The sequence below is a fragment of the Falco rusticolus genome, chromosome 1 (assembly GCF_015220075.1).
Source record: "Falco rusticolus isolate bFalRus1 chromosome 1, bFalRus1.pri, whole genome shotgun sequence".
Taxonomy (NCBI): Eukaryota; Metazoa; Chordata; class Aves; order Falconiformes; family Falconidae; genus Falco; species Falco rusticolus.
In genome coordinates, this window is record NC_051187.1 from 70,346,375 (window position 1) to 70,463,278 (window position 116,904).

General features: G+C 38.6%; 1 protein-coding gene across 1 annotated transcript; it reads left to right on the forward strand.

Moving 5' to 3' along the window:
• The first annotated feature begins 21,115 nt into the window (after positions 1-21,115).
• On the forward strand, positions 21,116-85,071 carry GABRA2 (gamma-aminobutyric acid type A receptor subunit alpha2). The gene is given in 10 exon segments (XM_037383932.1): positions 21,116-21,204; positions 23,760-23,875; positions 48,586-48,653; positions 59,650-59,870; positions 61,695-61,777; positions 64,535-64,678; positions 65,472-65,628; positions 73,663-73,844; positions 73,847-73,863; positions 77,906-85,071. Coding segments are annotated over 10 exon segments (1,368 nt in total). The 5' UTR covers positions 21,116-21,133; the 3' UTR covers positions 78,215-85,071.
• The last annotated feature ends 31,833 nt before the right edge of the window (positions 85,072-116,904 follow it).

Genomic DNA, 116,904 nt, shown 5'->3' on the forward strand with positions numbered 1-116,904 from the left:
TAATTTTCCTTAGGTGCAATATGAGTCTGCATCTTAATTGAATATAAACACTTATGCATATACATAGATACAAATCTACTAACAAACTTTAAGGAAACAGCTGTTTCGGTAGAACTGGACGTTAGATGGACATAGCTTCTCTGCCTTTATATTTACTGACATCCGCTGCCATTTCTCTTTTGCTGTTTTCTTCTTTTTCTCCCTTGTGACCGGCACATTTCCCAGTGATGTGACCCAAACGTTAGATCAATGTCCTAAGCTAAGTGATCTCTGAGCAGTCTTGGGGGAAAAGAGGGAGTCCTTGTGCCATCCACAGCAGAGGCAGCTGTTGCAGAAAGGCGGGCATTTGAACACTCTGACTTTAGCCACGGTCCTGTGCAGCGAGTGTGTCAGAGCAGCCCTACCATGCCTCTGTTTTGCTAAAAAAGAGGCCCAAGAGACCGAGATCAAATACTGGTCTGACCGTCTGCCTTACCTAACCGCTAGCTTGCTAGCTGGCCTGGTTTTGGACCATTGCATCTCACTTTCTAGGGCTGTGTCAAAGCATCCTTAGTCATGTGGACACATGCCTGTCTGGCTTTTATTTAGCCATATAGACATAGCTTGTGTGATTTAGAGAAAAATCTCCAGGGAAAATTGCTCCACATATCCCACAGGAGTAATTTAATCCCAGCCCTTTTAAGAAATAATCACCTTTCATACTCCCTCTGATGAGTCAAGTACTTAGCTCAGCGTGCAGGACGAGGGTGAAGGCTCCCTCCCCCATGTCTTGCAGCTGATGTGGGTAGGTCCTGCCACTGCAGGCACGAGGTCTCACTTGCCCATCTACGGATCTTGGGTGAAGACTCTAGTCACAGCCAAGCCCAATTTATGTATGCAGAGAAAGAGAATGTCGCTCAGCCATTAGTTAATACTCCTGATCTTGGAATTCAAATTACGTTTACTATCAGGTCTGTGAATCTGGCTGAAATTTGGGATCAGATCATGAAGTATGTTTCCATGTTTATGTTCCTTCAGTCCAATCAGCTACTGAAAGAAAAGGGCATTTTATCTAAGTCATTGCTGAATAAAGCCTCAGATCTTGTCCAGCAATCCTACTGCAGTTAGATTAGTAATGAGGACATGACCTCAGGAAAACAAAAAACTTCTGGGTCCTTATGAGTCTTTGGAATTGTAGTCCATCACTAAATAGTGAAATGGATAAAATTTTTGAAACAGTATTAAAGTTAGTATATTGTCTCTTATTCTTTTTGTAAACCTCCTGGATAAGGATACACGGAGAAGCTGACTTTTGTTTAATTGAGATATAGCAGAAGGCAGTGTTCCTCTGATGTTACTTTAATTACAGCAGAAGGAAAAATAGCAATAGCAGAAAGTACTTGAGTGGTAATTCCAGCAGGTGCATTGGCAGTAATGAGAAATCTCATTCTTGCTTATCATTGTCAACAGGGGGGACATTGTTCCTTCAACCCTCTGCAGTGAATCACCAGATTATCACAAATCAGTCCCCAAGTGCTATTTCAGAAGCATGAATTTGGGAGACCAGCAATTTTCTGATGTACTTTCTCTCTGTTCATTTAAAAATGGCTCTTTCCAGTGAACAATATGGGAAATTAACTTCCTACATCCTCCTGGTGCCACCATAGACACATTATTTGTGGGCAGCAGTATCTCCCTGACACATGCAGTGCAGTGATGTTCAACCACTGCATGTCACCATGAAGACTATAATGCTAGCCATACTAATTCCTGTGCAACAGTGAATGGAAACCAAGAAACCTGAAATGAATCTGGAGCTCAGAAATGTTTATGAATCATCCATGTTAAAAGGATGATTGTTTAGAATGGATAGTAATTGGAAATGATTGATAGATATATGATAGGACAGTATTTCTTTAAAAGTAATTTGTTTATCCATTTTCTTTAAGATGCCAAGGCACATAGTCCTGATGAGAGGGAGCTCAGACTGATCACCGGAGCTGAGCATTAAATAACGGAGGTGTGTTCCAGGCTGGTACAGGGTTTAACAGCAACAAAGGGCAACCAAGATATAGGCTCAAAATATCTTAGGTGCCTCCTCACTTTCTTTTAAGAGCTGAAATTAAAATTTCAAAGGTTTGAAGAAATGTTCTTTTTCAAGCTCTAAGAGAATGATAAATATTCTCACATGAGGAAGAGGAAAGCTTTGCTATTCTTAAGTCTCCTCAAAAAATATACAGGGTGGAAACTGCATCAGCCATACACTTACACTTCTGCATAGCATTCCCTATGTCAGAGCTGTCTGAAATATATTTTAAGAAACAATTTTATCAGTTTGAGAGCCTGTATTTTTTTAAGTTTTTTAACAACTGCAGTGTCTAGTAGGATCTCTAAGCACTGGGATCCACTGAAATTAAATGTTTTATCAGAAGTTTCTTTCTTTCTTTTTGAGTTAAAGCAGTCTCAAGGAAAAAAAATGATAGATAATGTCAATAATTCAACATTTCTATGCTGACATCTCTTTTCTGGTGTTGAAACATACTGTACAAAAAAAGTAGTGCCTTTTGAGTAGGACAAGGACAGTGAGCAAGATATTGATGTATTTCATACAGCAGCTGATATTGCTGAAAAAGACAGACTCCTGCTTACTCAAATGAATTTCGCTTCCTCCTCTGTCGTGGTATCCAAACATTTAATTGACTCAGCTGTTGCTATTGTCAAGTGTCAATCAAAAATGTTAAAATGAGATTATTGGAAATGTTCTTTTAAATCTCTTGAATAACAGGGGGGAGGAATAACCCTGGCTATCCTTTTATAGCATTTGGATGAAATATAACTCAGATCTCTCTAACTTGTATGACTATAGTGTGATCTCTGCACAAAAAACAGTGACTTATTTGTTCAGTGGTGCCCGTGGGATGGAAGTAAATATTACATACCAGAGCTAAAATGTGCAGTCTGTATCACAAGGGTTCACTGGTAAATACCCATAAAATGGAGTAGCTGTGATTTCTCTTGAAATGAAAGAGAGAAAAGATTCCTGTTGGGCCAGTATGACTGAATTCACTAAATGGTTTTTCATTCTACTTTAAAAAAAATGTGCTAAAGTGGCATTTAAATAGTGAGAAAGGCCCTAAATAAACACCATTTACTACTGTAGCTGGTTTAAAAAAAAATCTGACATATTTGTGTCCCTGGCTTGATGAAATTTAAGAGTTGTTTAAACTCTAGCTGTTTGTTTAAGCCTATGTTTGGATTAGAATACTTATTGAAAAGTTCTTGTTTCTTTTATCCTGCCTTAATAATTCTATATCACAAATGCACCATAAAAAACTTAGAGGTTTTTTTTAATAGCAGAACTATATATAAAGTCAGAGTAAGAGGAACACAGCAATTGCTTAGTTTGTCTCTTCCCACACTTATTTTAAAGACTGATTATTTAACACACTAGTTTAACCTTATTAGGCATATTAAAACTTTACATAAAATCATATGCACAGTATCTTAATGTATTAAAATAACAAGGGATGAAATCTGTGTGAAATAGCTGGGGAGGCATTTGCTTTATATTCTAAAATGATTTTTTATGAAACTCCTACATGGGAATGAGAAGTTGGGTTAATGGCTCTTTTAAGTACTCTGGTGAACTAGTTTTAAAAACTAGTACTTTGCAATCACAGTCTGCGTCTTCATGCAACACTTTACTGTGTCATTGTGTAAGCCATTGGATTTTAAACTTTTTGTCCAAAAATGTTCTGTGTGACTTGGATACTAGACACCTTTGGCAATAGGAAAAAAATAGTATTTACCTGCAACATAACACATTCACACACAAATGCCTTTATTTTATAGTGTGTATTAATTTGTGATTAATGCATTGATTAAAAGGATTTGCATCAATGGGGAATAGTCTGTCACCCATAGGCAGAAGCTTGGAGGCTACGTTCAAGTAAGCATTTACAGATTTTGCTTTCTACTTTGCTAGCTATTTACACGCTTTCTGCTCTGCCAAAAATGGAATAGATGCTGAGCTTTTATGTACAATTGGAGCAACTGCCCTTGAAAATCCACAAAACCCACCCACCCCTCTTCATCCAAATTAGACAATTCTGAAGCATATGGGGAAAAAGAAACAGTAACAACTTTTTTTTTTTTTTAAAGTAATTTCTTCAGGAATGTGGGTGAGAATTACAGAGAATAAAAAACTTTTTTTTTTTTTTCTCTAGAACACATGGCTTCTGGAAATAACGTGTAGAAAGTTTCTGCAGGCTGATTTCTGAAGCTGTCTTGATCACAATACTCAGGAACCTTCTCATTATCATCCTTGTCTGGTCATTTCTTTTGTTTCTACATAATAGCATGGGGTTGCACAGTTGAGATGAGGTTTGTTCTGCTGTTGTATGTGATAGACAAGTTTCTCTAGTGTCAAATGGAAGCAGGACAGACAGTGACTAGATGCCATCATGGGAGATGTGGATCAGAATGTCATAGAATCACCAAATTATTTAGGTTGGAAAAGACCTTTAAGATTATCAGGTCCTAAATTAACTCAGGACTTCCAACTCCACCAGTAAATGATGTCCCTAAGCACCAACACTTGACCACTCTTTCAGTGATATTTTTTCTAATACCCCATCTAAACCTTCCCCGGTGCAACTTGAGGCCGTTTCCTCTTGTTCTATCACTTGTTACCTGGGAAGAGACTGACACCCACCTGCCTACAACCTCCTGTCGGGTAGTTGTAGGGAGTCATAAGGTCTCCCCTCAGCCTCCTCCTCTCCAGGCTAAACACCCCCAGTTCCCTCAGCTGCTCCTCACAGGACTTGTGCTCCAGACCCTTCACCAGCCTCATTGCCCTTCTCTGGACACACTCGAGCACCTCTACATTCTTCTTGAAGTGAAGGGCCCATCTGCCTAGAGTGTAACAATCAAGAGCCTTGGTATTTTCTAAAAATAGATCCCAGCTTGATTTTTAAAGTAGTTGTAAGCTCAGGGGAAGGTATGTGCAACTGCCAGATGGCTGTTCTGGACCTCATTTGAACCCTCTCTCTTTCTGCATGTGCTATGTATTGAGGTACCTAACATGGGGTCTAGATTCTGCTTAAGTCCTAGTTTGGGCAGAGCCTCAGCTGCCTGTCTCAGCACAGTGTGCTTAGGACCTAGTGACTGTGCACAGGCTGACAGGAATAATGAGGGACAGGCTGGACTATGACAGGTTCGTTTTCCTCCTGGTGCTGTATCTGAGGTGACATCTGCACATGCAGAGGGCGAGTTTGCTCTCCAGAATACTATTCCACTGACCCTAAAGGATGTGCATAGAGATAAACTGATTTCTTGAGTTGATTTATTTTCCCTTTCCTCATAGGTATAAAGAGACTCTAGCTGACTGAAGGAAGAATTTCTAGTAGGTATACCCCTTTAAAATGGATCACCATTGGAAAAGCTCCGATGATGAAATACACAATACTGTTCAGTATATGTAAGCCAATTCTCACCAATTTAATGTTGTTTAAAGTGGTATTGTATCCTTCTGCTTCCAGACAGACTTGTAAAATCAAATGCTACAATTAGAACTACAGGACACATTCCCGATTGGTTGCAATCAAGATAAGGTTCAGACACTATGGTGGTTTTTAATTTATAAAGTCTATGGATTCCTTCCCTAAGGGTCTGAGGAATGGAACCATGATAGGTATTTTGTTAGGAGGCTTAAATCACTATACATCTCCACTGGGAGGTTTTTAGAGCTTTGCAAATTGAAAACGGTTGAAACCAAACTGCATTAGGTCGTTATATAAAAGGAGGGGCAGAAGGGTGACAAAAATAAGTATTTCAAAGCTTTATTTGCAAACCCAGACCCTTTATTGTAAACATAAAAGTGTACAAGTTAGAAAGATGATCATTGTGTTTTGATAGGTATCAGAAGAACTAGTGGTCCAGTCTGCACTTGTTAAATGAAACGGGGAACGTCTAGAGGGGGCCAAGGGCTTACTTGGTGGGTCAGGGAGGTAGAGGATGGGAGAGGAAGGCTGGCCACTGGCTGACTACTGGTGTCAGCCCATGCACAAATAACCTCAATACTGCTGAGATTGAATTGTATTGTTATTGCTGTATAATTAATTATTTAAGCTTTGGAGAAATGCCTTTGTTGTTTTAAATCTAAATAAATCCCTTCATCCATTCGGGGGAAATGCAGTATCTTGGAGGGGTGTGTGCAGTATTTTGGAGGGGTATGTGCATGTTTTGAAAGCTTAGGCACTTCACTGAATCTCCAGGCAGCCAGCATTCGTGCTGCAGTTTAGTGTCAAAAGCAGAACTCTTCGCCTGGCAGCAGCACTGCCCTGGCTGTGCCTTTTCTGCGTAACTAAGGCAGCTTCTGCTGGGCAGAGCATGACTCAGACTTCAGCAGTCCCTCTCCTGGCCGAGTGTGTGAACAACTATTCCTTGAGCTCCAGGATACACTTCCTTTATTTTATCCTGATACTTAATTGTTTGGGGTTTTTTTTTGTTTTTTGGGGGTTTTTTTTTGGTTTTTTTGGTGGGTTTGGTTTTTTTTTTTTTCAGAAAGGCATACATTCTAGCTTCAGGCTCTGTGAACGCCCTACTACATTTATCACTATATTTTCTTCTTTAACAGAAGTGTATTGTGTTTTATAAAATCAAACAACAACATTTTGTGTGAACTTTTCTGTATTTCTGGTACTTAATTCTGGATAAGGAACTGGAAGTGAGTTGGTAGTGGTTGCAATCTACTCTGTTAACTGCATCCCATATAAATAACAGTCCAAAGTCATTGCAGACTGTTTTGTTCTCTCTATTTAGTCTTACCTATTTATCTTATTTTAACTAATCAAGTACAGAAAGAAAGCTGTAGACTTCTTCGGGGAATACCTCCCCTTGTAAGAAAAGAAGAGAGGGATTCCTGCCCATTGAAAATGGCTTTTTCCGATGATCACACTGCAGGAAATCTGAAAATGTTTAATCCAGCTTTAACACAGCAAAACCCAGCATCCAGCCCAGCTAGAAAAGAATCTTTTTCAATGAAGTAAATGCTTCTGTCCCTCTTCCACCTTTGTGAAACTGACTAGTCTCTACTAAAAGGCATTTGTGTTCTACATTTTCTTGTTTCAATGACATCCAATTCTACGTCCAGGTATCTCTGAACCTCTGGTTTCTACTTTTAGCCTTAGATAGCAAAGTTCTTAATTGAATTTGTGAGATAATTTTCTTTCCTTATTATGGTCTTCCATTAACCTTTCTCATTTCTGTGAGATTTATTATCTATTCTTTGCTTGCCAGTGGCTGGAATATATTTGCCATTTGCTCTTCAAAGGTCTGGGTATAGCAAGAGGGATATGGGTTCTAATCGCATTAATTCTTAAATGACTTTGCTAACCTTTTTCATTAATTTTTTACTTTCTTGATCCCTTTCGGGATGGAAATGAACAATGCATATCTGCTTAATCAAAATCAGGCCTAATCAATCACGATTTTGTAGAGCATGTGTGTATATATCTGTATATAAATAAATTATGGCTTACTGATGGAGAAAGAATAAATTTGATGGAGAAGCATTTAAAAGAAATTACAATGCTGTTGTAAACCAGTTATTCTTGCTATACAATATAATTATAGTAAGATGCTATATTATTAAAAATATTGTTGTAAAAATACTTTGGAAGTTTCACAAAAATATTCTCCCATTTGGCAGAAAATCTCCACACTCGATCCTCACCTGAGGTTGAGAAACTTCACTTACTTCTGATTTATGTAAGCACTTTACCCTTCTAAGGCATTCAGAATATACAGCTAGAAAATATACAACTGTGAGGTCACTGAATCCATACTGAGCATTAAGGGGAAAATCCTAATCTTATTAAACAAGGAAATGAGCTGTAGTCTGTCCTCTAGGTCTTTTGGAAGAAGGTAGAGTTTGTCTTGACCAGATAGGAAATCTTAAAAAACCTGAAGTCATTCTATGTTTAAAAATTCTAGAGTAGACATCATGAACACTTAGCATAATAAAAATGCTCACCCAACATATTTTAATACTATATATCTTTTCCTTAATGATAACCAGCTGAGAGAGTGAGGTTGCTTGCAAAAGGGCAGGTTTCATATGTATGTTTGAGATGGAATCAATATACATTATTTGTTCTACTGAAATATAATTGTCTGCAAAGACAGCTCTGTCCAAAAGCTGGACAGAGGTGTATTTAAATACCTGCGCAGTAGAAGTTATCATTGTTCAGACTGACATTCATCAAAAGCATCTGTAGGCTTTTTTGATAAAATGGGCTCTTCAGTTTTGTACCATGTTTATAATAATGTTATTGCTATTATTAGTTTTTATTCCTCTAGCGCTGAAATATTCAAGATGTATAGAAGTAAAACACTTTGCTCTGCTCCTGCCTAAAGCTTTCCCAGTCAGTGCTCTCTATCAGTAGAGCATGCTGTTGAAGATGATGAAAGAGGGGTTTCTAGTCAATACTATCACAGTTTAAACAAGGAACGAGAAACATGTCCCAAAATAGGAAACGTTCAGAAGGGGAGATCTCTGTTCAAACTGCTGCTTTCCTCCCTTTTGCTTAACAACTATTGTTTTTGCTCCCCTCAGAGTCTCCTACTTCAGCTGCTCTGCTTTGCTAGAACCCCTCTAATTTCTTAGGTACATCTATTCAGGACACGTGGATACCCACTCCTTTTGTTATTTTTTTCTTTGATTTTTTTTTCTAGATTTTTTCTAGGTGTTTTCTAGAGACACCTTATGAGAGTTTCCTTTCTCTCTTTGCTACAGTAGGCACAAGAAGACAAGTCTTGACACTTCTGGAATACAAGTAGCCCTGTCATTTCAGTGGTGCTTTTGGACACATGTCCCAAGTTTCAGTTCCTCCTTCCAAACCATGAATTTTAAAGCTGTCCTCATTATTCCTGACAGGGTCACACAAGCATCTTATACAGAGGTACTAACATCTTATTTCTTCTGCAAAAAATGTCCTGGTGCATCCTAGGGCCACGTTAATTTTTACAGTGCCACATTACATCAGTGATTCAGAACCATCTTTCTTATCTGCTTCTGACTAACGAACACTGGATTTAGCAACACTATAAAAGGAGCTACTTCCAGACGTGGACATGCTTGCACGTTGAAGACCCTGCCACAGGGAAGCAGCCACCAGGCACTCCGCCTCAGGGGAAGCTGGCATGCCCAGACCCCTGCACGTGTTCCTTCAACGATCTCGCTTCATCCATGACCCTATTCGTAGTGCAGTAGTAGCAGTCGCTATCTCCAGAGAAGACTTCGAGGATCTTAAGGAATCTTGCCCTTCTCTGAATACAAGGAGAGCTCTTCCTTTCCTTTTCTTATCACTGTACACACAGATTTCTTCCTATTCCTCTTGCCTTTGATGTGTCCTGCCTTCTGAAGAAAATACAGTAATTCACAAGGCTTTAACTACTCAAGGCCATAAATGCTGCGTTTCAAACTGTTACCCTTGAAGTCTTTGAACTACACCCAATTCAACATTAATTTTCCTGAGTTATTCGCCTTGAGTTAATCAGTTCTCTGTACTGTCTGCCCACATCTTTGATTTGTTTTAGAGGTTTCCTTACTTGCACAGAAAAAGATTTCTTCTTTCTGCATGTGAGTGAGGTGAAATAATGGTCTTCAGTATTCTGCAAGATTATTAATTCAGGAAGTTGAAAATCATATTGTCATTCTCTATGGGGAAACCTATTATTATATCACCATTAAGTACTGATTAAATATATATTGTCCTTGTATAAATATATTATGCTAATAGTCCTTCCATGATCTTATAATACTTCAGGATTATTCCAAAGCCAATACATGTAGAAAATCCTTTTTTTAAAAAAGTCAATAATTTATTAATTTTCTTCTACATAGTCCACCAGATAACAGCTATAGGAGAGAGATTGTGGAGCATAGGCAAAACTTTGGATTTACAATATGTTTAATAAAAACTGTATGAGCATCACAAAATTTTTAGGAGGACTTGATACAGCCAGTATACACCAGTCTGCAGACAAACCTGAATTAATAGCAGTAAAGCCATGGTTAGCTGAAGTTACCTCCCATCATGTGTTCACCCTGCCATCTCAGAAACACCAATTTTATTGAGTAGTTTTTGTTGCTCATACTGCCAGATTCTACACTGTCAACAGAATCTGAGCTATATCAAAGCTTCTTCACATTATTCTTCCAAATAACTGCAGTGTAGGGATGATCTCACTCAAGCATAGCTTCATTCAAATATGGCACAGGTATTTGGGTGGAAAAATGTGCTAGCCCCTGCCATTCTTCTGTGAAATATATCCAAAGGACTCACCTTCATATCAGTGTCTGAAGTGAAAATTCTTGGAAAGAGTTATGGGTCCTGTGGAAGTCAAGAGCATCATCTGGGATTTTAACAGTACAGCTTAGTTTGCTGGATGACTGGAATGCAGAGATACATAAGAACTTGAGGAGACATAGCAACAATGTGCAATTGGATGCATACGATTAAGATGAACATTTTACAAAGTACATTTATAAGAGTCGAAGTACAAAACATATAAAGTCATGAAAATTGCAAACAAGCAGAGTTTGTTTAAATAATGTGTTGGAACAGTATCCAGGATCAACTTACATTTACTCTTTCATTTTCAGCCAAATAAAACCATGTTGTGTCATTTGAGGAGAGTTGCATGGCTTTACAAGTACTGTTCACGCCTTCCGAGATATGTTTTCACACTGTTGGTGTATTAGTGAAGTACAAAATTCTTCACTGCAAGAATGTTTTTTCAGTTTCTTTTAAGTGATGGAACACCAAAGACTCATTTTCCATTTAAAATAATGTACACAAAATTAAATTAAAAGTATTGAATAACATTTAACTTTGAAATATTCATTTTTCCAAATTCAGCAGAGGAGCCACTTAAAGCCTGTGATTTTTTTATTAAGAGGGAACAGAATGGTAGAAAATGCAGGAAGCTGAGAAGAAAATCACTGTGGAGAAGGAAGGCAGTTGGATAAGAGAGACATACTGAAAGAAAAAATCCCTTATGGTCTCTTTGGATAGCTTGATTCATTTGATTTTTTGTTTGTTTGTTTGGTTGGTTTTTTTGTTTTGTTTCGCTTCTTTTTGTACAGGACAAGAATGAATTTGAGGAAACACTGTATTTATACCTGACCTAGAGATAGACCTGCTGCTGTGCAGAAAAAATGAATTTAATATCCCCCATTTCCTGGAGGTGCTCGTGAGGAGCTGGATTAAGCAACATAAAACCAAGGAAGAAAGCTATTCTCTGCAATCCAAAATACTCCAGTGAAAATGTGTGAAAGCTACAAGTCTGCCAAATTGGGCTGCAGGTATGTCTCTAACAGAGTCATATAAACAGTGCATGAAGACTGCTTTGAGTATTTTCTTTTTTTACAAGTAGGGTGTTTATGTTTTTTGATAGGTTGTTCTCTGTAGTCTTTAGGCTCAGGGCAACAGAAAGGTCTTCATGCAAACAGTCCCCTGCTAGTCCTTTAAAATTTCAAAACATAAATAAGATTCCATTCAGCTAAATTTTTTTCCCTGAAGAGGAACTGTGACTGGGAATCATAAGGGACATCTACACTTCTCTGTGGAAGTAATCCTGCTGGGCAAATATGTAATTCAGAAAACACACAAATACTCAAGATAGGATGATATGAAGTTCCTGATGAACTGCTGCCTGTGATAAATGGGAAACCAAAGAGAGGAGTGGGAATTCTGTGGAGAGTGTGAAGTTGGAAGTTGGGAGATATGTGTCTTGGCAAATAAGACTAAAAAAAGGCTTTTTTTTCTCTATGCCTTTCCACCTTCTTGCATCCCAGATCACTGCCCCTCTGCCCCTGGTGTCTGTAAGAACACATTCAGGCATTTAGGGAGAGCCAGCTCTGGGGAGGATCTTCCCCTGGCTAACTGGTGTGTTTGTGACTTCTGGCCATGCTCATGCCTGCTTTTTGATATGGTGGCAATTCCAGGGATAGCTAAAGGCTTCCTTCATCAAATGTGGGACTGCATTCCTCAAGGAAGGGTGGGGAAGGAGCTGCCCCTGTGTCTCCACAGCATCTCTCAGGGCTTCCCAGGAAAAAGAAAAAAAAGTGGGGGGACACTTACAATGTGCCTCTGAAGCCAGATGGCACAGTGAGAAAATAGTGTGGAGACCCACCAAGGAAATGGGGGGAGCCTGTCACCATGTTCCCAAAATGTGGCATGCAACTTTGTTCAGCCATGCCAGGGACTGGCCAGGCCAAGGTGAGGACCTGTCCAGGTTCTTAGTTAAACAGTAGGGACCATCAGCAGGAGTTCAAAGCACAAAGCCAGGTACCACAGAACCAATTAAAAAGGACATAACAAACTCTCTCTTCTCAAATAATCTTAGTGATGTTTAATAAACTCTTTCCCTGGGCACCCATTTTGGTGTGGCAGTTTTGAATAGCACCGACTAGAGCTTTTGGGTAATGCAGTGCTTACTTTGTAGACAGCAGGATAATATTTTGCTAGCAGCCACTCAGTTGCTCTCTCGTGTCAAGCAGTTGGTACCCAGATGCTCACAAGTACAATGCTGTGTTGAGACAAACTATCTGTTATGTGCAACTATTTATACATTCTCACTATGTTAGTGAGATATGAGGGCAGCTCTGTTTTTCCTTAAGAATCCCTTTGCACTTACAGGAAGCTTTGACTTCTTGTGACAATTAAGATTAAAATGCAGTCTAGTTTTCTCCCTTTTAGAGCATGGATGACTATTGCAGACTCACAAGTGAAAGAGAAAGCATGCCTTGGATTCCCTTAGTGGGTCACCTCTATTTCACTGGTAATTCATTGTCTGAAAGGAAAGGAAGGCAAACCAAGCCTGTTTACACCTATTTACAAAAAAATATTTTTTTTTTTTTATTTTAGCTCATGGCAATACTGGACATAGAAAGTTTCTTCAGTTGTTTTTTAATTCTTTTTGCACTGCAGATGGAATTGATTCTTTGGACAAACTTTGGGATCCTCCTCACCCGCCGTGTAGACAGCAGCTCGCTTGTGGTACTCAGGCTGTCCTCACTGAGGATGAAGGGGAGGAGGGAATGCCAAGCTGAGCCAGCAGTGGCATGTCACCATGGCTGTGCCGTGTGGACAGCCGTGGTAAACAGTGGGTCTTCCTTTCTGGCCAGTTCCTGATGCACAGGGGCTGGCTGCCGGGCTGTGAAGGTAGCTGGGGAGGTGTTGTGCATTCCCTGTCCTGCAGCGTCCACACCCTGTGCAAAGAATCTAGGGAATTCTCGGAGAGCTGATGGGATTTTCAGCCTGTGTGACGGCCTTTCAGCTCCGCGACTTCGTACAGGTCTTCCTTGGGTGACTCTACTACAGTGTCCTCATTGGCATTTTCTTGTAAAGTGCTCTTGGATCCAAATTCATGCTGGCTCTCAGCCCCATTTCTCAAGGCAATGGATGGCAGCTGGACTGACAGCTGATGCTTTTTCTCTGGCCCTGGGCTGTGCTTGGCACCCGTGTGTCCAGAAGTGAGTAGAGATGAAGCGGAGAACCTTCGTTCACGTAAAGATAGATCTCTTGCACTGAAGCATGGATGGGTAGTGGAAGGATTCATGCTGCCAGCTTAGGTGTGTGCTAGGAGCCCTTTGGATTTGTGTATCCTTGGGTATTTCAGCTTCCTCCAGCAGGGCTGGCTGAGAACTGATCTAACCAGCTCCTCTGGAGGTGAGGTGGTTCTCTTCTGGCTGGCTAGAGAGCTTCCTGATCTCTCAATCATCTGGTGCACAAAGGGGCAATTTAGGAAGCAGCAGTACGTGGAACAGGTACTGAAAACTAGCAGTTTGTTTATACAAATGTCTTTACTATGATTTGATTGTCATCCTGCTTATATAATGTGTCATCTGCAGTGTGCAGCGAACCTACATTCTTCTTTTACATGTATTTAAATATATAGTATTTTCATAAATACTGTAATGGCAATTACGTAACCCAGATATGTTTATAAATAGCTCAGTGTTTTTGCAAATTGTGAGCAAACTGTCACAGGCTACACCTACATCTGTAAGCAAGGTTTATATTTTTTTCTAACAAACATGGGACATAGCACAACACCGTTGCTCCTGAATTTTACTATCTAGACTCCACAGACGAAGAAGCTACATTTGTGTTGACTCTGTGTGGAGCAATGTGATATTTTTGTTGTTCTTGTTGAATCTAGGCAAGACATTTCATGTTAGAACTGTCTTTGGATTATTTGTTGTTAGTGATAGAAGAACACCTTTGCGTGTGTTTTAGCTAACGTTAGTCACAGACAGGAGGAAACTCTTTGAAGTCCTGGGAGGCAGAATAATTTTTAAAATGCAGATTTTTTTGCCACCCAAGATAAGGTAATCTTGGATCAGCAACAAAAGCTTTCCTGACTAGGAGCAGTTATTGAACAGACTGCTAAATGAATTCTGGCCATTCTTTTAAGCAGCACTGAAATTAGGGCAAAGGCTGATATATTTTATCAGGACTTCAGAAAAAACATTCTTTCTTTTTTTTTTTTTTTTTAATTCAAAATTTCAATGCCGTCTTAGTAGGAATCAAAAAAAAAAACCCAAACCTGATATTTTTCTGCTCAAAACCTGTCACTGACAGAACTGTCCATTTCAGCAGTTTTCAGGCAATCCGAAGGTCTGTATTGTGCTTTTTGTTCTAGAGTGACTTGTGCTTGTTCACAAAAGAAAGTACCTTTTATACCAGTTTGGAAAACTCATCCCTCAGTAATCCCTTTGCTTGTCATACTATATTCCATCTGACTTTCTACTTGTTTTTACTAATCTTTCATGCTAATGAATCTCCAGAAGCAGAATTTAACCAATTGATTAAATATTTTAGACATAGAACTATCACTACTTAGTTGCGTCATCTGCCTACAGACTGTGTTTTGGCGGGGGAAAAAGATGGAGAAGCACATCCCCTCAGAAGATGTCTGAGGCCTTGAGGCTTAGGCAAATCCATTGGTCATTGATACATTCATGTGCGTTAAACATCATTTAGGATGGTCAATACTAGCTAGTGAAGAGGGGACATGATGCCTTTGCAGGAGCAAAGACAGTCATTGGTGAATGATTCCTGGTATTTCCAGATTGCAAAATCAGCCCATGGCAATTTTGTGGGCAACACAAGGGGGCAGAAGTCTAGTGTCTCTCCTTTGTATTGGAAAAAAGACTGATCATAACCGGCCCTATGTCTGTAAAATTTTCTCTGAATATCAATCTCATTGTAGCAATAAAAGAGGATTTGTCTTTGAACTTCAAAATATACTCAGACAAATGGAATCTCAAAAGAGTCCTGTGTTGCAATTCTGATTTCCAGAAATGCTGTACGTTCCTATCCCTTTAATAAACAAGCTCTACTTGCCCCAAGCTGGACACCTGGGACATGAAATGTCACAGATTTGTGTTGCTTTACATGAAAAAGATCTTCAGAGTCCAAAGAATCACCGAGTAAACAGATGAATGATAAAATAAACCATATTTGTACAATTAACACAAATGTAAAGATATTTGTGAAATTATTTCACATATATTTGCATTTTCTGCATTCTGTCTTCTCTGCCCAGAGCAAAGGTCTTGTTTTGCTGTAAACTCACTTTCAGCCTGCTGTGATATGTGAGCTCCACAGAGATGTAAAAAGAAAAGAGGAATTTGCAGCTGTAGAAATATGTTGCATTTATAAAAGCAGATCTTACCTTCCTCTCACTCAAACCAAGAGCTATGAGTCAATTTATCTGAGCTTTCCCATCCCAGCTGGTGCATGTGCTACATTGCCTTCTGCTGCCTGCCTTACGTTTGTCCCCTCAAGGAAGACCTACTCCAAAAGGATGATGCAAGTCTCACTACTCCTGATAGATAGTAAAGACTCATTCTTTCTGTAGATCTCAGTGTATTTGGAGAAGGCTAAAAATCCTCGCTTGTTTTTTAAGGTTTAGATTTGGGAGAAGTATAAACTTGGGAAAGAAAATCACTCGTCAATAAGTAAGATGGAAAAGCTCATTTCAATTTCCTGTTCTGCTGAACTTCCCAGTGCACTTCAGAAAACAACTGAAAGATGATTACACAGAGTTGCAATAAAGCTGCCACTGGCCATTTACCTCTGCTCTTCAATCAGGCAGTCCGTATGATAGTTAGGGCTTTTGAACGAGCACAGCAACTCTTCCCAGTCTGGGAGTGTCTGTCACAGATGGAAAACCCTAAAGATTAAAGATTGCTCAGGCACTTACAACAGCGGGCACTGCAAAAGACTGTTAAGATTTTTCTTGTTTATTGTACTAGCACCTATGATTGAACGGTGCATTTCAAAATAACTTCTCTGAGAGATTAAGGGCAAAATCTTGTAGGAAGTTGGTGACTTTTTTTCTTACAGAAATCTTATTTCCATCATCATTCACTGGGATGTAATGTGGAGCTGCTTCTGAAAGGAGCCAGCTCTTCCCTTCTTTTTGCTCAGATTAGCGTTCACGTGGCTGCATGATGAACCACTCCAGGGACTGACTCAGTCAAAAACTAATTCCCCCCTTCAACTTTTTATTTTGTCATCCACATAAATAAAATAACATACATATTTAAAATTACATAGACATTGTATCTTGGTTACTTATCTCAAACACTTGCATTTATACATGGGTGGTTAACTATTTAATTAATGTAAATAGGCATTTTGAAAGGATAAATTCCAATAATTAATACCATATTGATTGAGGGATGTGTTTTATACCTTTTTAGAGATTAAAACTTTTATAAAAAGCTTACTTTATACTAAAAAAAATCCAATTCTATATCACAGATAAAAATTTCTCATATATCACTTCAATTTTCACATATATGCATCAATTCACTGAACCCAGTGATTATTGCTTTCATGCTTATGGCTAAGAGTGTTGCTGGCCTAGATATAAGGGTGAGGATTAGTCTCAAGGAGCACAAAGTATACAATGATTACCTCAGTCTGCCAAAATTTTTGTCTGGAGGTGTTGTACTGCAGAACGTACGCCAGATCAGGATACTATGTTAAGTTCTGTTTGGCATTACTTGATTATGTCCATGACAGAAAATGTTTACTGCCACATCCCTAGTGGCTAAAAGTCAGAGGTATTGTTTTTGAGTAATTTATTCTGCCTGAAGGATGGTGAAACTTTATAATCTAAATCACTCTTTTAAGCAAAATGTTAAAGGAAGCATTCAATTTAGTATTTTGCAGTACAGAGAATGACTAGCCCAGGCTTCACCTGTCCTGCAATTCTATTACCTCTAAATTGGAAGAAGTGCATATGAAATGTCACATACCTGCCCTGATATTCAATTTGTCCTCACAGAGGAATTCATTCCAATCTCACCAAAGTATTGTGAAACACCACCTATCAGAGTGTGCAGAGCTTTGAGATCCTGGGCAAGGGGAATAATAGGATTATAAGGTCCTTTTAAAAAAGACATTTTAAAATACGGCTTGAATTCTATTTATATATTTAAGCAAATATAGCCGAAAAGAAATAAAGCCTTTTAATTAAAATAAATTGTTTATACTTGGAAAGTAACAATCTGTAGACCTGCTGCCTTCCAGCGGACTGTTTCAAGTCCCATTCAAATCAATGGCATGGCTCCCCGCCTTCCAGGGCACTTGCATCAGGACTCAGGAGAGCCTCACAAACCCAGGTGACATGCTGGATGCCACATATGACTCAGAGCTAACTGAAATTCAATAATGAATGACTGCATTCAACACCACCCCGCAAATAATAACGCAGAAGGGAAGAGGGGGTTCCCTGTCGACGATGCACCTGATGGGCTCAAGCGCCCTGTTTCTAACCAACAAGAGCTAATGCATCTAGTGTTCGTGAGCTCTGCCTGCATGTCACCCAACAAAACAATAAAACCCCAGCAATACCACACTTTTATCCTTGAATGTCTTCCAGTTCCTCAGCAGTATGGGTCAGAAGCTTGTGGGACTAGCATAAAGAACCTTCTGCCTGGCAGTAATTACGTTGCCTCTGATCTGTACTCAGCTTCCCTGTGACTTGGGATGCCCCACAGGGCTGTCCATCTTGCCTGGAATGGGGTGTTATTTTCAAGTTTCTGATATTTTCAAGGTATGTGGTTTCTCTGAAGTGTGACTTCAACACATGAAGCTATGGTAAATCTCGAAGAATGTCACAGGTAATAATTGTGATTAGAGCCTAAAAGCCAGCACATTTTTCTGGGGGAAGGCTTTGAGCGCAAACTCATAAATACATACCCACCCCATGTGGCTTTTGAAGAAAGACAATATGCTGTCACAGCAACAAAGAGCCACTGTAACTGCTTTTCTTAACAAATGTGGTTTACTTTTTTTTTGATGCAACTCACATACAAAGATTAGATTATGGTTTCGGTATTATGGTTACTTGAAGTGTCTTTTGGGAAGGACTGCCACAAACACCTGTGGAAAAAAGTTGTTCTGCTTCTATTATGTAATGTATTTCACATAAGAATAAAGAACAGAGGCTCTTGACTTCTAATACTTTTCTTTTTTTTCCTGCATATTGGTGTTTGTGAAGCCACCGTGTCTTAGGACAAATAGTTAAAACTTGTTTTCTTTACTGTGAGGGTGGATTCTGCCTTTAGTATCAGTTGCTAATTCCTAATATGCGGGGACTTACAGGCAGATCCAAAGAAGTCCTTAGATGCATCATATATGTTTAACTGATCAGATAATGAAGAACTGTGAGCAGAGCACATTTTCACATCTGGATAGGAAAAGACAAGGGCCTTGCTCCTTACATGGCCAGGGTTGGACGCCTGCTGAATGAGTATTCTTTGGATTTCAGTTGTTGCACTCATATAATTTCCTACAGTTTGGGCTTTCATTTTACCGGTTATTTAAAAATAAAGAAACCCAGCTTGTTCCCTCTCTCTTCCCAGTCTCACTGCAAGTTATGAAATACCTCAAAGTTGAAGTAACAAATTGCCTTGCAGCCCAAGCACTTTCCTTCCTTCTTTCATCCCTCATGCTCTGCTGTGGAGCCGTTAAGCCACTAAAGGATAAGGAAAACAAGGAGACCTCAACTGCCAAGCAGAAACAGCTAGGAAGCAGGAAACAAAGGAAAAACAGCAGAAGGGGAGCAGGAAAAAGAATCCCCCAATGTTTGTAGTGGGTGCTATCGTAACTGAAGCAAATACTTTTTCTACTTTTTTTTCTCCCCTTCTTTTTTTCCCCCACCGTGTCAGTGTGTCCAGCTTCCCACATTCACTTTGGAACCAGTAATGATTCAGAAGCAAACTTCAGCAACACAACTTCAGTCAACACGCATTGAACAGGTGGGCCAGTGGTGTTAAGAGGATAATGAGAGCTGTGGGTTTGGCAATTAACAGATCAAAAGGAAAGGAGATTAATGGAGATTGGTTTAGGGAAAAAAAATGATAGAAGACTGCAACGTTATTGCCGGTGTTATTTAATTATTTCTGAGTTAACAATAAATGAGGGTACACTAAATATAAACCCTTATCTTTAATTATCAAGCCTGTCCTGATCTACTTGCGCTGGAACACCTAAAATCAATGGGAATGAATCCCAGCAGCAGTCCAGTTTCTCCCAGGGAAGGACTGCGTCTGAGAAAGAAGGGCAACGTGGAAGATACAACAGAAAGTAATGCAAGTGGAGCGAAAAAGCAAGGTTTGTTTCCTTGGCTGCCTGCATCCTGAGCTCACTTTAAATGGCAGACTTTTCTTCTCCCTGCATTTCAATTAGGCTGTGGCAATGGGCAAGTGGGAAAGGAATATTAATGAGGCAGCCCGGGAGCGCGGGTGGGAGCCGGGCACCGGCGGTGGTTCATCCCCTCGGCGGGGCGGGGCAGGGCAGGGCGGGGCGGGGCTGGGGGCGGCCGGCGAGACGATGTCCTCAAGCACGGACTTGACAAGAGCTGGTTCGAAAGCTGCGGAGGGGCCGCGGCCAACGTGGGTGATCGTGCCGGGGGCTGCTGTTCGCCCCGTTAATGGTTGTCGCGCCGGCGAAGCGTCCGCGCCCGCCCGCTCCGCGCAGGCTGCGAGGGCGCGCAAGCCGCTCTGGCGGCAGCCGCCGTTCAGCGGGGCGAGGCGAGGCGCCCTGCCCTGCCCGCCCGCTGCACCGCACCGCACCGCACCGCACCGCACCGCACCGCGGGCAGCGCCGGCCCCGCCCCGCCCCGCCGCCCCGAGCCCGCGGAGCCGCCCCCCCCCCCCCCCCGCCGCCGCCGCCGCCGCCTCCGCGCCCCGGCACCGGCACGCGCGCTGCCCGCCGCCTCCCGCGCGCCCAGGCACACCCGCGCGCGCGCGCGCCCGCCGCTCGGGAGCCGCTCCGTCCTGCCCGCGCCCGCCGCCGCCCCGCGCTCCCCGCCGCCTCCTGCCCCGCTCGCCGCCGGCGCCCTCCCTCCCCCCGCCCGCCCCTCCCCGCCCCGGCCGCCCGCCGCTCCCAGGTAGGGTCCCCGGGGGTCCCCGCCCGCCGCGGGCAGCGCGGGGCCGGCGGCGTCGGCCCCTCGCGGGCGGGGGCAGCGCCTGCCCGTGGCAGGGCGCTGCTGCGGTCCGCAACTTGTCGCCCTGCGGGGGTTCCCGCCCCCCCCCCCCCATCCCCCTCCCGTACCCCCTGCCGCGGCGGCCGCCGGCGGTGTTGTGCCGAGCGGCTGTCAAACGTGCCGGGCGCTCGGCGGCGGCGGGGGGCGGCTCGCCCGCGGTCCCGCACCGAGCCCCCGCGAATGGCATGACTCCCGCCCGCCCCCCCGGCTGCGGCGTGCCGTAGCGAGGCGAGGGATGGTTAAACCCCGGCCTCTTTACACGTACGGCTTTTTTTTGTTCCTTTTCGTCTCGGGGCTTTCAGCTTACGGAAAAGGGAAGCGTCTGATGCGTCTGCTCACATGCCACGTTTGATCATACGTTGCCTCTTTGCACAGAGCAGGATCGTTGGGAAAGATGGAGATACAATAAGTTGCTAGTAGCGAAAAGTGCTGCGGGAAGCCGGCGGTTTCCTTCCCCCACCGGAGCGGCATCTTTCCCCTCGGGTGAAGTTGAAGGCACTGCTCGCTGGAGACCGGCCGTGGCTGAGAGCGGCTTGTGTTTTTCTTGCGCGGTTAGGTCTTGCGAAGAGCGGCGATGAAGAGGAAGCTGGCGCTCTCCGAGATGCAGTTGGTCCTTCTCGTTGTATTGGTGTGGCTCCCAACAAGGTGAGGGGATGGTTAGTTTTGTCGTTCCCTGCAAACGTGGATGTCGCGGTCTGCTGAGGGTGAGCCTGTGTGAGGGGTTATAAAAGTGTAGCGTGTAGTAATGTCATAAAACCAGTCTTTCTCAGCTGTTTGAGTGCAGGATTACATAGTTTCCAGAGCAGATGCGGTACAAGGGAAGGCTAGGGGCCGTATAAGCCTAATCTCTTGTCCTTCAACAGTTTGTGCATTGATGCTTTATTTCACCATTAAAATATAATTCCCTTAAATGCCTTGCTGGATCTTAAAGATTCATTGGACTTACTGTATCGCTATGATTCTGTGACATACAGAACAGTTAAGATGGAGAATTAGATTATCGTGAAGTCAAACAGCAAATCACAGTCTCTAAAATAATGCTCGCATGTTTTTTTTTAATATGGGCATGCCTTTTTTTTTCTTTCTTTTTGGGGGGGGTCTTTTTTTGATCAACATAACAGAATTCAAAACGATACTTAAGCTTTAAACCTCTAGGTGGAGATAGCATACAACTTCACAATCACATATAATAAAACAATAGCCTAATTTATTAATCAACTTTTCTTATGTTGTTTAAAGTTCTCCATTTCTAAAGTCAGGGTTCAAAAGAAAGTAATTTTAATCACGAAATAGTTTTGTGTTGCTCACAGCCCCTAAATGTGCAACTAATTGTAGTTTGTAACTTCAGTTTACTTGCTTTGGCTCTGGCTGCAGTAGGTCTTATCCTAAAATGGTAAGGGTCGTAAGCTAAATAATGCAAGTTTCCTATGATTTAAAAAGTCTGCATTTATTTTGGTCTATTTCCTAATGAACAAAATATTTCCTGAAACTACATTTCCTATTTCACTTTATGGCTAAATATGGTGCAGTATTAGTTGAGTCACAGTGGGCCAGATCCTGCAAACCCTACTCAAGCAAGTAATCTCACTGACGTCAAAGAGACTACATGTGTAATTAAGGAGTTTCTGCCTGAGTAAAATTTTCAGGATTTGACCCTAATTTGATAAAATTGCATGGTCTAATTTTTTAGTGATATCTTAAGTTCAAAAAAAACTGTTGTATCTCAAAAAGAAGCTCAAAAAATGGCAGAGACTTACAGTACAGAAATACATTTTTAAAAATAAAAAATGAAACATCCAGTAATTAAAATTAAGAAAAAACTCACACATCAGTAAAATCACGCATAACATTTTGGTATGTTCTTTAGAAGTTATCTGATTGTGGTCGATTCTATGGTTTGTGTGATGGAAAGCACCAACTGCAATGATTTACATTTAAATACTTCCTCCATGATATTGAATGGGGAACCAAGAATAAGCCCTGTCTTTAATCATTTTATTGCTTGCTTTAGAGAAAATGTCACCCAAATCTACTTTTGGAGACAAATTTGGTTTGGAGAAAATATGCTCGGGTTTTTTTGGTATTCAGATTGCCTTGAGTAGTAGTTCCGTTAGAGATGATAAACACTCAAATGTTTATTTCAAGTTAAAAATGTAGACGGCTGAAAAAGGTATAAAAGATAATGTGTGCAGCATATGATGCTTTACTTCCTCGATGCTCAAGTATTCCAGTGTTAAGTAGGTAAGACTGGTGAGCTCATACATTTTACACGCATGGTGCTTAACATTTTTCACAGTCACAACTGCATGTGTGAGGCTTGCTGCATGGGAGCGTTCCCCTGGTACACAAAACCTTTGGGCTCCGTGTCCAGGTCTGGGAGGGCTGTTCAGCACCACAGCTGATTCATGTTCCAGACCCTGGTGTTTTCCACAGAGATATGACCCACAAAGGCTGTAACATCTCTCTCTTCATTGGGGAAGTTTGAAACAATCGATGATCAATACATTCTTCTTGACGCTCCATTTATGATTTTTTTCTTGTTGTTGTTTTGTTAAAAAAATAGCATTTTAGAGCCATGAAGGCTATCTACTGCTATCCTGCAGCTTGCTAGTCAGCATCGTTGTTCCCACCCACAAAATACTGACATCAGAGGACTCCCTGAGCATGATCGCTGGAGTTTTCCCTCATGTTAGTTCTTCTGGTCATGTACATTACATGACCATTGGGTGGAAGCATATCCACAGGATTTATCCAGAGGTGGAGTATACTCTAGGTGAGGACAGCTAGGATAGAGCTGGAAGGAGGCAGGTTTGTGTGGGGGAACCCCGGTGTTACCAGTCCGGGGTGACATGCCACCGAGGCTCGGGAAGGTCTTTTAGGCTTTTGCACCTGCACAGCCAAATGTGTTAGTGAAGCTTGAAGTAGCATTCACGGTGATGCAATGTTGACTAGAAGTAGAGGCTAATGGAAAACGACTTCCTGGAAATTTTAAATAGTATGTTGTCAACTCTTATTTTTCTGAACTTGTTTAATATATATATATATATATACATACACATTGTGTATTCATATACTCTTAACTACACCCTTCCTGTTAGAGGGCAGCAAGTTAAATATTGGAGGCCAGCCTGCAAAAACTGCATGCTGAGTGTACATTAAAACACATCTAGCACTTTCTAAAATGTAAAATGTCCATTTAGATCAGTGCTGGCTGACTCCCTGGAAGATGAAGCTAAGAATAACATCACCATCTTTACAAGAATTCTAGACAGACTTCTGGATGGTTATGATAATCGTCTCAGACCTGGATTAGGAGGTAATAAAACCTATTAAAGATTGATTTTTAAAAACAGTTTTAATGTTCAGATTTTATGCAGTGATATTCTTCCTTCAGGGTTCTCCCCCCCCCCCCCCCCCCCCAGCTATTGGTATGTATCTTGATAAATTATTTATAACTCTATATTCACCCAGCTGAATCATTTGAAGTTTGAGGAAGATAACATCTATGAATGGAAAGGAGGCACTTTCACACATTTATCTTAAGTAAAAGGAAAAAAATATCTGGTGATTTAACATAGTAAACCAGAATGAGAACAAAAATAACATCTAAAGCTGTTATTCCAGTCAGGGAATTTTGGTTGAAGAAGGAATGCAGAGTTGATTCCCTGCAATGCGATGAATGTATATTTTCAGAAATCTGCACAAGTGTTTTGTGTGGTGTGTGTAAAGTACACATATTAGATTCATTCCTTGTCCCAGTAAATTCAATAGAAATGTTTTATTTTTTATTTCCTTGGAATTAGGGTTTCACTGGTAATTAGCATTTCGTTTCTGGTACCTTGCATGTATTTGGGCATTTGAAAAAAAGTAAAAGAATAAAAGGAATATTGGAGGACAGGGGTCACTGCACTCTTGTGCCATGACTGCCAGTTATTTTTCAAAATGTCAGTTCACATTTTCATGTCCACATTTTCATTTTAAAGCTATGCCAGCTCATGTGAGTATGTAAGCAAGAAATTTAAACAATTTGTTTGGTATTGGAAGTATTACTGTGCAAAAAGATCTCTGTGGTATGGGGAGGGGTAGAATATCCTGGTTTTTATAATATTTCTTTACTATTATTGTTTATCTGCTATTTATACTACCTAATGTAAATATTTATCTACCTAATATAAAACTGTTACTATTATTATTATTCATAACAGTTTTGGTAGTGGTAATTTTCAACCTGGAGACTCTTGCAGCTTGCTGAAACTATTCCACTGCCAAATCCCTGGGAGCCATTCCTGTTCCTGTTGATTTCAGTAACGTCAGGCTCAAAGCTAGAGACCCGCTCTAACTTCCATGGGACCTAACAGCTCTGATCAAATTAGGAATTAGTTAAAGCTCACAGGTTTTAGCCAACACTTTTCCACCCTGACCTGTGGCTCTGGTGCTGTTCTGGTTCTGGAGAATCTTGGCTTGCATCTGACACAGCATAAAGTGGGAGCTGGCACTGGCTGGAAACAGCTTTCTTGTTACGCATTAATCTTAACATAGGATATCTTTTAGTTTCCATTTCTGGCCTCTGTACTGTGGAGACTTGTGAAATATTTTATATTTAAGGACTTTTAAATTTAGATAATCCATAAAATGAGACATACAGCACTGCTGATGTAAGAATTCATATAGTGATGTTTTACATGGAGATTTGATTTCTTTGCAACATACCCAAATGTAAGAACTTAGACATAGTATAAACATGTAATGCCTAACAGGTGACTTGCAGAAACATTTCATATCACAAAGCTCATATTTAATTGGCAGGGCTTTTAAAATTATGTTTTTTAATTAGAAAAATAATGAAAAAAATCTTTTATTTTTTACAAAAAAGAATGTGTCATTTAATGAGAACAGTCTGCAGTTCCTTTGCATATCATGCATTTTTTTAATGCTAAAATTGATATTGTTAAAAACATGAATTTTAAAAATTATTTTTCAAGCAGATTTTTATTTTAGATTTTCCATAAATATACTTCAAAATACCTCCTTCCCCCCCCCCCCCCCCCCCCATGCTCTTAGGTAATTAAAATATACTTTGGGAACATAAAAATTAAAGGATTAACATCTGTTTGATATTGGCATACATGGCAATCAACCCATGCAGAACGTGTGTGAAATGAAACTGTGTCATGCATATTAAAGCGTGATGATTCATGATACTTTAATCTTAATCTGCAAGAATACTTTAGTTGTGGATGGACCGATTCTTATAGTTTAAAAGAACATTTGTAAAAGCCAGTTGTGATAATCCATGATATGAAATACACTGAACAATGCTTTCGTACATAGTGTTTAGTAATTATGGAGTTTCATATTTCAGGATTTTGTAGCACTTTATTCCTGTTTCTCTCTTAACCTGTACTCTGAAATGAAAAGTGGAAATAATTAATATTTTTAAAAACACTATGCACCTAGTGAGACCTCATAGTTTCTAAAAGTGTTTTTGCATGATTACTGCATTTTAACCGTGCCAGATGTCATTAATTTAATATACTAGTTCTCTTCCACTTGCATTTATATGAATCTGAAATAATTCAGTTGAAAGCAGTAGAGCATTTACTTTGGCATAGCAGCTTGTGTTATCCTGCTGCACTACTGTGACTGAGATCCCAGTCTGGCCTAATGCGCTACAGCAGAAACAGTCCAGGGTTTGAGATGGATTCTTTTAAAGTCTCCTGAAAGCAAGAGTTGTTCACCAGCCCACTTTCACCTGTTGTGAAAGACTTTTTCAGAGATGTCTTGCAGCAAAAATTCAGCTCATTATAAAGAATTATTAATCTCAAAAATGTTCGTAATAATGAAAAGTGGTAGCTTAACACTGGCATTTTAGCTAGTTATTGACCAACAAAATGGAAAGATATGGGCTTCTTCAAAGACCGTAAATAAATTCAACTAAGTAATTAGCTGTTTGGGAATTAATTCTTGAATTTAGGGATATATTTAGAATTGATTTTGCTAAGAGGCTTGGTGTTAGTACTTACAGTATGTAATTTGATCCTTCACTGATACATCTATACACTTCAAAACCGAATACTATTTTCTGTAGACTGTTAAGGCAGCTTTAGCTATCACTGGTGAGGCAGCTCTGTTGTATAAACAGGTTTTGGCTGTTGGCTATTGGCTGCCCTAGCAGCTGGGATCCTTGAATGATGTATGAACACTATAGTGATGAAATAGCCTGCAAAATGGGTGTGGGCACGGAAAAGAAGACACTGCACTGTCCCCTGCAGCCAGAGACATCTCATATGACTTAGATAATACCCAGAGCTACCGTGTTGATATGGATAGGCATGAGGGTATTCAAGGGGAGAGAAATTTTTCTCTGTACTCATTTTATGCTAAGCACAAGACTGCAGCTGGAACACTCTTGACTGCACTTTCAGTTCTGACATGAACTATTTTACCCAAACACTCCATGCCATTTCTGTCTAGACACAAAAATAAGTTACAAGTTCCCTTTCAAAACAAATTCTGCATGTCATTAGCACTAATTTGTATGAAATACAGCCATGCAAATGGCAAGTCATGAGGAGTTTGATTTGTTTATGATTTTCTTCAAAATCATAAAGGTGTTTTCTTCTATTTATTTGCTGTAATGTTTGCAAGATACTTTAGGGTAGCACTTTTCCATAAATCCTTTGATTTTTATTAGCACATAGAAAAAGAAATCCACAAAACAATGGACATTAAACTAAACAAGGGACCAAAAGAGAATTTAGATCTTGAAATAATGAGACAACAGAAGGTTGAAGCAGAGATACATCTGCATTCGAATCTGGAAGTGATTATCTGTCTGCTCTGTCTGCTTTCCTCTGCCCCATGGACAGACATGGTTAAAGGAAAAAGGGACAAAGATTAAGGCAATCCCCTCTTTTAATATGTTGATATTCTTGTGGATTAGGTGTATCCGTAAAAACATACATATTTGCTAAAATGCTAGCATTTTTTAAAGATGAAAAAGAGGAAGGAAGGGAGAAGGAATGGAGATGGTGGTAGGATTTTGATATCATGTTGGATACTTCAGTTATCTTACCGTCTCCATAAGCTATTCAGCCTGCTCTGCTTTCTCATATTTGAAATTGGTCATTTCCAGCAGCTATAGAACTTCTATCTGTTCTCCTGCAAATCTATAAAATATAATTGAGTACAAGGCTATATAAAATATAAACAACAAAGAGAAATTGAAGGACAGAGGAGTGGACTTCATAGCCTGAAGGCCAGATTTTCAACTGCCATATTGACATTGAAAAGAGCTATGCAAATTTGCACAATTTGAGGATCTTTCCACAAACTGTGGTCAGTCTCACCAGCTTCAGGAGGGGCATTCTCATTGTAACCAAAATGGTGAATGTTGGTTATTAAAGAAACCGAGGTAAATCAGACATCGTGTAGGTGAAAAGTAAGTGCTGCTGTGGTTCCATTTTGAAGGATCTGTCTCTGCTGCAAGGTGACTTTCAGATGTTCATATTGCTTTAAACAAGAATCCCCGTTGCATTTTGCTTACAGATGTACCAAACCCTTTTTTTCCCCCAACATTTTGTACATAAATTTAGCAGGAAAACTGAAGAGAACTGAGAAGGATTATGGCTGATTGTTACTATCAGAGATGGTGAGCAATGAATACTTGTGGGTATGATCATTCATCTTTGCAGCAGTGTATATATCGTTGCATAGGATCAGTGTAGTAGTGGAGAGTATTAGACTCTGTGAATTAAAAATTGTGTGATGTGCTCATCAATATGAGCTAAAAGGGAAAAAACATTTTTTCGCAGAAAACTTCTTTTTCTTCCCCCAGATCAGAAGAGCTATATATATATTTGTGTCTGTGTGTTTATCAGTTGTATGTCTTCAGTTGCCAGGAAACAAGGCCATGATCATATGCTGGTAATCTGGAGGATGTTAAACTTAGGGCAGTATATTTATATATCGCTGTGATTCAGAGTTTTTAATCAGCTTTAGAAGAGTTTGTAGCTGTAGCAGTCCCCTAGCTGGGCATTCAAAATTTAGTGGTGTTTGTCAGCCTCATTGTGCTTAATACACATTCAGATTATCCTAAAAGAAGGCACTTCGACTATTTTTTGCTGCAGAACACTACAGGAAAGATTTCACTGCTGTTTTTAAAGGAAAAAGTGCAGTTCCCCTGCTCAGTTCTGGTTGCTTCTTTAGCTCTTCTTTGCTCCAGTTTAATCTTCGGGAAACTGTAATGTCTCTCTGCCAGTGCTAGTGCAGAAGCAATTCAGAGCAGCACTTGCATTTTCTGAAAGCCCACTATCTATGTAGTTATGCTGGGATACAAAGGTGTAAACTACTGTATGCTTTTTTCTTGGGCATTCCTGGAAGGGTCACATAGAATCTGGCTGTAATAGTGTTTTCAGAGGAGTCAGCGAGAAACTCAGATTAATTTGTGTTAAAGTTGTGGATAACATATATCGGCAAAAAGCATTCCTTGTGAAAAATGGAAAAGCAATAGAAAGGAAGGTATGAAAATATCATTTAATTAGTTATTCAGGGCATGCAGATAGTGCTAAAATCCAAGAACAGAACTAACTCAGTATCTATAAGCATTCTAGAGAATGAATCATTAGGAAAGCGGAAGGATAAAAACCCCTCAGAAACTTTTGTGACACTGAAAAACAAATCAGCAAAAAAGTAGAATAGGGTAGGGGCTGAGGAGCTAAATAAAGCTCATTTATTTATTGAAAGTCTGTGGGTAAATCAACAGTGAAGACATCAAAATTGATGTTACAACTGTGAAGAGTATTGCAATTGGGGAAAATGTTGCACTGCGATGTGGCAAAATGCTACGCTTCACAACGCTTACCAATAATCTAGGTACTTTACAGTAAAGTTTATATGCCTATAAAGGAGCTTATCTGGGAGGATCTCTCAGTTCACTGAACATGTTTATTCAGTATTTTTATTCTTTACCCTTCCCCCCCCCCCCCCCCCCCCCCCCCCCCCAGTAAAGCATTGCTTTTAATGCTAGAGATGCAGCTGATGACACCAAGGCTGAATTAAGGCTTTGCTTACTTTGCTTATGTCAGCTGCAAGGAAGACATGAAAGCAGATACTGTAGATTTCTGGGGAGCTTGTCGCAGCTCATTGTAAATCACACTGATGGGACAGTTTAATTTTTCAGCCAGATTTGATGGTCTAAGACAAACATTGCCTTTTTTCAGTGGTACATTTATTCTTGATTATTTAGAAGGTGGTTGGAAAGCAGTGGCCTTGCCGATATCCAAGATATTCTGCTGTTGACTGCTTCCCACTAAGGCCTCTTAACATGTTACATAAATCTTGCAGTGAGTGAATTTGCTATCTGAAAAATAGAGCTGCTTCTCACTCAGGCTGACTAGTTCTAATAGCCAAGTACCAAAGGACTGCAATATTATAGTTCAAAAATTTTTATTACCCTTGTGATATGATATAATTTGTGTAATGCCACCTGGATTGGAAATATAATTATTATGTAAATAATCTAACCCTGAAACATTTTCAGAAAAATCTAAATGCATTAGACATTCATCCAGGATATATTTGGGGATCTTAAGTGGATTTCAGGGGTTTTTAGTAGCGGATTTTAACTAAGCAAAAGGTGAATTTAAAATAGAGAAATCAATGTATATGTTGCTTACAATGAAAAAAATTTTAGTCATTCTGTAGCAACAAAGATACATTTTGTAATACAAAATTACTAGTATTCTGGATTACACTAAAAGGCGTACAGTATCAGGGAAATCCTTTAACGTTTCCTGCTACAATGTAGCCATGGAGTACTCAGTTTCCTAGATTCTTTGTATAGGAGACACACAACAAGTTATATTTCAAATCTTTTCTTTAGTAAGGTATACCAAAAAAAGAGTGCTAGCTAAATTAACAAGGAAGCTATAGAGATCTCTTACTCAATTGTATAATTACCTACAAGTATGAAGAAAGTTCTGGTGAAGAACTATTAAAGCAGCAGTTAATAAAAGCATTGATTCTCTTGGAATTTTTTGGTTTTAGATATGTAGGACAGACAATATTTGGAATACACTATTCTTCACACAGCTGGAAAAATGGACCTTAGGAGTATGTTTGGTTTAAGGAAAAATGGTAGTTGCATCATGCTGTGATATGAGTAGGCATCACTGTTTTAGTGATGTTGATTTATGCTTGTGTGACCAATTAAAAAAAATAATTATATATAGTCATGTATAAATAGTCATGTGTAAGTTTCCTTCAAGACAATTCACTGGCAAGTTTTGAGATTTTATTTTGAACGGAGCTAAAAACTTGGAATTAAATGAACATGCAGAACTCCTGCTTCTTTGTGTAGAAAAGGTTCTTTTGACCTTACTTCTTGCAGCCTCTAATGGCAAATATTTATCTAAATGTTTCCTGTATTTTAGCACCCCATAAATAAAAGCTGCCATGAGACACACCTCTTACTATGTATTTATATTCTGCACAGCCCAACAGGCTTCCACTCTATTCAAGGCTGTGGTGAAAACAATGCAGCAATACTATATTTGTGAGACATCATCTAAAACTACAAAAAAAAACCCCACAAAAAACCCAAAAAGAAAAAAGAAAAGAAGAAATATTACTTCCCCCCTCCCCTTAGTTGTATTAGGCAAGCTCATAACTACTATGCCAATGCTGGTGGTTTTCAGCACAGTCACAGAGGTAACGGTGGCTCAGAGAGGTGGTGGAGTCTCCGTATTTGTGGGGACAATCAAAATTAGACAGAGTATGATGTCTGCAACCTGATCTGTCTTCAGAGCTGGCTCTGCTTTGGACCTTCCAAAGCTGCTTTTTGAAATGAATTATTCTAAGATTCTGTGACTTACAACCAGCAAGATCTTGAAATAATGGCTGAAGTTTTCCATCTTAATTGGCAACTGGGAAAAAAAAATATTTAGAATGTCAGTTCTGGAAGATACAGCTGAATAAAAATACCTGTGTAGATGAAAAGTTTAGTCTACCTATGGACAGCAGAATTCAGTGTTGTACAACTCTTGAGCTTATTATACATAAACAATCCACTGATGAATGGAAGATTTGGGGTAAGTGGACAAAGTTTGGAAAAATGCAGAGGACAGATCCTTTTCTATGGTCTTTGTCTTGCATTTTCTAACATTCAGCAGAAGCTGGTACTTGACTAATAGTGACTCTAGCCACATTTCTGCCACTGTCACCATAACCTGAAATTCTGAGAAGGGTTAAATATGGGAAAAGACAGTATTTTAAAGGAGAGGCATTGTATTTCATTGAATCTTTTCCAGTTTACTTTGTTATCATTAGATGGACAGCATACAGGGAACTGAAAAGCTGTACAATGCTATGTATTTTAGAGCTCAGCACCTCCTCAGGAAGCGCCTAGGAACCTCTAAACCCTGCCCTTCTGGAGTGTCCTTATGGAGGTTGTCTTTTTCTTCTCTTTTCAGAGTTGATTTTCTCTTTATAAATACCTATCTATTTCGTACATTCTTCTAGAAAATGCCAAACTCTCTTCTTTAACCAAAATTCCATGAATTTATTTCACTCCTAAATATAGCTTTCCCCAAATCCAAGACAGACATGCCATGTAGGTGCAGCTGTCTAATTTTGCAGATTTTTTTTGTGTGCTATGAAACCCAGACTTGCCTTACCCTCCTCCCAGGTACAGTTGCTTACATCCAGCTGCCTGAAAGATTTCGTATTTTAAGCAGCTGGAATGGGGAGGTTGAAATTATGCAGAGGCAGAGTCCTGGGTACATAGAAAGCAAAGATCCTTCTCTACCCATAGATTGTATGACCTTCCTTTTGTGCCAGTACAATTTTGTTGGTGGTGTTGAGTGGTCTGAGATGGATCTGTTGCTTCTAGCAGTATTCCTGACTGCATATTCCTGCTCCTGTTTTCTTGCAGTGCCACCATTTTGTGACCATTTTTGACAATAACCTTTTCAATACACAAGCTAGCGCATCCAATTTTTAGAACTAGTAGTGTGTAGAGAGGTATTTCATCAACAAGGATCATGCAGAAGGACATTGTAATTGCCTGTACATTAAATTTGCACCTGCTTTGTTTTTTTACAGTCTTTTGGTCTGTATTACTTGGTGGTATTAGTAGCTCTTATTAGTTGCTACTATTGGTATCTAACAGTAGCTTTTAAGGACTCCAAGAAGCAGATACAAAGTAGAACATAACACTGTTTTTCAACAACCTAGTATTAAGGTAATACAAGCCAAGGTGAAAAAACACTGTGAGCAAGGAAGGGGGAAAGGGCAGGAGGGCAGGACAAAAGAGATGGAGAGTGAAGGAGGGAGGTAAAATGGTTATATTAAACATTGTCCACTTTTAAACAACTGGCAAATTAAGACAGCTGAATAATAGTGTTGGTTTTTTTTTTTTTTTTTTTTTAAATACCCTTTGGAAACTTTAAAGTAGAATAACATAAGCAGTTTTTTCATTATGGTATATGCATATATTTGAATTTCTGACAGTAATGTTTTTCAACAATGAGTCATCTGTATCAAAAAGCAGCTTTAGAGGATATATCAGAGAATGTTTTGTGTTGCTGTACAATTCACCAACCTGCTAAACTAAAGCATCAGCAGAAGATTTTGAATTAATACTGTCAAAAGTCTAATAAATTTTAATGATAAAAACTGAAGCACTTCAATATGCCAAGATTAATCTTTAAACACATTTTAATGTCTGTTTTTTCAGGTTAATCCTTGAATTAAATTAACCACAAGCTAAAGGAAGTTTTGTTTACCACTGTTACCCTAATAATAGTTTGCTTTATACTGCAGAATATGTTAGTACTAGTTTTCTGAAATTGTCTGTACATCAGGTATGATTCTGCTAACCTTCTGGAAGTGGTGTTGCTGTTTGGGAATCATTTGTGTGATTACTTTGTAGCACGTGGCTCTTGATTTACATTCTGTAATTCCTTGCCATATGTTGAGGGCTATTTAAAAATTAGAGCAGTTAACTCTGTGAAAGCAGCGTAAATCAATTTTCCTCTTACCTGGAATTATTGTGCACATCAGAGGATATGAAACATTTTAGTAAAGTTGTGTAGCTGCAGTCAGATACTGGATTTAATGGAATCTGACCAGATTACATTTATTTTTTATGTCCATCCATATATATTTGGTCCTGCACATGCATTTTTTTTTTTGTTGAACCAGTAGAGATCATGCATCCTAATCTGCAGTTTGTTTGAGAAAAACATGGTTGTCCCATGTTCCATCTCTTAGTCTATTTTTTACATGTAAGATAAGTATCTTGTAATCTTGTAGTTTTATGACTAATAGAGTTGATTGCAATCCAAGTTCAGTGCCATGGACCACTGACCTTCACTATGTTCTGACACATAGTTCAGTAAGAATCAGTTAAACGCTGATGTGCGCTGTAGAACTTCACATCTGTTACATGTACATCATGGCTTTTCTCACAGCAGTGACACTGAAAATGTATCAGAGAACTCAAGACTTTTTTGCAAAAGGGATGACTGTTATATCTGGGCAAATACAAAAGGTACATGAGGATGAAGTAACTGGGAGGTATGATCTATGTCTCCAAGCCCCGGTACAGTGCTCTGTTTTACAGGTCACATAATTTCTAACACAGATTTGACCTGAGCGGAGAGGTGTATAGAGGAGTTATATTCCACCTGGAAAGATGACTTCTAAATGAGCTGAAACTCCTATTTTTTTTTCTTGAAATGTTTATAGACTGCTTGCCTATGTGATCTTCTGTGTGAATGTAGCTTTCTGGATTTACCAATATGTGTTTAATGCCTTCTTCTGTTTCAATTTAAAAACTTGCTTCATCTTGAACCCTCTTGCTTCTCTTGAACCCTCTTGCTTCCTCTTGCTTTTCTTGAACAGAAAAACAATGTGTCTTCTGACTGAAAGATTGCTCTGTTGTTAGGAGTTCTCTTCTCTGGTCTCTATTGCTTGGTGCTGATTCTCTCATCCAAGAGAGGTAATTGTGTTTCAACACATTCCTTGCTTTTCCTTTCTTGTATCCATTCTCAGTTGACCTAAGATAATAGGTTCTTCAGACCACTTATACCAGGAGATTGGGAGGTATTAGAGCCATCCTTTTCCATTCCCTCAAGTGTTTGAGCCTCTCAGCACACCGAAGAGCAGAAAGAGAATGGAGGGGAAAGGAGAGCCTGCGTTTATCTTTTGAGAATGTAGAGGTGGGTTGAAGGGACAGTTCCTGCCTTTAATACACCAGCCTTATGTTATAGGTATTTCCTTCTGACTGACAATCCAAAGGCTACTGTAGATGCCTTTCCCCCCCCCCCCCATTATTTGAAGTAATTTCTGTTTTTCAGAATTTACAGGCTCACTGAATGAGGAATGAAGTCCCTCTGCATGAGAAGAGATTGAGGAGCTGTTGTAGTGTGGAGTATATAAATGAGAAAACCAGAAGTCTGAAGCTTAGATTCAGTGCTGTGTTGACAAACCCCCTCTGCCACGCTGCGGGCATGCTATGGCATTTCACGGACTGTCCTTACCAGTGTCCGTAGTGTTAATGGAGTACCAAATAGTGAACTTCTTTTTACTAGAACTTTAAATGTGAGCTTGGTTACTGCATTGCCTCATGCAGTCTCTGAACAGAAGACATTCCTTCCTGGAAAAATAACTAAATAAATGAAGATGAGAAGGGAGAAATATAAATGCCTGTTGTTTGAGATAAGGGAATGGTCACATCCTTAATAATCCCTTTCCATCTGCTGGGTGCTAATAGCTGTCAGAGAATTATTTGGGGTTTTTTTACCGGGCTTTTTGTCTTTAGTTGTCCATAAAAAAATGAACAGATAAACTTGTTTGCTACTGCATAATATGCTATTTTTAAAATAACCAATCGTTTTGAGATAGTATTCTGTGGTAGACGCTGTCTGCATTTTCACAAAGCCATATGCACTTTAAGAAACTGAATTATAATTAAACTCACATTAGGCATTATTTCAAAGAAAAAATTACTATTTTGTGTTTTCTGCTGGTAAAAAAATCCCACCACCTGTTAATGTAATGTTAAAAGCAGATTCTTGTCCCAAATATATAACCTTTCCACATATAGAAGCCTGATGGGTTCTGAAAGTCCCATGGACAGCCAGAAGGGAATTCTCTTGTCACAGGCAACCATAAAAGACAAATTTGAGGCTGCTTAATCCAAGCTCTTGGAGTATCCTGGGAGAATGTTTTAGAGGAGATTCTGGGAAACGTTGCTATCTGTAAAGCAGTTTGGTGACAACCAAATGCTTCAGCAGTGGGACTTTTGAGTGCTTGCAGTACACTTCTTGTAGGCACATTACACAACCTTAGTCTAAGACCTTTTTTTTATTATTAACTAGATAACAAGAGTAACTGACAACTCTGTAACATGTTAAAATAAGATTTTAAAAAAGATTGCCCCATCACTGCCTATGTTGTAATTTTTTGCTCATTTGGGGGCTATTTGTTTGATTTAAGTATTAATGTAAATAATTGCCTGTTGGGTCAAGCCATGAACTCATTGTTTGTCAGGACTCTTGTTTAGCAAGAAGCTTAATATCCATGACCATCCATTGAGTTGTCCAGCCAAATAATAATAATAATAATAATAATAATAATAATAATAATAATAATAATAATAAAAGATAAGAACAAAAGAAAGGCAGTTTAGCAACCAGTGTGATTTGTGGTGTGTCTCAAACCCCATACCTCTGTTCCTCCTTTCTGTGCATTTCAGCAACCATGGGGATCAGAAAAGTGTAAAGAAAAAGTGTCCCTACCTGTTCTTATGTACCGTGGGTATTTAGGGGGTTAGCATACACACAACCTACAGCTGATTTTATAAGTCCATGCTAGCTTTTTTGAGAATATTAGTCTGGATAAACATTAATTTCCTGTACTTCAGAGTTATTTCACCTAGCTTAAAATAAGAACTGCTGGCTGGTTGATAGAAGGATTAGAATGCTGTCTAGGTTTTTTTTTTTTTTTTTTGACAGTGTGTCACAATCTTCTGAAATGCTATTACAGAATTTCATACAGCATTACCTATTAAAAATATATTTGAGGCTCCTGCTACAAAAAATGCATTAAGAGTGCCCACTAATACACAGCTCTATTAAATAAAGGCACTACCTTTTTCTACCATTGGTTCCTGTCATGCTTGAATGCAAAGTACAAGGCTAGCAAAAGATAAAAGAACTTTAGCTCCATTTTTAATGACTGTACGATCCAGGGCTATAGTAACTGGGCATTATACATGGACAGTAAAATTAATCTGTCTGAAAGGATCATAATTTTCAATGTTTTCTTAAATCTGTTGTCTAGAGGAGCTCCATCAGCCTTTGGGACTTCAGAACATGTGGATTTCATACTTTGCTCTGATAGCAGCAGGCCTTGGGAACGTGCTGACCTCTGGTGACAATGAATGTTTACCACAGAACAAGCAAGACTGGTTTTCCTAGAGCTTCATCCCAGATTCTGTCAGCTCCAGGGTGCCAATTATTTTTGCCACGTGTTCTGGTTTCAGCTGGGACAGAGTTAATTTTCTTCTTAGTTGTTGGTACAGTGCTGTGTTTTGGGTTTGGTATCAGAATAACACTGACAACACAGTGATGTTTTAGTTGTTGCTAAGTAGTTCTTACTCTAAATCAAGGACTTTTCAAATTTCCCACACTCTGCCAGTGAGCAGGTGCACAAGAAGCCAGGAGGGAGCAGAGCCAGGACAGCTGACCCGAACCAGCCAAAGGGATATTCCATACCATAGAACATCATACTCAGCATATAAAGCTGGGGGAATAACAAAGGGGGGGACACTGAGTGGTGACATTTGTCTTCCCAAGTAACCATTGCATGTGATGGAGCCCTGCTTCCCTGGAGATGGCTGAACACCTGCCTGCTGATGGGAAGTGGTGAATGGATTCCTTGTTTTGCTTTGCTTGTGTGCACGGCTGTTGCTTTACCTATTAAACTGTCTTTATCTCAAAAAACCCCCAAACCACCCCCCCCAAAAAAACCCCAAACCAAAACCCTCTTCTGATTCTCTCCCCTATCCCGCCGTGGGGGAGTGAGTGAGTGGCTGTGTGCTGCTTAGTTGCTGCCTGGGGTTAAACCACAACGCCATGGCTGACAGTGGAGACAGGCATTCTCCAATCTGAAGCTGTCCATCACCACAGGGAGCCTTTTTCACTGACTTCTACGGGTTCTGGCATGCTACCCAAATCTTCATTTAATACTTAACAAGGTTAATAAGCATAGTGACAGTGTCTGTTTTAGCTTAGAAAAAGTAGTGTGTAACTAAAGGGTGAAATCCTGTGTGTACTGTCACAGTTTCTTAGTCATTCTAGTGTGAATTCTGCAGCCATTTCACATGTTCTTGATGTGGAAGGACTTTGACTTCTGATGTTTTTCCAGGGAATTAAGAGCATTGGGGTTTTTTTTTAATGTTTGGAATCTGGGAAGGCACTGAAGGAGAGCTGCCTTTCATAACTTGTACTTTTACTGTCAAGTTAAGGCCCTACCAGCATAAGCCAAAGTGGGTCCTGAAATCTAACTTGGAGATCTAGGCTCAGTGATCTTGGTTAGAAAAGCACCTGGGCCTGTGTAAGAGGAGATGAACAAGCAAATAAGCTAGCAATTAAAATCAAGTGAATTAGGAACCACTGTGCAATAAAGGCATATGTTAAGAAGCCCAGGCTCAGCCACTTCATGACTGTAAATAAAAAATTGAAGCTGCTGCTTTTTAAAAATGGTACAGCTGTTATTGGGAGATGTGTGTTGGAGTACAGGAGGGGCTGGCAGGGTGGTGTATCAAATGGGATGACTTATAAATGCTGTGACTTGGAATAAAGCACAGAGATTAAACCTGAAAGTAGTCTAGAAGGATAATGCACCAGAATTTGACAGGGTGTTCCATGACTCTAAGTACTGCGGTCATAAATTTCAAACATTAAAAGAGAGAGAGAGGGAAAAAAAAAAGAAAAAAACACTTCTGAATATGTTTCTAAAATGTGAAGTAATTTTTGGGAGTTGTTGTAAATGTTATAGTTTGCTTTCTAATAGCACAAGCCTCTAAGCAGAGTAGACAGAAATACAGTTGCATGGGAATAATAACTTTGCTGTCCCTGCTTGTGTGATGACACCGATTCAGGTTGGTCCAAATAATTACTGCTCCACTTCATCAAAGCCTTCCATTTCCAGACTTGTTTGAGTGCTCTTATTCTCTTTTGTCTTCCTCCGTCTCATTCTTTGGACAGTGTTGGGGCAGTCTGGTTCATTTTAGCTTTATCATGCTCACCCAGTTGATCTAAATAATACAGCAGTCCCATTTGTTACTCAGCCTGGTTATTATATACAATCGCTTTGCATCCTGATGGAAGCTGTAGTGTCTAAAGGGATAAGGTTTTATTTTTCATTTGAATGCCAAGTAGTTTTGGTTTGCTGCCAAATGTGTTGTGTGTTAGCAAAGTTCATTTTACTTCAACCTTTTAAGTAACCCATCTCAGTAAGATTACATTTCTTCCAGCCAAACTCAACTGTGCTCACTTTCATGTTTCTATTGAACATTTTGTGCAACTCCAACTAAACATGAATCACATTTGTTGTTTATTTTAGAACTGAATGCTTTTTAATTTTATTTCTTTGTTTTTTCTTGGTGTGTGAAGAAGTAATGAAAAGGGAAAAAATTATGATTTCGTGGATTTCATGGTAGTCTGGCTTTATGGGACCAGATTTCTTATTACCCATGTGTTTAGATTGCCCTTTCTAATGATTTCATTCACTCTTCCTTGTTCCTATTTTCAACATTTTGTTTCTCCCTTAGTTAATTTTGTGATAGTCAAGACTATTGTTTATGATTACTCAGCTATCTCAAATATTTATACAACCAAACCATCCATGTTGTATTAATGTCTTTACAATGAAGCTATAAATTTGAGGAATACTCTGTCTAAAAGATAGGGGAAAAAAATCAGAAAGATGTCTAGATAGTTAATTGCTGTCTTAATCACTTGGCAGTTGATACCTCTGAGATTGTCAAAATATTGCTTGAGGTGCCAAAAATCTATGAAGTCCAACAGTAATGACCAAGTGTATCTTTTTTTTTTTTAATGACCAAGAGTATATTTTTCTTTTCCCTGTGCAAAGAACCAAATAAGTTATGCACTCCTTGGTTGCTTTGAACTCTGTCACACGTTTATGTACTGTCAGGATTCAAACCATAAACCAGTTGATTGGTTGGTGACTGGCTTAAACATCTCATTTATTCTCTACCTGATTTAGGAAAGGGATCTGAATCCATGTCTCCTGATTTCTAACTCTGTTAACTAGACACAGGGCTTTTGATCATTCTGGGAGAGTGGTTTCTTCCACTGGAGACGTTTTACTTTGGATAAAATATCTACATATGTGTCAGAACGTGGATGGAGACCTTTGTTTTGTACTGCTGGACTGCAGAACCATCCGCAGTCTTTGCCCAGTCAGCCCCACACAGACTGAGGGCTTAGGTTTGGCAGTGCCTACATTTCTTGGCTCCCACGTATAGTGAAATTCATTGCTTCAAACAGCCAGGTCTCCTTTGTGGAACACGGGGAAAGCTAGGCATGTTGGCACACCTCAGAGATGGTGTGGGCATAGTCTTAACTATCTGCAAAAGCTGTTCATGAAGTCAATAAACTGAGTGCGGATCTGTCAAACTAACTGATTAAAAAATGATGGAGAGGCATTCAACTGATGCCTTTTCTTACCAGCACAGGTGAAACATCCAAGTTTGTGTGGGAAAACATTGCCGGTCTCTACTTCATCTGTTCACAGTGGTGTGCCCCTTGTGCCATTCCTCTTTTCTTGAAAAAAGCCATGCAAATGGATGATAGCTTAGGATGATGGAAACCTGTGTGAGCGAGAGAGAACGTCTCTTGTCAAGTACGTGCTCTGATTTAAAGCAGAGACATGAACTCAAGTTACTGTGTGTCAGGGTCTGTCTTGACCACAAAGGTGAATTTTCTAAGGTAGGGCATGCTTCCCCAGCCTTCGGAAGAAATTGTTCTGCTTTATGTAAATAATTAGATATTGAGCAGAGACTTCAATTTATGTCTGCTACATCCCATGGGTGCTGCTAGGCTGTGAAATCAGTCTCTTGCTTGTTTTCTGGCTTTCTCTCTCAAAGTCTTTCTGGCCCAGTAAATTTGTAATTATTTATAGTTTGAGGAACTCATTGGGACTTGGTTGAGAGCCAGTTCTTTAAGCTGCTTGGCAGCGTCAGGGTATTTTTGCCTTAAGGTGGAAATAAAAGCAGCCAGGGAGTTTTAGGTACTGACAAAGTTAGACAGGAATTTGGGACTAAAGGGGATTCAGATGAATATAAGTGCAAAATTTAGTTGTCATGGTCTGGACCACAGAGACTTTCAGATTAACTTCTATTGAATTAAGTGGAAACTTGGAGCTCAAATAACTTTGTGGAGCTTGTCCGATATACTGAAAGAGATAATTGGGCACCCAAATCAGTCTTTAGCCCTACCCTTGAGTGACTTTCTCAAACTTGCAGAGGAAGCTTATAATGAAGTTAAAACTGCACCTCAAATGCCACTTGTATCCAAGGCTTTTCATTCATAGGACCCTTTGCAAATGTGTTTAATTTTGTTACCTGAAGCAATAAGGTTTGCAAATTAAAGACCTCTTGATAGAGAGAGAGGGAGAAGAAAAAGTAGTAAAGATAATGTTTGTGCATGTGATTACTATTTTTTTTTTTAAGTGAGAGTTAAATCCCAAATCTGTTCTATGCATAGGAAAATTCTCTTAGTAACATATAACTGTATCACTCAGCACAGAGAGAACTTTTAATTTTCTGTTTACTAGCTGGAAACAGTGCTCTTACAGTTTGCACCAGTGTCTTTTACTGGACAAATCTAAGTAATTACCTGACTGTGGAGATACATCATGTTATTTGAGTTACAGCTATGCCTAAATTTCATTCTGTGCGTATTTTGTGGGTAGCCTACACCTAAAAAAGATGTTAGCTTGGCTAAAAACATATCTGAAAATGTTTTCCCAAGTCATATTTTTTGCTACAGAAGAAAAGGATATTGACAGTTAAACTAAACAGGTTTTTCCAGGTGAATGTGTCTTTTTTTTTAATGGTCAAAAAGTCTCACTCACTTCTAAAGATACACCTACTTTTAACTGAAGTTCTGTATCACAGTAAATTCTCCCTCAGCTTTATATTTTCCTGCTATTTTGGACCAGCTATATTAAATTTCAGAATAATAGACACTACTTTTCTGAAATAGAAATTCTAATTCAAGAATGGGCTTATACACAGGACCAGGTATTCAGTTAGTCTAAATGACATAATGGTATTTATTTTGAGTGTGGTATTATTACTTTACAAGGTTGCCAAACTTCATGAGTTCTGTGCAGGCCTTTGGAGGGTCACTGATGGTCTTTACATGAAGCTGTCTGCTTGCTTCATGTCTGTATGCTGTAATGTCTGTTAAAAATACAAGGTCTTCAGAGGGAAATCGTTTGGGGTCTGTTAACCTGCTGGCTTTCAGTTCCTGTGTCTTTTTCCAGAATATATTCTTGTTTCAGTCAACACCATGAGAAACCAAGTACAATGGCCGATTCAGATCTCATTTATACCAATGTAAATCAGGAGAGCAACTGTTAACAGTAACACAGGTATTACTAGGTCTTACTGGTAAGCTTACTCTACATATGCTTCGTTAAAGATGGAGGTTTGAAAGAGGTTTACTTATGGCTTATATTAAGAAATTGTCTTGCCAACAGTTCGAGGGTAGAGTGAGGCTATTGGAAGTGAAGCGCTGGGGTCAAGGAGGGAAGTGAATTTGTTTCTTCTCACAGTAGTTTACAAATTGGGAGTGTATTTATGTTGGCACATGTGTCTTTGAAACTTGTAATTTAACAGTGGATAATGAATGAAGATGCTGAGTAGTTGGATAGATAAAACTGCCATGTAACCAAATATAAAGAAGAGCTGGCAGAACACTGTTTTGAAATACCTGCATTCCTATGGATTTTGCTGCTCGTATGGCTCCACATTGCATGACCTCCTCTGACTCTCATTCCCTGCCAGCCAGAGAGTGTCTTGAGCCGTCAACAGACACACTAAGGAGCTTGTCAGATAAGGGCAGCATGTTGAGTTAGAGCAGTGTTAGATGGATTAAGAACCTGGCTGTTTCACCTGTATGATCCCTGACTTGTATTATGAATGACAATTTCAAAGCCTTTGGGCAACATTGCCAAGCATGCCCTTAGAGACCATATTACAATGTCAGAACAATGTCAATTCCAGTTAAATAACTTCTTTATACCAAAATAATTAAAGTAACATCAAGCTTTTGACAGCATTTCCACAAGAACTCAGAAATCCTCAGTTAAGGCTCCCACAGCACTGAAACTTGACCTCCTTTTTTATTTTTTGTTGACATAATTAAAGAGCAGTATTTTTTTTCGTATACTTTTTCGCATGCTATAGCAGCCCTCCATTTACAGCCTTGCAGTATTCTCCTGGGTACTATTTACTCTACATTTAAAATAATGTTTGTAAGAAATTGTTTCATGCTACGCATTAGAACTACGTATGCATATTTTAAAAGCTCTGTCCCACCAAGAATACTTTTGATGATTTCTGAGTTACCTCAGACAGATTGGCTTTTATTTTAGCTGCCCAAACCCTGGATTCATAGTTTTATTGACTGAAAATTCAAATAAAATTTTAAAAATTCTAACCCAATCTCCTAGTCTGTTTTCTTGTGAAGATAGCCTTGACACATTAATGGATAACATAGTCAGCTTCATGCAAATGAACATCTGGAACCTTGCTGGTGGTCCACTCTGAAGACTTTGCAGTGATCACACTCCTTTCTTCTCTTCTTTTAAACATACCTAGAACGAGTCATGCATGTTTTATCCCTACTCTCTGCAAAGAAAGGATTGTAGATTACTTGGTGAGAGGAGGAGCAAGGTGAGAAGGAACGAGCAAGACAGATTATTCTCAAATTTGTGAAATAGAAAATTTATTTCAAGAAATACTGCCTCAGACTTCTCCAGGAACAGGAGAGCTCTCAGGTGTGCCCAGCCCTGCATGTCTACCTACCCCACGCTGCAGACACTGGAATGCTCTGTACCCCTTCAGGGATGCAGGCAGCTGAGAAGGGACATTTGAAAGAAAGAGAAGTTTTGAAAACTGCCTGGCAGGCAGTTAGTTCAAAGGAACTCATTCAAAATTTAATTGCCTCTGTGGAAATTTCCAATTTTGAGAAATTGGTAAATGCTGATGAGGAACCTTTTCATCTGACTTTTCTGACCATCTCCATTATTCAGCCTGTGATTGATTTAGGCTTCAACCCCTGCAATTTCTCTGCCAAGCAGCCTACTTCAGCTGAGCAGGCTCTTCTACTGAGGAACAAGTCATCAGAACTTGAGACCATCAGGAAGGATATCCCAGCAGCAGGAAAGCTGGCATAATGGAAAGGACAAAGGCACTTATATCAATTCTAACGAAGCCCTGAACTCCTTTTCTATTTTTTTGGCGAGTCAATGGCATTGACATTTTCCTGTGTGGATACTTAACGTTGGACAGCCGAAGCCAGATGTGGTGGACACGTGTACTTCACATTACTTACACTTCATTTAATTCTTCTGCCTCAGCTTCCCAGGAACAGAAAAATGGAGATGATAAAATTATTATCTTCAGAGGGAAGATTGTTGTCATTAATGTGTGTCAAATCCTAAGTGTAACTAAAGCAGACAGTAAACCTTCTAGCTAAGGATAGATAAGGTCTCTAAATCTGAAGTTTGGTATATTTATTGCTTTTCATTTTTAGGAGGTTTTATCAGTATTGACATCATGACAGTTCAAGAAAGAAAAGGGAATCAGAAGAAACCAGTGCTTGAGAACTATGTGAAACATGATCTTAATAGTTATTGCTTTTACTACTTCCATGGGATGTATTTGTCTTCCTCTCTTTATTCTTAACTGTCTTGACTCTTGACTCTTTTTTTTTTTTTTCTTTTTTTTTAGTCAGTTTACCTTTGGCTTCTATCTTCTTGAGAAATTGGCCTAAGCAAAGTCAGATAAGGCTTCTCTTTTAACATTTATGATCAAAAAAAGTTAGAAACGATACTATAATAGCATTTGCTGAATTTCAAAGCATTTCATATGATGATGGCATCTATGTGTCATATTTTTAGGCAAGATTTTTCCCCCCTAAAAGAAGCATCGGAAATAGAAATGACATCCTTAGCTTTTCCTGTTCCTGTTTCTTTGTTTAACCTTCAAAGTCAGTGATTCAGAATAACCTAAGAGCTCACAAGTATAAATGAGTCAACCACCCCTCCTCCCAATAGAGGGTTCTTCTTTAAAAAGCAGTAGGCCTCCATTGATTTAAGCGCTTTTGAAAACCAGGCCTTTTAGTTATGTATTTACATGTCTATTGAAGAAAAAGATTTTATAATTCTAGTGGAAAAAACTTGTCCTTAATTTTTCTCAAAAAAATAGAATGAAGATTTGTACACGAGCACACATTGCACTGAATGTTCTGTAGCAGCGTACGTTCCTTTGGCATTTCCACAAGCACTGGTGTTCCAGAACTGCTTGAATCTCCAGTGGGCTAAGTGTGATGACTTGTGCTGTTCTTGACAGAACATCAGTTATAAAAAGCCTGTAATTGTGGTGCCTTCTGGATGAATTCTGATTAGAGAGCCCATCTGAAACTGTGCTTTGTGCCTCTGAATTGTTTTCAGTAAGTTACCAGTGGGACAAAGTGGTATGTTTTAATACAGACTTTATTTGACGAGCATATATTCTTCCAAAGCAATAACTACATAACTTGTTGTAAAAAAGGAGGATTCATATTTGCTTTTTGTAGACACTGATTCTGAAACCCTGTGTTCAAGTTTGTAATTCAGAGGAACCTTTATTGTAACACTGTGAAGTAACAAAGAAAAAAAAGACACAAGGCTCAGGCAGCTGACGCTAACATATGATAACAGGATTAATTCGAGATTTATTCCATTTCAGCTTCTTTTATCTTTAAGGACCAGTTTCCTTGTACGTAGGTATGAATAGAAACTTCTAAAATATGTTTAATTTTGAGAGAAAATAGGAGGCAGAAATAAAAATCTGCCAGTTCCTCTTTTGTGTACTTTTCTTTCTTTTTCCTGTCTTCCTTGGCTCTGTTTTCTTATCCTTCTCTTTTCCCTCAGTCTTCACATCTCTTGTAACTTTTCAGCTTCCTTTGTCCCTCTCACACCCTGTTTCAAGACATTCTGCCTGCTCCCTTCGCCCTGTGCCATGGCATGGCTCTCGCCTGAGCAGAAGCAGCCTGGTGGAGCTCCTGCTCTCAGGACAACCCCCCGCTTTGGGGGATTGCAACTGGTTGTGTTGAAACACATTGCTGTCACCATTGCCTGGAGCTATGCTGGCTTAAGGCAGTTTTGGCAAAAAAAGAAATAAAGGTACATGGTTAATTTGCATGCGTTCCCATTCCTGAGGCTGTCAGGGATGAACTTGCCCCAGGACTTTTTATATACATTGAAGTGCTTATTGTAATTACAACAACCTGAAATGAAGCTCTTGTTGCTGAGGATCTGTGGATAGTAAGCCTCTTCTTCCCACATGTCCCCCCTTCACTTCCCAAGTGATGGGAGGATGGATCCAGAAGTATACAGAAAAAATATGATGGAATATGGGAGGTGTTTTTTTAATTAAAAACTAAATGGAAGACAAACCTGAAGATTCCATGTCCTGTAGTTTACTATATACAAATTGTAAAGTCATTCCCATGTGTCAAATAGGTCAGATGCAAACAACTGATAGCAATAGGGTGAGGTTACAAGAGGACCGTGCTTCCAACCCTTTGGCAGGGATGTGTGCGTGCAGGTTAAGATTTGCCAAGTGACTTTGTTGCCTGTAGTAGGGTTCCTTCAAATTACATGAGTATAATTGGAATTAGCCTTGGTTCTCTGCTGTTGGGATACTTGATTTTCAATCATACTTCTGTAGCACCAGTGTATTTCATGGAATTTAATTAAGATCTTGCATTGTCATTATAGTACAGGCCAAATTTCACAGTCAGTCCCTGCAGCACCGTTTTACCCCCTGAGGAGTAGCTCTCTTGCCACTTTTCCATTTCATTTCAGCCTGTGCCAGGTAACCATTTGGAGGGAATGATCTTTTTTTCTGGAGAGTCTCCCACAGGCAACATGCAGTCACTAGTCTTCTGGACTGTACCTGTGGTTTCTGTGTGGTATTTCAGACCCATACTTTATCTTTGTTGAATACAAAGAACAGCGCAGACTCAGCACCTCGTTTTGTCCACAGACTTAAAATTAGTTTGTAAGGTGTTTGGAGTAGAAATCAACTCAGCTTGTGGATGGATTCTGCACATGGGATTGCAGAAGTCTCTGTCACAGAAATATACCTCTCTCAGGACGTGCAGGGGATGTGTGTTTTTGAACTTTCAGAATGACACATAGTAAGTGTCAGCCTTTACTTACTTGCTTAAAAAGCAGAAGAAATCTTGGAAAGAAGGTAGTTTTGGGTAGGAAAGGCTTTACAAAATCCTGTAGTCTAATAAGTACGTGCCTGGTGTTCAGCTGGAGAAGGAAATGCAAGTTTCCTTACAGATGAGAGTGCAGGAATGTGCCTCCCCCATGCGCCAAAGGTTTTTTGAAAGTATTGTATCAGGCCACCTCTGCTCTCGGCTGTGGGTGCAGCTCCATTCCTTTGGAAGCACACCGTTCCCATGCAGCTGCTCATCGAACAGCCTTGCCTTTGCCTGGTGGCTGGTGGAGCACCTGCCGATTCCTCTGGACAGAGAGCAGCGGCTATACTGTGGCTTAACACAAGTGAAGGTAAAACCTGCCTGTGCCACGTGCTTGTCAAAAGATAGCTTTTAAGAACAGAGAAAGTATTAACTATCCATATTAAATGATGGTTAAATATGCAAATAACAACTGAACAGCAGGATCACTCATATAACAGGCAGCTGTATTATTTTCAGGAATGGAAATTCTGGGGTCGGTCAAAACGCAGCTATTTTTATGAAATATTTGAATGCAGCTCCATGATTTTAGGGTCCCTTTCCAACCCAAACCATTCTATGATTTTATGATTTCTTTCCTAGTCAGCAACTGGCTTTAAGGTAGAGAATTCCTTATGCTGACTGTCTTGAATGCAGACAGTAGTTGGCAACTGCTGTAAGGAATTTCCTGCAAATGTGTGCTATCCCTCTTAGTGAATATCGTTCCATTTTGAGTGTAATTGAAAACTGAAGATAGAAAACTCAGCAATTATTTCTCCCTGCAGTACAATATTTAATATTCTGATTTCATGGCTGTCTGACTACAATGATTAGGAAGAACATTTTCTTACATTGTTGTGGTACTGTAAATACTATATCAGGAGCATTGTGTATCAAGGGAAGGAACTATTGTGTTAAAATATGTGGCACTTAAAAACATACCCAATTAAAAAGTAGAATGCTGTTGAGTGTTACATTTGGTGTAGTCAATAATTGCTTCGTAAGCTTATTCTTCTCTTTGGCTTTGAAAAAGCTATTCAGGATGAAGAAAACAGCCTTGAACTAGAAAGGCTTTAATAGGAATGATCTGCAGCAGCAAATAGGAATGATCTGCAACAACAGAGAGAACGCTGCTTCAACAAAGGCATTTTATGTTTAGAACTGTGCCACCGTGTTCAGTCCAAGACAATGTGGTTATTTTTGCTTGTGGAGAAATGGGAGATCTGTGTGTCGTTGCTGATGGTTGTATAGTCCTTTAACTGAAACAAACTACTCAGTGGGACAAACTCTCATCTAATAACCTCTGTGTTAAGTGGGGTAGAGGCCTGCCCCATATTTACAACAGGATACTGGTTAGGAGAAGTAAATAAGGAGATAAACTTGTTCAAAATGTCCCATAATTTTGCAGAATTTGAAGAAATATTAGAAATTTAAAATGTTTGCTTGTGTTTTCTTTTTATATCAGATAGTATTACTGAAGTCTTCACTAACATCTATGTGACCAGTTTTGGACCTGTTTCAGATACCGATATGGTGAGTTTCTGAATCTTTTCAATATATAGTAAATCGTATAAGATATATGTTATTTACATCCTTTAAACTAGTATTCTGCTTTTACTTATTGTGGACAAATTGCAAATAATTTCACTGAAGTCAGGAGGTGCCAAATCCCAGTGGTTCTAAAGATGGAAAATGGTTTATAGACGTTACATGATAAGTACACTTGTATTAGCTGTTTAGTTCAGACCAGCGAATCATGACTGTCCCTACTGACTGTGCTTTGGTTCGTATTCTGGAGCAGTCTTGAACTGGGTCAGCTGGATTTCTCTTGGATGAAACTGGGGTGAAAGGTGCACTGTAGGAGCACACTTAACGTGGGCATCAGTCTGAGGCACCTGCCTGGAGTCGGTCTAGACTAAACCTCTTGAAAGATGTAGCTTGGAAGTTGGGTTATCAGCACAATTGTGTTGTTCTACACATCCATCCTTCATAATTTGAACTTTTTAGTAACCATTTAAAGGAAGTCAGTGACATTAAGAAGAAGGAAACTGTCACAATATTGGTCTGGATTACAGTTTTTCATGAAAACAGCAATGGAAAATAGTCTGAGACAAGGGGTCCTTTGTAAGTTTACTGTGAATCATACGGAGATTAGGGAGAACGTGTCGCACAAGGGAGAAAGATCTTCATGGATATAACATCTCTAAAGGGGAAGAAGGGAAGGACAATCTGAAAATTACTTTAGCTGCCCTTGCCATTCCTGAAGTTTTTTCTTGCATGAAACTATTTTTTGAAATGTTTTGAACATTCATGATTATATAAGAGATATACAATAATACCTATTTCTAACTATAGGCTTTGAAAAAAAATAATGTATTTAAAAACAGGCAATATTTAATTTTTCCGTGAAAACTTTCAGGTTATACATCATACAAAACAGGACACATCTTGATGTTACGAGCTAGGCTGCAATGAAACTAAATATTTTATGGTATGGTGTACATTTTTAAAGCTATTTGCTCACTGACTAACAGCTAGTCATAGCTTTGTAGAATATATTGTGGGTTTTTTTTTCTATTGTTCTTTTGTGTGTGATAGTTTCAATTTTCAAGCTTTGTTTCAGTTGCGACGAATAGATTACTGAGGCTTCACTTGAAAAGTTGTTTCATAGGAAAAGTAGACATTTATTTTCTTTTTGTCACTGTATATGTTACCGATTCTCTTGGGGTATTTTTTTCCTAATAATGTTAAGTTTTTGAAGTGTTTCTTATTTTATTATTAATTATAAAAAACAAGTATCCACAGCTATATACAAAAGTGATATGAACATCTTGACCTTGTTAATCTAGTATCACATGACTTCACAGTGTTTACACTTGCAGTATTATTATTGTGTGTATATATATATTACACTTTACACTTTATTATATTTTAATATACATTATATATTATATATACTATACACTACACATATAATTTACACTTGCAGTATTATTATTGTATCTATATGTATATATAATGTATATATATACACAATATATATAATACTGCAGTATTATACTTGCAGAATTCCTGTGAAATGAGGAGATGATATGAACACAATTTTAAAGATGTGGTACTGAGGCACGATGAGCCTTACCCAAGGCTGTGCATGTCATCTGTGCTTAAATGGGAATTTAATGAAAAGCTCCCTGAGCCTAATCCCTAGCTCCTGAAACACTTTCAACATCAGTGTGTAAATGTGTGGAGAACTCTGTGTCCATTTGCACAGACAGATATGACGGCACAGTAAGGGGTCAGGTCATTTGGTGCCAGAGCTCTAACAGCTCTGTGCAGAGGTGTTAATCAAAGCAGAGTGCGGCACAGGAGAACAGCAGCTGTTACTGTAATGGGCAGGTCTATTTGCAGATAAGTAGATAGGTAAGTAAGAGCAGTTTAATACTTTCTGCTACAAGTTTCAGGCTTAATTTAGCTTGTTCAGTTGATAATTATAAAATCATTTTGAAACGTATGAGCAGTCAATTAGAAAATTTCAACCTGTGAGTTTTGAAATAATAGCTTCCAAACTATCACATATTCTGTTAAACATGAAGGTGACACTGGAGTTTTTACCATGAGTACTCTTTCATTTGGGTATTGTGTTACCGAATTGATAATGTAAACTACTAAACAGAGGGTTTGCCAATATTTTCCTCTGTAAATGTTGGAAGGTCTGGAATATTCTCATTTTATAAATTTCCTCCTTAAAAGTCTTCATTGGAAGAATAAATTTTATTCTTGCCCATGTCCTCCTAAATCTCCAGAGGATCCTGAACTGAGTCTGATATCTTTTCAGGAAGGTTGAGTACCAGCCCCTGAGGTCCCCTGCTCTCACAGCCTGAGTGGTGAGGCGCTCAGTCACACCAGGGTTTTAGGCTGGACACCTGCTGTTGCCCAAAACTCTCATAGTCATTGCTGCCAGCAGGATTCCTTCCCCTGGGATTTTTTGTAGCAGTGAAAGTCAGCAGGTGTATGACTGCAACCCCTTTGCATTGCCTATTTGCCAGCCTGGATTTTTTTTTCCCCTTGGTTATCATCTTCTGAAGAATAACAGTGCTTAGGAGAAAAGCTTGTTGAAAATGGGAAGGGGACTCATTGCCATGGGAGATGATTAATCTCTGTTTATAGTCTGGAAGAGGGAGGAGGCATGCTGAAAATGATGGGCGGATTGGAGCTAAGGACACAGTTGTCACATAGCAGTGTTGATTCACAAAGTTGATAAAATGTCATTCTAACCTTTGTTGTTGAATTGACAGCAATTTATGAGGTTTCTGTTTTCCTCATTGAGTGTGGTAGTTCCTATTAATAATAATATAGTATTGTGTGCAATATGTGACTCAGTATGATTGCTAGAATGTAGGGTTTTATTCTTATCCCCTGTATTTTACCAGCACCACAATTTTGCCAAAAAATAATTAAGTCCAGGGGAATTTGATCTTTGATTTTAGGCTAGCTGAAGTTGTCATTGATAAATTTAGGAGGCAAAAGCTGAGGCTGAGATTTTTCTCCAAATGTGTTAAGAGTCAAAACCTTTTGATCCTGATTGTGGATTAACATTTTGACTAAGTTGAAAAAGATGCTACTCTCTATTCAGCCCCAAATAGTCAGCTACCAAATCTGTTCAGCCTTGGCCAGAACTCTTGCAAACTGCACTTCAAATGAACTGCTGTGACTAAAATATTGGTGTATCTATATTGACTGTGTCATAAAAATGCTATTGTATGTCAACCACCACATTTAATGTCAAAGGAAATGCCTATATACAACAGGAATTTTCAAATTCATTTTGCAAACTAATGAAAATCAAGGAGGGCAAACCAAAACATGGGATTAAACAGATTTTACTTTCACTGATCTGTCTTTTTGAGCTGTTATTTCTCTGAAATGTTTAAGTTCAGTATTACCATGCTATACCTTCTAGGCTTCCAACCAGATTGGTGATACAGATTTATTTTGACATTAGCCTGAGAGAAGAAAAGCTGCATTGTTTAGAAAAAACAAACAAACCAAAAACTGAACAGAACAATTGAAAAACAAAGTTTATCTGAATTTTCTAAAGAGTTATAAGGCTAAATTATGATTAAAGAGGCTAATTAAAACATTTTTAATTAAATTTCAATATTTAATATTTGAAAATTCTGAGGTGAAGGATAATGTTGGATTATGGTGTGTATGGTAACAAAATGGAAATAATTTAAATATTATAATTGATTATTTCTCTGGGTTTTTTTCAGATTTAATTATTTGAAGTCTGGTAGATTGATGTATCTTTATAAATATATATGCTGCTAACTCTGATTTTAGCACTGCAAGTAGTGTACTTTGACAGCTTTTTCTCAGACTTACTTTGTTTTCAAGTTGTCCTGACACTTTGGCTTCTAAAATTTCCCAGATAGCTGTAAGTGCAGATGTCCTTGATAGAAAAAAAAAAAAAAAAAAAGTAACATGTTTACTTCTCAAGCAACAATTACTGTATATAAGACAGAGCATACAGGCACCGAGAGCCTTTATATGAGGTCTGCTGTGGAGAAAGCCTGGCCAGGATTTTGCCAAATTTTGCCTCAGAGCAGTCTTTCTAGTTGTCACTGGGAACAGTCTTTCCTGCATCACTGTTAGTAAGTGGCAAGATCTGAATCAGTTTTGCTTGAATATTAAAAATTACAACTTCTCTGAAAGTTTTGTGTTTCAAATGTCAACCTTAGCTTTTCATTGTCTTTGAAGAGTTTTGTTTACTGTTGTTACATCTTTGTTTTTCCCTATCGGTTTGTACACAATGTTTTTTCCTAGTTTCTCAAAGATAGACATCTATTTTTTATTCTAGAGTCAAGAAACATGAACATCTCCCTGTAGAGATGGTCATACCCAGCCAGTTCATCGCTAGACACACTTCCATCTGGTTGCTTTTCAATTAAACATTCAATACACATTTCTGACTTTCCAAATATAGCCAGAACAGAAGTTTTCAATGAAGGCGGAAGGTCAAATCTGGAAATGACCAAAAGGATTGTTACAGCATCTCTCACTAAAACTGAAGATGGTTCTTTAAAAAGAGTGGCTGAACTGGGAACCACGTTTCTTTGTTTGGTGTCCATTTTTCAGATTTCCTCATTTTATTTTGTATTTCAGATTTTTTTTTTCTATGAAACTCATTTTTTACCTGTTTCAAACTCTAATTATTAGCTATGGTTCCTTAACTGGAGAGAAGGTTTACAGCAGCTGTATGATAAGTAAGTCAGGACAGTGTATAGGAATGCACCCAGATGATTTTTTTCACAATGATTTAAAAAAGCGCTGCAATTATTTTACTGTCACTTTTATTTTGGCTCAGTAGCAGAAGACTAAACAGTAAAAGGCAAACAGAAATGATAAATACATTTGGCTTTCTTGGGTGTTGGGGAGCATCTAGGTTGGCTTTTTATCATTGATATGTTTCTGAAAGTCAACAATTTGGTTGCTGTATTCCCTTATATTGTAGGCTCAAGTCATTGCCTTTGCAAGTTAAAACCACAGGCTGAAATTTTGAGCAGGATATCTCACATGATCTCCTGGAGACTTTCTGTCCTTTTATTCTGTTGGGAAGGCATGTTCCCCCGTGCAGCATCCTGCCAGGTGGCTCAATATTGGAGATTGATTTGTCAGAGTCTGTGTCCAAGCCCTTCACTGACATTAGCTCTCAGTGTATCTCTTGTCTGGATTCCTGTCCCTGGCACCAGGCATCCATCATGTTTCAGGGTTGCTCTTTCTCCATGTCTGAGTAAAAAAGGATAATGAGAAGTGTTTGTATTTTCAGTGACAGCAGTGTGAATAATATCTTGTAGTCTCTTTTCTAAGTAATCCCTATTTGTATCATTTGCATTCCTCTCTTACCCCTCCTCAGTGCATATTTTAGACTCAGAGTTCATTCTACATCAGGTCTATAGAAAGAAAGAGAGAAAATTATTCAGAGAAGGTCCTTTTCATAAGGATGTGGATATGGATAGGAAGGCATTCTCTTCCCTAAACACTATTACACAAACCAGTTAAACACATTTTTTCCGGTTTTTTTTCAAATACTTGATGTTTAGATTAAATGCTTAGGCAAAAATGACTGAAGTTGGCAGATGAAGCAGAAATAAAAGGCTTGAAATGAGTTCTTCAAATGGAGAAAAGCCATACTACAATTCCCTGGAAATCTACCACACATTCCTTATAGTATTACAGGTCATATATATCTGGCAGACATTACTTATGTATTAAAAAATTAATATATGTTCCTTTGAAATGCAGTGATGGGATAGTGTTTAACAGAGCTGTTAAGGGTTTTGATAAAAAATAACCAACAGTGCAGTTTCAAACCACAACCCTCCTTCATAAGGGAGTTTATTCAGAATATTTGCAAGAATTCTATTCACCAGTGTATTAAGATCCTCACCTTCTAAAGACCTGAAAGTAATTTCTGACTGTCTGCTATTTTCTTCTGTGTTCTGTGTTTTGTACACATCAGAAGGTAAGTTTTGGAAAAGAACAAATGGATTTAGTTTATACATCTGTGCAGTGCGATTTGATGTTAGACACACAGCTAGTGAAGTACTTTCACAGAGCCCGAGCAGCCTGCATTTTGGTGATTAGAGCTGAAGGGCTTTGGGGAAGAGGAGATTTGTACCGGGAACTCTTTCGGTCCTGATATTGTTAGATAATAATTATTTTTAATTTTTTTTTTTTTTAGAGGAGAGATACGTAGAAAGTGAGATGGACATGGTAGGAACATTGTTTGTCCAATCTGGAAGACAGGCCTAGGTAAAGCCAAGCCATACAGTGGCGTACTTCAAGAACTATGGGGTTTTGCAGCCTGTTGTGGTGTGTGAGCCCTTGTGTATGCTGTTTGCACTGTGCATAAATCTATCCCACAGAGAATGAAATGACCAAGACAACAAACGAATTATTTGAACCTCCCACTGTAAAGCTAACTTCAGCATTCACTCCAAAGCTAGGTCCAAATGCTCAATAAGGAAGTTTGGTAAAATAATTTGCAGAAGTTCCATCACAAACTTGCACTCCTCAAACCCACAAATATGAGATTATAGCAAGCATGCATATACTGGGCAGATTATTTTACTTTAATTATATTTCTTTAAATCTCCTGCCTAAAACTCATTGTTTTCTTGGAGGTGGTTTTGATACTTACTTGCATACCAACTATGTTAGTGTTCGGTAGTATTAGTTGCATACTAATATCGTCAATGTTTTTAAGCTAAACATCACACATTGTCTTAAGGTAGATAGACACCAAGAATATGCTTTTTAAGAAATAAAATTAAGAAATGATACTAATGTAAAAGTAAATATTAATATGAAATCGCTATATTAGCTAGGTGAGATTTTTGTCCGTGAATCTTGTGTGTTTATCCTGTTAAAGTAGCAACCACAGTAGTTCTGACTGTCTTTAAGGAATCAATAAAAAAGCTGCATGTAACATTTTCCCTTTACTTATTTTTAAGTTTTTGTATTTGCCTTTTAAAAGTTTCATATTTTAGATTACTTAAAATTTGCTTTCATAGATCTATATGTGTGTCAGTTAATGGCTTTAAGAGTGGTCAAGAAAAAGCCAAACTTTCTTTAGAGAATTGACTGAGAAAAATCTTTTCAAGTAGGGAATGAGGAACTCTGGCCTGAACCATTCACTAAACAAAATTCTGTGTTCCAGAGGGTGATTAATAAAATGTTCGGTCTGCTCCGTGGCAGTACTGCTTGCTAATGGGCACTCACGATTTTTGAGATGTTTGGAACACTTCCATCTTTACTCCAGGTGCAAAGACTGCCAAAATCTGCCAACCATTAGCTGAGAGGATGAGAGTACTTTTTTTGTTGTTGTTGTTTGAACTTTTCCCATACTAATCTGGCCTTAGCAAAAAAGAAGACTGCCGTGCAGTGAGGAGGGATTGCTTATACTCAGGGCAGTTAAAGCTTCTCCCAGAGATACTAATGTCTTTTTTTCACTCTGCATACTGTTATGCACAACAATTGCATATTAAATGAAGAGTGAAATTCCTTCACCATTTTACTCTTCTGACCATTGAAGTGGCAGAGGCTCAAGTGGCTCTTAACGCTGTAGTAAGAATCTCATCTGTACCTAAAATATCATGTAAACCAGTATAATACATATTTGAAAGATTATGTTTAATTATACTGTGTTAGAGTCCAGCTGTGAAAGCACCATTTCAGATACGAATCAGTAGGAAGCATTTGCTTATCTAGAAATGATCAAAGGAGTCCTTTGTAGTCCTGGAAGTATGCTCTTGTGATTCTGTGAAAATACTGCATTTGGTAATGTCCAGACACAGCACAAGTTTTCTTCACATAGGAGAATATCTGCGGATTGTATGAGAGGCGTATCAGGTAGTAATGTGAGTGTTTTTTTCTGGAGTCTGGATTAGCATTTCTAACAGAATGTTAGTCTTGCTTGGAAAGTAAACATTACACAGCATTTGCCACAAAGTGGTACATATATGTGGAGTAGGAAATAGTTATAAAGTCTTTTGTAGCATCTTTTAAAAAGGATGGCTTTTTATCACATTGATTATATACAAAATACTTTAATACTTTCCTGTTGTTTCATTTGTTTTGTATAGTAATCATCATAGGGGCATACATGATCATAAGTTTAATAGCTTTAGCTCAGGAGGGAACATGGGATCAGTAGATGCAAACAGCATGGACTGTATTTTGCTTTTCATAATCACACTGTAAATGGACCAGGGAGAAGTTAATTTCATCTCTGTGCCTTGGTTTCCCTTCATATAGAATTGAGATCCCAATACTTCCTTTGAAAAATGCACTGACGTCTATAGAAAGATAAGTTATTTAAGAACTATGTGAGATTTTATTGCTGTTGTGGTAAATGGAAGGAGAAAGGTGTTCATGATCATTCACACCAAACCTTGGTTTATTCCCTGTTTCCATCTTCTAAATGGGATGTCCTGCAAATAAAGATTTCCAGCACGGATTGGATGGAAAGGTTAGAATTACCTGTGGCTCAGTCAAAGATTTATCAGTGGGATCTTTCAAGGCTGCAGCTCAGATTCTGTCCTGCTTATTCTGCTTCCTAAGCAGTTGCCATGCATCAGATGTGGTTTTTTTAAATGTTACTGTTTTGATTTAGTGGCATTCCATGTCAGCTTTTTTCTGTTTTATATCTCTTGTAATTCTTTTTATATATGTTGGAAGACAACAAAACAGCGGGACATTTGAATTTTTTTCTTGATGGAAATTTTACAAAATCTTGAGATTTATATTCTAATCATTTTTATGCGGGGAAATTTTTCAAAGAAGCCTGTAGGACTTATCACTCCTGTTGAATTTCAGTGGGATTTCAGAGTCTTACTCCCTCAGGCTCTTTCCACTTCTTTATACCTCAAACATCAATCTTATCATACCTAGCAATGATTCATTGGCAAAGCCCCTCAGACAGAAACCACAAGGAGGCTTTTAAGGCAATTGTTTTCCTTTAATTACTTGGTATTTCTAGCCAGATTTCATATATTCCCTCTGCTTCAGGGCACACTGTTCCCACTGCTCCTGGTCCTCCATGATTTTGTTTTGTGACTTCCCCTAATCTACAACTGAACTGATAGATAACTTGGAATTTGTAAATGGCATTTTAAGTCACATGATGTTTAGCAAATAAACCAACATATACATCAGCAATTAAAATAGAACAGTTGAATATGATCGATCATAGAGGAATGGGCAAAGTACTTGTCATGAGGCAGTGTCTCTGGCAGTGATGAGAGACAGCAGAAGATCAAGTATAATGTGAAAGAAACATATGTTTTACTGTATAATTTTGTATTTCACAGATATATTTACTAAAATATTATTGGAGGTAATACCAGCTAACATTAAAGAAACCCAAGCAAATTAATTTTCCGTGTACTGTAGTATTAGTTTTAATATTTGTTTTAGCAACTATCATTTTGACAAAATTGTATTGTAGTAATGTAAGACCCCTTGATGTACCTAAAAATTGTGCTTGTGGTTTTTGCCAGGTTAGTTTATAAGTAACCCATCACATCATTCCAAAAAGATCTCCCCAGGTGCCTTTCTCAGTTAGTAATGACAACTACTTTCTCTCCTGCCCCTGCCATGCTCCTTCAGGTAATAGAATTCTCTTTATTCCACATGCTCATCTTAGCCTCTGGCCCTGACCTGGAAAAGGTCCTCACAGCTCCTTGGCTCACAGACCAAAGGAGCTGTCAGTTCTCGCTGTCTACTCAGCACTCCTGTTGTATCACCATATGATTGACTGGGAAAAAACTTGAGCCTTGTTAATCAGCACACAAGGGAGCCAGCAAAAAGTGACAGGGGCTGAAAAGTTCCTTGAAATCACTTTTATATGGAAATCGCTCGAATATTTTATATTGGTTGAATTTTATCGGGACTTGTCCATTCAAAGATAATTTACTCAAAAATGGTTTATGTGAACTGTAGCGTTTGCAGAGTAATTGCTATAGTACAGACTGTTGTAGTATACTAATATTTAGAAATTGTGAGTCCATTTTGCAGTCCAACAAAACCAAAATTGCACCAAGGTAGCATTTGCCAATACCCAGAATACTGTTTGCTTCCAATGAAGTTTTAAAGCTCTTCCATTTCCAATTTATGTGCTGTTCTGACAGTAGCAAACCACTAAATCCACTCACAGATCCAATTTGAAGTTAGTTGATGAATTTACATTATCAGTATCTTTTTTGTTTGTTTGTTTAGAACAGCAACAAAAGCCAGCACATGGGATACCCAGCGCTGGGTGACACAGGCATCTGGTCTAGGTCATCAGCCTGTTTTTGCTTGCATCCTTTTCTCCAGACTGCAGTTCCTTCCCCAGATTAAGCATCAGAGTAAAGTTCAGCAGACAGCGTGTCTGTCGCCTGTTAATCATCAGCTATTGTTCCCTACTTATGTACTTTTGTTAATAAAATCCATACCACTGCAGAGCCTTACTTTCACCTTTGGAAAAATCTTTTATATCAATCTGCCTGGATGTATCACTCCCTTTGTGGGTGGCCTTGTTACGTTCCTTCCAGTCTCAGCCATTCCCCATGCTCTTGAAATGCTGGGTGCTTCTCCTCCTTCAGGTGCATCTGCTGCAGGAACTATTTAATATCCTTCTGTGTATTTTTTTTCTTACTTCTTAATGTAAAATAGCTGTGCGTATTGAAATTACCCTTGGCACACATACTATGTATACCAGGTACAGAAATCTAAATACTGGAAGGGTTCGATATACAAAACAACAGCAAACAATCACAAAGGAGAATATTGTACCTTTAATCAATTGACTTCCTGTTTATTATTCTCAGTATTATACTGAGAATATATATTTTATGTGATGGTTGTTCTGCCTTTACAGTTTTAACAAGGGAATTTTTGCAATCAGAGCTTTTCTGTTTTGGCCTCTCAAAAGCAGATTAATGTTTCATTGTGTCAAAAAAAGCATATCTTTATTCCATTACAGGAATACACAATAGATGTTTTCTTCCGTCAGAGATGGAAGGATGAGAGATTAAAGTTTAAGGGACCAATGAACATTCTTCGATTGAACAATTTAATGGCCAGCAAAATCTGGACCCCAGATACATTTTTTCACAATGGGAAGAAGTCAGTGGCTCATAACATGACGATGCCAAACAAGCTTCTACGAATCCAAGATGATGGGACCCTCTTGTACACCATGAGGTAAGGCTTGTCATCTTTTTCATTTACTCAAGCTATTTCTTGAGCTATATCTCCTGTGATTTTTCCAGGTAACAATTAAATAAGGTTCCAGGAGAACGTTCCTTTGTTTCATTTCTGTCCCAGCAGAAAGAAAGCTAGGAAAATGTACACCTTGTTTCCAGTTCTGTTGCGAGTCTGTTGGCTGATAATGAGCTAGATCAGTCTTCCTACATGTTCATCAGCCTTCATACCTCTATAATGTATTAAAAGATACTGACCACCTGCATAAAGTGCTTTTTGACCTTCAAATGGGAATCACTCTGTAAGAATTGTTAAGAATACTCAATCTTAGAATGATTAAAATAGTGTATGACTTTTGCTTGTTATTGCATCCATTGTACCAACCATGTGAACCTTTAAATAAATTTGTTGTTAAGATCCGTGGCAACAAAAAATAAAGAGGAAGAGGTAAGGGTTAATAAGACCTCCAATTTTTTCCAGCAAAAAATACTTGGTAATAATTGTTTCTTTACACCTAATTACAGTATTTTAGTTACAGTTTTAATTTTTGCATCCTGTGCATGATTAGCAGCTAAGATAAACATTTAGCTGGTAAAATGTATTGTTTGCTTAGAAAATATTTTATGAAAAATTATAAATATCATCTATGCATGGGCATAAGGAGCATTTTTATAAGAGTGATTTCTTCTTTGATTACTCTTTTTGCAGAAATGTTGCCTATATGAGCTTTTAGAGATTTTTTTAATCCAAAATTCCAGAAACCTCTGACTTAGTTTCTTTTTCTTTAAGAATGTTTAATAAATTAAATTCATTGTGAATGTAGATTTAAAATCCCCAGCCTGAGTAAGATATAAAATATAAGCTGTAAAGCAAATATGTGCTGTGCATTTTTTTTCCATGCAACCATACCAGCAAATTTAGTATACAATACCCAAACTCTTACAGTTTTGAGTGTTGATGGGTAGACTGCTAATAATGTTGAATGATGTGGTGGCTGGAGAAGTTCAGAAAAGTTTGCTGGAAATAAATTGAAAGCCCTATTTATAGTATTTTTGCTTGGGCTCAAATCAATATTTGAACTTGTAAATCTCTACCCAGAGGAGACTTACAGGATAAGAAGGACAAACACAGCTGCCTTTTTTTTTTAAAAAAAAAAAAAAAAAAGGGAAAGAAAATTCTGTCAAAAACTTTCCTCAAACTGTTATAAATTATTTTTTGTCATATTAATCCCCATATTTGATACTGGAACATTGCTGGGATTTTTTCACAAAATGAGCAAAAGTGAATGCATTGTTAACATACTGTCATGCTTGTACATAAATAAAAATAATAATCACAATTAACATGGAGAATAGCAATCTTTTGAAAGAACGCATGGGGTTTTTTCTACATCTTCCATTCAAACTGTAAAAAAAAAAAAAAATCAGAAAACTATGGAGCACAGTCCTTAGGCAAATTAACTGTATTTTATGTGTTTTTGTAATGAGCCTTTGAGAGCCATATTATCACATATGTACCTCAGAATATTATGAGAAGAAAATGACTGTTCTTAACAACCTGCAGTTACATAATTTATATTTTCATTTAAATGGCCCTTGCTTATGGTTTTGAGGTCAGCCTTTTCAGGTTTTTGATGTGATAAGTCAATGCCTTCCAAAGGAACACATAAGAGGGAAGAAGCAAGAGCTGATTTAAATTTTAATTAGTTTAATATAACATTTTAATTTCATCTCCTAAATCAGCATGATCTCTGTTCATTTCTGTGGAATTGATTTTCTTGTCCTGCTAACTGACTTAAATGCATAATGGTCTTTTGCCTTTTAGGCTTACAGTCCAAGCTGAATGTCCAATGCACTTGGAAGACTTCCCTATGGATGCTCACTCATGCCCACTGAAATTTGGCAGCTGTGAGTATATAATGAGAATTATAGACTTTGGTTAGCGCATATCTAACATTGCTCAGCATCACTTTATTTCAGAAGTTGGTACATGAGAGGTTTAAACACAGGACGGTACTTTGAAAAAAAAAAAAAGTAACCTGACACATCAAAATCTCTTTTCTCTACTCAGCGTTGTATCTTCTAATGTATTTTAAAGCTTTCTTGACTCCAGTTAACAATAAACACTATGCATCTAATTCAGCAGTGCACTGATCTACTTTCATTCCAGTGTGCAAACTATACCGAGGAATGCAGTCCTGGGTGCACATAGCCTGTCTAGTATTAATGAAGAGCTGATTAAAGACTTCAAAGAATGTTTTTTTTCATGTATTGAAACATTTATTTTCTTTTTCTTGTTAATGATATTTGTTTTTACATTCTTAGCAACAACAAATGGCTTCTTGTGACAAAAAATTTCACTCATGGGTATGTCTGCATCTTACAGACAGGTGGACCTTGATCTCACTATTATTATTTTAACAGCAGCATAACTTCATTTATATTACAGCCTTCCTCCTTCTTCATGGATTAGGATCACTAATTTTGTACACTAAAAGGTTTTCTTTTTTAATTTGGCTGCAGCCTATGTTCTCTGCTGGGTCCAGGAAAGGGAATATTTTTTGGAACAAACTGATTAATACCTTTAAATTCTGGCATATCCCTTTTCCTTGGAGTTTGGAGCAAATTAAATCAAGCCTGCGTTTCTGATGATGTTTCCACACTAGAGGGAAATCTTAGCTATGGAGATAAAAGATCATTAGAGTTAATAATATTTGTATCATGGAGCCTTTTTTGTCCTTTAAATACTATATTTATAATACATAATACAGCTTAACTAACACCAGAGATGTTAGCTGAAATTGGCTACTGGCTAATAATGTTTACATATACATGCACAGCAAGGTATGTTTGATTTATAAGGTGTGGGAGGAAAAAAAGACTCATATGTAACCTCAAAACAACTTTAAAAACCCTGTGATAATGAAACTGATACTCAGACCAAGAGACTACTTTATACTACGACTGCATTTCCATTCCTAAGTTGGAAACCTTTCCGACTCACTCAGTATGTTAGACTTTCTGTAAACAGTTTCTTTCTTTTTTTTTTTTTTTTTTTTTTTGTTTGTTTGTTTGGTTGGTTGGTTTATTTTACTTACTAATTTATTCTTTGTTCTCTGCCCATGGTTTCTGGTTTTCCAGTACACAGGAGAATTCAAACTGTGAGCTATGTGTTTTTAGAAAAGCTGTCTTTCTTTTCCCCCATAGTCACGTGTGCTTCAGCCCATTGGCACATCCAGGGCACTCTTATTTCTGTCCATTTTATTTCTTTAACTAGCACTCCTTTCTAGACTACTGTGCATTTTTCAGCTTTTTGAAATTTTTTTTTGAATGGTGAATAGTGGTGAAAACAAGCAGGAATCCTGAGGATTTTGGTTTAGCTGGGACAAGTCTACTAGTGGTATATATTTGTCACAGCTCTTCATACGCTGTTAATCTTACATTGCTAGGAGGATCATCAGCCTGGATGAATGTCTCCCTTTTCTTTTTTACACATAAGAAAAGATCCAAATTGAATGTATTGGAGAAGCTGTAGGTTAATAGATTACCCATCTTTATCAAAAAGTCTGGCCAACAGTGGGGTGGATGGGGACAAATCAGCAGTTGGCAATACGGCTGGTTTGCATTAAAGCAGAGGTCTTGTGGGAAGCTGGAAAGGTAGAAGGGAAATGTTAAAAATCTTGATGTTACCTACCTGTGATATTTTGTTCGTCATGCATTTTACGGCTAGTTGCATGAAGAATCTTCTTTCTGGGTCTCCAGAGATTTCTCAAGTGAAAATGTTTTCAGCTCAATAGAAATGTTGCTTTTCTTTTTCACTTCACTACAGTTATGGTATAAGACTTAAAATATACTTGTCTCAGTAAACCAAAATGAGCACACACTTTCTTCCATCAGTGGTTTACCCTTTTCCTTTCATACTACATTTGTTAGACTGGAAAAATCTTGCAGGACATACTACATTTTTTTTTTCTTTCTTAATTACTGGAGAGGCATTAATGCTATTTAAAATACAGTGTTGATTTGCTTTCATTCTAGTTTAGCTTGACAGACTCTAGGCCAAATGTATGTGTGATCATGACTGCCCTGACAGAGCAGTCTGCTTGATGTCAGTGTGTCCCACAAAAAGATGCCAAGGAACGAAATTTCAGAGAGTGTGCAGGGCAAGGCCCTGAGCCACTGCAAGTTTGTTAAGGGCATTGTCACTGGATCTGGCTTCCTATATTGAGGTATGAATTTCATCTAATAATAAAATGCTTGTCATACATTCCCACAGTGGAGAGTGGGGACAATGGAAAACGGGAACAATACAGGAATGAATTTTCAAAAATGTCATGTGTCCCTAAACAATGGGAATTGTTGTTCTTTTCATCTGGTTTACCGTGAGTTGTAGGATATTTATAATACCTAATCTCTGACAAGTTTTTTAATAGTGTAGAAGAGATGTTGTCTGTAATTTAATGGCAATAAAGTGTGGTTAATAAGATCACAAATGAGTGCCCTGTTCCCATTCTGCAATAGGTATTTACCCTACAGTAAAGCTATTTTAAATGGCCAAACATTTTTTTACCATATCATTTTAAGTAACTCTTCTAATTCTATGAGTTTTGATGTAAGCTGATTAATTTAAATTGCTGACAACTTTTTTTATCTTATTTCCCACAGATGCATACACAACTTCAGAAGTTACATACATTTGGACTTACAATGCTTCAGATTCAGTGCAGGTGGCACCAGATGGCTCAAGATTGAATCAGTATGATCTTTTAGGCCAAACAATTGGAAAAGAGACAGTTAAATCAAGTACAGGTTAGTAAAAGATATTTTGAAGAAAAAGACACTCACTTGGCTATGAAGAACATAGGCATTGCTGGTGGTGTTAGAAGGCTACTGAAAAAAACTTGCAAAATATAAGATATTGGGTATAGTCCATTAATGTATGGTACAAGTAACACATAGCAGCACTTCACTGATTCTTTCAAGTTAATAAGTAACTGGTGATAGCAGAGGTGAACTTGTCCCCCATGACTGTCTTTTAATGCGATCTGGAGCTCAGTCTTGAATCCTAATGTTTGTAACCCAAGACTGGGGTAATTGTTTAATTTCGTATGGTAAGTGACACTTTTTGTCTACTAAATGGTGAAGCATGAAGATTTCAACCACTTTTTCCTTCCATCAAGTTTTTGGCGTTAAACACTGGATTATTCTACCAGACTCTAGGCTGTGTTCCTGTATGTGCCAAGCTGTGATGGACCCCATGATTATCTTCTGACTGTAGACTAAGTTCTCAGGGTGCTTTTGTGTGAACACAGAGTTGCTTATGTGCAGGAGCCTGTAGGATTGAAGCTCTTGTGAGGACACACAAGAGTTCCTATAAGTTCTTGAACACTAATCTTTCCTCGAACTCAGTGGGAATAAGGTGTAGCTGCACTCAAAAACTTTTTATATTCCTTAGGATGCTTTCTACTGCAAAATACATTCTGTGCAATTTAACCCTAGTGCATTTGTTTCATATGAACATACCATTCTTTTACCAAAGAAATGTACTTCCTTAAAAAGATAACCTTTGGTTTCATTGTACGCTGTTTTTTGTGGCACCTAGGTGAATACACAGTAATGACGGCTCATTTTCATTTGAAGAGAAAAATCGGTTATTTTGTCATTCAGACTTACCTTCCCTGTATCATGACTGTCATTCTCTCTCAAGTGTCATTCTGGCTGAACAGAGAATCTGTACCTGCCAGGACAGTTTTTGGTGAGTATACTGAGTAGCATTAGCTTTGTTTGCAAGAGCTGAAACTGTTAGGAAGCATTTCTGTAGTATGCTTGGTAAAGGCTTTTTTCATTCAAGTTAGTGTGTTTGTAGAATGTGATACTATTTCTAGTCCAAAATACAGCTATCTTACAGGTCTTCTGAGAATCCCAGTTTTTGGAAATTAGCACGTACGAGAGAACTGTCCACATACCCTTGAGCCTTAAAAGGAAAAAGTTTTCACAGAATGGAAAAAAGATGATAATGTTTCTACTTAACAAGTAAATTTAGATTATTTTCTGAAATGCCTTACCTTGATATTATCCAAATGTTTTGGTACTTGGTAGGTAAGCCCATTTCTAAATATATTTGTAAATTAAGCAAATTAAATTTGAATTTGTTGGATTATTTGAATGCATTAAATGTTGCAAGCTGCAGTTCTTTAAAAGAAACCCTACTTTGGGCAGCTGGGAAAAACTTGCACACTAATTCAAATTGGAGAGTACTGTAAGGGAGTGAACAGTTTCAGCAGCGCAAAATAGTGGTGGTTCTCTTACAAGGTTTTGCTCTCTTTATTAAAGCAGAGTAACAAATGTCTTTCTTCTTTGCATAACTTAAACTTCTTTTAATTTGTTTGCTTTTAAAGAAAAAGAGACTAGCACAACAAAAGGAAAGTGATGTCTGTGTGGAATCAGCCATCATAAAAGCTGCAAAAAGTCATATGATTAGTCATCGGTAAACACTATGCAGTCTTTCAAAAAATAGGCCAAACTCAAATTTATATTGAGTATAATGCACAACAGAGCACTTACTGTCTCTGCTGGTATTGAAAATGTCACACAAAGTGTTGTTAAGATTGCAGGTTTGAATATGAGCCGCACTGAAGTCTCATGAAATGGGCCAGTGGTTTTAGTGGGACCGGTTATCAGGCAGATTTTTTTTTCTTCCTTCAGAATCTTCTGTGAATTTGTCCATTTCTGCTTATCCAAGTGCACATTCCTCTTTTCCAGCCTTGCAAGTACACTGTCAAATCTGTCTATAACTCTAACTTTGCCCTTTTCTGTACTCTCTCCTATACATTTAGGACAGTGTAACTGATTTGTCCATGAAAAGTCTCACATCTTCTTTAAAATAAGTAATATTGGCACGGCAACCTGCTGCTTTACTCTCCTGGGGGTTTAGCGTAATATGGGTAATGAACAGTGTCCTGTTTCAGGATGCCTTGGAGGGAGCAGGGTCGGATAGCCACAAGAACAGAACCACCCCACCCAGTGACATAAAATCTAAAATCTGTTTGCTCAGCGCAGTGGGTATACTGAGGAGACAGCAATTTCTGTACTAGTATTTTGTTTCTGCCGCACAGACATGCTTCTCACGCACCCGCCAGGGCTCGTCCCCTGCAGGCCAGCTGTAGACTGGCGCCCTGAAGGAACAAGACACAAGACGTGTTGAGGATCTGCCTGATGGAGCAGCCTGGCCTCTGTAGCAGTGTTTGCACCTCAGGCCTAGCCTTCTACATCGGGTTGGATGTCCCCTGAGGAGCTACTTCTTAACATTCTTTTACACTGTGGATGAGATTGTCAGCATCAGCTGCCAAGGGCTGCTCTAATCGCGTAGCCCCAGGTGAACCTCCTGGTCTTTCTCCATACCTACTGACAGCAGTAGGATTTCTGATACCCTCTGGTCTCCTGCCTAAATGTGTTACAAAACTGTGAAGTTAGCCACAGTTTCATAACAAAGTTTGTCTGTTGCTTCTTACTGTTTTCTGTCTCATACTGAATTAATCTTGACAGAGCTTGGCAGGTGCCCTCAAGGTCTCATTTGGGTGGTACTTTTGGGTAGACTCCACCCAGTGACACAAGAAGCCTGTACGACAGCTAAGTCAAAAAAAAAAAAGCTACTTCCAGCAGGGAATATAAAAAATAGCAGGAGATAGCACTTTACATTTGTATTGATCATACTTAACTTTTAGTTTTTATAGGGAGTAGTCACTTGCTGGATAGCCATCTTTTCATTGTGTAATAAATATATCAAAATTAAAGTATGGTTAAGTAGAAAATATTAGGTTTGATAAAGTGTTTTTCAGAATCAATGAGAAATTTGTTTCAAATATCTTCTTGAGAGCTACCAAGTCCTGGAAAGGACTAACCACTGAAGTAGGATTCCTTTCAAAGAAACATAACTCCTGGTTATTCAAAACACCACTTAGCATTTATTATTTCATGCTTGAAAGAAGTTACTTTTCTTTCCCCTTTCTATTCTCTCTCAACACAGTTTCAAGTTCCAGGTTAACATTAAGGGCTTGGTATAATGAGGCTTCTTTTATAGTTGAGCTCTTTAATCCCTTTCCTTTATGGCACCTATTTAATATTGTTGACCTAAGCTATCTCAAATGAATTATGGCCTAATGTTATATTGTTTTAACTTTGCTTTAAATTATTGAAAGAAGAAACTTTTATCTTCATTAATTAAGTCTTGAATGTGTTTTCTCTAGCAGATAAATTTGAAAAGCATTTGATTGCATTTTTAACGAAAGGGAATAAGCTTGGTTCATAATGCCTTCATTTAGTGCAAGATTACAATCTGTTTCATTTAGTAATGTGTTTATTGTTATGCACTTAGTGTCAACAATATTAGCAAAACCAATCTTGTGCATCTTACTGAATTCTCACGTCATTTTTAAGGGGTCATAACATTTAGAAGCATTGCATATATTTGAATAGCAGTATTAGATGCAGGTGACAGAAAAATCAGAAATTAGTTTTCTCAGTGCTACAGTTTTCTATGTGGTTTAACTCACATGGAGTAGGAATGAAGAAGGTTGAAATGAATGTAGTCAGATATATATTATTTGATACCCCAAGCAGGCAAGAAGAAAAATAGTATCTTTTTTTTTTTATTACATTGTCCTAGATGCAGAATTTAAATTCACATAGCTGTGGCTCTTTGGTCAGGACTCTGTTCTCTGTGGTCATTTATTCTTATGCTGCATTCCTATCCCTGTGTTTTCTTGTTCTTAGTTATCTTGGTTCATCTTTTCTAAGCCTATATTAATTATGTACTTTGAAGCAAAAAGCCATTAGACCTGAAATAGACACACTTTTAAACCGTGCAACTACAGAAAGGGAAGCCTAAAAAAGTGCAGATTTGTTCTGGTTATTTTACATGGAATTGAATTATGTAGACCCTTCCTTTTGAACAATTCTGTATGTACAAAGTACCTTTTCCCAGTTTGTTGAAAAAATCTCCACTGATGTGGATTTACTTTGCCTTGTCACATGCTGCAGATTGTCTTTCATGCATTAGAGATATCCCACACTCACAACTTTCAGTCTAGAATTCCTATTGGAATTTCTGCTAACTGCAGCCATAAATGCTCTAGTGGTAGGCAGTGGGCAAGCATATCTGAGAACTGTAGCCCTTGGTTAGAGACTGAGCTCGCTGCAAACAAGATTAGTGTCCTTCTTAGCTCAGTGGTGTGGTCAAGACACTAGCTGGTGTTCCTGGTGTTCCATAGTGGCATAATGACATGCAACTTTTCTGGGAGCTGATGTAAATAGGCACTTGCCATTCAGCTTTGGGAATTATCTTGACTGTCGATCATGGGGAACTTTGTTCCATGCTCATGTTTAGAACAGTGAAGCAACATGAGCACCAACTTCACAGTATGTATATGTAATTGAATGACTGAATGCAGCTTTTCTGGAAATAGATTATGTACGGTCCTTGGCTTCCCATGCTATTTAAAAAGGCTTCCCATGCTATTTAAAAAGGCTTCCCATGCTATTTAAAAAGGGTAGTACTTCTGCCCTTTCATGTGTTGTTCTTTTAGTAAAAAGGGTAGGCAGAGCACTTGAGCTGTTTCCTACAATCTTTCTCTCAATGGTTGTCCAGACTCACCTCCTGGTGTCCTATGAGAATCCATGTACCCTCCTGTTGTAACTGTATTCTTAAGTAATACATATACATTGTGTAAGTAAAAAAGAAACAGTTTTGGTGTGTAGCCAGATGGTATGGTATAATACTTTAAAATTACACTATTTCCAGAATTGTAAAGCTTTTGTTTATACCTCCAACTATTTATCTCTCGGAGTGATAAAATGAAGTAGTAATCTGCCTCTCTGTAAAAGGGACAGTCTTTTCTTTCTGCTATGTTATTTGTATTTATAAATCTATTCAGGTTTTGGACCAGGTTTGAGTGATCTAATTACCTAACATTGCAATTACTGTTAAGGAAAAAGAAGAGTGTAAATAATAGAGCAATGGAATTAGCTTCCTATAAAATAAAATAAGGTAATTTATCAATCCTTTTGTGATGTGTTCTTCAACCAGTATGTATCTTTGCAAAGTGTTGTGATGAAAAATAAAATTGCAGTAGTAGCATGACATTTAAGAAATGGAACCATCTTAAGCATTTTATACAAATAATTGCAAAGCTGAAGCACCTCTTTTGTTACAGAAATGTCCTTGGTAGCTCTTTATTTAGGCCTTTTACTTTTGTTCTCAAAGGGAGATTGTCCACATTCTAACATGAGAAGGGCTAGGACATGATTTAGTTGTGTAAAATCTGTTCAAATTAGAAAATCAGTTGATACACAAAAGGTGAAACTAGGGTCTAAAAGAACTTCTTCCTGTCAAGGAGTAGCCTGACTTTTGCACACAAATGTGGGCATAAACTTGTCATCTTGATAGATTTTGAACTTTAATTATTTATTTGCTAACTCCTCCAATTTCCACTGTATGCTCTTAGTTAGGCATTTCTATTTTTCAGTTTACCTCTTCCACTGTTGCGTGGCAGTGCCCTATACCACTGAGTGACAGAAATTGTTGGCCCAGAGGTGGCTGGCTAACTTTAAAACACATTTTGAACAGTATCCGTCTGTCCTGGAATCCCAATATATGACAGAGCTGGTACTTTCCCCAGCCAGTGGAAGTGCTAGTGAAAAAGCATTGAATTGCAGCCTGGAGACTGGATATCCTCCTTCCAATGAGCTGCTGCAAAGTGGCACCATGAAAAAAACAAAAAAAATATCCTAGGCAATCAAGTAGCTTCAGGTCTTGCCTGAATGGATAAACCCTGTAGTGATAGAAGATACTTTAGATTTATAGACTGCACTGCTGAGAACAGAAAGTGTAAAGATGTTGGAGTATACTTGCTGTCAAGTGTAAAATATTTGGTCTCTTCAGAGAAGGGAAACATCATGGTTTAGTTTTTTTGGATCCTTTTAAAGACAAACTGGTGACTGCTTGTGGTCTCTTACAAGATGATACCTGTCCATGTCCTTCTGGCACCCGTTTTAGTGCCACAATCTGCTGGGTGCTGGGCTATAGAAATAGTTTCTTGACCTGTATAAAACTAGGGTCTTTCTATGTCATAGTGCTTATTGTGCAGTCTTTACACAGCCTATTAAATTATTTTAGGCTGTTCAGAATAGTATAAGATTTAGAGGAGAAGATTGGTTTCCTTTATATTTTTTACTATCTCTCTGTAGGGGGACAATCCACTCACCCATTTTATACCAATTTAGCTCACTAGTGTTCGGATTTGGTAATGCAGTGAGGAATGTTTCTGATCTGGTCAGTGGTATGGGTTTGTGGGGTTTTATCTATGTGAAATCAATGTGTTTGTTTTACAAGTTGACCATATTCTTCCACATCAAATATTTTTCAGTTCTCTCAGGTTTAGGCATGGACAGGAGGTGGCTTATTTCCATTCAGTCCTTTCTCATAAAGAAGACTTAATAATACGAGTTTTTCAATTAACTCTAATGTGCAAAATCATCTGTCTTTTAACTGAAGAACATATCAAGTATAAAAATGCTAGATTCCAAAACTGGCAGGTATCACAGATTAATTAACCTGTCCAATTTTTTCCCACTCAGTACAGGTTAAATGACTCTGGTAGCTTGATCATCACTGAACTGTACAGAGCGAAGGAAATAAATGACAGTGCACTGGCAGTTGTCTGACAACGTGCTGTTTTGGTTAGCGTTTGGGTCACAGAGTGTGTGGCTTGCTGAACTTTTAGAGGAATTGGTCGACTGGTGGCAAGGCACAAGATGTATATTCATGATGTTTTAATTAGACTAGAAAAGTTCAGCTGTTAATCTTAAATTAGATTTCTGAAGAGGCCAATGGGTCTTCCAGAATATTAGTTTATTCTAAAAGGTAGGACTTTAACAGAACAGTACCTTAGCAACTGTGCTTATTTACATGTGGATGAGGTCACCTTATCTTTGAGAAATAATCACTTTACTGATACTTCTGTATAATTAAAATGATTTATCTGCAGCTCAGGACCAGTGTTTAAAATTTGCATGTGATAATTTTAAATGTAAGACAGACTGCCTTTTCCCTGAGGTGCTAAAAAGAATTAAGCCATATGTTGTGTAAGTGTTAGGAGAGAACAAGTTCTTTACCAAATATATGTCTATGCATTTTCATACAATATAGTATGATAGCTGCTTTCTTTTTGTTGTATAGGCAGGTAGATCTTAACAGCGTCATGGCTGATTCCAGATGAAACCCAATTATTTAATTTATGGAGACTGAAAAAGAGCATTAGAGAATTATGTTTTGCTAAGGTGTCTGGATACTGTGTGACTCAGCACGATGCTTCTGTGCCTTATTTTCCTTGCTGTCCAGACCTTAGGAGTGCATCAAGATAGAGCAGCACTGAGGCTGAGTTCCACTCAACTTTGTGTTGTCATTCTTTGTAGCACCTTCAGAGGTGGAGGTTTCTTATGGGGGTGGGGGTGTGGTGTGGTGTGTGGAGATTGAAAAGCCTGAAGAGGTCTGAGTTGGTGTAATGCTGCTTCTCTTCCCTTCACAGTGGTTAAAAATGCTTCGCTTGTAGCAGAAGGAAATTTGAGCTAGGTCAATCCTGCAGAACCCGTGACAGATTGCTGACAGTGGAGGATTCTGGTTTAGGGAGAGTGACTTTACTTTCTCTTGTGGAATCTTCTTACAACAGTTTTAGGAGTGTGTAGTTGTTGAAAGCTGTGATGTGCTGATTTACTATATTTCAGCCATGGTATCTCTTTTTGTCTGGTCCATAATGGAGTGGAGGTTTGCTGATCTGTGCTAAGTATATCACGTTGTGTTGCTGTTCATTCTGGAGATGTATTTAATGGCCGTGCCACAAACGGAATCTAGTTTAGTTTGTCTAAGTGTGATTCAGCCTGGGGTGGGAGCAACTGATTTACTTAATGAATGGAGACTGCATTTGTGGGCTGTGGGTCTTTGACTTGCTAAAACAGATTCCGAAAGAGAAGATGTTTCTCTGTCCTCCCATGTATCTTTTTTTCTGTTTTGTTTGGTTTTGTTTTGTTTTGTTTTGGTATAATCCCTGGCTTCCTAATGGGTCCTCATTATGTGCAAAGTACTGTAAAGGCCTTTTAATAACTGCCACAGTGAAAGAACAACAATCTTCCTGGGTCTTGTTTGCTGACACATTATACACAGATATAATAATCTGATATTTCAAATCAATATGCTGTTGTAGAAAAAATCCGTGTTACCTGAACAGAAACCTGTTTATGTCCTCATCTGTGTCCCTGGTTGGTTAGTGAGAAAGCTACTGGCAATGCCTCCCCCAACATTATCTCTAATAATGTATGTGTACGGTCAATGTATGTGGACCGGTCAGTAAAGATGGGTGCCAGACCTACAGCCACCAAATGCTAACGTATTCATTACTCTAATGCTGCAAGATATTATGATTCCATTAAGGAATTGTTAATCTTATCCCTTACCTGTCCTGATAGCCAAAAACAAAAACAAACAAAAAAGGAATTATCTCTCTCCTGTAAGTAAAAACTTCAGCTGGCTAAAAAAGGGAAGTTTAGATGACAAAATTGAACTAAAGCACTGCAAAGGGAACGCCCAATGGAGCCTTCAACATGGTTCTGGCACTTTTTCACCAACTTAGACAAGCAAATTTTCCATTGTGTTTCATGAATATTCTTGGGTTTGTATTTTTGTTGACATGCAAAATCCAAGTAACATTGTTGATGTTCTGTTTTTTGTCCCCTTGCAGGAGTAACACACTGTGGCTGACAATGACAACGCTGAGCATCAGTGCTCGAATTCGCTTCCCCAAAGTAGCATATGCAACAGCTATGGATTGGTTTATTGCTGTTTGTTATGCGTTTGTATTCTCTGCATTAAGTGAATTTGCAACAGTAAATTATTTCACAAAACGAGGATGGGCCTGGGATGGAAAAGTGTAGTGAATGATAAGGTAAGTCCTAAGGAAATAGCCCTGTTTCTAGTCAATTGCACTAAACCAGCTGTAATATATTGTTTTGACAAAATTGGCTATATAAAAAAAAAAAAGATTATTTATATCAAAAGAAGGTAGATGTATTTTCTGTCCTGAACAAAATATATCTGCCCTGAGTAGCTAATCTCATTTTGTCTCAATAATCCAGATTTAGGTATCAAAGCATGTTGCTCTTTTTTATGTTGGGGACTGTCTTGACTTGTTTCTTGACTCCCCAGATGTAATTGTTTATCTGTTATCTGTTTTATTCAGAAAATTTAATCCAGATTATATTGGTCAATCACTCTATTATTTATTTAATCCCATTGAGTCGGAAATAAGCAAAGATTACAGAAAGAGATAATGTATTATAATTTTCCTGGTAACTAAGGAACAGAAAAACAACTGAATGCCCATATATTAAAAACTATTAATAACAAAATCTAGAAGTTCTGAGCATTTTCAGTATTCTGAAACTATCCCTAATGATATGTAGACATTCATTTTTAAACTAATTTACATAGCAGTTGTACAAAAATTCTGATTACTTCTTCACCTGTGATGTATTGAATGCTTGGGGGGTGCAAGAAGCACAGTCATGCCTTAATTTTCTGGTATTGATAGTAGTGTAGGTGTGATATCATGAAGAAATTTTAACCTGATGGAATTTCTTATTTTGTGAACAAAATGAACTGGTGATACACCTAAATTTGTGTCAAGCTTCACAGTTTATAATTTTAGTAACTCAGAACAAATGTTAAAGCTGACTTGTTGTTTTGACTGACTTACTATCCGATATAATTTTGTCCTATCTGAGTCCCTGATTCTACCCATGGGAAAGGATTTCTTCTTACAAGAATATTCTGGTTTCTGTGGTTCTCCTTAAAATAGGATAGAATATTATTTGCTTTCTAGATGGTAATAGTAGACGTGAAACAGTTTAATTAACTGATGGTTTCTCAGCACTTTGAATGCATAAAGCAGCAAAATGTTCAGTTAATGATAAAGGACAATCAGAGGAAATGAGTACATTGTTTATAATTCCCTGTGGGTTCTGGAAGGGCATGAACTATCCATAGCTTCAGGATCTGCTCCCTCATGCTAGAAGTAGATATCGAATCACTACAAGTTTGTCAGCATGTCACGAGTGAGGCTTTTCAGACTGGCACATTGCCCTAGCATTGTAACAATGTAGGGAGCCCTTAAATAAACTCTCCAATCATCCTTTGGCTGTTCCTTTAAATGAATATAACAGTGTTGTCTTGTGATCTTAGGAGTGGGCAGCTGTGAACAGCTAGGTAGTATTCCTTCCATAGGATGACAAAATTAGCCATTCCATTTAAGATTTATATATTATTCACATTTCCAGTTCTGTATTCTTTCAAAACTGGCTTAACAAAAGCTAAACTTTTAACATATTCATAGTTTCTCATACAAAAATAGGGTTTGTCTTTATTATGCAGGTCTCATTAATGGTATTACAGGTACCTTTTAAAAACACACTAGGAATGCCTGAAAGGAAGGAATTATAGAATAATTAAAGTTTTCCTTTAGTAATTTGATTTGGTAATTTGCTCTTACTCTTGTTGAATGCATCTGTGCACGTAAAGCCAGATTTACTCTTACCAATAAAGTGAAATATGTTCCTCAGTGACAGTCATCTGTGTTCATGTCATATGGAAATTCCATCTGGATGTTACAACATGGAATTGGTCTCACAGGAAAGCAGGTGCAGGGACAAGACTACTATTTGATCAGCCCTTTTTCACGCTCCAGTCAACAAGGAAGCAATGCTGAATTCCCACCTGATCCCAGATTTTCTTTTTATGTGATACCATCTCTTGAGACAAGGTATTTAGGGCACTACATCTAACCATGAAGATCTGATCAAGATTTGTAGATGTCCTTAATAAATATCAAGTTGGAGCTAATTTAAAATCAAAAATTGGAAATTGGGTAGATGCTTCCCAGTGGAAGTAAAAAAGTGGAATGCACTTGTATGAGAAGTATCAACAATTCTTCCCTCATTTGTGCCACTTCCATCAGATTAAAAATCAAACCAAACCAGTACAACAGCTGATGATTTCTTATATGAGTCCAAAGTTAACTATTTCTTATCTGTTTAATTCTGTATTTCGCGGAAGAGATGGACTGAATCTATATTTATTTGCTGCTTCTCAATTACAAATGGAGAGCCATGCTTTCTGAGAAACTGAAATCCTTCCATTCGCTCCTGTAGGTTATTAGAAGTTCCTTAGTTTGGGCTTACTGCAAAACAGTCAATCATTTTATAGCATTACAGTTTTACTGCAGAGCTGGTCTGTGTACCTCTGTATGTCTAAAACCTCAAGTCTATCCTCATTAGCCTACACACTCCTGTATATATCTATAGACATAGCCTCTCCATTGGACTGCCATTGGCTGAACTTTAGCCATTTGAGAGCATACACAATCCCATAAAAACACAGAATTGCTGAGGTTGGAAGGGACCTGTGGAGACTGTTGAATTTAACTTCCCTACTCCAAGCAGAGTCAGCTAGGGACAGTCGCTCAGAGTCATGTCCAGATGGTTTTTTAATATCTCCAAGGATGGAGACTCCACAGCCTCACTGGGCAACCTGTTCCAGTGCTAAGTCATGCTCACAGTAAAGCAGGCTTTTTTGTTTGTTAAGTGGAAATATTCTGCATTTCAATTTGTACCCATTGCCTCCTGTCCTTCCACTGGATATCACAGGGAAGAATCTGGTCTGGTCTTCTTTACTCTCTCCCACCAGGTATTTTTAAACATTGATAAGATTCTCCGCTGAGCCTTCTCTTCTTCAGGCTGAACAGGTCCTAGCTCTCTCAGCCTTTCATATTTTAGGGTGCTTCAGGCATTAAATCATCTTGTTGTTCTTCACTGGATTTGCTTCATTATTTCCATATCCCTCTTGACCTGGGGAACCCAGAACTGGATCCAGCACCCCCGGATACATCTCATCAGGGCTGAGTCAAGGGGAACGATCACCTCCCTCTGCCTGCTGGCAATGCTCTTTGTAATGCAGCCCAGGAGGCTGTTGGCCTTCATTGCTCTGAAGGCACATTGCTGGCTTGGGCTTGGCTTGGTGGCCAGCAGGACCTTCTGGGCTTTTTTCTGCAAAGCTGCTTTCCAACCCATTAGCCCCAACCTGTACTGGTGCATGGGGTTGGTCCTCTCCAGGTGCAAGACCTTAATTTCCCTTTGCTGAATTCATTAAATTCTTGTCATTCTATTCCACTTACCTTCTGTTACTTTTTAGATTCTAACCCCCATTTCATCAATGTAACGCATTTAAAAAAAAATAATTCTGAAAAACAGAAACAGTTTTTGGGCTACTTCTTGCAGCTCACTTCTGCAACTACCAGGCTGGAATAGTTCTTTATCTTAATCACAATCTCTTTCTGACCTCTGTGTGTGTGTGTATGTATATGTACATGTAAATACACACCTTCGGAATCTCTTAAAAAACTTAGACCATTATTGAAATCCTTGTATTTATTGGTGGTATGTTATGAGGTGTTCAAATAATAGTGATGCTAGATTTATGTGGGAAAGATGGCCTCATTTGCGTTTTATTACAATGCCAGGTAATCTTTTTTTCCCAGTCCACCCATTCACGTCCTCCTAGTTCTCTTACAGAGAACATTTTAGAGATCTTGCAATTCTATTGTAAGGAGCATATACAAAGCAGCTAGAGAAAGACCAGCTCCTCTCCATTTATCCTTACAACTGCAGTAACAAACCCTTCCTCATATAACTTTGGTAGGGCATTTGATGATGCAAGAGTCCATGTTTTTAGACCATTCTTATGTTACCTGTACCATCTTTTTGGATAGACGGGGAGTGTCTTTCTTTATATTTCAATTTATCGGTATGGTATTTCTGGTATTTATTTTAACAGACTCACACATACTCATTTGTTTAACATTTGAAAAGATGTTTTATTAAGTCTATTCTGGCAAATACACATTAAATATTTAACTTCATGCTGTCTTTCAATAGAAAAAAGAAAAAGCATCTGTCATTAAGAAAAACAATGCCTATGCAGTGGCTGTTGCCAACTATGCTCCAAACATTACCAAGGACTCAGTGCTACCAACCATCTCCAAGAGTGCTACAACTGCAGAACCCAACAAGGCAAAACCAGAAGCGAAGCCACAGGAAGCAAAGAAGACATTCAACAGTGTTAGCAAAATTGACAGAATGTCTAGAATAGTGTTTCCAGTCTTATTTGGTACTTTTAATTTAGTGTATTGGGCTACATATTTAAACAGGGAGCCTGTCTTACTTGGCTTTGCCCCATCAACCTAAAAGCTGAATTGCACTGAGGACTTAAAACATCATTCTAATCAGATAGGTTGTTCGCTATGTACAGTCCGACTAATAACTGCTAATCTGTGAACCATTATGTACAGAGTGTATATAGATGTCTTATCTGTGTATCTCCAAAGGAGGGACACAGTGTTAATTCATGGGTCTGTAAACAGATAGCACCCATGGCAAATATAGCCAGCTCTTTAAAAGTGATACCCAGGAGAGTTCTGTTAAACCAGGATTCAAATACACAGAATTATATTCTCTCCGTACAATGAAATGAAGATATGATCCTACATAATTATTTAGGAACAGTATTTTTTAATTTAAAGTTAAAAATTTTTCTATAAAGTAACTAATTCTACTTTAATGAAAGAACTGTCATTTAAAAAAGTGATTTTTTTAAAAAAGGTGTAATTGTTTCATACAAGCAGTACCCATGTACATAACAGAGTATGGTGGTCATACAGTTCTACTGTTCACAAATGTTCTGGACAGTAGGTAGTCTGAAGAAGTAGTAAAGACCACTATATGGCAAAAGCCACAACTTTCTTACTTCTGTCCTGTTTGAAGTTGTTAATAAACTCTTCTAATTGATTTCAGGGAAAAGCAAGTGTTAATCAAATTTCCAATATCAACTGACTTCTGCTAGTGAAACTCATTCTTTTCACCATTTTGTTTATCTGATGTTGCTAAGCCAGGTCGTCTGGTTCAGCAAAGTTGGGTTTTTTTGCTTTTTGCCTTTTTTCTTAATTGGATTATTGTCAGATGCATAAAAACATTCAGAAATTTTTCAGGGTTAAGTATATCAGTAGTATAATACACTCTTTTTCCTTGCTTAATGATATTCTAAAACCTGTGGTTAAAATTCTTACCTGTATTTGTACCAGAAAGCATTGTTTTCAAGGGAAACAAGAACCATGATTTAAGTTCAGGAGATTGTCCATATGCTAAAATTTACTGCTGCTTTTGTAAATTGCAACTTTACATTTCGCTGACATAACTTTACAACAACTTTGTATACTATAACTGGTTTTGACTAAGATTTGAATGTATTTTTTTAATAAAGGTCATGCATCATCAGTAGGTATCAACTGTATTTTCCCTATACACAAATATAACAAAATGGAGCTGCCATTTGCAATTTTTATATTGAACATTTAATACTGATCAGTAAAATTGTTGCTCATCTGAGCCTTTGCAACAGATTCTTTATGCCCCTAAAGGCCTGGTAATCATGACATAAGTAAATAATTGTGTACTGTATTAGATTTTAGTATACTTGGCCAATCAAAAATGTTTTGATTCACACATACATTAGCAGTTATTAGTTGACCTTTAAAAAAAGATACACCTTTATGATGATGTCTTCTAGTAGAGACATATGTAGTCGTATAGTGTCATTTATTGCAGTTTTGTACAGTACTTGAGTATAGTGCATAAAATAGATATGTTCAGAGTTTAACAAAGTTGTACAAATATTTCTAAAATCAAATAAAGATATCTTAAGACATGGAAATGTGCTAAAACAACAATGAGAAACACTGCTTTCATTTGCTCTTTTATTTTCTTGCTTTTTCTTTGCTTTTAATGTGGTTCTGTTTTGTACTTTGTGTGACAGTATAGATGCCAAGGTCACAAATGCATATTATGAATAGAATTAATAGTTAAGACAGAGATGACATCAGAAAAATAAAGACATTTCATAAGTTATAAATGAAAGGGAAAGCATGGACAAGGTGTGTATCCCTTGAAGTCCCTCTAACTAAACCGTCAGATTAAACCTTTCTCATCAACAGTAGTTAAAAAATGAGCACTTTACTCAGAATATTAAAATAAAACTATCCTTATTTTCATATATATTTATATATAAATGTAGATCTTCCATGTAACATGGAGATGTGTGCAATAGCGTGTTTATGAGCATAAGGCTGGAAGCAAGCAATAAAAAAAAGGTTTTTTTCATGGTATAATTATACATTTTAAAAATGTTTCATTTGTAAATTATAGATTATCCCTTTAACATCGCATTGTCCAGGTATGAATAAATATATAAATATGTACATATGTACAAATAATTGTAAATATTAGAAATGTAGAAAAAATCCCTTCACTTTTAACTCTGTTTTTGGCAAAGGGCTCTGACTGTATAGTTTAATGGAGGCCCATGCTAAACTGCACTTGAACTTGAGTAGCTCAATTATGTTTTCTGTAGCTGAGGTCTCCTTCCTGTGACTTAGTGGGAGTTCTTACCTTCTGTTCACATCAGCAAGATCTAGGGACTCTCTGAACCTCACTGAACTGGGGTGTGAGAAACAGGTTTGTGTTTCACCCTTGGCCATATCCCAGGTACTCCAAACCCTTCGTAATGTTTGAAGGATGTTGTGTATTGCTCCATGCACAACACTGTATAGTCAGAATGCTCCCCCCTGCAAACATGATTTTGCTCAGAGGCATGCTGGATTACTGATACGGAAGGATTTTGCATCCTTATCCAAGAATGAGACCCCTCAAAGGTTTTTAACAGTAAAGTCTTCTCCAACAAGTCTTCTTCTCTGGAAGATAACATCTGTGTAATGCAGAGCTGCACACGAAAAGCATATATATCTTCAGTTGGCACAAGAAGCCTGTTACTGTCTTACGTTAGTCTACTCTGCTGCTACTGCTTGTATTGGGTACAATTATTTTTTCATTCACTGACCATTTTCTCCATGCTTTTGTTATACTTAGAGTCAGTCAGACAGAAAAAAAAAAAAAAAGGTGTTTATCACATGCTAAAGATACATTTCTTGCATGCTGATATAGAAAAATAGGCATACTCTATAAAATGACTCAGTGAAAAATAATATATTCTAAATATCTACATGCAGTTGTTGTGGGCATCAGCAAGGCTTTGAGTGCGTACACTCCAGAAAAGTTATTGCTTTTCCATTTAGTTCAGTTGGTTTGTGTTAAGGCAAACTCCTCCTGTAGGAGGAAGGAGTCTGCTTTACTGTTTCACTACCGAAACATTTATAGCGAGTAAACTGACCACACATAAGTTGCAAATTTGTAAGACTAATAACTGGATAAGTGAATTTGAATGTAAAGATTCAAGTAAATGCAAGCATCATGCAAGGAATATTGGAACACAAGAGTTAGACCTTCTTTCCACTTAGCAGTATAGAATCTGTGTCTGGGATTTTAAATCTGGTGTCACAGATTTATGTGCCAAATACCTAAAACTTTCATTTAATTTGAGTAAAGCTTGCTGGTCTTAAATACTTCAAGCAGTGAGAGAGGGCATGAGTGAGCAAACGCAAGTCACTTCACTATCACATACTTGCACATGGGGTCTGTGAGTGAAATTTTTGGTTGATATGTTAATCTAATTTATTCTTCCTATTATTCTTGGGTCAGGGTGTCATATGTTATGTGACTTAAGAAAGAATACAATAAATACAATGATATAACACTGTGGTAAACTTGGATTGGAATTACCATAATTCTGAATGAGGTTTATGAAATAGGTTTCCAAGGTAGTATGGGGGCACATACTTCTGAATGCATGTGGTTGTTAATTTAACAGTAATTTATAAATCAGCATGAAGAATATAGAGATCAGCAGGGTTTATCAGCCAGGGTTGTCTGCTGGAGACTTCTTAACAGATTGGTTTTAAAAGAGTGGCTTCCAAACTTCTCAATTATGTTGTAGCCAATGAAATTCCCTTCAGCTTCCACATCTGGGTTAATCCAAATTGTAACTGCTGCATTGTTGAGCATCCTTAAAGAAATTATTATGGTAGATGTGAGATACGAGCTTTTGCTTGGGAGAATACTCATACCACTGAATATTATGGTAAATTCAGGAGCGAGCTTGCCTTTATGGTCACAGAAGAGAGCATGAAAGAGCTTCAATAGACACCAAACAGGAGCCCAGGAGCCTTGCTGAATCACCTTCCCTTCCCAGTGATTATAGATAACATACGGGGTGGTGAGACTTTTCAGGAGTGGGGTGACCATAAACTGTCTGCATGAAAGCAACTAGAAGCAGCTGGGAGGACATAGGCATGTGTAGGGGAGGAAAGGGGAAGGAGAAGTAAATGGGCTTGTTACTGTGTCAGTGGATTTGGAGATGATGGAGGAAGAAGCCATTGAGGGAGGTAATGTATATTTTTGTTTCAGCTTCGGTCTGAGCCTTCATACTTGAGTTGTGGGAAAGTACCTTTAAAGCGTATGACATTTAAATACTTCTCGTATAATTCTGCTACTTGAGGGACATGATTGTGCCTTTGAAACTGAGAGGCTTCTGCTGCCTGCTCTGTGAAAACCATGCAATGTTGTGAGCTTCCCACCATATGGGACATCTAGGGTGGTGGGAGGAAAGAAGCTTCAGGAATTAAGTGGAACTTCATTAGCTGTAGTTTTGTTTTCTTAAGAGGTGTGACTTTCACTTAAGCACAGATAGTCAGCATCCATCCTCCATACCTCTCATTCCTATTCTGAAAGCTTAGTGGTGCACAGGTTTTTACCTTGGCCTTTCACAAAATAGATGAAGTCCGTTCCTGAATGTTTCCATTCCTAAAAAATTTGCATGAAAGATGATTTCAGTATGGATATAAACCCACCATCAGTCTATGCCCAATTATGTGTAGACACACAATGCTAAAATTTAGAAAGCAATGCAATGGATTTTAAAGTAGAGGAAGAAAACATTTTAAAATGAGCCCAGAAAGTTAAATTGCTTCATTTAAAAAACACAGAGCATGATAAATGTACAAATGTCTAAACAAATCTAAATAGAATCTCTAAATGTGGTATAATTTGATGTCATTTATAAAGCTTTTGTCTTAAAGACTTTGACGTTTTAAAGTAATTATGTGAATTTATATGAGAGTCAGCTCACACTTCAGCCTCCAGTAAAGGGAGTGGTTCTTTAGAAAGCAATTTTAGGATTCCTTCCACCTCTTCCCAGTGACGGTGTAACTTCTGCTAAAATGCTGTCACTTTGCAATATAACTTTAAGTTGTATCCCTTTAAAATTACCTGCTCTTATTTTCAGTCGAGGAGACCTCCTGCACCTCATTTCTGTAGATAACCCAAAGCCCCTAACAACCAGAACTTTTAATTCTATTCTGAACCCAACTATTCATTCCAGCCATCTGAGAATCAGTGAGGAACATCATCACACCTTTAGTAGTAGAAGCTAAAGGCTCAAAGTTGGTTTCGATGAATGGCAGATGTTAATCACATAAAAAAAAATTTGCCTTCCTCTACTTTAAACCATTTAATTTTCTAGAATCAGATCTCTCTAGGTGAATCCTTGAACTCGTGTTTTGGAGTCTGTGATTACATCTTACTGGGAAAGGCTAAACGCTGCGGGCTTGACATCTCTGACTGAGAGCAGGGCAAAATTTGCGCTGAATTTAAAATAAAGCTGGTTAGCATCCTCCAGATCTTCATCTATGTCACTGAAGTCAGTAAGGATCATTTACAGAGAGGGAGCACACATGAGAGTACACCTGGGCTCTCCTTTGAACAGAGGTGCTTAGTTCTTTAACCCATGAAAATAAGCCCTTAAAAGAAGGGCCATCCATACTGAAATACAGGACTTGATGTCTGTTTCATTCCTGCTATATATTAATGCCTTTTAAGAATATTGTGCAAGTGCTATGAGTTAGGAGTAGATGATAACAGTCACAAAAAGGAAGTTGGAGGGTGTTTTAAAATATGCAAGATGATGTATACTCTTCCTCTAGTGTTGGTGTCTACATAAATATATATGAATATATTTTTATCGATGGATGATTTAAAAGTTATATTTTGCTCTCAGATTTAATTCCTTACATAATATTGTGAATACTTTACTTGATCAGGTGGCCTGGAGCATGTCTTTATGCATTCAAGGTTTTAATGATTGCACTGAGTGCTTTCATTCATCTGATACTCAAAGAGGTGAGCTTCAACAGGTTAAAGTGTTGTATTTGTTTTCCAGTACTTCATCCATCTACCTATACTGTTGAGGATGGATGGAGATAGAGAATGGAACAAGAAATTGCTTTGATCAACTGCTTTTGATATTCTTTATTAGATGTTCATTTTGGCTGAATTTATCAGTTATAGGCTACTGTAGCTTAGGCATTAGCATGGAATGCAATGTAGTACTTTACATCTATTAGAATACATGTGTACAATATGCAACGTATCTATAAACTGTTAAAAAATCAGTTCCTAAACAGCACCCCTTCACCTCTCTCCTCTAGTCACTTTATTAAGAAACATGTGAAGGCACTTAATTTCAATGGAAGTGATTACACTAAATCTTGTTATACTTGAAAATAGTAAAATAACGTGGAGTCTTATTCAGACATTGTTTGCAATTTCTCAGCTGGGCTGGAGTCAGAGAGCATTTATGCATTGTATGAAAAATCTACTTTAGTGAGTCACTTAGGCATGAAAATGTAAAGGAATTTGAAAATAGATGCTTTCAGTGTATCAACAAGAAATATTGAAAGAGGAACAATGGAACCGATAATTTTAAAGAAAATTAAACACCAATCAAATATGCACAGTAAGAAACTGCATGATAAATGTAAGTATACTTAACCTTGAACATCAACATCATATAAAATCTGGGTGACAGTTCACTTATTTAGTAGGTTTCATAGTTACAAATAACTAAAGAGGATGATAATATTCTGTAATTTGTGACCTTGTTTTAACTGGAAAAAGTTGTTACTTTTCTAAAATGTAAAAGAAATAACTGAATTTATGTTTGAATGTGTCACTGCTTGCTGTTGAAGAATATTAACCACATGCAAAATATTGCTTAACATTATCTTTTTGTACTTCTTATTAAAGTTAATTTAAATATAGCACATTTGGTATTTTTGTTTTTAATGGTTTGACAGCACAAATGTTTAATTCCCCTCATGGCTTTTTTTCTCAGGATTTGTGTGTGGGGTTTTTGTTTGGTTGATTTTGTTTGCTTGTCTTAAGCACCCATTACATCCTCTGTGAAGGTGCTTTTTTATTAAAGATAGAATTTCCAAAAGGAAGCAAACAATATATTGGGAAAAAATATTCCTTAGCTTGGTGGGAGTTTAACAGGGTTTTTTTATGTATATAATGAGAATGTCCCCATGTATTCATATTATGCATAGCAATATTTCATGTTTTCAGGAGATTATGAAACATATTGCTGCAGGGTATATACTAATCACCAGATGGAATATAAGAAAGCTGCTACAAGACAGCTTGGTTCATCAACGGGAGTAGACGGGGCAACAAAAGTTACGTGGAAACAACCCTAAATGTATATACTGTTAGTAGGGTGTGGATTTGTGTGTGCTGGTGGTTTTTTTTTTTTGTTTGTTTTGTTTTGTTTTGTTTTGTTTTCTTTGTTTTAAAATGAGTGTTCTGAGTTCCAGGTCTTTCAGTGGAAAGGCTATATATACTTCAGGGGTGGCCCTTTCTTTTCCTGTATGGCTGCATCTTCTCATGACAAACACATAAATGTTCTTCATGGAAGATGTAAGTAGTTTTGCTCGTCGGAAGGGATTTGGGGATCCTTGTATCTGAGCTGGGGCTATGTAATTATCTCCTGGAATACCTGGGAATGCCAGGACAGTGTGGGAGCAATCTATGTTGTAAATAGGTAAATATAGCAAAGTTGCAATAATTTATATTGAAAAGGGTCTATGGAGGTCATGGTGTCAAATGCCCTGCTCAAAGCACAGCCACGTTAAATGGTGTGAGGCCTTGTCCAGTCAGTGTCAGGCATCTCTAAGGATGGAGATCTGCACAGCCTCCCTGGGTCCCTGCTCCTCTGTCACTACCTTCATGGCATAAAAACATTCCTTTGTATTTGATTGGAATTTCCCATGTTGCAAATCGTGCCTGTTGCTACCTGCTCTATCTCTTTGGACTTCTGAGACAAGTGTCCCTATGTATATAGTCCAAGCTACATAGTCTTGTTTGGCTTTATTGGTAATTTAGGTTGAAAACTCAAACATTTGGGCCCAGGCTTCACCACAAGGCTGGCTTTCCCAGGGTTTTCCTTGGAAGATCACTGCTTAGATCTAACTTGCTTGTACCCTGAAAGAGATATTTGGGCTGGTGGATAACAAACTCTACCTGTGTCTGTGAATTGGGACAATATCCTTTGCATGAGTACAATGACTTCTGTCAATTAACAGGATGCAGCAAAAGAGCCTTGCTATCACATATCCTCACACAAACTGAGTGATTTTGCTTTCCCTAATAAATTTGCTTGTACTGAGGTGATACAAAATACATACCATACCAGGTGAAGAAAAGCCTCCCTTTTATACATTGTCTACCATTGGTCATGCGGTAATAGTTACAATGTGGCTGTTGGACTTGATTTTTTAGTTTCAAATGCATGTAGGTACTTGACTATAGAGTGCTATAGGTCAGGTAGCTGCAACCCTCAGCTGAAACAGTGGCATACCTCTGTGCTGGAATGTGTGATGCTTCGTAGCCAAACGTCTACCCTGTCAGCCTTGGAACCTCTTGCGTGAGAAACCCTGAAGGAGCAGGATTCCTCCTTTAACAGGTGCTGCAAATGTATGGAAGATTTGCAGGCAGGCAGTGCTCGGACAGTGTGATTTTCCCTTGGGGAAAGGGTTCTATGTTGGTTATGCAGTCTTTTGGTCTGGAAAGCCCTGTGCTTCGGTGCCAGCACCTTCCTGCGGGAAGTCACGAACCTGTAAATGCAGGGCTGGGTAATTGCAGTTGTGGCCCCAAGGTGACGTATCACAGCTCCTGCTTATGCTTTTCTGGCAGCTGCTGGCAGGACAGGCTATGCCAGTTAGGTGCCTCGTGTGTGCATCAGTGACAGCCTTCAGTTCAAAAACAAACTGTAGAATCTATTGCTCCTTGTAGGCCTTGGCTGGGGCTGCTTTATGAGCTCTGTGGAATACCTCACAGTTCAAGATATTGTGTTGCTCATAGTTCAGATTATGTTAGATGGTTCATCTTGGATTTCAGGCTTTTAGACTCTGAGTGTTAAAGGTACCAACAAATATTTCCTTGGTGTTGGAATATTTGTCAGAGGCTACATCCTCCTTCTAACTGTTGTCACAGTCTCCTGGATTTGAAGGGAAATTAAAACGTGAGGAGTAGAAAAAATGTTAAAGAAATTTCCCTTATGTTCTTCAGGTAAAATTTCTATTTACAGCATGTCTTTACCTGTATCCCGCACTGGAGCGTACACTTTATCTGCAGAACAGCACAGGCTGAGTGAGGGTATTGCCCTTCTTTTAATGTTTTTTTCTGGATTGCTTTGTAATAGCTCAAAAGTGTTTGGTGGGCTTTCTTTTTTTGCTTGGTTTTGGTTTGCTTTTTTTTCCCCAGTAGCACACCTTACACAGTGAATCTAGTGTTGATCCCAAAGTCCCAGAGAACCTGTTTTACTGTGTTAGAGACTGACAGTGAAGTACAACACCCTCAGTGAACTCCAGTCCTACTACACAACACTGTCACCAAAGCCATTCCCAGGGGAAAGCCTATGGACAGCACACACAGTGCACGTTGAGCAATATATTGGGCAATGTGTGGGCCTGATTGTTACTGCCATTCCATAGCCTGCCATTTCTTTGCCACTGTTCCAAAACAAACCACCCTTCTTTGAAGTGGTTTGAGAGTTTGGGCAACCCATGAGACATGGGATTCACACTGGGATGCTGCCGGCTGGACAGTTGTTCAAAACACACTGATAAGTATGTGTTATTTGGGCATTGCTCCCTGCTTTTCTCCAGAGCTGTGTATCAGTAGCTTTTGAGTGTGTACCAACAGGGTCCAATCTCAGTTGTATGACCAGTACAGTTCTTATGTATCTATTCAGGGCATTTGATTATTAAGAGATTTACTGATTTATTAGGACACTGGAGATAACACTTCCTGGAGCCACTTGATGAAATTTGACTTCCTTTTAATTTCTTCCCTTTCAGAGAGAATATTGTATTATAAAGCAAGGTAACATCCTAATGACAACATAAAAATAAGGATGAAGTTATTGGTGAAGAAGCAGTTTGTTCTGCTTGTCTCTTTATACATTTCCTTCTTTGAATGCAAAAATGTATGCAGACAAAATATGCTTGGTGGGCAAAATATGCTTGTAATGCTTTCTTATTAGCAATTGTCCAAAGATAGCTATTGTTCCATTGGGAAGTGTTTTACTTTAGTTAGAACACTTTTTTTCTGAATATATCACCAGCATCAAAGATTATTTTTATGCTTTTATGGAATGTGAGGGATTAATAGCAATGTAGAAAATGGTGTATAATAGAGTATATTTTTTCACGAAACTTTTAATCCAAAAATCAGATTGTAATGAAAGAGGATTTCTTTTCAACAGTATGCTTTATGTACAGATACAAAGTAAACAAGAGGCTTCAGTAATATTTGCAGAGTTGACAAATCATATGGGGGAGAGAAGCATTTAACTAGATCCAGCATGAAAAACATCTTGAACAGTTGTCCTTTGCATTTGTGGTGGACAGGAGCCACAGTAAAGTGAAAGATGAATATTCATAAACACTTTAAATATTGAAAAGCAACTCTGATTTCAATTTCTTTGCAGATCTTTTGAGGCCCTGGTTATAAATTATTGAAAAGGAAGGAATTCGATGTCTCTTCTACTTTCCAAAGACTAGCATCATTTTTGCTAATACTGGACATGACTGGCAAGTGCAGAGACGTGACTGAATTTGTGAAAATTACAGTTTTGTGCAGAGCTACTTATTCAGCTGCTGCACTGCTCTCCCTCGCCCCAAGTCAATTGTTAATATTTTGAGATAGAACTGGCAATGAAAATTACTTTAAGTTGTGGCTTGGCATATTGCTGTTAAACCTTTCTGATGGAACACATTTTCCTTCAAATCCCTTTCTGCTCTTCCCTTCCATCACAGCCACCTGACACTAAACAGGTTAGTGTTTGCAGAAATGCCAGTGATGGGATTTTAGAGTCAAACTATGCTTCATGCTGCATTATAGTAGAATTCAACCGATTTTTTTCTGTCGGCTGTGTATGGTGGTCAATGTTTCTATTTTAAGAAATCTGACGGCATTAATACAGGAGAACAAGCGTCCAGTAATGAGCCAGTGACCAGGTGGTACGGAAATATAAAAGACTGGTGCATCTGGTCTCCTGTTCTTTACCAAAGGTAAGAGCCCTTCATACCCCACACAAAGACAGCATTAAAACCAACCAATTAAACAAACAAAAAAAACAAACAAAATTCAGTGGAAAACCCCAAAGCAACACAAGAGGCTTCTGAAGTGCATTGATGACAGCTTCCTGGCACAGGTGTTGGAGAGCCAATGCAGGAGACACAATGTAAGTATGAGCTACAGCAAACAAGATGGACTGTCGGGGATATGCAAGCCTTGGTTACACTGACCATGAGATAGCGGTGTACAGGATCCATAGAGGGGGGAACACGGCAAAAAGCAGGATTTGAGCCTGGACTTCAAGAGAGCAGGCTGGCCCTGACTCTGAACTCCGCACAGTGCTAACTCCATACCCAGCCCAGGCTGCTGAGGGATATGCTTGAAAGGGTCCCTTGGTAGATGATCCTGGGGAGAAAAGAGGTACGGGCATCTATTTTCAAGGATCTCTTTCTCGAGCTCAAGAAAATCTAACTCAGCATGCAACAAGTCAAGCCGAGGCAGCAGGAGGCCTGCACGGATGAACAAGTTGGTCCTGTCTAAACTCAACTATAAAAAGGAAGCGTACAGGAGGTGGAAGCAGGTGACCTGGAAGGAATACAGAGACACTGTCTGAGAATGCAGAGACAGTCATGAGAAAAACAAAAGTCCACCTGAGGTCAAATCTAATGATGCACATTAAAGGCAAAATGAAGGACTTCTATAGCTAACTCAGCAGTAAAGAGAAGACTAGGAAAGCATTCGCCCAGTGCTGAATGGGGCAAGACCCGTGTGACGCAGGACATGGAGAAAGCTGAGGATCTGGTGCTTTTTTGGCCTTGGTCGTTTGGGTAAGCCCTACCTTCAGGAGTCCCCAGGCCCCTGAGGTCCAGTGCGAAAGTCGAACAAGGAAGACTTAACCTTGATGGAAGAAGATCGACAGAAAACATGTAACAAACAGAGCATACACAAGCCATGGGTTCTGATGAGATGCACCCACAAGTGCTGAGGGAGCTGCCTGATATTGCTGTGAGGCCACCCTCAACTGCCTTGGAAAAAAATCACAGTGATTTGAAGTAGGTCCTGAGGACTGGAAGAAAGAAAATATTACTCCTGTCTCAAAGAGGGCAAGAAGGAAGGCCTGGTGGAGCTACAGGTCAGTCATCTTTACCTTGATGCTTGGGAAGGCAATGGAGCAAATAATCTTGGAAAGCATTTCAAACATTGTTAGGACAGATGGTGATTGGGAATGGGGAGCATTGATTTATTAGAAGGAAATCATGCTTGACCAATTGAATATTCTCTACAATTAGAAGACTAGCTTTAGGGACAAGGGAAATTGTTTATCTGACTTCATAAGGCTTTTGATACTATCTCCTATAACATCCTATTAGACAAACTGATGAAGTAAAGGTGAAGGGGACTGAAAAGTGACGGAACTGCCAGGCTCAGAGGATTGTGATCAGTAGCTCAAAGTTCACTTGGGAGCCAGTCACTAGTTATTTACCCAGAGGTTGATACTGGGGCCAATACTATTTGAGATCTTGAATAATGACCTGGGTGATGTGATGGAGTTCACCCTCAGCAAGCTCACAGACAGAAAACTGGGAGGAGTGGCTGATACACCACAGGGTTGTGCTGCGTATCAAAAGAATCTTGACAGATTGGAGAAATGGCTAGAAAGGAACCTTATGGAGTTCACAATAGGAAATGCAAACTCCTGCATCAGAAGAAGAGTAAGTCCATGCACCAGTAAGGGCTGGAAAGCAGTTCTGCAGGGAAGTACCTTGGGGCCCTGGCAGACAAGAAACTGAGCCAGCAATGTGCTGTTGTGGCAAAGGAGGCCAGCAGCCTCCTGGGTTGCAACAGGAAAAGCATTGCCAGCAGGTTGAGCTGCTACACAGCATTCAGGAGACCACATTTAGAGTGCTGTGTTCAGTGCTGGGGTCCCCTATAGTACGAGATACATGAACATACTGGAGCAAGTCGTGTGAAGTGTCACAAAGATGACTAAGGGCCTGGAGATTTTGAAATATGGGAAAAGGCCGAGACAGCTAGGACCATTCAGCTTGGAAGAGAGAAAGGTCAGGGGGCATCTTATCCATGTGCATCAGTATCTGAGGGAGTGAAGAAGACCAAGCCAAACCTTTTTTCGGTGATATCTAGTGAAAGAACAAGAGCCGAAGGGCACAAATTGATGTACAGTATATTCCATTTAAACACGCAAACCCCCTTTCTTACTGTGAGGGTGACTGAGGCACTGGATAGGTCGCCCAGTGATGTTGTGGTGTCTCCATTCTTGGAGATATTCAAAAGCCATCTGGACATGATCCTGAGCAACCTGCAGGTGACCTGATAGGAATAGGGAGTTTAGACTAGACGATCTCCAGTTTCCTCCTAACCTCAGTAGTGCTGTGATGTTGTGCAAAAGCTGACAAAGCTGCTGTGGGAAGGAAGAATGAACTTTCAAGTATTAAACTGCTGTCTAAGGATCGAAGCAGATCACTGTCTTTCATGGCACAAAATTAAAGAAGCTCTAGGTTCAATCTTATTTCCTCTTCTGCAAATATTCCTGGCTTTCTGCCTTGGAGTTTATCAACTCCAAATTCTGTGTTAGATCTGAACTGTACAGATCCCTAAGATGGGTCATTTTGAGCTCTGAAGATCCCCGCTTATGGTCAAAGGAGATCATTTTGGTCTCTTGGGTTATGCAGCTCCACCAAAGACTCCTTGCTGGGGTGGACTCTGGGGCAACCCGATACCAACAACTGCATTCCCTGTAACATATGGCTGCAAATTAATGTGCTCTTCCCTGCCTCACTTTCAAACTCCAAAACTGTAAGAATAGCAGCCAGGTTTTCTTCAGATCCTACTACCAACACAGGCTATTACAAAGAAAGTATGAATAAGTTAGAAGTCACAATGACAGCCCTTTAACTCTAGAAATAGATTGACTTGAATATAAATCTGTCACAAAAAGAAATGAATACCTACCTTTTAAAAAGGAGCCTATAGATACATTTGGAACTTAATTTATCAAACTCCCAAAGACATACCTAGCCTTACAATTGAGCCTGAGGCAGTATATGACTAATCTTGCTTTCTGTTGCCCTCCAAGTGACCTACCTAATCTGAAAAGTGCAGAATTTGGTTCTTGATAAACTGCATGGTAAGCTAAGAATAGTCTTGATTTAAGAAACAAACCCAAAACCCAACAACTAAACCACAACCAAACCCAAACAAAAAACCCAAAAATGTAGGAAGGCTTATGTGGGTATACATCAATGCAAGTATGCATGCATGTATTTCAATCTTCAAATTCTAAAACACTGAAAGAAATGGCTGTGGACAACAGAGGGAAGATAGCCCGTATCTGTATGGAAACAAACACAGACTATTATAGACCAGCCAGTGATTTGCTTTCTCCTTTAGAAAATGAGAAGCCTGATACAAGGGGAGCATTGAGTATGAGCAAAGACAAAGGATTCAGCACAGCTTGAGTTCACACATGCACCTGGCTACTTTCCCAAACCTGACCAAACTGCTAGCCTTCTGTAGCCTTTAGTGCTTGCTTTCAGATCACACATCACACTGCAAACAAAGCATACACAATGTCAAGTTGTTCAGAAAACAGAACTTAATATACTCTGCTACAGCTGTGGTTCAATGTAGATCCATGTGTGTTTCACCAGAAGCAAGAGTCATAGTTTATCAAAATGATCCAGCCTGGATTTTGTTGTGCAAGTTTACGCACTTATACAAGTCATGAGTATAATATCATGGCAAAATGTATTCCAACAAAAAAAACCCTGATGCACACTGAACAGGGGATATGAATTATACCTGATATTAATGGACCATGCATTATTAGAGAAGGGTTCTGCATAAGCTATAGGCCTAAGCTATGGCTTTATGGCAAATGTATTTGTGTTATAATTTGTGAATGACTAAAACCTGTTGCTTGGATCACATTTTAAAACACCTAGAGCAAAACAACTAACGTCTCTGGAACCAAACCTTTACATCAGTAAGGAAATGTTTTAATCTGGATAGATATAATAGTACAAAATATTGAAATACCACTATTGACAGTAATGCTAAATGCCAATCTTATTTATTTATTTTTGGCCAGATTAGCTCCTTAATTTGACCAGTTGAGCTAAAACGGAGAGCAAGTTCTAATTCAAAGGAAGGAATGGGAATGATCCCCCAGACGTGAGGGAAGGGTTTAGCATAGCTGTGAACTTCTATCTTTCAGCTTTGCCTGTTGTGGTTTGATTCCTTGGGTGAAATCCTGATCTGATTCCTGCAAGTTGTGAAGCTCCTTTTGGCTCCAGAGTTTATCCTCCACCTTGTTACTAGCCTATACTTTTGTTTGTAATTTAGCCTTTTTGTCAATGTCAAACTTGTATGATATTTTTCATAAGAGGCACCTTTCCAGCTTCTTTATCAACAGAGTTCTCTTTATATTCAGTGGCATGCTCCTGCAGTCTGCTTGGTTAGCCAGCCAGAAAGCAGAGCTGGCTGTCTAAATTCCTGCTAGAGAGATGAATAACTTATGTTAGCAGATATATTGAATTCCAGGGACAATTTGTGTGTGACATTACACATCAAAGTGCAGCATCGAAGACTGCATCTTTTCCAGCCTTAGCTGCATGTAATAAGACATTACTGTTACAGGTGCTAGGATTTTTGCTAATTCTGCAGATATTTTTTCCTGCATTAAGGGAATTTAGGAAAAAGTAGCTACAAGTCTTGAATTCCCACAACAGTTGACACAGTAGGCAGCCCATCACAATTGCCCTGTTTCTTACCTTGTATGCTAATGTCTCATTTTTCCTTAGAACAACAGCTTCTACTCATTGCAGTTGCAAAGAAAGTCTCCAAGTCATATGCTCAACATCAAAAGTTACAGCACTCCCTGAATCTGCAGACAACCTGACTCAACATATCACTTCTGAGAAGTGTCATTTTAGTGTGTTGTGGACTAATCAGTTAATCATTTAATTGGTACTCCAATTAAGATAATTTAAGTAATTTGAGCAAGGAAGGGGTTTGTTTCCTCTGCTAGGCTGCAAATGCATATTTTTAACTGTCTATAGTATTTAGGAGATGGGAAAGAGGAAATCATAAAGGAAGAGCAAACAGCTTTATGCAGTGCTACACTATATGAATCAAACAGAACTAAGTATTGCAAGTTGTAAGGCAAGGAAGAACTTATTTAAAAGTACCTACAAAAATTATAAAACTATAGATCTTACAAACAATACAAACACTTGCTCTCTAATAAAGAAAGACCATTTGCCATGGTGGGACACAGACTAAAACTGCAGCTACACCTCGTTCCGGTGGTGGTAGGGAGAATTCCTTTGTCCGTCACAGAAAAGCCAGTGTGTGAGAAGGATTTTCACGTGTTTCATGTCAGCCATTTCTTCTTTATTGCTTGACTAGATCTCTTACTACACTTTAATATCTCATATTTATTAGTCTAAAGTTGCATGAATTCATCATCCTTTTTACATTATCCTACAACGAAATCAATGTTTTGCCTGTTGTTCATTCTCTGTTTCCACAATGAAAACTTCTAAATTGTCTGTTCACTCTTGTAGAGCATTAACAATAATCAGGTGATTTCCATTTATTCTGAGCTTATCACACTGTCATAAAGAGCTGACTACTTGAAATCATTGCCTTTCTCACTACTCACACATTACACTTGTTGCTAAAGCCTAAGTATTTCTGCTTGAAGTGTAGCTGCTCTGTCTCCAGATAATAATAAGGGCAACATGTTAACTTTTAAGGCCAGTAAGTGTGATGCACATAACAATACTGTTTTAGTTATTTCACTGTTGATGGATTGGTGATCATCAATGCTAAAGGAACAATCAAAATTAAATGAGAATTTTCTAGAAGCAATATTTTCTTAAATTTAGCAGTGTATTTAGGTTATGACAAGAAGTATGTCCCAGCTATTACTTCCCCAACACAGCTCCTGACCTTTTCTGTTCAGTTTCTACTTGTTTTTTTTTTAACTAGATTTTTTTTTCATAAAGGTTGATAAACTATTCCCTTTCTGCATACCAGAATTACTTCTGAGTTTTTTTGGTTTGTTTTTTTTTTTTTGGAATGCTGCCATTTGATTTCTCATGGTACTAATTATACCTGAATCCCTTACACCTGCTCAAGCACCAATTGCTTATTATATCCTTGCATCCAATTGCATTTTCCAGTAACAATTTATGTTTTTTTCATTGTGGTGTGTGATGCAATCACAGAGTGAATACTGCCATTCATACTGCAAACAGCCAAGGAGGCTGGAGTTGCACAGACAAGCAGGCATTTTTGACTGGGTAAGCACTTGACTTTATGGTCTATATCAGGGGTCCTCAAACTTTTTAACCAGGGGGCCGGCACGTGGATGCAGTGGCAGGCAGCCATCTGCGGCTGCTTGGTTCCCCCCCCAACCCCCGGCGGGGGGGGGGGGTGTGTGTGTGTGTCTGTAAATACCGGGGGCCTGATTGAGGACCCTGGGGGGGCGTATCCTGCCCACGGGCGGTATTTTGAGGACCCCCTAGTCTATATGATGTTCTCACATGTAATTGTCTACATGTTAAATTTCATTTAAGCAAAAGTTCAAATCAAACATTACCAAGTACCATTCCTTCACCTTACACCTCACTAGCTCAGACTTCTGCTTGAATTGCAGAGCACGCCCTCCCAGGTGGCAGTAGAAAAGGGCTGGTGTGGGTTGCATTCTCCCCTTGCTGATCTCCAAAGTCTTCCTGTCATGGAGTCATTTCAGCTTCGGACAACAGTGACCAGAATGTTCTCCAGAGGAAGGCATGAGGTAGGCCTACATTTAAGGTAAACTCATAGTTACTCAAACACAGAGCAGGATTCTATTGAGGCAAACCCCTTTGGTACTCATTTCAGGTCTGATTTGCTCACTTATGGTGGTTACTTTCCTCGAGCAATCCCATTTAAACTGATGGAGCTCCTCACAAAGCACTTTTGTGCCCAGGTGGGCCACGAGGGTGGGTCTGGTCTACGTGACTTTGGTTTTCCCCTCCAGGTTCTCTGGTTCCCTTCAACACCAACAGACACTTCACAGGACCACTGTAGGAGAGCAAACCTTAATGGCTATCTGTCCTCTATCTTGTGGGGCCCTGGTGAACTGTGGTGGTTCATGTGGTTTGGTCCATAGTAAGTGAGCAAACTGGCTGAGGAAGTTAAATGCCCTGCCCATCACCATCTCATGGTGCAGGTGTACAGCAGGAAGGGAAGGTTCGTGGTTGCCTCTCTGCTCTCTGACTGAACTATTTGTAAGCTTAATTGCTTAATAGGGAAGTAGGACGGCATGTAGTGAGGGTGAGGCCATTGCTCTGTCCTCCCATTGCAGTGGTCCATAGTGTGGTCATGTTGCAGGAAAGACAATGATTTTATTCACAGGAATTGTACCAAGAATTGTCTTCGATCTATCTAATTGAGGAACAACACTAACAGTTAAGCCTGAAGGCATTATCTAGCCTTCAGGGACCATTATTGTTTGCATTTTGCCATTTTGCATAAAAGCATTTAAAATATACTGCAGTGTTGAGGCTGTAAAATAACCTGGATGTCTGTTTAGTGTCCCGCTCAAATGCAATCTCAGTGAATTCCCTGCAATGAAAAAAGAGAAATGGTTTAAATGAAAGAGCAAAAAGCTATGGAAATCACATCGCTTGTGTAGTGCAGTGCCACAGGGAATCAAAGAAGAGGAAAATGTACAAAGGGGCTAAGAAAATAGTTACTTTAATTGGGAAATAATTGGAAGAGGGGAAATCATCCAGGAAGAATACTTCAGAACCTGACTCAAACTATTTTCATAGCAAGTTACAAACAAATTGCTTATATATTTGATATGTTATTTGTATGTTTAAATATTTTAAATGGGTTTTAAAGATAAAATCTTTAAAAATGTTCTTATTTCAAATCCAGACTGCCTCCCAGCCTGCCCTACCTTTAAAGAATTGATGGTTTTCATTTTCTTTTGCACTTCAGAAAATCTGACTACATAAAGGAACATAATTTATTGATACATTTGTTTTAAAAAGTAATTCAGTAAAAAGCACAAGAGACATTTTTCTTGCCAAGCCAGAAATTTGGCCATTTCAGTGAAGTGTTAAATTAAGGTTAAAAATGGAGATTGCACAAACAACATTGTATACAGAAACATGAAAACAAAGCTTTTTGTTCATAGGAAGCACCTATAATCTAAGAGAGAGAAAAGTCTTTGAGGAGAGGCATTACTGATGCTTTAAGAATCATTTTTAAAGTAATCATTATTGATATTTAGAAAAAATTAAAAAAAAACTTGATAACTTTTCCATCCTCCCTGCTCATGCAACTGTATAATACTCTTTAAAGCATAAAAATATTTAACAGGCACCTGGATTTCACTAAATTTAATGTGGGATGAGAGCTGTGTTTTCATTTCATGGTGTATTTCCTTCATTGTGAATCTGAAAGTCTAGGGAATTGTCATTAATGAGATAATTGGGGAGTAACTCAAAGTTATCTCACATACAATGCAGCAGAATACGAATAACAGTACCTGTATTATTTCTGAATAATTTAAAATAAGCATTTAACTTTTTAGGAAAAGGTTATTTCTGACTTCTCTAGCAACTCACATCCTGTTGAAATCTCTGAATAAATGGACCCTTGATTTCATTTCTTCCCCCAGGCAGACAGCGGTGCAGAGGTGTAGCTCTCACCCAGGCATGTTTCCCTCCAATATGGGCATGCACGAAGAAAGAGAAATGCAGATTCTTTAAAATTCATGCAAAAACATTTCTCTGCTTTGGTGAATTGCTCTTTCTTCTTCTATACCTTTTTCTTCCCCCAAAGATTAATACTTAGATGTGCTTCTTATTCAGAAGCCATGTCACTGAGATTTCGGAAGAGGAGGCTGTGCTACATTGGACTTTATACTTAACAGGGAGCTCTTGTTGCAGTTGACTTTTAGAAAACCTTCCTCTACTTTAAGTGCCTCCCTTTTTGTTCTTGTAGCTTTCTATCAGGTTACAAGAGGCTATATAACAAAGGGGAGGTTATGTAATAATGTACTGCTTCAACTAAAATGTATTTCATATTCATTCTTCAGTACTATATATCTCTTTCATACTCACACTTGATAGTCACCATAAATAAATTCAGGGTTAGATTGTACCTCTCAAGGTGACTTGTGCAGGATAAAGGCAGTTGTTATTGTGTTTCAGCTCTTTGTAATGCATGTAGAAGGCAAGGAGGGTTTTATCAAAAGAAAAATATTTCAGTTTTGTGCTTTTTTTTTTTTTAGCAGAAACTCAGACGAACAGAGAACTATTGAACTTGCACTTTCTCAAAGAAAAATTGAGGGGGAATAGCTTTTTCCAAAATCAGTTTGTTTAAATTCCATTTGGTTAAGGAATTTGATTTTGTTTTTCCTTAGCTCATTTCAACCTAGTGAATTTTTCCTTAGATTCATGAAAAGTTTTCTTCCTTAGCATCAGGCTTTTCCACATCTTTTCCAATTTTTTACAGCTTCAAGCTTTTACAAAATGGATTTGTTTAAGTTCCATGTGTTTGGGGGTTTGGGTTTTGTTTTGGTTTGGTTTGTTTTTTTTGGGGGGGGGTTGGTTGGTTTTCCAACATGTTTCATTCTAGTGAATTTGTTCTTATCATAGTGAAATGAATTTTCCTTTGCTTCAACACTTAATACCATATTTCTTTCTATAAAAGTGTGAGAGCTTAGGAGAGCATTTCCAAGTCCTCTATCTCTCCCCAAACCCAAGGAAGATTAGATTCAACACACCTCTTCGCTCTGAGGCACAGAACTCTGAGGAAGAAATACTTTTATTTTCAGAAACTTCTGCATGCATCTGAGCGAAGTCAGTAACAGGCAAACATCAACTACATAATATCCTTTGCAGTTAGTTTGAAGGTATGAAGGCATAAGCATTTATAACGTATGTAAAGCCATAATCCTTTCCTTAGCTTTTCTGAATCACTTGAGGAATCCTGCCTGGTTCCCTTAAGTTGGCTCAGGCACTGGTTCAGGGAGGGGATCAAGCAGGGGCTGTTGGAGCTGCAGGTGGGTGCGAAAGGTGCATCAAGCCCCAGCTCCTGCAGGGCAGCAAGGGCAGGTGGGGGACCACCACTGCTCCTGCTGTGCCTGAGCAGCCAGGCTCTTCACTGTCCCCTCTTTCTCCTTTGCAAACTGACTTCAGACTGCACAGGATAGGATGCAGGTTAGCATGTTCCACCCTTTTGCAGCACAAGAGAAGTAAGATGAAACATCAGTAATGAAAGTTATTCCAAAAGTCTGTCATGGAGAATCACAGCGAGTTTCCTGGAGAGAGTGGGAGAACTTACCAAGACATAAAAGAGAACATGCATTTAAGTCAGTTGGAGGATGCATATCATTAGAAGTTTTTTTTTTTCTGCAGAAACCAGAATTTCCCAGAAAGGGCCTACAGATGATTCAAATTTTTATTAATTCCCAGCAAATCCCATGTTAGTACTCTATAATAAAAATGATCCAATACATTTGTTCTGATAGCAAGACAGTAGGTGCATTAGAAGTGCCTTTGAGAATAAAATTCCCTCTGTGTGTATCAGGTGTTAGCAATCACTTTATCTGCTGTACTTTGGCAAAGTAGCTTGCTGTATTTTTTCCATTTAGAAGCAACTGGGATTGTTTAAATATTGGAATAATATGGGAGACAATTACAAATTGTAACAAGTATTAAATAGCCCTAGAGGAGCTTCTTGGCTCATAAAACTCACACAATATGCTGACAAGTGGTATTTAACTTAAATTTATTATAAGTATTTTCTACCTCCTCCAACTTACCTGGTGTCTGAAATGTAGAGTGAGAAAGTGTATTAATTCTTGCACTTGAACGCCCTGGACTGATCTCTAGGGAATTCTCTTAAGCAGATCACATTGTAGCTTTTGATAAAATACTGCTCAGACTTTTACAATTTCCTTTCCTTCAGCATTTCCATTTCCAATTCAGTTAGTCTGAATTGCATGAAAAAGAATTTTATTTTGCTTGTCCTTCAACTTGCCTCACAAGAATTCTTCTCATTTACTTTGCATGCACAAAGCACCCATCTATACTTTTTTTTTTTTTTTTTCAACCTGGGCAGGAAGAGTCAAACGGTCCCATCATTTCCTTCTCTAGAATTCTCTAGAAAAAATAGCAAAGACGGGTTATCTTCAAAATCTTGCTATCTCACTCAGGTATCTCTTCTTAAGTTTGTTTCTGAGGTTTATGAGGCTTTTGCTAACACACGAGGCTCTTCAACACTACAAAGCTCCTAGGGGTCTGCCCATAGGCAGTGCCCCGCTGCTTGTGCTTCGGCCCCAGAAAAGCAGTTGTTGGGGTAACGTGTCACAAAATGCCATTCCTCAGTTCTGCTATGAATTTCTATCACTAGTAAATTTACCTACACAACTTGCTTGCATTTTAATTGTGTTTTCATTGGCCCAAGCATTTTATGTTTACTGACAAAAGAACATTTACAACTCATTGTCTGTAAACAGAGTTTTGTCAGGATATTAGAGCTGCTACACAATACCCAGTCACCACATCTTCAAGATGCTGTGTTTAAAGCTCTGCTGGAAACTGCAATGAATTTTAAGTGGGAACAGTAACAGGTACAGTTGGGAGATGACTAAAGAAGTAATCAAGTTCAGTGTTGCATAGTGTAAATGATGAGCAAGTACAAGCAGATTTTTCTCATCCCAGCCACTTCCATTTAGACTTTATGAAAAAAGATTGGAGGCATATATTAATGAAAGACTTGTTGGTCTACTACAGTATCCAGCAGTTTGGTTTTCTTTTCCTAAAATGAGTTTCTGTACTTGGATGTCATTTCATTCTTGAAGAACTACTACTTTAATCTGCTGAATGCTGGATGGTCCCTAAGGAATTTTTGGACACCACTTAAAGTCAGCTTTTATAGGTCTTTTATGCTTTATGATTAAAAGACAGCTATTTTGGACTGGAAAGGATGCCTACAAAGTAGATAAAGGGCAAAAAGAAAAAAAAATGCTTAGGCAATTCACAATAGGGAAAGGAACAAGCAAACACATTAATAATTTGCTGTATTTAATCACAAGCTACGGTATTACTCCTTTAAAGGGAAATTTTGTGAAGGTATTCTCCCTAAAGATTATTGATTTACATTAGGATGACAGATTAGTTAAGAACTCTTGTGAACTGAAGAAATCAGACACATCAGGGAGGTAAAAAGACACTGATTCCCTGGAAAGGACTTTTTTTGTGGGTGGTGGTGGTGGTATGTACCTAGGGGACTGCTATATTTAAAGATACATTATAAAAAATATGCTGTTGTATACAAGGTGGTTTGCTGTTCTTCAGTAGTTGTGTCTTGCTCTGACTGGCTGTAGTTTTTATCAAGGATTCCAGCAGCTCATTTCGTATTTACTACTATTTTATAACCATTTTTTTCCCCCAAACTGCCTCTACTAATGAAAAACTATAATTATCCCCAAATAAATATAAGGAACTTTTTTGTCTGCGTTTCTCACATGTCTCAGAAATGTTGTAATTTTAGATAGAAGGCTCCTGCAGCCAGTAGGAAGTAGGGTTTTCTGCGCAAAGGGAAGAGTTTGACCTCCTCAGGTGCTCTATGGGACCATCAAAAGAGGAACTGTGTCTGGGCAAGACTTAGACAAACACACCCTCCAACCAGCCTGTGTCTACATGGGTTTACCTGGCCATCTGCAATTGCAGCAACAAGAGCATGCAGGCATTTCAGAAGTGGCCAGGGGGTCAAACGGTGTCTGTATGCGTGAACTGAGGATACAGTAAACTCATTCATGTGTGGCACGGGGCTCCTTTTTGAATGATTCAAGAAGCACCGCTCAGTGACTGCAGGTAGCTAATGCTACGAAGGCGTGTGCTTTTAGCTCTTGCTATTGCCACTTGTTTCCAGAGCACAGGGGCTAGGGGGCAACCATGAAAGTCTTTTCACCAAATTGCCACTATACTCATTTTGATGTAGTGACATAAAAGGTGATGAAACACACCTACTCACTAGGCCCTCATATATGCATGGCCCTTAATTAAGAGGAAAGCTCTCTTATTAATCTGTCTATGATTACATTGGAAGTATGTGTTAAGAAGCAAAAGAATAAAAGATACTTGAGATATGCTGCATACATTTAAAGAGTAATATGTCCAATTTACAATCTCACCTCAAGGGTCCGGTGCTAGACCAAACACTGTGCACTGTATGTGGACTAAAGAAACATACCTTGTGCAAAGTCAGGAGTTTATTGTTAGTCCAACTAGCGTATTAGAAATCCAGTCAAAGAGTTATTACTAACCTATTTACAATGATGCTAACACGTACAGTTGAAATTACCTAGTTACAGATATTTCTCATTTTTAATGCAATTGTTGAATGCAGACCTCCTAATATCTACCCTTGTGTCTTTTATGCTCATTTTTTTTTTTTTTTTTATTCTGGGTCAGTAGCTTGATGGCGTTACTGTTGCTTAAGTAGAATATAATAGTTGAGCTGAGTTACACTGAGGATCCAGCATCTCAAGTGCTTCACTGGCAGGAACATAGACTTCTTCCTTCTCATTTCTGGTGTCACTTGGGATTATTTTTGTATGCTTGCTGACTTATTTATTTTCTCTTTATTCAATGGTCTGCAAATTCCATGTTATCATTATGTTTTAATATATATAGTTTGTTTTTCATGTGTTGAATACTTGTCTTTTTCTGTCCTTGTTATCCCTATAATTTAGTACTACCCTGGTCTGCAGCCCTAAGGCTTCTGGTGTCATTCCGCTCTTGCACTTTCAAGGCCCATTCTGTCATCTTGTGCTTGAATTTTTGGAGCCCCCTGTTTTTCTTCAAAAGCATTGGAGCTGTTCTCTCCCAATAATGTAATTAATATTATATTAGCACAACCTAGTCAAGCATACATCTTCATTCAAGGCTTAATCAAGAGTTCACTCCACCAAAAGAAAGCTTCATGTGCACATCTGTTCTATACCTTTGCTTTGGTAGGCTTTGGTAACTACTTGTTATTAATATCCATTAGTTATGGCAGTATCACTGTTAAAAAAATTGCTTTACAACAGGAGGGATTTCAGTCACTATTGGAGTGGCTGTTTAAAAAAGTTTATAGTGCGTTACTTTTGGTGACTGTCCTAATGAATGTTTATAACTTGTCAGTGCAAGTTGGTGGCTTCTAAAGCTCAGAGAAGATTTGGACAGTTGAACTCAAACCCTTTGTGTAGTTTGCACGTTGTCAAAAGCTGTGTAGGATTAATGGTGGAGTAATTCTGTTTGAGTGCACTGTATATGCAAAATTTATGGTACTGGGATGTGCTTCCTAACTCATTGATTCCAGTCCCATTGTTATTACAAACATGATTTAATTCTGGTCACAAACTTAACAGTTGTTTGAAATCCGTTTATGTTTTGCACAGGTAATGACATGACCTTAAGCAGAACACAGAACAAGGGCGGTCTGATATGTCTATTACCAAGTCTTCTCCCACCCAAGACCAGATATTTTGACATTTACATACTCCAAATGTGATTTGGAATTCTGTACTGAAAACTGTGGACTGGTTCCATTGGGAGGAAAAGCCATATAAAAATAAAACATCCCAGCTACAGGAAAAAAATCTGGGAAGAAGTAAAACTTGTCACAGAGAAAAAAGGAGAACAGGGAAGGAAACTCCTAAGAGCTGTTTTAGAGGAAAGTCTTCAGGGGACAAGGGTATGAGCTGATTTTTGAAAGGAATATTTTAATAAGTTCAGCAAGGAGTAGAAGAAGATTTCGTGAAAGACTTAAAGGCATTGAAAGGTACTAAATCTTACAGCATTTGATGGAAAAATAGTGCCTGAAGACCTGGTGGCAGAACATTACCCTGGTGTCTTGAGATTTCTGCTCAAAAAAGTAAGCCATTCTTCAGACCTTCAGGCACCAGATATCAATTCCTTTAGTCCAGCAACTAAAAATTCAGAGCGCTACTTAAACCTAAAATTCTGATTCAGAACCACATTGCAAATGGATCATTAAACCAATCTGCCTTGTCTCCTACCTCCTGCAGTTCTTTGTTGAACAGGTGCTAAGTGCTCTTTGCTTTCAACTTGTCTGTTTGACAAATACAACTATATTAAATCCAAAGCAACTGCACTTAATACCTGTTTTGCTTGGAATTTTTCACAATTTTTTTCAGACTTGGTGAAGATATCATGTACTTGCAAGCTTGTATGCTTTCTCCAGCTGTTTCAGCTGCTTGAATACACTATCTTACATTTATTTCCCTCAGAAAAGACAAAAATTTTCACATCAGTTTCCTGTATCCGAGGTGGAAGAGCTGTATGGGGATAAGGATGGACAATCTACATGCAATGTAATAATAATATACAACACTAATATAATAATCCAGGCCTTCAAGCCTGAGCAATATTTTGGGTTCCCACACAAAAGCAGGAATAAGACCTGAAACTTAAAACAAAACTAGAAAGTATTGGAAAGTCACTATTATTTAGAGGGATGAGGGCAATAAATGTTTCTATAGCCAAGGATGAAGAGCTAAAAATGGAAATGGCAGAAGGAAATATACGTAGATTATGTAGCTTGCACATACCTATCTCTGCTGTAAAAAACAGACTGATTTACTGTCTATCTAGAGAGACTAGATGGACAGCTTCTGACAAGAAAGAGGAAAGGCATCCTGCAACAGGTAAAGATACATTCAGTCCAGTGAAAGCAAAGAACGAGACAGGCACTTCACGATGAGGACAGAAAGCCTTCTGCAGACCCAGCCTGGAAACATCTTCTGTCACATAGATGTACGGATGTAACACAAAAGCGTAGAAGCTTCTTAGTTTAGTATTTGGGTTTAGTTTATCTGTCTAAGATGATGAAAAACATGGAGAGGTACCATGATGTCTGTTACTATAGTTATTCTTGTAGCTAGCAGGGTGATTTTATATGCTGCTTCTGAAGAAGAAGAAATGCTGCCACAGGCATGTGTATGATGGAAGTGGGGAAAGCTTACAAACCTTCAGAGAAGTGACAGGCAGCGTTGGGCACGTTCATCTATGACTAGAAGATTTTTCAGAGAAGTAAATCAGAAAAGTGTGTGTGGGGCTCTTTTGGTTACCTCTAGTTGGAAAAATTCTCAGTGATTACCATAGGTAGCATTAGCACCATAAGATCTGCATGACCCTGATAAGTAATGGGGTGGGTTTTTTGACTTTTACCACCTCACAACCAAATAGCTGCACTGCGGAGGGAAGTGTGCAAGAGCTTTTACAGTGGGGCATAAGGCAGACGGGAAACTCTGCTTGTACTGATCTTCCAGGAAATCAGTGCACTCTACTAATTTTTCAGAAACTGTAATTACCAAGATCGCCATCTACAGTGAACAACATCTGAAGGAGTAGGAGGGAAGGACTAGTCACACAGCTAAACTGTTCTCTGTGCAGCTGAGAAAGGGAAACTGAATCCTCCAAAAGATAATAATCTCCCTTTCCATGGACTACACAGAGATCCTGGGAAATAAATCTCTTAACCTAAGCACTTCAGAACACATCGACATCAATTTTATGTTGCATTTATCTAGTCACTTGCTAAACTGGCATCTTAGTTCTTTACTTCCCAGGTGTTTAACTGTTAAAATAGTGATAACATTATAAATATCTCTGCTTTCATGGGGACAAATACAGAAAAAAAGTTTTGAAATACTTTTATATTGCGTGGATCAATGCAGAATTGCAAATCAGAGAGCTTGACGTCGTTACACAACACCGAGCTTTCTAACAGTAGTCACCTACTTAGTTACTGGCAGAGTAAGAGTAACAAGAAGTCATTTCTGCTGGTGTCTTCAATATGAAGAAAAATTCTCATAGTGTTGTGGTTTAATGTTATTTGCTTATGTTAGGTTTAATGTTGATGTATTTTTCAGATTCAGAGGCAGTAGAAATGTCTAGGCCAAAAGAATGAGTTGGGCTTTCACTCTCTCACATCTCATAGGTAGGGAGACACTGTGCAATAGGATTACATGTGCTGTATCTATTTTGCAGGTAAAGAGATGTTCACAAGGCTGCCAGTTCAGGTGCTGTCTGCACAAACCCTAAATATATTGGATCTATATCTACAGCAGCATACGCATTGTTTCTTGCCTTTTCTTTATTTCTTAAAATCTCTAGAAAGGTAAACAAAAAAGCCACTAGATTAACTAGTTAATCTGTATAAAATAGAAGATATAAAATATCAGGAGGGTCATCAGCATGATTTTCTCTTACTCTGATAGGAAAATTACTATTAAAACACACCATCACCATTTACAATGTGAGAGTAGTGCTTGTGTGTATAATAGTTACTTTACTTTTTCTGGCCTGTTGATCCCAGAAGCACTGTAGCATCGCAGTCTTAATGCCATACCTATGGCTGAGAGGACAGGACCACTGCAAATGGTCCTCCACGTAAGCACTCCTAAGGCTTATGTGCTAATAAAGAAATACGGTAGCTTAAATAATTTAGGCTAATAAATCAGTTTAGTTTTAGCTTAGCACTTGGCTACTGACATAGTTTTTTCTATTCTCAGGAGCCTCATTCCATTTGTAGACACTGATATTAATGAGGTTAAGTTTTGCCTTCCTGATGATAAGCTATAACTTGGACATAATCACCTTGCTTTCCCAACATACCTACATACTGTAAACCATACGGATGACTTTTAAAAAAATTATATTTTTTTTCTATGGATAGATTAAAAAAGTAAGATTGTTTCAGTATAACATATTTTTTTTTACCTAGACTACTTCTCCAAGGAAACTTTGACAGTATATCACGGAGCATTCTTAAAGGATAAAAGCTTATCCTGCTATCTTGAAATGCCTCTGAAAAGAACAAAAGGCAATCACAAAAACATGTTTTAGGTAAGGTTACATTAGGTACATTCAGTAAGATGTCCCACCACTTTATATTATCAAAACTCTATCCTGCAATTTAATCTATAGATTTATTTTCAGTACATTCTTAATCATCAAGGGCTGGAATAGGATTAATGAACTCATCTGCCCTCAACAGATGCAGTGTGTAGGGTCACCAGGTTGTCACAAATCTTGAAGATGACATGCTTGTGAATAGGCAGCTTACTCAGTCCAAACCAGAAACAGGTGCTTCTGGCTAGGACATTCACATAAGGCTCCAGCAAGAACACTTAGGGCTAGCAAGAATCTCCATCATCCCAAGAAGGCAAGTGGCTTCGCTTTTAAGGACAGTTTTCAGTGTTGACTCACCATGACAAAAATGTTCTGTGATAGCTATTTGGCACGGAACTACACCTCTGCTATTAAAAAGTATTTTGCAACTGCAGTAGGCTCTGGCAATCCCTGGTATTTGAGCAGTTATGACTCACTTTATCTGGGGCTTACACAGGGACTACTGCTTGGCATAACGTGGCAGTGACTCAAGGACAAGCGATAGCATGAATGTGTCTTATCCATTGGTGCTACAGTTATTCCAAGGGGCAGATCTCATTCTGTTATGGACCCAGTCTGCAGAGCTACAACAAAGTCTGGGACTAGCTAAAAGCAAAGTCTGTCATTCTTGCCATAATTCACCTAGAGAGTGTGGCTGGACTTCAGGTAATACCCACAATCCAGGCTATAAACGTCAAAACCTGGAGGCAGGACTTTATCAGGAGATGACATAAAAATTTACTGGAAGAAATTTGTAGAATAAGCAAAGGCAAGCAAGGTTCAAGGCTTGCCTTGACTGGAACTTGCCTTCAAGATGGACACAAGGCTCTGCAGGAAGACAGCATAGAAAAGACTGACGGCCTTTATATTTTTGTCTTCTTTTTGGTTTTTCTATAAGGTTTTCCACTAAAACCCTACCCCTTTTACTAAGTGGAGTGTGTGCAGCCACCACTGAAATTTAATGAGGTCATTTAAGAAATTATACAAAGTCACCGATATTATAGTAGATACTTTGAAGAAATTCTGCGGTAAGAAAAATATAGATTGGAAAAATGGAAGTGAGGGCACGGTTCTCTTAAAATTATCTTTTCTTAGCAGAAACAGTGTGATCCAGGAGGAGCTGCAATCTCTTGTAAATAGACATCCAGGGCGTAGTATTGATCTGGAAGGCAGTGGAGACTATGATAAAGAGCTGTGGAAGATGGATGGTGGAAATTCCTCAGCTATGGCACACACTGTCAAATTCCGCACAAACGGTAGCCTCTACTCAACACCTGTCATAAGCCTGTGACACACTGAGAGTCGTGGCTATTAACTTACTGCAGTCCTTGCCTTACTTCCTAAAGAGGAAGGCTAGCATCTGTGTGGACAACATTGTGCCAGGAGCTAATGAGTATTTACTGCTAAAAAAGGATTAGTAGTTTAGAAGAAATATTTTAAAGTAAAGGAACTGTGGAAAAAAAATAATTAGAACACTAATTTTAAATTACATTTTATTTTATTGTATCAGATTAAATTATAATGATATTTTTCAGACAAAATAAATAATCTGTTTTACATAGCTAACACAAAGTAGTAACTGAGGTAAAGCTTCGCAAAAACACGCAATGCTCTAACTGCTATTAGGGAAATCAAAGGCTAGCATCCAGAGTATCATTTGCAATACAGCTGAAGCAAAAGATAATATGAGTATCATCAGCCTGGGCAGTGGAATTATTTTAGGAGATACTTTCAAGAGGATGGTTGAATTACACCAGGGAAGGATCATATTCAAGAATAATAGTGATCAATGATACAAACTGAAGCAGCTGTTCCATTAGTCTCCAATAAAAAGGGTGAATTGGTATTGATAAACATAACCAATAATGACCTTCCTGAGAGCATACGATAAACGACAAGTTAATTCCTCCACTTTTAAAAATAGTTGTTTTCTATGTAATTCACTAGAATTGTCTCTGCACAGAAACATTTTTTGTCATGCTGGCATGATGAATTTTCATCATATGCAGATGCTAGAATATGCAAGTCGGTAATTGAAGACAACTGCAGAAGCAAAAGTTTGTCTAGGCGCAAAAGCCCTAAGACCAAGGGTCTTCTAGTCCTACTTTCTGGTACTGTTTGAGAGAGAAAAATGCTCCTCTCTGGGACACATTAAAAAATATAATCAAAGCACTTTTATATTGATGATGCAATGAAGTAGTTTTGAAAACATATCATGAATTACATCTTTAAAAGATTAGCAGACTTCTGCATTTTGACACAGTGGACTATGTATTCATTCTATAAGCTCCACACTGTCTCAGTGCTGCTTAATGTTGATGTGTTTGATAGCAGCAGCAAATGATTACTGGTAATTAACAGCACTTTCTTTGCACAATCTAGTGAGGACCTGTCACGACACATTACTTAGGAAGGCTGAGGTTCCTTTTCTTTTTTTCTCAATAATGAAGCTTGGAAGCAATGGTGGTTTTACATGATGTATTTTGACCTATTCCTGTCACTGCAAATAAATCTATTGACCTGACAGCTAAGTTTGTACCAAACTATATTGTAGGACAGTTCTGTCTGATTATATAGTGAATACTTAATAACAATTAAAATAATCTGAAGCTTGGTCAGATCTCTGTTTGTTTCCCTAGTAAGCACAGGACATACTGATGATTGTGATGTATTGAAAATGGGAGTTAAAGATTTGTTTTGAAGTGAGCTATGGTAACCAATAATGGGAAGACGGAAAAAGAACCTTAAGAAGAAAGATGCAAAAGAAAAGGAGAAAATTAGTGCAGTTTCAGAGAACGTATACTCTCTGTAAAAGGCAGAAAAATACAATCAAATACACCAAAAAGGAATGTCTAAATATGCCAGGCTTTTGTTACAATTGAGAGGTCTAGAAGTTCATTAATAACAATTATAGAAGTTCAGCAAGTGACATAATATATTGCAGAGGGAGTAGAGGGAGTGTTAATGTTCTGGACAGCGTGGTATCACCCTTCACTTAGATTTGCTATGGGATTCTGTTACCAGGAGTTTAAATAGGCATTCTGGAGAGAATGTTTTTCAATTATCAGACAGACCAGTCTTATGAAGAGACCTTTTATATCTTGTGCTTTGCAGATTAAAAAACTTCTTATACTCTAAGGAGGATTGGTCAGCATAGGGTATACTGAAAAGCCACTTTCAACTTTTAACAAAGGCTGAGCCAAGTATCAACTGAATCTTTTTGCAACTGGAAAAAGTACAGACCACAGTCTTTTGCCTGCCCCATTATTTTTCATTTTCACATGTCTTTGCCCTCCTGATCTGGCTGGAACAGTAAGTTCTCACAGCAGCCGGGTAGAACAGCTGTCCTGTTAGCCTCTAACAAAATAAGACCAGACAGATAATCAAATATTAGTCTCCTGAGAGCAACCTATAAACTGTGAAAAAAATCTTGTCCTTACCATTTGCAGGGAACTTCCATCCTATCTGGACACAAAAGGAATCAGCAAAGAGAAGAGTTCTTTCTATATGATTTCAGAGTATGGGAGCACCTACACTGGTAAACTGGTTTGCCACAATTCATGCCAGGGACCTAGTCCTCTAATAATTCACAGTGGCTCTGGCTACATTGCCAAATACTGAGGTGAAATAGAAGCAGGTCTTCAGAGGGAATCGGATGGCACTGAGAACCCAACACCCACAGTATGTGTGGCTTTGGGAGGGGGTCTGCTTTAGATTAGCACTAATCTAGTCCCATAGACTGAAGACCCATTAGTGCTGGAGCACAGTAGGTTCCAGCACTCCTGGAAAGCACCTCCAAAAAGATGCTGCAAGCATCTTCATGTGCTCCAGAGCTGCTCTGTTATGCCAGCTAAAGCTCAGTAGGTGGAGATGATTAGAAGGCTGTCCTGGTTTCAGCTGGGATGGAGTTAGCTTTCTTAGTAGTTAGTACAGTGCTGCGTTTTGGCTCTGATGTGAGAACAATGTTGTATATGCACTGATCGTTTTAGTTGTTGCTGGGTGATGTTTATACTAAGTCCAGGACTTTTCAGTTTCTTGGGCCCTGTCAGTGAGAGGGCTGGGGGGGCACAAGAAACTGGGAGGGGACGCAGCCAGGACAGGTGACTTGAACCAACCAAAGAGGTATTCCATACCATGGGATGTCATGCTTGGTATATAAAATTGGGGAGTTAGCTGGGGCAGGGGGGATTGTTGCTCGGGGACTGGCTGGGCATCAGTCAGCAGGTGGTGAGCAGCTGTACTGTGCATCGCTTGGTTTCCTTTCTCCTTTGGATTTTATCTTTTTCCCACCTTTCCATTATAACTGTTGTTATTTTTATTGTTCTTACCGTTTTATTCTGTTTAAATTATTAAATTGTTCTTATCTCAGCCCTCAAGTTTTACATTCCTTTCCGATTCTCCTCCCCACCCCTCCAGGTGGAGGGAGTGAGCACGTGGCTGCGTGCTGCTTGGTTGCCGGCCAGGGTTAAACCACAACAGAGGCTCACTTTGAAAGCGCGCTCCTCATTTGAACTCGAGTGACAATATATATAATGTAGTGTCCATACATTTGCACCACTGTGGTTCCCTGAGTTGAACTATGTTGCTTCCTTGCCAGGGAAAGTAAAGCATAGCCTGGAGAAGAGCTTGAATCAGTGCTCACCTCCTGCCCGTGACGCTGAGGCAATGCAAGCTGGACTTTAACTTCCTAAATGAACTAGAGTGAATCTTGGTGCCCCAGTCCCCTGTAAGACTCCTTCCCCTGTCTGCAGCATACAGGTGCCTCCTACTTGCAAGTATCTCTCTTCTCGTCAGTCACCATATTCCCTAGCAAAGTCTGCTGCCTTCGAAGTTGTCTGTTGACAGATGGGAAATGGGCTGTCTTGGTTCCTGAGAAAGCCAGCATCATGGCCTCCATTCTCTGGGAAATTGTCTGAAAGGTGAGGAAGAGGCAAAGATAAAATTGTGCTGTTAGGGAGAAGAGGAGGGACAGACTGTGGATTTGTGCTCTGTAAAACAGAAAGGATCAAAATGTATGTATTTGCTGTTTTCTGACTGATGTTGAAAACACTTGGAGGTCTAGTGAAAGGCAACAGGGAATACCTGTGCCTTGAAGTCTGTACCTAAGCGCTTCAGCCTAGTTACCATAGATCTGACTACACTTTTTTTTTCATTTCATCATAGCTTAAATGGAGAAGAAGGGTAACATGCTAAATGTAAAGGATTATCATCTTATAGTCTCATCTGTTCCCCTCTCCCTTGGATGCAACGATGGGTGCAGTCTTCTCCTTTCCTACATCCGTCATTCTCTACTTGAGATTACTTCTCTCATTTAATTTTTAAGTGCCGACGAAGTCGTACTGTTAGTAATCATTTTAATGAATAACATAAGTGAGTAAGCAGTTAAATCAATGTATCGGAGATGAAATCTTAATTAAAATGGTATTTAGCTATGGGAAGTAAGAGTTTTATAATTTATTTTCTATTAAGATGTTGACTGTTTCACTGAAAGCAATTATTTTGTGGTTTTAATCACAATATGAAAGCTGCACTGAAGTTCCATTTCTGCACCTTTCTGTCCTCCTCCCATGGAAATCCATCACTGTTGTATTTAAAGGTCCATTTTAAAAGGCCAGTGCTAAAATGTTTTCAATAATTTTCTTTGTTGTTGAGATATTATTTACATCTATTGCAACTGTAGGCTACTGTGCTGTTTAGGATACCTTTCTTGAATTTTATTGAAGAGTAAACATTCGGGTAGGATTAAGCACGATTATGCGTATGTAAAACCACTTTCTCTGAATTGCCCTAAGAAGTTTGGAACTGTTTTCATTTGGGCTGCAGGTTTAAAATAAAATGCAAGCATGCAAGTCACACTTGCATTCTTCTTGAAGATGTCCCTGATCATTGTAGGGGGTTTGGATGAGTGACCTTTAAAGATGCCTTCCAACCCAAGCTGCTGTATGACTCTATGAATCTAGTGGGTGAGGTACACACAGGAAATTGCTTTGTGCATCCACAATTAAGGTCTATGTTTGTAACTTCACCAAAAAAGTCTTATGTAAATTTGAATCTACCCTTTTGAAGACACGGCTGCAATGTTCCTTGAGCTCTTGTTATTGTATATGTTTTTTTTGGGTGGAGCACAGAACACCATAATACTTTTCTCATCCCCTCCACACACTGCATGGCTTTGCTCTCAGCAGCATTAAGTGCTCTTTACGGAACTATGTGAGTGAAGACCATCAGTTTCCCTCAAGCACAGTGAATGAAGATGGGCTACCCACTAGAGCTAGATTTTCAAAGCTCTTTACGCCCTCAAAGTGGTATGCAGGCACACAAACCTGCCATCAAGTTTCACATGTTCCTGTCAGGAAAGTAGTTACGTCTGAGAGAAATACAGCAGATGTGTGGTGTTAACTATGTTTTTAGGTTCCTCTGTGTTCTTGAACAATTAAATTTTGAAGAATCAAAATGCTTTTCAATACTAGGCTCCCAGGTGAAAAATATTAGCTAGGCTTTTTTTTTTTTACTTTTTATTTTTTTCCCTCCTCCTTCTAATTGCAATTTACCTTTAATCATGAAAATTCTTTCTCATGTCATTTTAGATGCATTGCATGTTGTAGGTTACTTGTAGTTGAATAGGTGGCTTCCAGACTGGCAAACACAAGCTTGTGGTAAGTGCCTTTGCTCCTTTTACAGTGCCTGAGGGTTAGGTGTATTTTAAGGAATCCAAATAAATTCTTACACTTTTAAGAAGTTAGGAAAAGGATGATCAACCCTGGCTGTTTTTTATATTACATTTGATGTGATCTTGCAACCCTCAAACCTGGAGGATAGAGAAAGATTTCAGATGAACTTGGGCAGAATTTAGGTGCTGCGCTGCTCAAACTAGTGCTCTTCTAGGTGTTTGTACGGGTGCTGCTCCTCTATGGTCCTGGAGAAATTTCACAGTTAAATACAGATGCTTTCTCTGGATCTTCCAGTATTAGGTAGCAGCAAAGTTGAGAGCTGAGATGTGACTTTACATTTATGTACTGAAAATTTTTACAAATCGAACCTTTGAATTATTTTTCTTTTTCTGTTTGCCAACATGCAATCACTTCCCACTTTATAATTAATTTTCTATACTCTGATGAATTAATCAGTATTCTCAACGTTTTTTTCTATAGACTTAACCAGACTGAAACTTTAACCTGTAAACTTTTCTACTTCCTACCTTTTAAACCATAACTTCAGTGAGGAATCAGTTAAATAAAATCATCTCAAGAGCAGATGCATAAGAACTCGCGATTTGCCTTTTTAACATGGAAAGTTAACCACTCTGACACAGTAGTCTCAAGCAGATTCTGGAAGATGCCATTACTGTCCTACTCACCCCATAGTTATGCAGCTCCTTTAACAAATAACTGATGGATTTCAAAAGGTTTTGAAAGACAGTGAATTATGTAGCCCTGTTCCTCTATTCACAGACTCATTAAATACGACTGAAAAAGTTAGAGACAGTGGTTTTCCTTCGCAGAAGCCATTCTGGATTGTGCCTTTTTAGAAATAATAGTGACTTAAATCCTACAGTTTTGCTTGTATATTAACATTGTTCAGTTTGATGTTTCTGAAGTGATACCTAGCAGGTCTGAAATGCCACTGTTGTTCCATTTCTTCACCTCTCCTCTTCTTTTAAAGATGGCCCTCCTACTCTCAGCAGGAGTTGATTTTAACTGAGAATTTAAACATTGTTGTTAGGTTAGCTGCTCCAGTACCAAGTGGCTGATGAATATCAGCAGGCCTTGGTAACCCACTGTCTTTTAGTTTATTACCCTGCATCAGCATCTCCTTCTTTTGACACTCATCTAGGTAATTTCCCTAGATTTTCTTCAATATCCTTTTTTCCATTTCACAATTTTCCTTTATTGCTTCATTTGTTCCTTAGGAATACGGACAATCTGAGATGCTTTCTCTTCCTTCAAATTTTCTTCTAGTAGTCAAAGATTTTTTATTATTTTTGTTTCCTGTTTGCTTTTCAGAATGTTTATTCCCATTTTTCTTCTAGTACTTACTCATGGAATAATTTCTTCTCTAGTTTTGGGAGGGATGGATTTCTATTGCCAGCATTAAAGCACAAAGAAAATTCAGATTTGGGACTACCTGAAACCAGCTTGTCCTGATGCCATCCTTAGTCCTGTGTCATTTGAGAAATCTCATTGGCACTGATTTTATTTTAAATTAATGGCACTTTTATATGCCTTAACATTCTAAACCCAGAAATCAAGTGCAAAAAATTAATTTTCTCACTATTCATGTGCATGTTATTTTAGCTCTAATCCTCCACCTCTCTCAGTGCTAGCAAGCTGCTGGACCTACACAGGGGTGAGACAAAGTGTTTTTTAATAGGTGCTCCAAACTGCTCAAGTAGAAAAACGTCTTGTAATCCTGTAAGTACCCTTAAACTTCCTACATCAAACTTTCTCAGTAGTCACGTTAATTACATAATATATTTTAACGGCAGGATGAAATTTTATAGACTAGTAAAGAGTTTTAATGGCTCCATAAACATCAGAACGCAAAGTCATAAGAAGAGTTCATCGCATATTTTGCAAAATGCGGTCCATTTGACAGATCAATCCATAATAAACCTAAGGACCGTGGCTATTTTCAGGGCAAAAGGACCTCCCAGAGAGAAAGGGACTTGGGGACCGGCGGTGCTTATTTTCTTGCTGATGGGGACAGCAATCCTGCTCCTTGGAGCCAGTGCCACCAGCTGCAGCAGGGAAGCTGTTTCGGCACTTACTCCATAACAAATGCATGTTTTCTCCTCTGAGCTCATCCCTCTGCCGTCATGCTAGGACGCTGCCCGCTGTGTTAATCCACCAATAAAGAGACCTCAGGTCACACAATAGTATGTGCTTTTACCTTCTGCCAGTACCCCCAGGACTGGCTATTAATTTTCAAGTCGTTGAATTTTCACTTAATGTACTGCAGCTTTCTGAAGCGTGGTGAGTTTCTTTAACCATTAAAGCAACTGTAAACTGTATACGTGAAACCAGATGATGATGTGTAAAGAAGCAGGAGAACCCGAAACAAAACACTGCCTTTCATCGGAATAACCACTGAATGGGGGATTATTTGCGTATCTGTGCAGTTACATTTTCACTCAAAAGGATGGTGATGACGACGACGATGAAACGGTTTGCTCCTTATGCTGAGTATCACGCAGCGCAGGTTACTCCAAGAGTGCCCCACTGAAAGCTGCAAGCAGGGACATTTCCGGGGCCAGGGAATTGGGTTGGGAAGAGGTTCAGAGGCCACCCGACCCTGAAGCCATGCAAAGAAATACGCAGTATTCGAGCGCTGGTCCCTCTGGGACGCAACCGCCTGGCCCCGCCGCCGGCGGAGAGGGCTCCAGGGGTGCAACCGCCGGTGGGGCCCCGCCACCGCAGCTGCTTCTCCTGCCCCGGGATGGTGTGGGGTGGGGTGGGGTGGGGTGGGGTGGGGGTGGGGTGGGGGGTGGGAGGGGGGGGGCGCTTAGGCTCCCCTGCA